The 144,179-nt window shown below is 46.7% G+C and overlaps 1 protein-coding gene and 2 long non-coding RNA genes across 3 annotated transcripts in view; 1 reads left to right on the top strand and 2 right to left on the bottom strand.

The window, feature by feature from the left end:
• Nucleotides 1-6,847, bottom strand: part of LOC141083174 (uncharacterized) — a 9,048-nt gene extending 2,201 nt beyond the window's left edge. The window contains exons 1-3 of the mRNA XM_073567342.1: nt 4,600-6,847; nt 2,675-2,815; nt 2,094-2,255 (exon numbers count right to left, since the gene is read on the bottom strand). Of these exons, the coding sequence (XP_073423443.1) occupies nt 2,094-2,255; nt 2,675-2,815; nt 4,600-4,708 (412 nt within the window). The 5' untranslated portion in view covers nt 4,709-6,847. The remainder of the gene's footprint in view (nt 1-2,093; nt 2,256-2,674; nt 2,816-4,599) is intronic.
• A 38,625-nt stretch (nt 6,848-45,472) lies between these two features.
• On the top strand, nt 45,473-131,773 carry LOC141083575 (uncharacterized). The gene is made up of 3 exons (XR_012230755.1): nt 45,473-48,613; nt 54,292-54,372; nt 126,449-131,773. It is a non-coding gene; the product is annotated as an uncharacterized lncRNA (long non-coding RNA).
• LOC141083574 (uncharacterized) lies at nt 95,923-101,219 on the bottom strand. The gene is made up of 3 exons (XR_012230753.1): nt 100,709-101,219; nt 100,342-100,499; nt 95,923-97,768 (listed from the first exon to the last, which is right to left on the bottom strand). It is a non-coding gene; the product is annotated as an uncharacterized lncRNA (long non-coding RNA).
• Nucleotides 131,774-144,179: the final 12,406 nt, after the last annotated feature.

Genomic DNA, 144,179 nt, shown 5'->3' with positions numbered 1-144,179 from the left:
GCTAACACTGCCCGCATGTAAAGCCCCACCACCACCGATCCACTCTCACACACACATAAAGCATCACACCGCACTACACCACATACACACATGCATGCAGACAGACACACAGCACACTAACGTCTCCGCAAGTTCCCCGCACATATCCTGGCATCCTGCTTTCTGCCTGGCACTTCCTGTGTGAGACAACGCAGCTGGATGATGTCATCATTCAGCGTGCGGCTGTTTCAGACAGAAAACTGCCGGTGAGAAAGTGGCTGTCGGGATGTGCTGCGGGGAACTTGCGGAGAGGTGAGTGTGCCGTGTGTCTGTCTGCGTGCATGTGTGTGTGTTTGTGTGTAATTCGGTGCAGTGCTTTGTGTTTGAGTATGAGAGAGTGGTGTGCTGTGTGTGTATGAGTGAGAGTGGTGCTGTGTGTGTATTGGAGATTGGCAATGATAGGGTGGTGGGGAAGGATCATGGGGGTGGTGGGAAGAAGGCAATGATGGAGGTGGTGAAATGGGCAATGATGGGGTGGTGAGGATAAGGTAATGATGGAGGTGGCGATGAGGACAATGATGGGAGTGGAGGGGGAGAACAATGAAGGAGGTGGAGAGGGGCTGCACTATACTCTGAGGGGGGCTGTATTATTCTTTATGTGGGGGCTACATTATATTCTGTGGGGGGACTGCATTATTCTCTAAGGGGACTACATTATATTCTGGGGATACAGTATACTCAATGATGGTGGTGGGGGGAGGCAATGACGGAGGTGTTGAAATTGTCAATAATGGGTGTTGTGGGGGAGAAAACAATGATGGTTGTGGTGTAAAGGACAATGATGGTAGTGCTGGAAAGGACAATGGTCGTTGTGCGGGAGGAGGCAATGATTGAGGTGGTGGAATGGGCAATGATGGGGGTGGAGGGGGAGAATAATGATGGAGGTGCATTATACTCTGTGAGGGGGCTGCATTATTCTTTATGAGGAGGCTACAATATAAATTCTGTGGGGGACTGCATTATTCTCTCAGGGAACTACATCATACTATATGAGAGGGCAGCATTATGCCCTATGAGGGGGCTGTATTATATTTTGTGGTGGTGCTGTATTATACTATATGAGAGGGGCTGCAGTATACCCTATGAGGGGGCTACATTATATTCTATGGTAGGAACTGCATTATACCTTATGAGGGGGTTGCATTATATTTTGTGGGGTGCTGCATAATATTCTATGAGGTGGACTGCATTATATTCTATGAGAGGGGGCTGCATTATATTCTATGAGGGGGGCTGCATTATATTCCATGTGGGAGGCTACTTTATATTCTATGAGGGAGGCTACATTATATTCTATGAGAGGGCTACCCCAAACCCTGCTACATAATTAAGACATCTACTACCTTACATTATATCCTGATATTAGCGTGTTTAGCGTGATATTGGTGGTCTTGTATTTATTGCTATGTAGCTGCATAGTGGGCCCCAAGAATAATTTTCTCTGGTGGGTCCAAGGTGCTCCAGTCCGACGCTGACAGGATTCATGCTGGAAGATGACTATCATCAGGCGGCAAGAAGTAAATGCAATAAGCAGGGAACAACTGGAGAACTAAAGGATCAGAGGATTATCTGATCAGTCCTGATTACACAGATAGCGTGGCCTTTATATCAGTAGGTCCCATGGTGCTGACTTCCCCTTTAAGTCCATTACCATATATCAGTGGTCACACTCTGTTTCACATATAAGCTCATTGGGGTAATCAATATAAATTCTGCACTGCCAAGAGATCCCGCTATAATGGCCTCACACAGCCGTTAGTCTCTTTTCACCCATATTCTAAAAAAAAATATCTAAAAGTATCATAGTCTCTTAAAAAAAAATTAGAAAATCAAATAGTTTTTTTTTGTCTGGCGGACATGCGTAGGGCATCATGAAGATGAGTGTGATCAAAGAAAAAAGGCTGACGATACAGAACAGTATAAAAATAGGGGAGCAAACCACAAGATCTACCTCTGTGTATAGGGTGGAATCACCTACACGCTTCTTTCAGAGACTATTTATATTAGGCAGATGTTTTCTGCTAAAAAAAAATCATAAAAACATGAAAACTTACTGTAAGTGGAGATGATCATATTCTCATCTGGATCTATATCGATGACCACATAATCAGGGCCAGAAGAAGAGTTATCGGTGTTTGTACACACATCTCTCTTTTCGGCCATTGGTCCATGAGGAGCATCGTCACTGACGTTAGAGTTGTCATCCTCTTGTTCTTCTGAAACATAGAACATTGACATCAGCATCATTAAAATAAAAGCTTTTATACGTTTGTTACAAATATTAAAATGACAAAGGTATTATCATCTCTAAATGGTACTATTAATTACGAAAAATAGAATGGCCAAATCCTCCGGGTATCATTCATGTATGACACTGGCGGACACAAACCAAAAAGGGCCCCTGTGCAAGAATAGTATAAAGGCCCTTTACAGTCCAATAGCTCATCATAATGCAAAATTTCACCTACTTTGTAGGTGGTAATGGCCCCCCTTACCTCTTGGGCCCCTGTGGTTGCATCAATGATATGTCTGCCCCTGATATATGGGGTTATTCACCAACATGTTCCTTTTAGAGATTTTTTATTTTAACTAGGCAGTTTTTTTCTGTTAAACATATGAAAATCTGAGAACTTACCATCAGAGGAGACGATCACATCCTCATCTGGGTCTATATCGATGGCAATATAACCAGGGCCAGATGAAGAGTTATCGGTGTTTTTGACGACATCTGTCTTTGTGGCCGTCAGTCCATGAGGAGCATCGTCACCTGCATCATCTGTAACACAGAACATTGACATTAGCATTGATAATATAAAAGCTTCAATATGTTTCAGCATGCACAAGAGATAAATCGAGCACGCCAAAACCGCTGCAAAAAACACACAAAAAAGCATCAAAAACGCTACAAAATGCAAGAAACAAAACAAGGAAAACAGATTTTGTTTCTGCAGCTTCTTTCCTGCCAAGAGATCAATTTTTGCTTAGTGTGACCGTACTCTGAAACAGATTTCATGTATTGAAAGAAGCTAATCAGAATATGACTTGAGTAATTATTCAGCTTTAAAATGCGGACTGCGATTCTCCGGTGGTCTCAGGCACTGACACCTGCTGGCATACTGGCCAGCAGCTGCCTAGGGCCCCCACTCGTCAAGGGGCACCCAGCCAGCGGCTATAGGGCCCCTGAGTTGAAGGGGGCTGCCCTGAGCCTGCGGGGCAGCAGCTGGAGACAGGAACCTGTCCCTGCTGCTAAAGAGATATGAATATTCACGTCAACCCATGCCCCCATGGGCGTGGAGAGGAGTGAATACCATTTTACTTTAATAGTAGGCAGCGCTAGCCGCTGGCTGCAGTTAACACTGCCTGCATGTAAAACCCCACCACCACTGCTCCACTCTCTCACACTCACACACAAAGCATCGCACCGCACTGCACCACATACACACACGCACGCAGACACACAGCACACTCACCTCTCCGCAAGTTCCCCGCACACATCCCGGCATCCTGCTTCCTGTCTGAGACAACGCAGCTGGATGTCATCATTCAGCGTGCGGCTGTTTCAGACAGAAAGCTGCCGGCGAGAAAGTGGCTGCTGGGATGTGCTGCGGGGAACTTGCAGAGAGGTGAGTGTGCTGTGTGTCTGTGTGCATGCGTGTGTGTTTGTGTGTATGCGGTGTGGTGCTTTGTGTGTGAGTATGAGAGAGAGTGGTGCTGTGTGTGTGTATTGGAGATGTGTGTATTGGAGATTGGCAATGATAGGGTGGTGGGGAAGGAGGCAAAGATAGAGGTGGTGAAATGGGCAATGATGGGGTGGTGCGGGAGAAGGCAATGATGGAGGTGGCGATGAGGACAATGATGGAGGTGGAGAGGGGCTGCATTATACTCTGAGGGGGGCTGTATTATTCTTTAAGTGGGGGCTACATTGTATTCTGTGGGGGGACTGCATTATTCTCTCAGGAACTACATTATATTCTGGGGGGGCTACAGTATACTCTATGGGGGCTGCATTATATTCTGTGGTGGGGCTGCATTATTCTCTCAGGGGACTACATCATACTATATGATGGGGCAGCATTATGCCCTATGAGGGGGCTACAGTATACTCTGGGGGGCCGCATTATTCTATTTGAGAGGGCTGCAGTATACCCTATGAGGGTGCTACATTATATTTTATGGTAGGAACTGCATTATACCTTATGAGGGGGTTAAATTATATTTTGTGGGGTGCAACATTATATTCTATGAGCTGGGCTGCATTATAATCTATGAAGGGGGCTGCATTATATTCTATGAGGGGGGCTGCATTATATTCCATAAGGGGGGCTGCATTATATTCCATGAGGGAGGCTACATTATATTCTATGAGAGGGCTACCCTAAACCCTGCTACATGTACTACCTTATATTATACCCTGATATTAGCGTGTTTTACTACACAATTGGTGGTCTTGTATTTATTTCTATGTAGCTACATAGTGGGCCTCAAGAATGATTTTCTCTGGTGGGCCCAAGGTACTCCAGTCCGACGCTGATAATGTCAGATTAGTGAGGCTGTACGTACCGTCAGCATCAGCCCTATTCTCTGTATCTGCCTTCGTGGTGTCTTTTCCTGTATCTTTTCTCCAGCATTTCTTTATCAGAAGTCTATAAAGTGATAAAACAGAAGTCATGTAGCAAATTGTAAAGTAAAGTCTATCTGTGTTCTGCAGAATGTTATGAAGACATTTATTTTTCGTCGTCTATTTTGTCTCTCCCGATCTGCAGTCATTTTTGTGATCTATGACAATCATTTTTTTCAATTATACAGAAAAGTCCATTGTGCTCGGACCGGTCAGAGCCGGCTTATGACCCTCTAAACATCTTCTCTAGATGTTTCCCTTTCCTGAATCGTGTGATGACCTGAAGATGGGATGTTTCTTCTATAGACTCCCGTGTAGCCCATAAATCAGTATAAGACTTACCCACAGATGATGGTACAGACGACACAGGAGACGAATCCAAGGAAGAAGTAGATGGCAGGATGTAGAGTATCCATAATGAAGTATTCTATTGGAAGAAAAGAATAGATGTCAGATATTTGGAGCTACTAATACAGACATTATACTTTGCACTTTTACGTAACCAGACCTAGGATCATTCCTATGAGTAAGGGGACATATACACAACACATAGCTGTCGGCCCATGGTTCAGCTGATCTGTTCAGCCGGCAGATATTTCTCCTGACTCCTCCATACACAGGAGCGCTAAGTCTGCCGATCGCACCTGTGTTCTATGTAAGAAAGCCGCTGGTAGATTCCTCTGGCGACGGCTTATTTAGCTGGGAACAAAAAGATCAACACTTGGACTGTCGGCAGAGCTGCTGATATTGGGGAATTGGTCTGTCACTGGTCTCATGTGTATGGGGGTCTGAACTCTAAGACTGAACAGATCAGGAAAATAGTAAATCCCAACAAGTTGGAGAAACTCAATCCAAGGACCAGAGCTATCACTGACAAAGGCTACAAAAAAACAGCACCAATACATAGCCACCCAAGAACGGAAGAGAGGCAGGAAAAGTTAACCCCTCCATGACCAGGCCGGGGAAAGAAAAGCAAGAAGCAAACCCCGACCTGGATCATGACATCACCATAAATTTGTAATTATTTTCCCCCAAAGTATTGATGAAGTCACACATATGAAGATCAGAGATACACGTGACTTCTTTATCGCTTACAGGGGATCTCCATTCAAGCTTACAATTTGTTTGAGCCTGGAATAGGGAATACATGATGGGAGAAGGCTCCGGGATTACAAGTGACACATGAAGAATCCTCCAAAAAATGTACCATGTAACTTACTAACAATAACCCCATATTGGATAAATATCTGTGAAAACACTTACCTCCAGGGGCCAAAGCCCCGGAATGCTGGCGGCGGATGTTGATAGGAGCGCCTTGTACAGATCTTATTAGCTCAGTCACGATCAATAGAAATCAAAACAGCAGATTATCCTGGAGGAATATCGCTAAGTGTGTAACACACAGTGAGTCTTTCCAGACAAAGCCTCTTCCTGCAGTGTCACTCCGTATAACCCCTCAGTCCGTGAGGTCACAATGGTGATCTCATTGTGACATCACAGAGGAGCGGAACACGAATGATGTCATAATGGTGATCTCACTGTGACATCATGAGCAGCGGAACACAAGTGATGTCACGTTATGTCATATACCTGTAATCACTAGAGATCAAGCAGCTTCATCCATTTATATGTGTTTCTTAATATTACTACTTTTGTCTCTAGATCACTGATGAGAATAAAGCATTACACAGGAATACGCCCATCCTCAGGGGCAAGTAGTAAATGCAATAGTCAGGGAATAACTGGAGAACTGAAGGATCAGAGGATGTTCTGATTAGTCCTGATTACCCCTATAAATGTGGCCTTTATATCAGTCGGTCCCGCGGTGCTGACTTTCCTTCAGTCCATAACGATATTTCAGAGGTCACACAATTTTCCTTTTTTTGTAATTTTTAAAATGTAAAAGATGAAAATATGTATAATTTTTTTTGTATATAATGCAAAGGAAATGTGCGGTGAGATCATTTTGTCTTCAGCTTGCTTAATTGTTCACACAATGACAGTAATTTTGACCAAGCCACTGTGCATCATTTGGAGTATACTCTATACTATCCCTCATTAGACATGGGGAACTATAAGGTTCTCTTGACAAAAAGCTCCCAACTAAAATAATATATCTCTGTCCTGTGACTGTTATGCCAAATTAGCGGTAGGTACGCTGTGGAACAATTAGCACCATATATGCAACATGTGAACTCTACCTTTAACCCCTTTACCCCCATGGTAGTTTGCATGTTAACAGGCCAGATTAACCCCCCGCCCAGAATACACCTGAGGTATAAATTGGCCTAGGCCAGATTATACCCCTCCGGTTCAGAATATACCCCAGCTGCTGTAGATCAGATTTTTCACACTTTTGAGAACCATCAAAAACGTGGCCCCAGGCAGTGCACAGGGCCCCAGGCAGCACATAATACCCCAGGCAGAGCATAGGGGCCACAGGCAGCACACGGGGCCCAAGGCAGAGCACAGGGAGCAAACAGGGCCCCTAGGCAGAGTACAGGGGCCCCAGGCATCACACAGGGGCCCCAGGCAGCACACAAGGGGCAGAGACAGCACACAGGGGCCCCAGGCAGCACATGAGGGCCCCAGGCAACACATGGGGCCACCGGCAGCACAAGGAGCCCCAGACAGAGCACAGGGGCCCCAGTCAACACACGGAGCCCCAGGTAGCGCATGGGGTCCTAAACATTGCACAGGGGTCCCAGACAGCACACAGGGGGGCAGAGACAGTCTCTACCCCCTCTGCACTCTGTCTCTGCCTCCCTGTGTGCTGCCTGGGACCCCGTTCACTGTCTCTGCCCCTGTGTGCTGCCTGGAGCCCTGTGTACTGCCTGGGGCCCTGTGTACTGCCTGGGGCCCCTGTGCTCTGTCTGGGGCTGTGTGCTGCGGGGGGCCCTGTGCGCTGCCTGGGGCCCCCATGTGCTGCTTGTGGCTCCTGTGCTCTGCCTGGGGCCCCGTGTGCTGCCTGGGGCCACGTGTGCTGCCTGGGGCCACGTGTGCTGCCTGGGAACCTGTTCACTGTCTCTGCCCCTGTGTGCTACCTTGGGGCCCCGTGTGCTGCCTGGGACCCCGTGCACTGTCTGGGGCCCCATTTTTGATGGTTCTCAAAAGTGTGAAAAATCTGATCTACAGCAACTTGGGTATATTCTGACCCGGAGGGGTATAATCTGGCCTAGCCCAATTTATACCCGGGGCATAGTTTGGCCTAGGTCAGAATATACCCGAGGTGATTGATATATTCTGGCCCAGAGGGGTATAAACTGGCCTAGGCCAATTTATACCCCGAGGTATAGTTTGGCCTAGACCAGAATATACCCGGGGTGTAATCTGGCCTAGGCCACTTTAACCCCGGTATATTTTGGGCGAGGGGTTAATCTGGCCTGTTACACCGGGCCAATTTTTACAATTCTGACCACTGTCCCTTTATGAGGTAATAACTCTGGAACGCTTCAATGGATCCCGGTGATTCTGATATTGTTTTTCTCGTGACATATTGTACTTCATGATAGTGGTAAAATTTCATTGATATAACTTGCGTTAATTTGTAAAAAAATGGAAATTTGGCGAAAATTCTGAAAATTTCGCAATTTTCCAACTTTGAATTTTTATGCCCTTAAATCACAGAGATATGACACACAAAAAACTTAATAAGTTACATTTCCCACATGTTTACTTTACATCAGCACAATTTTGGAACCAATTTTTTTTTGTTAGGAAGTTATAAGGGTCAAAATTTGACCAGCGATTTCTCATTTTTACACCATTTTATTTTTACGGACCACATCACATTTGAAGTCACTTTGAGGGGTCTATATGATAGAAAATCCCCAAAAGTGACACCATCCTAAAAACTGCACCCCTCAAGGTGCTCAAAACCACATTCAAGAAGTTTACTAACCCTTCAGGTGCTTCAGAGGAATTTTTTGAATGTTAAAAAAAATGAACATTTAACTTTTTTTTCACAAAAAAATTATTTCAGGTCCAATTTTTTTTATTTTACCAAGGGTAACAGGAGAAATTGGACTGCAAAAGTTATTGTGCAATTTCTCATGAGCACGCTGATACCCCATATATACAGGTAATACAGGTAAACCACTGTTTGGGCGTATGGCAGAGCTCAGAAGGGAAGGAGCGCAGTTTGACTTTTTCGATGGAAATTTGGCTGGAATTGAGATTGGACGCCATGTCGCGTTTGGAGAGCCATTGATGTGCCTAAAGTGGAAACCCCCCACAATTGACACCATTTTAGAAACTAGACCCCCTCAAGGAACTTATCTAGATGTGTGGTGAGAAAATTAAACCCCCAAGGGCTTCACAGAAGTTTATAACGTACAGCCGTAAAATTAAAAAATCATATTTTTTCCACAAAAATGATCTTTTCACCCCAATTTTTATTTTCCCAAGGGAAACAGGACCCCAAAAGTTATTGTGCAATTTGTCCTGAGTACGCTGATACCCCATATGTGGGGGTAAACAACTGTTTGGGCGCATGGCAGAGCTTGGAAGGGAAGTAATGCCGTTTGACTTTTTCAACGCAGAATTGGCTGGAATTGAGATCGGATGCTATGTCGCGTTTGGAGAGCCCCTGATGTGCCTGAACAGTGGAAACCCCCACAAGTGACCTCATTTTAGAAACGAGACCCCCAAGTAACTTATCTAGATGTGTGGAGAGCACTTTGAACCCCCAAGTGCTTCACAGAAGTTTATAATGCCCGGGCGTGAAAATAAAAAAACATTTTTTCCACAAACATGATCTTTTAGTCCCCAATTTTTTTTCCCAAGGGTAACAGGAGAATTTGGACCCCAAAAGTTGTTGTCCAATTTGTCCTGAGTACGTTGATACCCCATATGTGGGAGAAAACTACTGTATGGGCACATGTTGGGGCTCGATAGGGAAGTAATGACGTTTTGGAATGCAGACTTTGATGGAATGGTCTGCGGGTGTCATGTCGCATTTGGAGAGCCCCTAATATGCCTAAACAGTAGAAACCCCCCACAAGTGACCCCATTTTGGAAACTAGATCCCCAAAGGAACTTATCTAGATGTGTGGTGAGCACTTTGCACCCTCAAGGACTTCACAGAAGTTTGTAACGACTGGGGTGAAAATAAAAAAATCACATTTTTTCCACAAACATTATCTTTTAGTCCCCAATTTTTTATTTTCTCAAGGGTAACAGGAGAAATTGGACCCCAAAAGTTCTTGTCCAATTTGTCCTGAGTAGGCTGATACCCCATATGTGGGGCTAAACCACTGTTTGGGCACATGGCAGAGCATGGAAGGGAAGTAGCACCGTTTGAATTTTTAAATCCAGAATTGGCTGGAATTGAGATCAGACATCATGTCGCGTTTCGAGAGCACCTGATGTGCCCAAACAGTGGAAACCCCCCAATTCTAACTCCAACCCTAACCCCAACACACCCCTAATCCTAACCCAAGCCCTAACCCTAATGGGAAAACGGAAATAAATACATTTTTTTAAAATTTTATTATGTTTCCCAAACTAAGGGGGTGATAAAGGGGGGGTTTGATTTACTGTTTATGGTGGGTTTTTATGTTTGGCGGCTGTCACACGCTAAAAGACGCTTTTTATTGCAAAAAATAGTTTTTGCATCACCACATTTTGAGAGCTATAATTTTTCCATATTGTGACCCACCGAGTCATGTGAAGTCTTATTTTTTGTGGGAAGAGTTGGCGTTTTTATTGGTACCATTTTCGGGCACATGACATTTTTTATCTCTTTTCTGATTTTTCGGAGGCAGAATGAACAAAAACCAGCATTTCATGGATTTCTTTTGGGGGGGGGACGTTTACACCGTTCCGCGTGTGGTAAAATTGATAAAACGGTTTTATTCTTCGGGTCAGTACCGCGATACCTCATTTATATAATTTTCTTATGTCTTGGCGCTTTTATACAATAAAAACAATTTTATATTAAAATTAATTATTTTTGCATCGCTTTATTCTGCGAGCTATAACTTTTTTACTTTTTCGCTGCTGACGCTCTATGGCAGCTCGTATTTTGCGGGAGAAGATGACATTTTTAGCGGTACCATGTTTATTTATAGCCTTCATTTTGATTGCATGTTATTCCAGTTTTTGTTCGGCGGTATGATGATAAAGCATTGGTTTTTGCCCTGTTTTTTTTTTTAAAGGGGTTAACTAGTGAGACAGTTTTATAGGGCGGGTCGTTACGGACGCGGCAATATTAAATATGTGTACTATTTACCAAAAAACAGAATTTGTTGTGAATTTTTTAAAAATTTTTACACTTTTTTTATTTTATTACATTGTCCCAGTGTGGAACATTACTATATAGTGTCAGATCGCTGATCTGACATTTTGCAGTGCACTGTGTCAGACCAGCGATCTGACATGCACTGCAGGCGGCTTCTCAGTGCCTGATCTCAGCAAGCACTGAGAAGCCAGCACCCTGCAGGATCCGGAAGGCCACCGTGGCCATCTTGGATCCGGGGGCATGCAGGGAGGAGACCCTCTGAACAATGTGAGAACAACACGTTGTTCCGAGGGTTTCAGGGAAGCACGCAGTGTGCCCCCTGCCTGCGTGATTCTTCCCTTATGCCACCGGAACACCGATCATGTTTGATTGCAGTGTGCCGGGGGTTAATGTGCCGGGAGCGGTCCGTAACCGCTCCTGGCACATAGTGCCGGGTGTCAGCTGTGATAATCAGCTGACAACCGGCCGCGATCAGCTGCGCTCCCCCGTGAGTGCAGCTGATTGCGATGACGTACTATCCCGTCCATGGGCATTAAGGCCCAGGGCACATGGACGGATAGTACGTCATATGTCAGGAAGGGGTTAAACGCTTTAGCTGTACGGCTCTGTATCAGCATTTTTATTTTTGTGATAATTTTCAAAGCATAATAACATTTATTGCATTAACATTTTTTTATTACTTTTTTACTCATCCACTGGGGTCTGCCATTTTTTCTCTTATGTGTGTCATAGAATGACACTTACACACCACAAATACTAAAGCCCCGGGCTATAAGGGACCCAGGCGTCCATCTCTACTTCTATGCTTGGTGCTATCGCAGCTGCAAACATTGCACGTCTCCTGAGCTGCCCAGTGCATTACTGTACATGTAGCTGGCGCCATCTTGTTGCAGCCCAGCACTTTGAGCTGACCTCCAGTTTCCTCCTGTCACCGGTACTTGCAGTGTTCAGCAGTGACAGGAGGTCGGACATCAGAGCAGTGACGGGGAGAACAAGTAAGGCAGCCTGACATTGTACTACTAATGCCAGTCTACCGACCTGTTCTCACTGCTGGAAGAAGTCACATCCGCAGCTCGATTCTGAGTAATCGAGAGAAAGTGAGCGGCCAGCCACAGCCCTGACTTTCTCTTGACTACTTATTAGGTCGGGGTCAGATATGTGAGAAACTCGGACGAGTCTCGCATGTCAACACCCTGCACTGCCGCCGGCACTAGGACAGGAGCGTGTGGCCCTATGTATTTCTTTGCAGCCACACGCTCCGGTCCCAAGTGCCGGCGGCAGTGCCGGGTATTGACATGTGAGATTCGTGCGAGTTTCTCGCATGTCTGACCCTGGCCTTACTCTGAAGATGGGGAGAGTGAAGCCACTACTGATTTGCCGCATGGCTCGTATAATGTATCAAAATCACATGAGCCCCGGGAACGTGAGTAAAAACACCCCTGGAATAGCACTGGCACCAGAGGGGAGTGTAAGGGTTTTATTTTTAACAGGAGCAAACGTTCGGATTGAGAAGGGGTTGTCCTACTAGTGGACAATCCCATTAATGAGCAGTATGGTGGTATTATCAATACTATATATGCTGGTAATATTTGGGTATATTATTATTGTGATATTTCTATTATTATTGCACCTTATATAGCAGTATTTTTGGAAATATTGGTTGTGCAGTAAATCTTGATTTCCTCCTTCCAGGGTAATATTATTAATAGATATCCCTATCAGGGCTTTGTTCGTGGGGACAGTGTGGGATTGTGCGCTTTTAGATGCCAGGGCTGAATTTCAGTCCCAGTCTGTCCCTACCGGGATGATTAAATTCTTCATAAAATGTTTCTGCTTTGGAAAAATGGTACAGAGACCATGATGAGTAATTCTAACCTATCATTCATATCTTCTTACCTGTAAGCATAACCTGAAGTATACATGCCATACCTAGAACGAGCGCTCAAGGAGCAAACTTACAGGATCGGCAAAATTAGCTAAAAATTGCGCACAAACTTTTATAACATTAGAAACTATGAATTTAGGGAGCTGAGGCAAGACAAATTAGACATTATACAAAACATGCTCCACACATGTAATATGAGCACTTAGAAGGGATCTAAACTTAATCCACAGGTATAATTTACCTAAAATGTATTCTAGCACCTCAGAATATATGGGGTGTTGTTAAGGTCGGTGTAAATCACAAATGTCTCGCTTCTAATGGAAATGACTGCATGCATTGTGTATTTTTCTAAGAATATGATCATTTATATTGTTTTTCTGCTCCCACACTTACCGGTGATGTGCTCCGACTGTAAGTCATAATCTTTGTATCTTACCCCCTTTAGTGGTTTGCACGTTAATGACCGGGCCAATTTTTACAATTCTGACCATTGTCCCTTTATGAGGTAATAACTCTGGAACGCTTCCATGGATCCCGGTGATTCTGACATTGTTTTCTTGTGACATTTTGTACTTCATGATAGTGGTAACATTTCTTTGATATGACTTGCATTTATTTGTGAAAAAGTGGAAATTTGGCGAAAATTTTGAAAATTTCGCAATTTTCCAACTTTGAAGTTTTATGCCCTTAAATCACAGAGATATGACACACAAAAAACTTAATAAGTAACATTTCCCACATGTTTACTTTACAGCAGCACAATTTTAGAACCAAAATTTTTTTTGTTAGGAAGTAGTGATGAGTGAACGTGCTCGCCCGAGTATCACTGTACTTAGTGTACTCGGCGAGCACCGACCATTTCCAGGATTACTCGGCGGGAACTCGGATCTCCACCCAGCATTTTTGGCGTTCTTTAGAGACCCAATCAGCATGCAGGGATTGTCTGCTAGGCAATGAAACGCCGCAGCCATCTTTGTTGTGGTCGTGCAGTGATTGGCTGGCTGCACGGCATCATCAGAGGTATAAGAGACCGGACGCCGCCCTGCTCAGCGCAATCAGCTCCAGATTGAGATAGTGTAGGGAAAGCTGCTGCTGAGATAGGGTTAGATTTGGGGATATATTAGTCAGTGTGGGTTCTACCTTCGTAAACTACTCAAATCCAGCTAAACCAACAGTCCTTCTAAGGACTAATTCTGGAGTATATAGGTTCCAGTGTTAGGCAGGCAGGGTAGTGTACGTCACTCTATACATATCAGTACAAGGCCTGCAGGCACTGTATGTATATACATATTATTGCATACATCAAGAGGGTCCATTCCCTTCCTGTCTGCTGGTGCTGCTATCTATAACATATATTGACCGTATATACCTAGCCCCAGGTCTAATTGGCTAGGAAATTTTTTTTGCCAGATTAATAGAGATTATTTTATTGTAAAGCAATCTAGAGCCTTTTTTTTTCTGCATGTGCTTTTTGACAATGCACAATACAGCCAGATCCTTTTCCTAGCACAGCATAAAAATCCAGCAATTTTAAAGGGGTCCCAAACATCACTTTTCAGTGCGCAGAAATCTTTCATTTTTTATGTGGTATGGTAGAGTGGAATTTTTTTTGAGTGTCTTACACAATTTCTTGACACCATTTTGCTGAACCCCTCAAAAAATACATACAGGCCACATATTTTACAGTGTGGTATATCTGTGACACGTCTCATATATCTGTGTGCTAAAAATTTGGGTATTTTAGGCCTAAATTCCATTTTTTTGCTGTCTGTCACTCTAGTTATATACAGCACTATTTTGCATTTTAAAAAATACAAGCCACATATTTGGCAGTGTGGTATCTCCGTGCCAGGCCTCATATATCTGCATGGTCCAAGTTTGGCCATTTTAGGCCGGTATTCCAGTGTTTTCCTGTCTGTCACTCTAGTTATATACAGCACTATTTTGCAATTTAAACAAAAAACAGGCCAAATATTTGGCAGTGTGATATCTCAATGACAGGCCTCATCTATCTGTGCAAAAATTTTGGCCATTTTAGGCCTACATATTCTAGTGTTTTTGCTGTCTGTTACCGTACTTATTGACACCAATTTGATAGCAAAAAAAACCTTTTTAACTACAGTCTAGATAGTTTAGAGTATGGTTTTCCCACACCCGTATCACATACAAGTTTGCTCCCAATTCAGCCATTTGTAGTGAACATGTATAATATTCTAGTCCATTTACAATGGGCAAGGCGCGTGGCAAGGGACGGGGAAGTGGACGTGATGGTTTATGCCGAGGTCGAGACCGTGGGCAAGCTGAAATTGGGCCACAAAAAACACCCAAATCTTCTCGCTGGACCTTAGTGTCCGAAGTCCTAGTGGACCGCAGCAAGACAGCACTATTGAAGCCCAAGCAGTGTGAAAAGGTTGTTGGTTGGATAGCGAATAATAATTCCAGTTACTTATTCACCACCACCAGCACCCTGTCTTCGACACGGTATAGTCTGAGCAGTCGTGAATCTGGACTGCATATTCCTCACCCTGATCTTCCTTCCTCCCAAAATGCTGAGTGCCCAGAGACAACTGATCCCACACTCAGACACTCCGAAGACCTGTTAAGTTTTCCATTTATAGATTCGTTCCTCTTGCCTGGTCCATTTGAAGTGGGGCAAGATGAGATTCCATGTAGCGATGCCCAAATATTTGAGCCATGATCACAAGAGGTGGACAATGATGAGACACAATTGCCAGAACAAACAGAAGGCGGGCAACCATTCCCCGTAACACCAACATGACGGAAGTTGCCAGTCCAACTGTTAGGTCTTCCCGAGTCTGATTATTTTTTAAGACTCTGCCGATAACCCCAAACAGGTCATTTGCAACACCTGTCATGCCAGCATCAGCAGGGGTAACAAAACTACCAGCCTTACCACCACCAGCATGATCAGGCACATGGCAGCAAAGCACCTGACTTTGTGGGCCCAACCCCAGGCTCCAGGAACAATGTCTGCTGGTGATACCACTGCTTCTTCCACTGTTGTGCGTGCAAGCCAATCCCCTGTCCACGGTGCATGTGAAGATGCCTCATGCCCTGCACCTGCCATTGCCCACGGTGAAATAGCACCATCATCGAGTATATCCACGTCCTTGTCCCAGCGCAGCCTTCAGTTGTCCATACCCCAGTCATTGGAATGTAGGCGGAAATTTGCAGCCAACGCCCCACAAGCCACAGTACTAAATTCACACATTTCTCATCTGCTTGCGCTCGAAATGTTGCCTTTTATGCTTGTGGAGACGGAAGCTTTCCGCAACCTGATAGCGGCAACCGTCCCAAGGTACTCGGTCCCCACCTGCCACTATTTCTCACGCTGTGCCGTCCCAGCATTACACAAGCACTTGTCCCACAACATTACCCATGCCCTCAACAATGCAGTTACTGGGAAAGTACACCTAACCACGGACACGTGGACAAGTGCTTGTGGCCAGGGATCGTACATCTTGCTGACGGCACACTAGGTTAATATAGTGGAAGCCTGGACCCCGTCAGACCTTGGGATGGAACACGTCCTTCCGACGCTATAGATTGCGGGCCCTACGTCAGTCAGGGTAGCCCCCCACTGTGTACAGCTCCTGCACCTCCTCGTCTTCAGACTCCATCTCCGAAATGAGCACATCAGTTACAAGCTGGAAACATTGCAGCACTGCCAAAGCCAAGCGGCAACAGGCTGTGCTGAAGCTAATTTGATTAGGTGACAAACCACACAATGCTGAAGAGTTGTTGACAGCTCTGAAAGAGCGGGCAGATGTGTGACTGACACCGCTGAACCTCCAGCCAGGCATGGTTGTGTGTGACAATGGTAGGAACCTGGTGGCGGCTCTGAGGCGAGGCGGACTGACACATATACCATGCCTGGCCCATGTACTTAACCTCGTTGTTCAACATTTTCTAAAAAGCTACCCGGAGCTGCTGAAACTGCTTGTGAAAGTACGCCACCTGTGTGCCCGTTTTAGAAAGTTATTGTAGCTACAGCTTCAGCCGCCCTTGCCATGCTTCAGCAGCGATCGCAGATTCCAGCTTACCGACTGTTGTGTTGTCCCCACACGTTGGAACTCTCCACTGCATATGTTGGAAAGGATTTGTGAGCAGAAGAGGGCAGTTATTGAATACCAGCATCAACAAGGCCGTCGTTATTCAGGTTTGACTCCACACATAAGACCTCAGGAGTGGACATGGATGTCAGACATATGTAACATCCTCCAAAACTTTGAGGAGTCCACCACTATGGTGAGCGGCGATGACGCCATCATTAGCGTCACCATCCCGCTCATTTGCATTCTGAAAAGCTCTCTGCTTACAATGAAAGAGGATGCATTGCAGGCGGAGCACAAGTACATGGAGCAAGGAACCATACAGGGTGATTACACACAGCCCAGCCTCATGTCATCCCAATGTGGATTGGTTGACAGTGAGGAAGAGGAGGAAGAACAGGAGCTACTTTCATGCACAATAAATAGTACTACAAGCACAACTGTCATACCGTCTGTTCAGCGTGGATGGTCTGAGGACAAGGAGGAGGACACCTTGGTCAGTTGTCCTGTTGGTGAGGACACGGAAGCCTTGCCTGTTACAAGTCTGGCACACATGGCTGACTTTATGTTGCGCTATCTTTCCCATGACCTTCGTATTGTAAAAATATAGAGTAACAGTCATTACTGGGTAGTGACACTTTTAGACCAACACTACAAGGAGAACTTTCATTCTCTTGTTCCAGAGGCAGACAGGTGTACTAAAATGGTGCAATACCAGAGGGACATTGTTGCAGAATTATTATAAAAATTCCCATTTCAAAACGCTGGCGGCAGACATAACAGTTCATTGGACAGCCCAGAAGTACAGGCGAGAGAGACACAACTGCAATCCAGCAGAGGCAAGGGAACACTGGCAAAGTTCTGGGACAGTTTTCTCAGACCCTCCCATCGCTTTGGCCCTGAGGCGCAGGGTAATGTCACAAGGAATGGAGTGTTTTATAAGATGCTGAGGGAGTACCTTGCTGACCGTACCAACATCCTCCGTGATTCCTCTGTGCCTTTTAATTATTGGGTATCCAAGCTGGACAAGTGGCATGAACTGGCTCTCTACGCCTTGGTGGTCCTGGCCTACCCTGCCGCTAGCGTTTTGTCTGAGCGAGTTTTTAGTGCCGCTGGTGGAATAATCACAGATAAGCGCATTTGCCTGTCAGCGGAAAATGCAGACAGGCTGACTCTTATAAAAATGAACAAGTGCTGGATTGGGCCAGACTTCTCAACACCACCAAATGATGACAGTGAAACATAAACTACAATGTAGTGTCTTTTTGGGAGGTGTATTCCCATGCACCTCTTCACAACCAAACATGGGTATACGCTTCCTGATTTTGGCTATTTAGTGTCCTCCTCCTCATCTTCACCATCCACCACCCTTAGAACACCAGGGTGAACGTATTCCATCATGCTCCAGCCACTCTAGTTTTTGGCAAGTCTGGTCCCCGATGACCTCTACCGTCTGATAAGATGGCACACTCTTCTGCATCTCACAGACATGGATCAGTCACTGAAGGGCTTCTTGAGTAGGCTGATGTGTAGTAGCCTTCTTCCAATTTTCCAATTACCGGGTCATTGTTTGGTAAAAATAATCTGATTGAGTTCACGTAGGATACTCATCCCAGAACTACAGGTACATCTTCTTTGATGGGCTCAGGGACTAACAGGATCCCTTTTCTCCCCACTTCTTTCCCACAGATTCGAATATTCATCCACATGACCCCTGTGACCGTGATCGGTTGTTGATTGGCAGCAAACACCCTGATCAATGTCTCTTTTTCTGGCTTGGCCAGGGCCTGAAAATGCTGCTTGAATTGCGTTTCGGGGATCGCCGTCACTTGTGACCCGGTATCTATCAAGCAGTCCACTGGAACACCCTCAAATTCAGCATGCAGGATGGGACACCCAGCAGTCAAGTGTTCGCTATGATAGGGAGCGGCCTCTCTCCTCGCCTCCCCTGCAGAGTGCTGCACTACTGCGGGGGTTGGTAGTTTAACGGTGGCTTCCGCTGGTCTTGAGCGTATTTCCGACAGTCTCTGGCAAGGTGCCCCCGTCCTCGACATTCCCAGCATTGGATGCCTCCTCCTCACCTGGGGGCACCTCGAGCCTTTCCTCGTGCCTCTTGTAGTTCTCTCACTGCAGGCGATGGGCAGGGCCGACAGGGGGCCGGCACGGCCGAGTAGGGACGTTCAGTGGACAGATCTCCCATTCTTCGCTCCATCTGGGTCAGTTTCTCTTGCACGTTGGCAAGGGACCGTTTTAATCTTGCCCCACCTGGACCAGCACCTCCTGATGGTTTAGGTCCCCTAAGGTATTAGCGCCCTGGACATGCATCACCCCAGATGCGTAGCTTTCTTCCTTGCTTTGGGCCACTGTTTCTGCCAGGATTTGACAAAATATAAGAGCCAGATCTAACCCGCACCCGTTCTGACAGTGTTCGCCTCAAGAATTTGTTGTGCAGTCCCAGAATGAATTGTTCCCAGAGTATCCGGTCTTTAGAGCCCATGCTGCCAAGTCCATCCAACTCCTTTCTCTGCACCTCCGCTATCACTTCTTGCAGTGCTGTCGCATATTGAGAAATTCCTTCATCTTCCCGCTGCAGCCTCGAGAAACATTTGTTGCGGAGGTGTCCCGCGCTAGCAGTTTCACCACTGGTCTCTTCCAGTAACTTCACTAACTCCTTCAGAGGACTACGGGTGAGTTCTGATTGTAGGCAGTTGTGTATATGGGCTTCTCCCTCTAGGGCAGTTAAAGCGATGTCCACTTCAAGGTCTGGGTTGATGTTATAAATCTTCAGGGTGCTTTGCAGCCGGGACACCCAGTCGGACAGTGGCATATTATTGCCGTCAAACTTTGGTAGCACACTAAAGTAAATATGGTGCCCATAGGGAGTGTCTTTGAAGGGGTTCCACCAATGCACACAGCATCCCCATTAATATTAGCATGTTTGCATGGGTTTTCTCCGGGTACTCCGGTTTCCTCCCACTATCCAAAGACATACTGATAGGGAATTTAGATTGTCAGCCCCATCAGGGACAGTGATGATAATGTGTGCAAATTGTAAAGCGCTGCGGAATATGTTAGCGCTATATAAAAATAAAGATTATTATTATTATTAGCATTCCCGCCATTTCTGTCTGCTGCCTCTATCTTGGTGACAGTACCCTGCTCGCAGCGCCACTTGAAGCGATGGCCGAGGAGCCACCACGGTGCAGGGAGACAATGGTACACAAGATGAAGTGCAAACAACAAAGGGTAAAATTATTGGAAGGCAAGGAATTAAGTGGATAAGGAAGGTGCAAACAGGGGTATGCAATGGCAAAAGATAGTTTACAAGAGTTTGTATTCTTTAGCTGGGCCGTTAAATATCACGGTGCTCCAACTATTAGAGGATCAATATATATCACACAAGCAAAACCAAACAATAAACAAAGAATGATGCTGCTCTAAGTGTAGCCTCCCTGGCCTCTACTAAACAGGCCACACGGCTGCCGTGTTGTGTCTGTTGAAGCCTACACTATGTCCTGATATGTCCACAAATGGGAACAAACTCACGATGATGTTGGGGACTCAGGTCCAGTCTCGAGGGCCCCCAACAGTCTTGAACGGTGGTGCGCACCTCTGCCAGGCAGATCCATTAAACGTTTTCTTCACCTTGCTTCAAGGTCCAGGAGGTGCTCCTGGAAACTGTAAATCCCTTTCTCGGTCTCTTCGTGGCTTCTCAAAATGGCACAGGACAGCCACCTTTGCAACAACAGAAGAGTCTGTTCAATCTCCCAAGTCCACTAAGTCTCAGGCTGTGCGACCTTTTTACACAGCTCCATGCACAGCAGCTCTCAGCAGCAGCTTCCAGCTCACGCTCTCACAGGCTCAACTGCTCCCCTCCTCAGCCTCGGGCAGTTCATTAACACAGTCCTTTACAGGGGCAGCAGATCATTCCATCACACCAGACAAGGGAGTGCTGTCTCTTAAAGTTGCAGCGTGTTTCTTATTGTCCATAACAGCACCACCCCCTTACAGCCGTGCCGGGTATTAACATGCGAGACTCGTGCGAGTTTATCGCATGTCTGACCCCAGCCTTAGTCATACTCACCAATGGGGGTGGCAGCACTAAAAGTGCCTAGGGCAGCATAAACTCTAAATATGTCTCTGAGGGCAGACCTTGCTGTCAATGCATAAGAAAACAGAATGGGAGTACAAAATGAATAATGTAAAGTGGATTTTCCTGTGCCCATCCAGTATGTGTGTTCAAGGCTTATTGGGGTGCATATGACTTGGTAGCAGGGCACGCCTTGCAGTCACTGGAGCATATTTTATGGAGGCCCTCCTGGACATCTTGTGAAAGGGGTATTGGGGTGCGTCGTAATTCTTGTCAGCCCATCCACTCACTGCATAGGCTACAACAGTTTAGGAGACCCACTGTTTAATAATGGCCCTTTAAGAAGATTAATGCCGCCTGATGCCCTGGTAAAAATAGGCTCTGTGACTTTAAGAGTCTCTCCTTCATAAATGAAACAAGATGGGTCTTCTTATGTGTCACACACCACATGGCTAGCTAGGGTTAGTAAATGTTACAATGACATTTCCCAGTGAATGCATTTGTATTGGTTGAAAGCAATGTTGAAGTTGAAAAACGCTTCAAAAACGCTGCGTCTGAACATAGTCCAAGTGGCGGAGGAACATTTTGGTCTGGGGTAAATTATTTTGCCTTATATACAAGTAATTCACCTGGAAAAGATGTACCTTGACATATTTCCCAGCAAAATACGTTTTGGTATGTTTTTTGGTGCGCCGGTAAAAATGGCATGAAACCCTGACAACATTGTTTAAAGCTGTGAACTAGGAGTCAGGAAATCTTCCAGGGGCGATCCCAATGATGTCCCCGTGTCATTTGAGCAGTGTTTCCATCATTTTCAGATGTTTTTAGATCTTAAAAGGACCCCCGGGGGGGATCATGGTAAAAATTCTCAGGTCTCCCATAGAGTTACATGGGGTTTGTTGTTCTGTCCGAGTACCCGAGTATTCCACTTTGCTCAACCCGAGCAACGAGCACCCGAGCATTTTAGTGCTCGCCCATTACTAGTAAGGAAGCAGGGAAGTTTTTCGTCTAATGACTCTTCCATGAAGGCCATATTTGTGCAGGTATCTCTGAACAGTAGAATAATGTACCACAACACCAGAGTCTTCTAAATCTTTCTGAAGGTCTTTTTCCGTCAAGGGGGGTTCTGATTTGCCTCTCTAGCAATCCTACGAGCAGCTCTCACTGAAAATTTGCTTGGTCTTCCAGACTTTATCTTGTCCTCCTGTTAACTGCATTTTTCTTAATTATATTTCGAACTGAGGAAAGGGTAACTTGACAATGCTTTTTTATCTTCTTATAGCCTTCTCTTGCTTTGTGGGCCTGTGACCCTGGTGGACCTATCTAGGCTTGCACCAGATCGATCTTCCTACAGAGCGTTCATCTATCAAGTAGCCACGGCACAGATTTTCAATGATGTCTGGATTAGGGGACTGTGAGGACCATTGTAAAACATTCAGCTTGTGCCTTTTGAGGTAGTCTATTGTGGATTTTGACGTGTGTTTAGGACCATTATCCATTTGTAGAAGCCATCCTCTTTCCAACTTCAGCTTTTTTACAGATGGTGTTATGTTTGCATCAAAAATTTGTTGAAATTTAATATAATCCATTCTTTCCTCCAACTGTGAAATGTACCCCGTGTCATTGGCTGCAACACAACCCCAAAGCATGATTCACCTCCTTGCTTAATGGTTGGAGACATGTTCTTTTCCTGAAATTCTGTACCTTTTTTTTCTCCACATATACCTTTGGTCATTAAGGCCAAAGAGTTCTATTTTAACCTCATTAATTTTATGGTGAGGACTAGTGATGAGCGAACGTGCTCGCCATGTCTCGTTACTTGCCCGAGTATCACTGCACTCTGTGTACTCGGCAAGCACCGAGCATTTCCGGGATTACTCGGCGGGAACTCAGGTCTCCACCCAGCATTTTTGGCGGACTTTAGAGACTCAATCACGCTGCAGGGATTGTCTGCCAGGCAATAAAATGACGCAGCCATCTTTGTTGTGGTCATGCAGTGATCGGCTGGCCGCACAGCATTATCAGGGGTATAAGAGACTGGACGCCGCCCTGCTCGGCGCATTCAGCTCCGGATTGAGTGTAGGGAGTGCGGCTGCCGAGATAGGGTCAGATTTGGGGATTTATTAGTGTGGTCAGGGCTGCCACTAGGAATTTCAGCGCCCCATACTGACATTTTCGGGGCCCCCTTTAGACTCCGCCCCACCTCCACCCCTCAAACTGTCCACAGTCCCACCGCCCTCTCTTGGAAAAATTCCACTTCTCACCAATCACACATTAATAGTTCCCATCACCAGATCACACATATAGCCGGCAGCTTTTGGTTTGGCCAAAAGATTTTTTAAGCCGCCATCTCAACACGGTAGACACTTTTGGCCGAGCTATACTCTACTGTAACCTATTAAATATTTGTTAAAATATGCAATACAGTTTAGGTATATTTTAATTTATTTTTCAATTTTTAAAATGACCAATAATATCACATATAAGGGACAAATACCACCGCACCATGTCCAGACCACATATTACCACCATATAGTGACCTATAATACCATATACAAGGAACAAATACCGCCACACCATGACCAGATCACATATTACTACCACAGTGACCGAATAATATCACATACAAGGAACAAATACCACTGCACCATGACCAGACCACATATTACCACCACAAAGTGACCAAATAATAGCACATACAAGGGTCAAATACTGCAACACCATGTCCAGACCACATATTACCACCACATAGTGACTGAATACTACAATACTAATCAATAATAAAAAAAACCAATACTATCACCATAAGTCCCATTATACACAGAGGACCTGTACTTAGTATGCAGTGTCTGTGTACAGGTATTACAGTGATCAAAGACATTATACACAGGACCTCTGTATACAGTATATAGTGTCAGTGTATAGGTAACACACTAACTCACCAGTGATGTCTCTAGGTGAAGTCCTTCATCCTTGCTTTTCATCTTTCATCCAGCACAGATCGCCATCATGTCTTCCAGCCAGGACTCGTCTCTGCAGGAAATAACACAGTTATCTAGAGCTCCACTTGCAGAACACATTACTTATTTTTTTCCCAACTTCTACATTTCATCACATGAAGAAAAAAAGGCAACACAGTATCACTCTACACAGTAACAGGACCGCCCCCCCATTTAAAACAGTATACTCAAAAAATAAAATAAATACATCACTGCAGTAATAATATCCCTTAATTAGCCCCTATGGCAATAATATCCCCCATCCTGACCCCCATGTGCCTCATTCCTGGCTCCAGCCATATGTTTTCATATCCCGCCCTCATGAGTATTCATTGTGCCCCATAAAATCTCCCGATCCGTCTTCATCGTATCCATCCTGCCCCATGATCCTGCACCATGTGTCTCCCATCCTGCCCCCTCCTGTGTCTCACTGTCACATTCCGCCCCCGTGTCCATTCTGCCCCCTCTTGTCTCACTGTCACATTCTGTCCTCTCTTGTGTCTTACTGTCACATGCTGCCCTCTCCTGTGTCTTACTGTCACATTCTTCCCCCTCCTGTGTCTCACTGTCACATTCTGCCCCCCCGTGTCTCGCATTCTGCCCCCGTGTCTCACATTCTGCCCCCATCATGTCTTGCATTCTGTGCCCATATCTTGCATTCTGCCCCATCATGTCTTGCATTCTGCCCCATGTCTGCATTCTCCCCCCATGTCTTGCATTCTGCCCCATCATGTCTGCATTCTGCCCCATCATGTCTGCATTCTGCCCCATCACGTCTGCATTCTGCCCCCATCATGTCTGCATTCTGCCCCCATCATGTCTGCATTCTGCCCCATCATGTCTGCATTCTGCCCCCATCATGTCTTGCATTCTGCCCCATCATGTCTTGCATTCTGCCCCATCATGTCAGCATTCTGCCATGTCTGCAATCTGCCCCCATGTCTGCATTCTGCCCCATGTCTTCTATTCTGCCCCCATGTCTTCCATTTTGCCCCCATGTCTGCATTCTGCCCCCATGTCTGGCATTCTGTCCCCGTATCTCAGTCTGCCCTGGGCCCCCCGGATTGCTGCTTTCAATAAAAAACAAACAAACAAAAAAAAAGTTCTTCTTACCTAGCCGCGCTCCAGCGGTGAAGCTCCCTCCACGCTGCTGAAGCGCGCACTCGCCGGCGACTGACAATGACGTCAGACGCGGGCGACGTGTGCGCTGCGGCTGACGTCAGCTGCCAGCCTCCAATTGGCTGGTGGCTGTTAACTATTGACGTGTTGGCCGGTGGGCCCGCATGTCAATAGCGTTCAACTGCCGCACCGCAGCGCCGCTAAGGGCCCAGTTTAGCCTGCCGGTAGGTGCCCGGTGAGCAGATGAGACAGGGCCTGATGCAGGCCCCCTCTGCCCATCGGGCCCCATACACCAGTCAGGGCAGTAATGCCCTGATGGCGGCACTGGCTAGCCTTGTTCTACTCATTACTTTGTGTTTTCAAAAAATAACACAAAACCTAAAAAGAAATTAATACAGTCTGTTATCTCAGGCTGAGGCCTGGTGTTTCTGTGGTGGAAAAATCTTCGCTTTGCAGGCAAACTTATCAAATATAATTTTTCTCCAAATAAATCCATTTGTATTGAGCTTTTCAAATATTTCAGTAGTCCATGTAAAATGGGCAAGACAAGTGGCAAGGGACGGGGAAGTGGACGTGATGCTGATGGTGCATGCAGAGGACGAGGCCGTGGCCAAGCTTACAGTGGGCCACAGCAAAGACACACATCTTCGCGATCGAAATTCTTGTCCCAGTTTCTAGGGGACCGCACCACACCACTATTGAAGCAAGAGCAATGTGAAACGGTTGTTGGTTGGATAGCGGATAATGCTTCCAGTCACTTAGCCACCAACACCACCATGTCTTCCACACGGTCAAGTCTGAGTAGCCGTGAGTGTGGACCGGAAATTACTCACCCTGATCCTCCTTCCTCCCACCATGCCGAGTGCCCTGAGACAAGTGATGCCACACTCGGACACTCCGAAGAGCTGTTCAGTTTCACATTTGGAGATTCGTGCCTCTCGCCCGCTCCACTTGAAGCGTGGCAAGATGATATTCCATGTAGCGATGCACAAATCTTTGAGCAACCACGGTCACAAGAGGTGGACGATGATGAGACACAATTGCCGGAAAGTCAGGAGGAGGAGCAGGGTGCGGATGTGGAAGACAAGGTGGTGGATGACATAGTGACTGACGCAACTTGGTAGGAGGACATGCAGAGCGATGACAGCAGCACATATGGGGAAGGAGGCATATCACCGCAACAGGCAGGAAGCAGTGTGGTGGCCGCAGACAGAAGGCGTCCATCCGTTCCCCACAACACCAACAGGACGGTAGTTGCCATTCCAACTGTTAGATCTTCCCGAGTCTGGTTATTTTTTAAAGACTCTGCCGATAAACCCAAACAGGCCATTTGCAACACCTGTCATGCCAGCATCAGCAGGGGTAGCAAAACTACCAACCTTACCGGACGGAACCTTTGTAGACAGAGTCAGGTAGACGGCTTCAAAGGGAGCGCCAGGCTGGCGGTGGGAGTAGATACAATGAGGATGGTCCGCTGCAGCTCCGGCTGGGTACCTCAAGAGAGGATCAGAACAGCAGAGCACCCTTTATGGCAGCTGCTTTGGTTCATGAAGGGTGCTGGGTGGTGAGTGAGTTTAGATTGCACTAAGAGGGGAAAGCTGACAGGAAGTTAGGTCAGAATCCCCATAGAGGGGGAGGAAGACAGTTTCCCCACTGAGGGAAGGAGGGTAAGGATATAGATGCAGCAGCCTCCGGTGAGCTGGAGCTGCTAGCAAGGAAAGAGAGAGAAAGAGAAGATCAGTTATTCAGAAGGAAGATAGAAAAGTACGAAACGTGAGGAGAGAGAGACTGGGGATTAGGGCTAGAGCAGAGAACTTTCCTAAGTTTTAGCGCCAAAGGCCAGGAACTGGTATCCGAGGCTGTGCGTGATACTAATGATCCTACAGCAGAAACCGGAGGAATAGAAGTTGTGACCACTATATTACCACATACGACTTTGAGACACAGCAGCAACGTGTGTGAGCCGGGACATGATTGTAAGGAGTCCCTGAAGCAGGCTACAGCTGCCTGTCATGCGAGTGGAGTTATACGTAACATCAAGAAGGAAGAACTTGAGTGTAAGTCAGAACTACAAGTACTTCAGATTAGCGCTAGAAAGGAGACGTTCAGAAAAGGCATATTCGGAAGGGAGTGCTGGAAGTGTGTATTCCATCTGCCTGGGAGTTAGCTGAGCCACTGACCTGGAGAGGACGGCACTGAAGCGGGCATTTGTCTATGCCAGAAACGTGAGTAAAGTTTCGGAACTGCATTCAGCTGTGTCATTGCCTTCTTCCTGCGCCAACCTACTCAGCACTGCTACATCTATGTGCCTAACACCACATAATCTACCTCAAAATCTACTACTGCTGCCCTGGGACTACAGCTCTGCCTGTGGAGAGCTATTACATCTTGCACATCTCATGCACCACACCATCTGTCCCAGAGGATCTGCATTGCAGCGCTGGTCCCCCCTTCTGACCAGATACCACAGGTAGCATCACAAACTATCTACCTATAAACTTTATTCAGCTTCAGTCCACCTATTTTACATGGGCGCCCAGGGCCACAGACCGGGTCACCGCTGCCGCGACACCTCCCCTTTAAGAGACTGTCCCGGTACCGAGTGAGTAAACCCACAACCCTGGGGGTGCTCCACTTAACCTCGTGGTTCAATGTATTCTCAAAAGCTACCTGGAGCTGCTGGATCTGCTAGTGAAAGCACACCATCTGTCTGCCCATATTAGAAAGTCAGCTACAGCTTCAGCCGCCCTTGCCGTGCTTCATCAGCGTTTGCAGCTTTCGGCTCACCGACTGGTGTGTGATGTCCCAAAGAATTGGAACTCTACACTGCATATGTTGGGAAGGATTGTGAGCAGAAGAGGGGAGTTGTTGAGTACCAGATTCAACAAGGCCATCGATATTCAATTCAGACTCCACACATAAGACCTCAGAAGTGGACATGGATGTCAGACATATGTACCATCCTCCAGAACTTTGAGGACTGCACCAAGATGGTGAGCGGCGATGATGCCATAATTAGCATCACCATCCCGCTTCTCAGCATTCTGAAAACCTCTCTGCTCACAATTAAAGATGATGCATTGCAGGCAGAGCACGAGGACATGGAGCAAGGAACCAAACAGGGTGATTACACTCAGCCCAGCCTCATGTTGTCGCAACGTGGATTGGTAGACAATGAGGAGGAAGAACAGGAGCTACTTTCATGCACTATAGACGGTACTACAAGCACAGCTGTCATACCGTCTGTTCACCGGGGATGGTCTGAGGACAGGGAGGAGGACAGCATGGTCAGTCGTCCTGTTGGTGAGGACACGGAAGTGTTGCCTGTTAGCAGTCTGGGGTGCATTTGGCTGACTTTATGTTGTGCTACGTTTCCCGTGACCCTCACATTATAAAAATTTTCAGTGACACTCATTACTGGTTGGTTGCACGACTAGACACACGCTACAAGGAGAACTTTCAATCTCTTCTTCCAGAGGCAGAGAGGTGTACAAATATGTTGCTGTACCAGAGGGCCCTTGTAACGAAAATTCTGAAAAAATTCCTATGTGAGAACGCTGGCAGCAGACGTCAGAGTTTGTTGTACAGCCAAGTAGTCCAAGAAAAAGAGACAGAAGTACAATCCAGCTCAGGCAGGGGAACAATGGCAAAATTCTGGGACAGTTTTCTCAGACCCTCCCATCGTGCCGGCACAGAGGCAAGGGGTGCTGGCACAAGAAGTGCAATGTTTGGGAATATGCTGAGGGAGTTCCTTGCCGACCGTACAAATGTCCCCTGAGATTCCTCTGTGCCTTTTAATTATTGGGTATCCAAGCTGGACACGTGGCATGAACTGGCTCTCTACGCCTTGGAGGTCCTGGCCTGCCCTGCTGCTAGCGTTCTGTCAGAGCAGGTTTTTAATGCCGCTGGTGGAATTCCAACAGATAAGTGCATCCGACTGTCATCTGACAATGCTGACAGGCTGACTCTTATAAAAATGAACAAGGCCTGGATTGGGACAGACTTATGTACACCACCAAGTGAAAGCAGCGAAACATAACCTCAAATACATAGTCTTTTTTTTTTTTTTGTGGAGGAGTATTCTCATGAACCTCTTCATAACCACACATGGGTATCTATCCGCTTCATGATTTGGTCTGTTTGGTGTTATCCTCCTCCTTATCCTCATCATCCAGTAGAACACCCGGGTGAATGTATTCCATGATGCAAAAGTCACTCAATTTTTGCCAAGGGTGTCTCTGATGCCTATAGTAGATTTTCAAATAATGTACCCCCCATGGGGAAATGTTTGTCAGCCCAGGCACTGCGTGTATGGGCATTACAAGTCTAGGAGAGCCGATCCTTTACATTGGGCCTAGTTTTTACTGAGGCCTTCATCAATGTCTCCTCATTCTCCGCCACTAGATGACCAGGGTTAAAGTGTTCCGTGCTGCTACAGCCAGTGTCAAAATCCTAACAAGGGTTGGTGTTTTTGCTGGGCGTTAAATACTTGTTATGGAAAAGGTTGAGGTGTACCTCACAGGGCTAAATGTTTGCCAGCCAACACACTTAGTGTATGGGCATTACAAGTCTAGGAGACACGCTCCTTTTTAATGGGACATTTTTTGTTAAGAGGCCCGCCTCCATGTTTCTTTCAACGGGGGATTGGGCTTATTGGGGTGCATATGATTTGCTGGCAGGGCATAATACATAAGAAAACAGTACGGGAGTACAAAATGAATAATGTCTAGAGGATTTTCCTGTGCCCATCCAGTATGTGAGTTCAAAGGCTTATTGGGGTGCACATGAGTTGGCAGCAGGGCAGGCAGAGACATATTTGCCACTAGGCACGTGCCTAGGGAGCCAGGATGTGGGGGGGGCAGCACCTGAGCAAGGTTTGTTTTTATTTTCAGTCCGGGGTTCGGCCCGCTCACCCACCCTCCTCAGTCGCTACTGAACTTTGCAGCCTGACCCCAGACACAGCCCGCTCCTCCACTGCCCATGTTCCCCAGCCGCTCCATGCTTCTGTGGGCACCGCAGCTACATACATGTCCTTGGCCGGTAAGTTCTTCCCTTCCACTACCCGAATGAAGATGGAGCTCCGTCTGTCCATGGCAGTGAGGGCAGAGTTCAGCAGCCTGCTCCCGTCCTCGGCTCCATCCACATTAGTCTCCCACGCTCCGGTTAGCAGGTGCTGTCATACCTCCCAACCACCCCGATTCTCGCGGGACAGTCCCGTTTTTGACCCCTACCCCCCGCGTCCCACCCGGGACTCTATTTTTCCCGCACTGCACTGATAAGCCGCACGCCCCCCCCATGCACCGACCCCATTCTCACCCTCCCAGAGAGCCGCCACAGCCTGCAATGACTTCGCTAGGCTGTTCTGTGGCTGTGTGCACAGGACCTGTGATGAGATCACAAGAGAGGAGGAGTCAGGGGGTCACATGATCATGGGCCTCTGTGTCTGCAGGACTCTGCTGTGCTGGTTGTAATGGTGCTGGATGAGGTAAAGTTTACGTGTGGGGTCAGGAGGGGTTTACAGGGTGGATGTAGCAGAGCAGTGTGTGTACAAGGTGTACAGAGCGGAGCCGTGTGTGCGAGGTGTACGGAGCAGAGCTGTGTGTGTACGAGGTGTGCGGAGCCGTGTGTGTACGAGGTGTGCGGACCTGTATGTGTACGAGGTGTATGGAGCGGAGCCGTGTGTGTGTACGAGATGTACGGAGCGGAGCCGTGTGTGTACGAGGTGTACGGTGCGGAGTCATGTGTGTACGAGGTGTACGGTGCGGAGTCATGTGTGTATGAGGTGTACGGAGCGGAGCCGTGTGTACGAGGTGTACAGAGCGGAGCCGCGTGTACGAGGTGTACAGAGCGGAGCCGCGCGTACGAGGTGTACGGCGTGGAGCCGTGTGTGTACGAGGTGTAAGGAGCGGAGTCGTGTGTGTACGAGGTGTACAGAGCGGAGCCATGTGTGTACGAGGTGAACGGAGCGGAGCCGTGTGTGTATGAGGTGTATGGAGCGGAGTCCTGTGTGTACGAGGTGTACGGAGTGGAGCCGCGTGTGTAGGAGGTGTATGGAGCGGAGATATGTGTGTATGGGGTGTACGGAGCAGAGCTGTATGTGTATGGGGTGTACAGAGCAGAAATATGCGTGTACGAGGTGTACCGAGCGGAGCCATGTGTATGAGATGTACGGAGCGGAGCCGTGTGTGTATGAGGTGTACGGAGCAGATATGCGTGTACGAGGTGTACAGAGCAGAGATATGCGTTTAAGAGGTGTACTGAGTGGAGCCGTGTGTGTATGAGGTGTACGGAGCAGAGATATGCATGTACGAGGTGTACGGAGTGGAGCTGTGTGTGTACAAGGTGTACGCAGCGGAGCCGTGTGTGTACTTGGTGTACAGAGCAGAATCGTGTGTGTATGAAGTGTGCGGAGCGGAGCCGCGTGTGTACGAGGTGTGCAGAGTGGAGCTGTGTGTGTGTGTATGGGGTATGCGGAGCGGAGCAGTGTGTACGGAGTGTGTGGAGCGGAGCCGTGTGTATACAACGTGTACGGAGCGGAGCCGTGTGTGTTATGAGCACATTTTCTCCTTCACATCTGATGTCCGATGAACTCCCTCTGCTGGTGAAAGGAGGTATTAAAACTGATCAGGCTGGGAGAGACTTGTCATCAGATCAGGTGGAGTGTGATTGGACATCCGGAGTTTCTGAGTGGATATAAGACTGCCGACGCCCTGCTGGGTTGCTGGTGATACTTCTCTGTTCAGAGCTCTGGCCTCCAGTTTGTTCCAGTCTTCTAAAAGCTAAGTTTGCTCTTCTGTTGTTTCATGAGATTTTGTCTGGTTTACTTAGTGCCTGTTTTCAGCCAGCCCTGACTAGGACTGGCTGGACTCCATTTTTGGTCTCTGATCAATTGCCCTTTTTGCTCTGTTTGCAGGAATTACCTGAGAGCTGATATAGGTATTTGGAAGTCTAGTGACTTCAGGGTCTTTTTCTTATCAGACGGTTGGCATTATTTTTTGGCAGTGTTTTTGCGTGATTGCAGACAGCAACTTTTCTGTCTTGTCCTATTCATTTAGTACGGGCCCCATCGTTTGCTCAGCCTGTCTTTCTATGTGTGTGTTTGTGTTTTCTTCTGTTTTCACCGTCAATACATGTTGGGGGCTGTCTATTGCTTTGGGGTCTGCTCTGGGGAAGTTTAGATTTCCCCTTTCTTTCTTTAGGTTTATTTAGTCCTCCGGCTGTGATCGAGTGGTCTAGGACCACCGTAGGAACCCCCCACGGCTACTGTTAGTTGTGTGTTTAGGATCAGGGGTCTGCAATCCGCTAGTTATTAACCTCTCGGTTTTTCTGGACTTAGCTTATATTTTGTTTTCCTCCTCCGGTGACTCAATCACAACACGTGTGTATGGGGTGTGTGGAGAGGAGCCGTGTGTACAAGGTATACGGAGCGGAACCATGTGTGTACGAAACTGAGCCCTGTGTGTACGAAATGTAAGGCGCTGAGCCGTGTGTGTACGGAGCAGAGCAGAGCCATGTGTGTACGAGGTTTACAGAGTGGAGCCATGTATGTACTGAGTGGAGCCGTGTGTATGCGAGGTGTACGGAGTGGAGCCATGTGTGTATGAGGCATACAAAGCGGAACCGTGTATGTATGAGGTGTGCGGAGCCGTGCGTGTACAAGGTGTTTGGTGGGGAGCATTCATACCTCCCAACCATCCCAGATCCAGCAGGACAGTCCCGATTTTAAAAGTCTGCCCCGCTGTCCTGGCCGGGAGCTTACTTTTCCCGCACACACAGTAGTACACAGCGGAACCCCGAGGAGCACTTTAAAACTCGCACATGACGGTCCCCCGGAAGTGATGTGCTGAAAGCTGACCGGAAATTAGGTAATTTCATGAGGAAATTGTGACGAAACCATGGAGGCACTTCAGGGAATGCTTCAAATCCATCACCATGTCCTCCTCCGACAGCGCGGGCAGCAGGATCGCCTTGAAATCGGGGATGCCGGCCATGTGAGCGGATCATGATATGTCCTGCATGGGAGGCTCAGGTGGGCACTACAATGGGAGCCGGGCTGCTATAGTATCTTTATAGAATCTTTCTTTCCTTCTTTCTTTCTCTGTTCTTTCTTTCTCTCTCTTTATTTCTGTTCTTTCTTTCCCTCTCTAATCTTTCTTTGTTTCTCTGTTTCTTTCTCTCTCTAATCTTTCTTTTTTCTGTTTTTTCTTTCCCCTCTTTCTTTCTTTTGCTCTCCCTGTTCTTTTTTTCTGTCCCCTCTTTCTTTCTCATTTTCTGTGTTCTCTTTCTTTCTTTCCCCTCTTTCTTTCTCTCTGTTTTCTTTTTTCTTTCCCTTCTTTCACTCTCTGTTCTTTTTTCTGTCCCCTCTTTCTGTCTTTCTTTCTCTCTCTGTTCTCTTTCTTTCCCCTCTTTCTTTATCTCTCTGTTCTTTCTTTCCCTTCTTTATTTTTCTCTCTGTTCTTCCTTGCTCTCTCTGTTCTCCTTCTTTCTCTTTGTTCTCTCTCTGTTCTTTCTTTCCCCTCTTCTTTCTCTCTCTATTCTTTCTTTATTTCTCAACCTCTTCTTTCTTTTTTCTCTCTCCTTTCTTTCACTCTCTGTTCTTTCTCTGTTTTCCTCAGTACCAGTCAGTGTGCCCTCAATGCCAGTCAGTGTGATCAGCAGTGCTAAATGGGTGAGGTTGGGAGTGGACATGGGTGTGACTAGTTGTGAAATGGGTGTGGTTGGGGGCATGGCCCACTCAGACTTCCTCCATACAAATTGGTATCCACTCAGCTTTCCTCCATACAAAACAGTATTCACCCAGCTTTCCCCCATAAAAACCAGTATCCACGCAGCTTTCCCCCGTACAAATTGGTATCCACTCAGCTAGCCTCCATACAAAACAATATCCACCCAGCTTTCCCCCATACAAATTGGTATCCACTCAGCTTTCCTCCATACAAAACAGTATCCAACCAGCTTTCCCCCATACAAATCAGCATGCATCCAACTTTCCGCTATACAAATCACTATTCACCCTTCTTTCACCCCAGAACAAATACAATGTAAAGCAGTTTCCTTCTTACAAATCAGTATTCACTCAGCTTTCCTCCATATAAAACAGTATTCTCCCAGCTTTCCCTCATACAAATCAGTATTCACTCAGGTTTCCTCCATACAAATTGCTATACACTCAGCTTTCCTCTATACAAAACAGTATTCACCCAGTTTTCCCCCATACAATCCAGTAACCACCCAGTTTTCTCCCATAAAAATTGGCATCCACTCAGCTTTCCTCCATACAAAACAGTATCCACCCAGCTTTCCCACATACAAATTAGTATGCACCCAACTTTCCACCATACAAATAGTTAACTGTTCACCCAGCTTTCCCCCCAGGACAAATACAATGTAAGGCAGTTCCCCCCTTACAAATCAGTATTCACTCAGCTTTTCTCCATACAAAACAGTATCCACTCAGTTGTTCCCCATACAAATTGGCATCCACTCAGCTTTTCTCCATACAAAACAGAATCCATGCAGCTTTCCCCCATACAAATAGGTATCCTCCCAGCTTTCCCACACACAAATCAGTTTGAACCCAACTTTCTGCCATACAAATCACTATTCACCCAGCTTTCCCACAGAACAAATACAATGTAAGGCAGTTTCCCCCCTACAAATCAGTATTCACTCAGCTTTCCTCCATACAAAACAGTATCCACCCAGTTTTCCTCTATACAAATTGGTATCCACTCAGCTTTCCTCCATACAAAACAGTATCCACCCAGGTTTCCCCCATACAAATCAGCATGCATCCAACTTTCCACTATACAAATCACTATTCAACCTTCTTTCACCCCAGAACAAATACAATGTAAAGCAGTTTCCCTCTTACAAATCAGTATTCACTCAGCTTTCCTCCATAGAAATTGGTATCCACTCAGCTCTCTTCCATACAAAAGAGTATTCACCAAGCTTCTCTCCATACAAATCAGTATCCACCCAGCTTTCCCCCATACAAATTGGTTTCCTTTCAGCTTTCCTCCATACAAACTGTATTAACCAAGCTTTTCTTCATACAAAAGATCATCTACCCAGCTTTCCCCCATAGAAATCACTATGCGTCCACCTTGCGCCATACAAATCACTATTCACCCAGCTTTCTCCCCAGATCAAATACAATGTAAGGCAGTTTCCCTCTTACAAATCAGTATTCACTCAACTTTCCTCCATACAAATCATTATCCACCCAGTTTTCCCGCATACAAATTGGTATCCACTCAGCTTTCCAACGTACAAAACAGTAAGTATCCACCCAGCTATTCCCATACAAATCAGTATCCACCCAGTTTTCCTCCATACAAATTGGTATCCACTCAGCTTTCCCCATACAAATTGTTATCCACTCAGCTTTCCTCCATGCAAAACAGTATCCACCCAGCTTTCCCCCATACAGATCAGTATTCACTCAGCTTTCCTCCATACAAATCACTTTTCACCCAGCTTTCCCCCCAGACCAAATATAATGTAAGGCAGTTTCCCCCTTACAAATCAGTATTCACGCAGCTTTCCTCCAAACAGAACAGTATCCACCCAGTTTTCCCCCATACAAATTGGTATCCACCCAGCCTTCCACATACAAATCAGTATTCACTTAGCTTTCTTCCATACAAAACTGTTTTCACCCAGCTTTCCCCCATACAAATTGCTATCCACTCAGCTTTCCTTCATACAAAAGAGTATAAACGCAGCTTTCCACCATACAAATCAGTATGCACCCAACTTACTGCCATACAAATCACGATTCACCTAGCTTTCCCCCCCAGAACAAATACAATGTAAGGCAGATTCCCCTTTACAAATCAGTATTCACTCAGCTTTCCTCCAGACAAAACAGTATTCACCCAGTTTTCCCCCATACAAATTGGTATCCACTCAGCTTTCCTCCATACAAAACAGTATCCACCCAGCTTTCCCCCATACAAATTAGTATCCACACAGCTTTTTCCCCATACAAAACAGTATCCACCCTGCATTCCCCCATGCAAATCAGCATGCACCTAACTTTCCGTCATACAAATCACTATTAACCCAGCTTTCCCCCAGAACCATTACAATGTAAGGCAGTTTCCCCCATACAAATCAGTATTCACTCAGCTTTCCTCCAAACAAATTGGTGTCCACTCAGTTTTCCTCCACACAAAACAGTATCCACCCAGCTTTCCCCATACAAATTGGTATCCACTCAGCTTTCCTCCATGCAAAACAGTATCCACACAGCTTTCCTCCATACAAACCACTATTCACCCAGCTTTCCCCCCAGACCAAATACAATGTAAGGCAGTTTCCCCCTTACAAATCAGTATTCACTCAGCTTTCCTCCATACAAATCAGTATCCACTCAGCTTCCCCCCCCCCACAAATTGGTATCCACTCAGCTTTCCTCCATATAAAACAGTATCCACCCAGCTTTCTGCCATACAAATTGGTATCCACTCAGCTGTCCTCCATACAAAACAGTATTCACCCAGCTTCTCCCATACAAATCATTATCCACCCAGCTTTCCCCATACAAATTGTTATCCTCTCAGCTTTCCTCCATACAAATTGGTATCCACCCAGCTTTCCCCCATACAAATTAGTATGCACCCTACTTTCCGCTATACAAATCACTTTTCACCCAGCTTTCACCCAGAACAAATAAAATGTAAAGCAGTTGCCCCTTAGGCTATGTGCACACGTAGTTTTAGGTGCTGCGGATTTGGGAAAATCCGCAGGTCAAAATACCTGCGGTTTACCTGCGGATTAGCCTGCGGTTTATCACCTTACAATGGTGAAGGTGTGAAACCGCAGCGGAATCCACACAAAGAATTGACATGCTGCGGATTGTAACCCGCAGGAAATCTGCGCGGAAAAATCTGCAGCATGTGCACAGCGTTTTTGGTTTTACCATTGCAAAGAATGGTACTGCGGATCCGCAGGGCCAGAAACGCTGCGGATCCGTAGAAGAATCCACACCGTGTGCACATAGCCTTACAAATCAGTAATCACTCAGCTTTTCTCCATACAAATTGGTATCCTCTCAGCTTTCCTCCATAAAAAACAGTATCAACTCAGCTTTTCCCCCATACAAATCAGCATGCACCTAACTTTTTGCCATACAAATCACTATTCACCCAGCTTTCCCCCCAAAACAAATACAAGGCAGTTTCTCCCCTACAAATCAGTATTCACTCAGCTTTCCTCCATACAAATTGGTATCCACTCAGCTTTCCTCCATACAAAACAGTATCCACCCAGCTTTCCCAAATATAAATTGTTATCCACTCAGCTTTCCTCCATACAAAACAATATCCACCCAGGTTTACCCCATACAGATCAGAATGCACCCAACTTTTTGCCATACAAATCACTATTCACCCAGCTTGCCCCCCGAACAAATACACTGTAAGGAAGCTTCCCCCTTACAAATCAGTATTCACTTAGCTTTCCTCCATACAAATTGTTATCCACTCAGCTTTCCTCCATACAAAACAGTATCCACCCAGCTTTCCCCTATACAAATTGGTATCCACTCAGCTTTCCTCCATACAAATTGTTATCCACTCAGCTTTCCTCCATACAAACCAGTATCCACCCATTTTTCCTCTATACAAATTGGTATCCACTCAGCTTTCCTTCATACAAAAGAGCATCCACCTAGCTTTTCCCCATACAAATTGGTATCCACCCAGCTTTCCGCAATTCAAATCACTATTCACTCAGCTTTCCCCCCAGAAATAATTCAATGTAAGGAAGATTCCCCCTTACAAATGATTATTCACTCAGCTTTCCTCCATACAAAACAGTATCCACCCAGTTTTTCCTCATACAAATCAGTATTCACTCAGCTTTCCTCCATACAAAACAGTATCCACCCAGCTTTCCTTCATACAAATTGCTATCCACTTCGCTTTCCTCCATAAAAAACAGTATCCACCCAGCTTTCCCCCATACAAATTGGTATCCACTCAGCTTTCCTCCATACAAAACAGTATCCAACCAACTTTCCCCCATACGAATTGGTATCCACTCAGCTTTCCTCCATACAAAACAGTATCCAACCAGCTTTCCCCCATACAAATCAGCATGCATCCAACTTTCCGCTATACAAATCACTATTCACCCTTCTTTCACCCCAGAACAAATACAATGTAAAGCAGTTTCCCTCTTACAAATCAGTATTCACTCAGCTTTCCTCCATATAAAACAGTATTCTCCCAGCTTTCCCTCATACAAATCAGTATTCACTCAGGTTTCCTCCATATAAATTGCTATACACTCAGCTTTCGTCTATAAAAAACAGTATTCACCCAGTTTTCCCCCCATACAATCCAGTATCCACCCAGTTTTCCCCCATAAAAATTGGCATCCACTCAGCTTTCCTCCATACAAAACAGTATCCACCCAGCTTTCCCCCATACAAATTAGTATGCACCCAACTTTCCACCATACAAATAACTGTTCACCCAGCTTTCCCCCCAGGACAAATACAATGTAAGGCAGTTTCCCCCTTACAAATCAGTATTCACTCAGCTTTTCGCCATACAAAACAGTATCCACTCAGTTGTTCCCCATACAAATTGGCATCCACTCAGCTTTCCTCCATACAAAACAGAATCCATGCAGCTTTCCCCCATACAAATAAGTATGCACCCATCTTTCCACCATTCAAATCACTATTCACCCAGCTTTCCCCCCCAGACCAAATACAATGTAAGGCAGTTTCCCCCTTACAAATCAGTATTCACTCAGCTTTACTCCATACAAAACAGTATCCACCCAGCTTTCCCCCATACAGATCAGTATTCACTCAGCTTTCCTCCATACAAATCACTATTCACCCAGCTTTCCCCCCAGACCAAATACAATGTAAGGCAGTTTCCCCCTTACAAATCAGTATTCACTCAGCTTTCCTTCATACAAAACAGAATCCACCCAGCTTTCCTCATACAAACCAGTATCCACCCAGATTTCCCACATACAAATTGGTATTCACTCAGATTTCCTCCTTACAAAACAGTATCCAAGCTTTCACCCATACAAATCAGTATGCACCCAACTTTCCGGCATACAAAAAACTATTCACCCAGATTTCTCCCCAGAACAAATACAATGTAAGGCAGTTTACAAATCATTATTCACTCAGCTTTCCTCCTTGCAAAACAGTATCCACCCAGTTTTCCCCCAAACAAGTTGGTATCCACTCAGCTTTCCTCCATGCAAAATAGTGTTCACCCAGCTTCCCCCCCCCCCATACAAACCAGTATCCACCCAGGTTTCCCCCATACAAATCACTATTCACCCAGCTTCCCCCCCAAGAACAAATACAATGTAATGCAGTTTCCCCCTTACAAATCATTATTCACTCAGCTTTCCTACATACAAAACAGTATCCACTGAGCTTTCCCCAATACAAATAAGTATCCACTCAGCTTTCCTCCATACAAATCAATATCCACCCAGCTTTCCCCCATAGACATCAGTATGCACCCAACTTTCCGCCATACAAATCACTATTCACCCAGCTTTCCCACCAGAACAAAGACAATGTAAGGCAGTTTCCCCCCTACAAATTAGTATTCACTCAGCTTTCCTCCATACAAATCAGTATCCACCCAATTTCCCGCATACAAATTGGTATCCACTCAGCTTTCCTACATACAAAACAGTATCCACCCAGCTTTTCCCATACAAATCAGTATCCACCCAGTTTTCCCCATATAATTTGGTATCCACTCAGTTTTCCACCATACAGATAAGTATGCACCAACTTTTTGCCATACAAATCACTATTCACCCAGCTTTCCCCCCAGAACAAATACAATGTAAAGCAGTTTCCCCCTTACAGATCAGTATTCACGCAGCTTTCCTTCATACAAAACAGTATCCACCCAGCTTTCCCCCATACAAATTGGTATCCACTCAGCTTTCCTCCATAAAACCAGTGTCCACCCAGCTTTCCTCCATACAAAGCAGTACCTACCTCACACATACACCACTTCCCCTCATACAGCACAATGACAACCAGCACAGTAGAGTCCTGCATACAGTTACACTGAGGCCCCTGATCATGTGACCCCTGACTCCTCCCCTCCTGTGACCTCATCACAGGTCCTGTGCACACAGAAGAGATTTGAGCATTTGAGCTACGCCATTGCCCCAATCCCAGCGCGCCGCCGGCTGCCACGGCAACGCGTTCTCAGCCTGCAGTTAGTGCCGTGACTGAGCCCCGCCCACCCGCTCCGCGCTGTGTCTGCTCTGTGTGTGGTTGGCCGCTCACTCTCCGCTCCACTGCCGCGGCCATGTTGTTTTCTGTCATGTATGTACACGCTGTGGCTGCGGGGCTGGCGAGCAAGCGGCGAGGCCCTGTCTGGTGCTAATTAACCGGCCTCGTGGGGGGGCAAATGCCTCTCTGCCCCCCAGCCCAGCCCTGGGTGGTCTTGTCATGGAGTGGCGGTATTTGTAGGTGTATAATAATTTGTATAGGGGAAAGCTGGGTGAACAGTGATTTGTATGAGGAAGAGTGGGGTCAGGAGGGGTTTACAGTGTGGATGTAGCAGAGCCGCGTGTGTATGAGGTGTACGGAGCAGAGCCGTGTGTGTACGAGGTGTACGGAGCGGAGCCGCGTGTGTACGAGGTGTACGGAGCGGAGCCGCGTGTGTACGAGGTGTACAGAGCGGAGCCGCGTGTGTACGAGGTGTACGGTGCGGGGCCGCGTGTGTACGAGGTGTACGGAGCAGAGCCGCGTGTGTACGAGGTGTACGGAGCGGAGCCGCGCGTGTACGAGGTGTACGGAGCGGAGCCGCGTGTGTACGGTGCGGGGCCGCGTGTGTACGAGGTGTACGGAGCGGAGCCGCGTGTGTACGAGGTGTACGGAGCGGAGCCGCGTGTGTACGAGGTGTACGGAGTGGAGCCGCGTGTGTACGAGGTGTACGGAGCGGAGCCGCGTGTGTACGAGGTGTACGGTGCGGGGCCGCGTGTGTACGAGGTGTACGGTGCGGGGCCGCGTGTGTACGAGGTGTACGGAGCGGGGCCGCTTGTGTACGAGGTGTACGGAGCGGAGCCGCGTGTGTACGAGGTGTACGGTGCGGGGCCGCGTGTGTACGAGGTGTACGGTGCGGGGCCGCGTGTGTACGAGGTGTACGGTGCGGGGCCGCGTGTGTACGAGGTGTACGGAGCGGGGCCGCGTGTGTACGAGGTGTACGGAGCGGAGCCGCGTGTGTACGAGGTGTACGGAGCGGAGCCGCGTGTGTACGAGGTGTACGGAGCGGAGCCGCGTGTGTACGAGGTGTACGGAGCGGAGCCGCGTGTGTACGAGGTGTACGGAGCGGAGCCGCGTGTGTACGAGGTGTACGGAGCGGGGCCGCGTGTGTACGAGGTGTACGGTGCGGGGCCGCGTGTGTACGAGGTGTACGGAGCGGGGCCGCGTGTGTACGAGGTGTACGGAGCGGGGCCGCGTGTGTACGAGGTGTACGGAGCGGGGCCGCGTGTGTACGAGGTGGACGGAGCGGAGCCGCGTGTGTACGAGGTGGACGGAGCGGAGCCGCGTGTGTACGAGGTGGACGGAGCGGAGCCGTGTGTACGAGGTGGACGGAGCGGAGCCGTGTGTACGAGGTGGACGGAGCGGAGCCATGTGTACGAGGTGTACGGAGCGGAGCCGTGTGTACGGAGCGGGGCCGCGTGTGTACGAGGTGTACGGAGCGGGGCCGCGTGTGTACGAGGTGTACGGAGCGGGGCCGCGTGTGTACGAGGTGTACGGAGCGGAGCCGCGTGTGTACGAGGTGTACGGAGCGGAGCCCGGTGTGTGCGGAGCTGAGCCGCGTATGTACGGCGTGTACGGAGTGGAGCCGTGTGTGCACAGGGTGTACGGAGCGGAGCCATGTGTGTACGAGGTGTACAGAGCAGAGCCGCGTTTGTACGAAGTGTATTGAGCGGAGCCCTGTGTGTACGGAGCTGAGCCGAGTATGTACGGTGTGTACGGAGTGGAGCCGTGTGCGCACAGGGTGTACGGAGCGGAGCCGTGTGTCTGCAGAGCTCTGTGTGTACGTAGTGGAGCCGCGTGTGTACGGGGTGTACGGAGTGGAGCCGTGCGTGTACTGGGGTGTACGGAACTGAGCCATATGTGTGCGGAGCAGAGCTGTGTGAGTACGTAGTGGAGTTATGTGTGCACAGGGTGTGCGGAGCAGAGCTGTGTGTGTACAGGGTGGAGCCGTGTGTGTACAGAGCGTGGCCGCATGTGTACAAGGTTTACTGAGCAGAGCCGCATGTGTTATTGAGTCACCGGAGGAGGAAAACAAAAATACAAGCTAAGTCCAGAAAACTGAGAGGTTGGTAGCTAGCGGATTGCAGACCCCTGATCCTATGCACCACAACTAACAGTAGCCGTGGGGGGTTCCTACGGTGGTCCTAGACCCCTCGATCACAGCCGGAGAACTAAATAAACCTAAAGAAAGAAAGGGGAAATTAAACTGCCCCAGAGCAGACCCCAACATGTATTGACAGTGAAAACAGAAGAAAACACAAACATAGATAGAAAGACAGGCTGAGCAAACGATGGGGCTCTTACTAACTAGATAGGACAGGACAGAAAAGCTGCTGTCTGCAATCACGCAAAAACCCTACCAAAAATAATGCCAACACGTCTGATAGAAAAAAGCCCTGAAGTCACTAGACTTCCAAATACCTATATCAGCCCTCAGGTATATTCTGCAAACACAGCAAAAAAAAAGAGCAATTGATCAGAGACAAAAATGGAGTCCAGTCAGTCCTAGCCAGGGCTGGCTGAACACAGGCACTAAGTAAACCAGACAAAATCTCATGAAACAACAGAAGAGCAAACTTAGCTCTTAGAAGACTGGAATAAACTGGAGGCCAGAGCTCTGAGCAGAGAAGTATCACCAGCAACCCAGCAATGCGTCGGCAGCCTTATATCCACTCAGAGATTCTGGATGTCCAATCACACTCCACCTGATCTGATGACAGGTCTCTCTCATCCAGATCATTTTTACTACCTCCCTTCACCAGCAGAGGGAGTTCATCGGACATCAGAGGTGAAGGAGAAAATGAGCTCATTACAGTACCCCCTTGAGGAGGGGTCACCGAACCCTCATCCACGCCACCAGGGCAATCAGGATGGGCCCAATGAAAAGCACGAACCAATCTTTCGGCATGAATATCGGATGCAGAGACCCAAGAATTATCCTCCTGGCCATAAGCCTTCCACTTAACCAAATACTGGAGTCTCTGTCTAGCCACACGAGAATCCAGTATCTTCTCAACCTCGTATTCCATATTACCATCAACCAATACAGGGTCAGGAGGTGCCACCACAGGAGCCACTGGCTAAACAAACCTCTTCAACAGAGACTTATGAAACACGTTATGGATCTTAAATGTAACAGGAAGAGACAATCGAAAAGAGACCGGATTAAGAATCTCCAAAATCTTGTAAGGTCCAATAAATCTAGGTTTAAACTTTGGAGAAGCCACCTTCATAGAGATATTCTTTGATGACAACCAAACCATATCACCCACCTTAAACCGGGGACCAATGGTCCTATGCCGGTTGGAAAACCGCTGGGCCTTTTCCTGGGAGAGAGACAACTTATCCACCACTTGGTCCCAGATCTGGTGCATTCTCTCCACCACAGTGTCAACACCTGGGCAGGCAGAAGACTCCACCTGCCCTGAAGAGAATCGAGGATGAAACCCATAGTTACAAAAAAAAGGTGACATCAAAGTGGCAGAACTAGCTCTATTATTTAAAGCAAATTCGGCCAAGGGCAAAAATGAAACCCAATCGTCCTGATCAGCAGAAATAAGACTCCAAAGTCTGGTTTGTTCTCTTCGTCTGCCCATTGGTCTGAGGGTGAAACGCAGAGGAGAAGAACAACTGAATTCCCAGCTTGGAACAAGAAGTCCTCCAAAATCTAGAAACAAACTGAACTCCTCTGTCAGACACAATATTCTCAGGAATCCCATGCAAGCGAACCACTTGCTGCAAAAACATGGGCACCAACTCTGAGGAAGATGGCAACTTAGGGAGTGGTACAAGATGGACCATCTTAGAGAGTCTATCGCAAATCACCCAAATAACAGTCATTCTCTGAGAGACAGGCATATCAGAAATAAAATCCATAGAAATATGGGTCCATGGCCTCCTGGGCACCGGCAAAGGCATCAACAACCCACGAGAACGAGAGCAAGGTTTCAACCGGGAGCAAGTCCCACAGGACTGCACAAAATTCCTGACATCATGAGACAAGGCGGGCCACCAAAAAGACCGACTCACCAAATCTCTAGTACCAAAAATACCCGGATGACCAGCCAATGCGGAGCAATGAACTTCAGACATCACTCTCTTCCTCCACTGGTCAGGAACATACAATTTTCCAATGGTACAACGCTCAGGTTTGTCCTCCTGAAACTCTTCCAGAGCACGTCTCAAATCGGGCGAGATGGCAGAAAGAACTACCCCCTCACCTAAGATGGTAGCAGGCTTGGTCACAATAGGAGAGTCAGCAAAGAAACTCCTAGAGAGGGAGTCTGCCTTGACATTCTTAGTGCCCGGAAGAAAAGAGACCACAAAATCAAAACGTGTGAAAAACAAGGCCCACCTAGCCTGTCTAGGATTCAAGCGTTTGGCCCACTCAAGATAAATCACATTTTTGTGGTCAGTAAGGACCACGACTTGATGTTTAGCTCCCTCCTACCAATGTCTCCACTCCTCAAATGCCCATTTCATGGATAACAGTTCCCGATTCCCCACATCATAGTTGCGTTCAGATGGGGAGAACTTTCGGGAAAAGAAAGCACAGGGATTCATTTTAGATGTCACAGGATCCTTTTGGGACAAAACAGCTCCTGCACCAATCTCAGAAGCGTCCACCTCTACCTGAAACGGGAGTCAGACATCATGTTGCCGCAAAACCGGAGCAGAAGTGAACCTCCGCTTCAGCTCTTGAAAGGAAGAAACAGTCTCTGGAGACCAATTCAGTACATCAGCACCCTTCTTAGTCAAATCAGTCAATGGTTTGGCAATACCAGAAAAATTAGCTATAAATTTGCGATAAAAATTAGCAAAACCCAAAAACTTCTGGAGGGCCTTCAAAGAAGTGGGTTGAACCCAATCATAAATGGCCTGTACCTTGGCCGGGTCCATTTCAATAGTTGACGGAGACAAAATAAACCCCAAAAATGAAATCCTCTGTACTCCAAAAAGGCATTTCGATCCCTTAACATACAGGTAATTCTCCCTCAAAATCCGAAACACAGTACGAATATGTTCCACATGAGAGTCCCAATCCCTGGAAAAGATCAAAATATCATCCAGATAGATGATCAGAAATGTATCCACAAAGTCCAGGAAAATATCATTCATGAAGCACTGGAAGACAGAAGGGGCATTAGTGAGCCCAAAAAGGCATCACCAGGTACTCAAAATGTCCCTCCGGAGTATTAAACGCCGTCTTCCATTCATCCCCCTGCTTAATGCGAATAAGATTATACGCCCCCCTGAGGTCAAGCTTGGTAAACCAGCAAGCACCTTTAACTCTGGAGAATAGATCAGATATCAGGGGTAACAGATACTGATATTTAACAGTAATTTTGTTGAGGGAACGATAGTCAATACAAGGCCTTAATGAACCATATTTCTTGGCCACGAAAAAAAAACCAGCACCCAAGGGTGAAGAGGATGGTCTAATATGACCCTTCTCCAACGACTCCTTAACATAAGATCGCATAGCCTCGTGCTCGGGTACAGATAAATTGAAAAGTCGACCCTTGGGAAATTTACACCCAGGGCTCAACTCAATTGCACAGTCATAACTCCTATGAGGAGGTAACGACGCAGACTTATTCTCACTAAATACATCATAAAAATCAGCCAAATAGTCAGGAACATTATGCGACTGGGGAGAGGTGGAGAAGACAGGAGCGTCACCAATAGCACACCGACAACCCCAACTCACCACAGACACAGATTTCCAATCCAAAACTGGATTATGAATTTGCAACCAGGGAAATCCCAGAACAATGGTATCATGCAAATTATGCAAAAATCTGCAATTCTCCTGATGGTCTGGGGCGACCCGCATTACCACCTGGGTCCAAAACTGAGGTTTATTTTTCACCAAAGGAGTAGCATCAATACCCCTCAAAGGGATAGGCGTCCGCAGAGGTGTCATAGGAAACCCACAACGTTTAGCAAAATCCAAGTCCATCAGGTTCAGAGCCGCTCCCGAATCCACAAAAGCCTTGGCGGAAAATGTGGACAGTGAGCAGATCAGAGTAATTGCCAGAAGAAACTTAGGTTGAACACCACCCACAGCAAATGTGTGTGCAAAACGTTTTTCTCGTTTAGGGCAGACAGAAATCATATGAGAGGCATCTCCACAGAAAAAACACAGCTTATTACGCCTTCTGAACTCCTGACGTTGCGCCCTAGAAAAAACTATCACATTGCATAGGTTCAGACATTTGTTCAACAGGCAACATTTCTCGTGTACCTCTACGTTCACGCAGACGCCGATCAACCTGAATGGCTAATGACATAGAATCGTCAAGACCAGAGGGAACAGGAAATCCCACCATAGTATCCTTTACGGTTTCTGACAAACCCCTCCGAAAGAGAGCTGCCAAGGCACCATCATTCAAGGTAGTAAGGACCGCCCACTTTCGGAATTTTTGACAGTATAACTCTGCAGAATCCTGACCCTGGCTCAATGCCAACAGGGCTTTCTCAGCTTGATAAATAGCATTAGGTTCATCATACAACAACCCCAAGGCTTGAAAACATGCATCCACATTAGCCAGAATAGGATCATCAGGTGTCAAAGAAAACGCCCAATCCTGGGGATCGCTGCGCAGCAAAGAGATGACCATTTTAACCTGCTGCGCAGAGCTCCCTGATGAGTTAGGCTTCAAGGCAAAAAATAATTTACAATTATTCTTAAAATTCAAAAATTTAGTCCGATCCCCAAAAAACACATCAGGAGTAGGAATCTTTGGTTCAGCAGTGTGTGAATGAGCAAGATAGGCGGAAATTCCCTGCACTTCAGCAGTCAGCTGCTCCACACGATCAGACAAAATTCCTCCTACGGCCCCAGAGAAAAAGAGGAAAAAATATACAAAAAAAATTCTGACACTTTTTTTTTTTTACAATTCTTTCCTGCTATTGAGTACCCTAGAATCTGCAGTTTGGCTTGTGATTCTGTTATGATTGAGTCACCGGAGGAGGAAAACAAAAATACAAGCTAAGTCCAGAAAACTGAGAGGTTGGTAGCTAGTGGATTGCAGACCCCTGATCCTATACACCACAACTAACAGTAGCCGTGGGGGGTTCCTACGGTGGTCCTAGACCCCTCGATCACAGCCGGAGAGCTAAATAAACCTAAAGAAGGAAGGGGAAATCTAAACTGCCCCAGAGCAGACCCCAAAGCAATAGGCAGCCCCCAACATGTATTGACGGTGAAAACAGAAGAAAACACAAACACAGATAGAAAGACAGGCTGAGCAAACGATGGGGCCCTTACTAACTAGATAGGACAGGACAGAAAAGCTGCTGTCTGCAATCACGCAAACACCCTACCAAAAATAATGCCAACACGTCTGATAGAAAAAAGCCCTGAAGTCACTAGACTTCCAAATACCTATATCAGCCCTCAGGTATATTCTGCAAACAGAGCAAAAAAAAAGAGCAATTGATCAGAGACAAAAATGGAGTCCAGCCAGTCCTAGCCAGGGCTGGCTGAACACAGGCACTAAGTAAACCAGACAAAATCTCATGAAACAACAGAAGAGCAAACTTAGCTCTTAAAAAACTGGAATAAACTGGAGGCCAGAGCTCTGAGCAGAGAAGTATCACCAGCAACCCAGCAGGGCGTCGGCAGCCTTATATCCACTCAGAGATTCCGGATGTCCAATCACACTCCACCTGATCTGATGACAGGTCTCTCCCATCCAGATCATTTTTACTACCTCCCTTCACCAGCAGAGGGAGTTCATCGGACATCAGAGGTGAAGGAGAAAATGAGCTCATAACACGCATGTGTATGAGGTTTACGGAGCGAAGCCATGTGTGTACTGAGTGGAGCCGTGTGTGTGCGAACCATAGAAAGCGGAACCTTGTGTGTATGAGGTGTGCGGAGCCATGCATGTACAAGGTGTATGGTGGGGAGCATTTATACCTCCCAACTGTCCCAGATCCAGTTGGACAGTCCCGATTTTGAGGGAGAGTCTGCCCCGGCTGGGAGCTTACTTTTCCCACGGACACAGGAGTACAAGGCGGAGCCCCGAGGAGCGCTTTAAAATTTGCACGTGACGTTCCACTGGAAATGACGTGCTAGAAGCTGACCGGAAATTAGGTAATTTTGGGAGGAGATTGTGGCGGAACCATAGAGGCACTTCAGGGAATGCTTCAGATCCATCACTGTGTTCTCTGACAGCGCGGACAGCGGGATCGTCTTGGAATCAGGAATGCCGGCCATGTGAGCGGATCATGATGTGTCCTGCACCGGGAGGCTCAGGTGGGCACTACAATGGAGGCCGGGCTGCTATAGTATCTTTATAGAATCTTTTTCTCTGTTTCTTTTTCTCTGTTCTTTTTTTCTCTCTCTCTAATCTTTCTTTTTTTCTTTCTCTCTTTGTTCTTTCTTTCTCTCTGTTATTTCTTTCCCCTCTTTCTCTGTCTAGTCTTTCTTTCTCTGTCTAATCTTTCTTTCTCTCTGTTTCTTTCTCTCTGTTTCTTTCTCTCTGTTCTTTCTCTCTAATCTTTCTTTTTTTTCTTTCTCTCTGTTCTTTCTCTCTGTTATTTCTTTCTTCTCTTCCTTTCTTTCTCTGTTCTTTCTTTCTCTCTGTTCTTCTCTTCCTTTCTCTATCTGTTCTTTCTTTCGCTCTGTTCTTTCTTTCCCCTTTTTCTTTCTTTCTCTAATCTTTCTTTCTCTCTCTGTTCTTCCTTTCTCTGTTCTCGTTCTTTCCCCTCTTTCTTTGTCTCTGTTCTTTCTTTCCTCTCTTTCTCTGTTCTTACTTTCTCTTTGTTCTTTCTCTCTCCACATTTTAGAGGGTCACATCCCCATTACAGAGGGTCACATCCCCATTACACAGAGTCACATCCACATTTTAGAGGGTCATATCCACATTTTGGGGGCCACATTCACATTTTAGAGGACCACATCCACATGTGACCCTTTACAATGTGGATGTGACTCTACAATGTGGATGTGACCCTCTATATTGTGGATGTGACCCTCTATAAAGTGGATGTGACCCTCTGTATTGTGGATGTGACCCACTGTAATGTGGATGTGACCCTCTATAACAGGGATGGGCAATTAATTTTCCTGAGAAGCCACATGAAAGACCATGACTGTCATGGAGGGCCAAAACAATAGGCCAAAATTAATTCTCAATATTAATATTAATATTTTATAATTATTATATTATTGATAATTTTATTACTTTTAAGTGTATTAGAATTGTATATTTAGCAGAATTAAGAATGCCGACACCCCCCTATATATCGTTTGAACCCGAGCACAGCCCTTTCAGTATATTGCATGAGCGCCCCCAACAGCCCCTTATATGCGGCATGAGCCCCACACAGCCTCCCTATATAAAGCATGAGCCCCACACAGCCTCCCTATATATACAGCATGAGCCCCACACAACCTCCCCATATACTGCATGAGCGCCACACAGCCTCCCCATATACTGCATGAGCTCCACACAGCGTCCCCATATACTGCATGAGACCCACACAGCCTCCCTATACACAGCATGAGCCCCACACAGCCTCAACATATACTGCATGAGCCCCACACAGCCTCCCCATATACTGCATGAGCCCCACACAGCCTCCCCATATACTGCATGAGCGCCACACAGCCTCCCCATATACTGCATGAGCTCCACACAGCGTCCCCATATACTGCATGAGACCCACACAGCCTCCCTATACACAGCATGAGCCCCACACAGCCTCAACATATACTGCATGAGCCCCACACAGCCTCCCCATATACTGCATGAGCCCCACACAGCCTCCCCATATACTGCATGAGCCCCACACAGCCTCCCCATATACTGCATGAGCCCCACACAGCCTCCCTATACACAGCATGAGCCCCACACAGCCTCCCCATATACTGCATGAGACCCACACAGCCTCCCCATATACGGTATGAGCCCCACACAGCCTCCCCATATACTGCATGAGCCCCACACAGCCTCCCCATATACTGCATGAGACCCACACAGCCTCCCAATATACTGCATGAGCCCCACACAGCCTTCCCATATACTACATGAGCCCCACACAGCCTCCCCATATACTGCATGAGCGCCACACAGCCTCCCCATATACTGCATGAGCGCCACACAGCCTCCCCATATACTGCATGAGACCCTCACAGCCTCCCTATACACAGCATGAACCCCACACAGCCTCCCCATATACTGCATGAGCCCCACACAGCCTCCCCATATACTGCATGAGCCCCACACAGCCTCCCCCTATGCTGCATGAGCCCCACACAGCCTCCCTATACACAGCATGAGCCCCACACAGCCTCCTCATATACTGCATGAGCCCCACACAGCCTCCCCATATACTGCATGAGCCCCACACAGCCTCCCCATATACTGCATGAGCCCCACGCAGTCTCCCCATATACTGCATGAGCCCCACACAGCCTCCCCTTGTACTGCATGAGCCCCACGCAGCCTCCCCATATACTGTATGAGACCCACACAGCCTCCCCATATACTGCATGAGACCCAAACAGCCTCCCCATATACTGCATGAGCGCCCCACAGCCTCCCCATATACTGCATGAGCCCCACACAGCCTCCCTATACACAGCATGAGCCCCACACAGCCTCCCCATATACTGCTTGAGCCCCACACAGCCTCCCCATATACTGCATGAGCCCCACATAGCCTCCCCATATACTGCATGAGCCCCACACAGCCTTCCCATATACTGCATGAGCCCCTCACAGCCTCCCTATATACTGCATGAGCCCCGCACAGCCTCCCTATATACTGCATGAGGCCCACACATCCTCCCTATATACAACATGAGCCCCACACAGCCTCCCTATATACTGCATGAGACCCAGCCTCCCCATATGCTGCATGAGCCCCACACAGCCTCCCTATATACAGCATGAGCCCCACACAGCCTCCCTATATACTGCATGAGCCCCACACAGCCTCCCCATATGCTTCATGAGCCCCACACAGCCTCCCTATACACAGCATGAGCCCCACACAGCCTCCCCATATACTGCATGAGCCCCAGACTGCCTCCCCATATACTGTATGAGACCCACACAGCCTCCCCATATACTGCATGAGACCCAAACATCCTCCCCATATACTGCATGAGCGCCACACAGCCTCCCCATATACTGCATGAGCCCCACACAGCCTCCCTATACACAGCATGAGCCCCACACAGCCTCCCCAGATACTGCTTGATCCCCACACAGCCTCCCCATATACTGCATGAGCCCAAAACAACAGCCTCCCCATATACTGCATGAGCCCCATACAACCTCCCCATATACTGCTTGAGCCCCACACTGCCTCCCTATATACTGCATGAGACCCACACAGCCTCCTATATACAGCATGAGCCCCAAACAGCCTCCCCATATACTGCATGAGACACACACAGCCTCCCCATATACTGCATGAGACCCACACAGTGTTCCCATATACTGCATGAGACCCACGCAGCCTCCCTATATACTGCATGAGCCCCACACAGCATCCCCATATACTGCATGAGCCCCACACAGCCTCCCCATATACTGCATGAGCCCCACACAGCCTCCCCATATACTGCATGAGCCCCACACAGCCTCCCCATATACTGTGCATGAGCCCCACACAGCCTCCCTATACACTGCATGAGCCCCACACAGCCTCCCCATATACTGCATGAGACCCACACAGCCTCCCCATATACTGCATGAGCGCCACACAGCCTCTCTATATACTGCATGAGGAGCTCACAGCCTCTCTATATACTGCATGAGGAGCCCACAGCCTCCCTATATACTGCATGAGGCCCCCACAGCCTCCCTATATACTGCATGAGTGCCACACAGCCTCCCCATATACTGCATGAGGCCCACACGGCCTCCCTATATACTGCATGAACCCCGCACAGCCTCCCTATATACTGCATGAGGCCCACACAGCCTACCTATATACAGCATGAGCCCCACACAGCCTCCCTATACACAGCATGAGCCCCACATAGCCTCCCCATATACTGCATGAGCCCAACACAGCCTCCCCATATACTGCATGAGCCCCACACAGCCTCCCCATATACTGCATGAGACCCACACAGCCTCCCCATATACTGCATGAGCGCCACACAGCCTCTCTATATACTGCATGAGGAGCTCACAGCCTCTCTATATATTGCATGAGGCCCCCACAGCCTCCCTATATACTGCATGAGCGCCACACAGCCTCCCCATATACTGCATGAGGCCCACACAGCCTCTCTATATAGTGCATGAGGAGCCCACAGCCTCCCCATATACTGCATGAGACACACACTGCCTCCCTATATACTGCATGAACCCCGCACAGCCTCCCTATATACTGCATGAGGCCCACACAGCCTCCCTATATACAGCATGAGCCCCACACAGCCTCCCTATACACAGCATGAGCCCCACATAGCCTCCCCATATACTGCATGAGCCCCACACAGCCTCCCCATATACTGCATGAGCCCCACACAGCCTCCCCATATACTCCATGAAACCCACACAGCCACCCCATATACTGCATGAGCGCCACACAGCCTCCCCATATACTCCATGAAACCCACACAGCCTCCCTATACACAGCATGAGCCCCACACAGCCTCCCCATAAACTGCATGAGACCCACATAGCCTCCCTATATACTGCATGAGCGCCACCCAGCCTCCCTATATACTGCATGAGCGCCACACAGCCTCCCTATATACTGCATGAGGAGCCCACAGCCTCTCTATATACTGCATGAGGAGCCCACAGCCTCGCTATATACTGCATGAGGCCCAAACAGCCTCCCTATATACTGCATGAGGCCCACATAGCCTCCCCATATACGACATGTGCAGCAGCACCATATCACCCCCTCATGTCACCCCAGGTGTGCAGCACCATGTCGTCACCCACTCCAGGTGTGCAGCACCATGTCGTCACCCACCCCAGGTGTGCAGCACCATGTCGTCACCCACCCCAGGTGTGCAGCACCATGTCGTCACCCACCCCAGGTGTGCAGCACCATGTCGTCACCCACCCCAGGTGTGCAGCACCATGTCGTCACCCACCCCAGGTGTGCAGCACCATGTCGTCACCCACCCCAGGTGTGCAGCACCATGTCGTCACCCACTCCAGGTGTGCAGCACCATGTCGTCACCCACCCCAGGTGTGTAGCACCATGTCGTCACCCACCCCAGGTGTGCAGCACCATGTCGTCACCCATCCCAGGTGTGCAGCACCATGTCGTCACCCACTCCAGGTGTGCAGCACCATGTCGTCACCCACCCCAGGTGTGAAGCACCATGTCGTCACCCACCCCAGGTGTGCAGCACCATGTCGTCACCCACTCCAGGTGTGCAGCACCATGTCGTCACCCACCCCAGGTGCGCAGCACCATGTCGTTACCCACCCCAGGTGTGCAGCACCATGTCGTCACCCACTCCAGGTATGCAGCACCATGTCGTCACCCACCCCAGGTGTGCAGCACCATGTCGTCACTCACTCCAGGTGTGCAGCACCATGTCGTCACCCACCCCAGGTGTGCAGCACCATGTCGTCACCCACCCCAGGTGTGCAGCACCATGTCGTCACCCACTCCAGGTGTGCACCACCATGTCGTCACCCCCATAGCCTCCCCATGCCCACCAAAATGGCCCTTACACATAAGGAAAAAAACCACCACATACTCACCTCGTCCCGTTCCCTGTCAGTGTGCTTCTCTTCCTGCCTCCGGTGCGCGGATTCTCCGGAGTAAACAGCTGGCGCGATGACGTCATTTCATCGTGTCAGCTGTTTCACACACAGATGTGGCCCCCGGGTCGCACTTTGCCCAGATGTTCTCTATAATGTGGATGTGATCCTCTGCAATGTGGATTTGAACCTCTGTAATATGAATGTGACCCTCTGTAATGTGGATGTGACCCTCTAGGTTACAGTGTGCCACAGCCCACAGGCCAGTCTGAGTCCCTCTCCTGCTCCAGTCCCTGCTGCCTAGTGCCTGCGCCCTGCGGTAAGTGGTGTCCAAGCCCAATATTATCCCTATTTGACAACTGGGTGCTATCCCTGAGGGTGCTTCGGTACTGTAGCGCATAGGACACTATAGCTGATTGTAAAGAATATATATACAGTATATACAGCTCTGGCAAAAATCAAAAGACCACTTTAAAATGTTCAGTTTGTCTGATTTTTCTCTTTATAGGTATATTTTTGAGTAAAATGTAAATTGCTGTTTTAGGCAATGTGCACACGTTGCGGAATTGCTGCGGAAATTTCTGCGGGAATTCCGCAACTCCCTGCCGTGGGAAATACGCTAGAATTCCGCATGTGTATTTCCCGCGTTTTAACTAGCGTTCTCCAAGCGATCTGTAGCTTCGCTTGGAAAACTGATTGACAGGTTGGTCACACTCGTCAAACATAGTGTTTGACAAGTGTGACCGACTTCTTACTATTCAGGCTGCCTATGCAGCATCAGTATTAAAAAGATATAAAGTTAAAAATAATAAAAAAAATAAAAAATGGTGTTTTTCTCACCTTCCGGAGTCCCACGCAACGTCACCAGGTCTCAGCGATGCTCCCGGCAAGTCCAGTTCCCAGTGATGCCTTGCGACAATGACCTTTGATGACGTCGCAGTCTTGCGAGACTGCTACGGTATCGCGAGACCGCAACTTCATCAAAGGTCATTGTCGCAAGGCATCGCTGGGAACTTGACTTGCCGGGAGCATCGCTGAGACCTGGTGACGCTGCGAGTGACTCCGGAAGGTGAGAATATCACCATTTTTTATTTTCATTTGTATTTTTACAGGGATATGGTACCCAGAGCCTGGAGGAGAATCTCCTCTCCTCCACACCCTGGGTACCATCCGCACATTTTCCGCTTACTTTGCGAATGATAGCCATAGCCACATGCGGAAAGTAAGCGGAACAATGCATTCCTATGTGTGCGGAATTCCCGCGATTCTGCACAAAGAATGAGCATGCTGCGTATTTTTCCGCTATGCCATTCCGCCGCAGAAAAATACGCAGCATTAGCACAGCATGTGCAGAATGCCATAGGATTGCATGGGATGCTTTTTTTTTGCGTTTTCACGGCAAAATCGCGCACTAAGAAACACCACGAAAACTCAAAAAAAGGTACGTGTGCACACAGCCTTATTCTTTAAACTACTGACAACATGTCTCTGAATTTCCAAGCAATAAATTTTGTATTTTTTTTCTGAAAATGAGAAATGGTCAAAATTAGAAAAAATAATTCAGTGCTTGCAGACCTCAAATAATGCAAAGAAATACAAGTTCATAATCATTTAGAAACAACAATATTAATGTTTTAACTCAGGAAGAGTTCAGAAATCAATATTTTGTGGAATAGCCATGATTGTTAATCACAGCTTTCATGTGTCTTGGCTGCTGTCCACCAGTCTCTCACTCTGCTTTTGGGTGACCTTATGTCACTCCTGGTACAATAGTGTAAGCAGTTCTTCTTTGTTTGATGGCTTGTGACTATCCATCTTCCTCTTGATTACATTCCAGAGGTTTTCAATGGGGATCAGGTCTGGAGAATGGGCCGGCCATGACCGGGATTTGATGTGGTGGTCTCTTAATTTTTTTTTTTATAAATATATACTGTATATATATATATATCACAGCGCTGAAAATATGGGGCTGAGATATCAGCCGGTTGTATAGGCACTACTACAACCACTAGCGATAATTTAGTAAAATTATTATAGTATTACCATGTAGTGACGGTGGTGGTATAGCGTGCCGAGGGTTCAGAGAGCTGGGCCTGCAGGCAGCATGGCAGGACTTGTGCTGATATCAATTTATGGTATGCTGTGGACCCCTGGCTGACACGCTGATATGAAGCAAATGAGAGAAATACATTTGTTAATTGAGCACTAAGGCTAGTTTCACACTAGCGTTTCTGCCCGCAGCACACGGTGCCGCTAAGCCCCGCCCCCTTCCGTCATCTCCGCCTAGTGTCGCACAGCGCTGCATGTGATCTGCATACCCTATCTTTAGCATAGGGTGCGCTGGCCGTGCGCTAGTAGGATTTTGAGTGCGCTGCGCCCTTTTGACGGTGCTCCGAGCGCACCAAAATGCAACATGGTGCGTTCAGCGCGCATCGGTGCACCGTCAAAAGGGCGCAGCGCAAGCAAAATCCTACTAACGCACCCTATGCTAAAGATAGGGTGTGCAGATCGCATGCAGCGCTGTGCGACACTAGGCGGAGATGACCGGAGGGGGCGCGGCAGGGGGCGGGGCTTAGCGGCGCCATGCGCTGCAGGCAGAAACGCTAGTGTGAAACTAGCCTTACTTATGTTTTCAGTGGTTATACACTAACAGAGCCTTTTTTCTATTGCTAAGTATTTATTGTTCCTCAACCATTTTTATGAAATGGGTTGTTAGAAGGTGTACCTCTGCCGCACATGAGCTATACTCAAGTGCTACTACAGGAGACCCAAGCCTTAAGATGGGCCGCGGCCCGCGTCACAGTGGGCCACTGCATTGTGCCAAAGAAGAAAAAAAAAACACAAGCTTTCCTTAATAGCCTGTGGAGCGGGGAAGCACGGAAGCCATAGATTCGTCATGGATAATAATGAAGAGATGAAAGAAGGATTTTCCAGCTTCCAAAAAAAATTCCAATTTATTGTAGCTAAAGCAACATGAAAAAATAGACAGCAGCTCACATGGTGTGAGATAAGGCTGCGCGTTTCGAACAGAACACTGTTCTTTCTCAAAGCTGCTCAATACTGAGAATAGCGTGATTAAATACTTGCTGCAACCAATGAACACGGTGCAGCACTCACACGGTGAATAATTAGTGAATCACATAAAATCACAAAAGACATCAATACAAATGCATACAAATTTACACATCATAACAAGGAAAAATGCATATAAAATACAATAAGTGAGTAAAGATGAAAGAAAAAAAAGAAAAAAACTCCTTTTTCCTTATAGAATATACAAACAGATCTAGTAATGGAACATTGTCTCCTTTCTTGCATTCAGGCCGTTAGGATAACAGGTATTAAGACAAAATATCCAGTATGCTTCACGCATCATGAGCCGTCTTCTATTATCTCCTCCTCTTGTCTGTATATTCAGTCTCTCAATGCCAAAAACCTGAAGAAACGCTGTGTCTCTATGATGATGATTAATAAAGTGCTTAGATGCAAATGACATCGAGCGATTCCAACTAGTGGAAGAAACAATGTCAGTGATGTGTTCAGAGATACGAAATTTTAACATTTTTCCTTGTTATGATGTGTAAATTTGTATGCATTTGTATTGATGTCTTTTGTGATTCACTAATTATTCACCGTGTGAGTGCTGCACCGTGTTCATTGGTTGCAGCAAGTATTTAATCACGCTATTCTCAGCATTGAGCAGCTTTGAGAAAGAACAGTATTCTGTTGAAACGCGTAGCCTTATCTCACAGCATGTGAGCTGCTGTCTATTTTTTCATGTTGTTTTATCCACAGTAAATTGGAATTTTTTTTGGAAGCTGGAAAATCCTTCTTTTATCTCTTCATTATTGGCCACTGCATCGTGCTTGCCCCCCAGGCTAAAATTTGCCAGCCAGCCCCTGTGACTTGTGGTTTTGCATTTGCAGTGAGACAGAAAAACACTGCTAGCAGCGGGTTTTTTGTTGTTGCTGCAAGTAACGCATTTGCCGGATCGCGGTAAAACCGCAAGTGCCGCACATGTCCACAAGTCCTATAGGGATGAATGAGGCCGAGCGCAGTGTTGCTGTAAGTGATCCATTACGCGGCATATGCGGAGAAACTGCCGGATCTGCCACGAATGGCAAAAATTGCTGACGTGAAAGTAGCCTAAGTCACTGCCGACAGTGTCTGCATTAGGCCGGGGTCAGACATGCGAGAAACTTGCACGAGTTTCGCATGTCAATACCCGGTACTGCCGCCGGAACTCTGACAGGAGCGTGTGGCTCCATGTATTTCTTTGCAGCTGGCAGCTGCATGCTCCGGTCCCGAGTGCCGGTGGCAGTGAAGCGATGGCCGGGGAACCACCACGGTGCAGGGAGACTACGGTACACAAGATGAGGTGCAAACAACAAAGGGTAAATTTTTTGGAAGGCAAGGAATGAAGTGGATAAGCAAGTGGTATGCAATGGCAAAAGATGGTTTATAAGAGTTTGTATTCTTTAGCTGGGCCGTCAAATAGCACGGTGCTCCAGCTATTACAGGATCAATATATATCATACAGGCAAAACCAAACAATAAACAAAGAATGATGCTGCTGTAAGTGTAGTCTCCCTGGCCCCTACTAAAAAGGCCACACGGCTGCCGTGTTCTGTTTGTTGAAGCCTACACTAGGCCCTGATAACAAACTCACGGTGATGTTGGGGACTCAGGTCCAGTCCCGGGGGGGCCCCAACAGTCTTGAACGGTGGTGCACACGTCTGTCTGGCAGATAAGTGAAATGTGGTCTTGTCCTTGCTTCAGAGTCGTGGAGGTGCTTCTGGAAACTAAATCCCATTCTCGATCTCTTCGTGGCTTCTCAAAATAGCACAGGACAGCCACCTTTGCTACACCTGAAGAGTCTGTTCAATATCACAAGTCCACTTAGTCTCAGACTGTGTGACCTTTTTACACAGCTCCATGCACAGCAGCTCTCAGCAGCAACTTCCAGCTCACACGCTCTCACAGGCTCATCTCCTCCCCTCCTCAGCCTTGGGCAGTTCAGTAACATAGTCCTTTACAGGGGGGAGCAAATCATTTCATCTCACCAGACAAGGGGGTGCTGTCTCTTAAAGTTGCAGCGTGTTTCTTACTGTCCATAACAGCACCACCCCCTTACATGCCTTCCTACTTATTGATGGTCATCCTCAGCCATAACAGCATCAAGGTCAAGGTGCAATGAAGGAACGTGCAATGTGGAAACAGCACCTATAGAGGAGGGAACAAAGTCAGAAAAACAGACAGAGTACACTGTTCTACGTATCAGACTGGTGGAACCCCTGCAGTAGACCTCTGGGATCTCTGAAGTTCTTGGCTATCAGGCAAGGCTTGACTATCTTCCAGAGGAACACTTGCTGCACGAGTCGTAGTGAGCTCTTGTCGGGTCTCGTCCTCATGTGGTGGTAGTGGTACATCCATGGGATTACCATCTCTGTACGGCTGAGAACCCTCCGCTGTGTCAGGGACGGTCCACCACTCATCATCGATTTCACGATCAGGCAAGAAAGATTCAGGAAGAGGAGTAGCGCCTTCAGACGGCAATGGCGCAGAACAGACCTCAGACCGGCAGGGCCGCAGCATATTTCTGTGAAGTACCCTAGGGGCGGACACCCCACTTTCAATCTGCACCTTGTAGATCGGGCCGTCACCATACACTCTCTCGATTACTCTGTAAGGATGTACTTCCCATCTCTCACTTAGTTTTCCCTTGGGGCGTTTCTCTCTGACTAATACTCGGTCCCCGGGTTGGAGCGGTATCTCTTGAGTCGGTTTACGGCCCGTGTGGTTTTTTTCCTGCAACTGCTGACCTGCCAACCGCCATATCATTTGTAATTGTTGCCGATGCTCTTTCATCCATGAAGTGACAGTTCGCTCCATCAGCTTCTCTGGCTGTTCCAAATTCAGCTCAATGATTTCTCGTCCAGCTCTTCCAACCAGCAGTATATATGGGGTGTAACCTGTGGTGGAGTGGACCCGATTGTTGTAGGTCCAGACCAACCCTGTCAGGTAGTCTTTCCAACATGACTTCTTATCCTCCTCCAACATTCTCAGCATTTGAAGTAGGGTTTGGTTGAAGTGTTCACATGCTCCATTGCCTTGAGGATGGTAAGGGGTGGTCTGGGACCGCTTGATGCCATACATAATTTACAGTTCTTCCATCACCTTGCCTTGGAAACATGTGCCTTGGTCAGAGTGGATGTGCTTTGGGCACTCATACACCTGGATGAAGTCTTGACAGATGGCCCGCATCGCCAACTCAGCAGTCTGATCTCTAGTCGGGGTGACTACTGCAAACTTGGAGAAATGATTGGTCATCACCAAACAGTTCTGTAGCCCCCGGGCCGAGTGTCCCACGAGGAGATAGTCGATCATCAAGACTTCTAGCGGTTCCTTAGTTTGTATGGTCTGGATGGGTGCCCTTTGTTTGGTACTCTTGATAAGGTCACATACTCGACATTGCCAGCAAAACTCTTCCACCACAGACTACAACCGGGGGTAGTATACATACCGCTGTAACCATTGGTAGGTCTTTGTGGGCCCGAAGTGAGCTCCAAATTCGTGGGCTTCTTTAGCTACTTGAGCCATTTTTCCTGGGATGACCACCTGCCACATTGCTTCCATATCTTTTGGCTATTGTCTCTTACGATATAACACTGATTCTCGCACTTCCAGTCTATCCCACTGGTGTAAGACACTTCATCTCAGCATCCAGATCATCTCTTTCTTGTTTGCTAGGCTTCCACTTCCAAGTTACCCACCATTGCGTCTGTCTCAGCCCTTCATCTTCATCCTGAACATGTCCCCATTCCTCATTGGTTCTCCCCAGGGACCGGGGTAATGCGTAGGCCTCCCTACTTGACTGGGCCGCAACCACTGGGGGCTTAAACTTACAAAAGTCTGGTTTTTTTTCCTCTTCAAGTTGTTCATCGAGATCCCCACTGGAGTCTCCACAGTCACTCTTGACAGCCCGTCAGCATTTATGTTTTCGGTAGCAGAGCGATAACGGATGGTAAAGTCAAACTTGGCTAGGTGAGCCACCCACCGTTGTTCTAAGGCCCCAATTTAGCATTCTCTAGGTGGGCCAGGGGATTATTGTCTGTTCGAACTTGATTCTTGGTCCCTGTCCGGAAGCCTGCTAACTTCTCTGTCATGGCCCACACTAGGGCCAGGAGCTCTAACCAGAAGGAGCTGTAATTGTGGGGGTTTCTTTTGCTGTCCTGCAGGGACCTACTGGCATACCCGATGACTCTCTCATATCCATCCTGTATCTGAGAGAGTACTGCACCGAGCCCATGAAGGCTACTGTCTGTGTAGAACAGGAACGGTTGATCGAAATCTGCGTAGGCCAAAATCGGGGCTGAAGTAAGGGCATTCTTTATGGCCTGGAAGGCCTCATCCTGTCTCTGGGCCCAAGGGAGGCACTGGTTTTTCGGCACACCAGCAGTCCTCCTCAGCAGCTCGTTCAGAGGACCCTGTTGTTAATTCTCTTTCTGGGCTCCCTCTGGTGGTTAATGGAGGTAGTGGAGCTGATTTGATTGACAGAGGCTTACCACCTGATAATGAGGACAACGATTGGAGATCTGAGGCTTCAGAATGGGATTTAAGACAGCCGATGCCCTCGGCTGGTGATTTTTGCTGCCTTGCCTCCTGTGGTCTGACGTATCCAGCTCTTTCCCTGCATTGTCCAGCTAAGTGATTAATTTGCTTTTATGTTTGCATTTGTTCAGGTTCTGTCTATTCCTGCTTTGTACGGGTCGGCCAGCTCCGGCTGGGGCTGTGCTGCATCACCGCCATATGTTGTTGCTTGTGCCAGTTTGTTTTTTCCTCCTGGTATGTTGGTCTCTGTTGCTTTGCTTTCAGAATCTACCAGAGTACTGATATAGTGGGAGGCAACGTCGTGTGACTTCAGGGTTTTTTGCGTCAGTCGTGTTGGACATTTTGCAGGGTTTTTTGTGCGTGATTGCAGACAGTATCTATCCTTTCCTGTCCTGTCTAGTCAGTGTGGGCCCCTTCATTTGCTCAGACTATTTTCCTACCTGCGTTTGTGTTTTCATCTTGTCTCACCGACAATATATGTTTGGGGGCTATCTATTCCTTTGCGGTCTGCTCTGGGGCAGTTTAGATTTCCCCTTTCTTGCTTTAGGCTTAGTTAGCTCTCCGGCTGTGCTGAGGCATCTAGGGCATCATAGGCACGCTCCACGGCTACTGCTAGTTGTGTGGATAGGATCCGCTGAGTTACCAACCTCTCTGGTGTTCTGTGGCTCAGCTCAGGCCTGCTTTCTCCTCAGTGACCCATTCATAACAGGACCCGCCACCTTCGCGAAGTCTGTGACAAACTGGTGGTAGTACCTGGCGAGCCCAAGAAAGGCCTGGGGGTTCTCTCTCTGTTCGAGGGACTGGCCACTTCTGGATAGCAGCCACTTTTTCTGGTGAGGGTAGAACTCCATCTTGTGACACTATGTGGCCAAGGTACTCGATATCCCTCTTGAAGAGGTGGCATTTCTTTGGCTTCCCCTTCAGGTTATGAGCCCGCAGTCTTCCGAGTACCTGTCCAAGCCGGGCAAGGTGCTCTTCGAACGAGGCAGAAAAAACAATGATGTCATCCAGATAGATCAGGGTAGTTTCAAAATTTAAGTCTCCCAAACACTTTTCCATCAGCCGTTGAAACGTGCCCGGAGCATTGCAGAGCCCGAAGGGCATCCGGTTAAACTCAAAGAATCCCATAGGGAGGATAAAGGCGGTTTTTGCTTTGTCTTTCTCTGCCACGGCTACTTGCCGGTATTCACTTGCTAGGTCCAAGGTGGAGAAGTACTTGGCTTTCCCCAACACTGTCAAGGATTCTTCGATGCGGGGTAACGGATATCAGTCTTGCACAGTGCAGGCATTGCGTTTCCTGTAATTTACACAGAACCGGATGGTCCCATCCTTTTTCTTGATGAGCACCACCGGGCGGCCCAAGGGCTCTGACTACTCTACACTATTCCTGAATCCAGTATATGCTTCAGTAATGTCTTCATCTCTTGGTACATCTTGGGCAGGATCTGCTGGTATCGTTCTCGAATTGGACGAGCTTCCTAGGTCGATATCTCGCGCGTGATGGCTTCAGTACAGCCGAAATCTTCGGCGTGATGGGCAAATGTGGCCTGATTTTCCCGCAGCATAGCTTCTATCTCTTGCACATGCTCAGGGCCTAGAGCCTTCACATCCACTTCCTTTTGATCTAGGATGACCCGTCCACTCCACTCCGGGGATGGCGTCTCTTCGGCTCCCACAGCAACTGCTAGGGTCCACCCCGCACCTTCTATCGGTGATAAAGAAGACATCTCCTTCTGTCTCACCACTACACTCTTATGTAGCTATACCAGGGCCAGATCTGACCCTCGTGACAAGGTGACCTCCCCAGGGCCCACATTCAAAGCTCTTATGGGGACATGTCCTCGCTGGACCGCAGCTATCGTACGAGCTATCATGACTTCTTGGTCCACTCCTCCGCCTACAACAGGCTGAACAATTACTTCCAACCCGTCGGGTTGCGATGAGTCCCCACTGGAAGGTGTAATATATTTTCTCGCTCGGGAGGCAGATTACAGGCTCTTTCCCAGGCCAATTTTGGTCCATTTTGGTTTCGTTTTTGTAGGTTTTTTCGTGCGTCTGTAAAAAGGGCATGAAACTCTGACAACATTGTTTTGAGCTGTGACCTAGGAGTCAGAAATGCTTCCAGTGGCGATCCCCATGATGTTCCCGTGTCACTTGAGCAGTTTTCCCATGACTTTCAAAGGACCCCCGGGGGGGATCGCGGTAAAAATGCTCGGATCTCCCATAGACTTACATTGGGCTTGTTGTTCTGTCTGAGAACCCGAGTATTCCAATTTGCTTGACCCGAGCATTTTAGTGCTCGCTTATCACTATTAGGAAGTTATAAGGGTTAAAAGGTAAACAGCGATTTCTCATTTTTACAACACCATTTAATTTTAGGGACCACATCACATTTGAAGTCACTCTGAGGGTCTATATGATAGAAAACACTTAAAAAGTGACACCATTCTAAAAATGTACCTCTCACGGTGCTCAAAACCGCAGTCAAGAAGTTTATTAACCAGAGCTCGGAAGGGAAGGAGCGACGTTTGACTTTTTCAACGTAAAAGTGGCTGGAATTGAGATCGGATGCCATGTCGTGCCTAAACAGTGGAAACCCCTCTCAAGTGACCCCATTTTGGAAACTAGACCACCCAGGGAACTTATCAAGATGTGTGGTGAGCACTTTGAACCCCCAGGTGTTTCACAGAAGTTTATAACACCCGGGCGTGAAAATAAAACAATCATATTTTTTCCACAAACATGATCTTTTAGTCTCTAATTTTTTATTTTCCCAAGGGTAACAGGAGAAATAGGACCCCAAAAGTTATTGTGCATTTTTTCCTCAGTATGCTGATATTCCGTATGTGGGAGAAAACTAATGTATGGGCACATGACGGGGCTCGGAAGGGAAGAAGTGACATTTTGGAATGAAGACTTTGGTCTGCAGGCATCATGTTGCATTTGGAGAGCCCCTGATGTGCCTAAACATTGGAAATCCCTCACAAGTGACCCCATTTTGGAAACTAGACCCCCAGTGAACTTATCTAGATGTGTGGTGAGTAGGGATGAGCGAAACGGGTCGAAAAATTTCAAAAGTCGCCGACTTTTGGCAAAGTCGGGTTTCATGAAACGAAACCCGACCCTAGGATGAGGTCGGCCACGAGGTCGGCGACTTACGCGCCAAAGTCGCGTTTCAAAAGTTTGTTTTGCGCTCTTTTTCAGCCAATCAGGATCCACGGACACTGTGGGCAACGTGATGACATAGGCACGGGTCACCACCATCTTTCAGAAGGGCATGCAAGTGATTGGCTTGCTTTGGTGGGCGTCACAGGGGGTATAAAAGGGCGTGCACGCCGACCGCCATCTTACTTCTGCCGATCTCAGTATAGGGAGAGGTTGCTGCTGATTCTGTAGGGAGAGCGTTAGGCAGGGAAGAAGACAAAAAAACTGCTTCTGCTGCTAGCGATTTGGCCTGCACAACACACCAGTCACTGTGTGTGCAGTGCAAGGGGAGGCTATATTGTGGTGTATCAGTGGTGTTGGTTGTTGGGCTGCCTTTTAAGGCTTCCTGACAGGCTGGCATTGCTGTTTACCCACTGCTCTGCAAACTGCTTTTTTAAAAGCAATCCAATCTCCCTTATCCTCGAGTCACTTTTGTCACAGCTGTGCCATCGAGCCTGTGACATAGCGCTCAGATATCAGTGGGCCTCACACAATCCAAAAGTGTCCAGTGTCCACAAGTGTCTGCAGAAATTCAAAATCTCCCTTATCCTCTAGTCACTTTTGTCACAGCTGTGCCATCGAGCCTGTGACATAGCGCTCAGATATCAGTGGGCCTCACACAATCCAAAAGTGTCCAGTGTCCACAAGTGTCTGCTGAAATTCAAAATCTCACTTATCCTCTAGTCACTTTGGTCACAGCTGTGCCATCGAGCCTGTCACATAGAGCTCAGATATTCATTGGGCCTGACACAATCCAAAAGTGTCCAGTGTCCACAAGTGTCTGCTGAAATTCAAAATCTCACTTATCCTCTAGTCACTTTGGTCACAGCTGTGCCATCGAGCCTGTCACATAGCGCTCAGATATTCATTGGGCCTCACACAATCCAAAAGTGTCCAGTGTCCACAAGTGTCTGCTGAAATTCAAAATCTCATTTATCCTCTAGTCACTTTGGTCACAGCTGTGCCATCGAGCCTGTCACATAGCGCTCAGATATTCATTGGGCCTCACACAATCCAAAAGTGTCCAGTGTCCACAAGTGTCTGCTGAAATTCAAAATCTCACTTATCCTCTAGTCACATTGGTCACAGCTGTGCCATCGAGCCTGTCACATAGCGCTCAGATATTCATTGGGCCTCACACAATCCAAAAGTGTCCAGTGTCCACTAGTGTAAGCAGAAATTCAAAATCTCCCCTGTCCTATAGACACCTTGTACCTTGTTTTACATTACTATATAGTTTGTTGGATTTTGTCTACATTTTTACCAAAAATGAGGAAGGCTGGTGGAAGAGGCCGTGGAATTGGGCGGGGGTTGGCAGCTGGTAATGATGGTGTTGGTGGTGGATCTGATGGTAGTGGCAAGAGCAAAATAGGACCGAATGCAGGAGGTGTTGAGCCTGCGTCATCGTCTGGCTCCATAAGGCTTCGAAGGCTTAGTTTTCTAGGAGTTGGCAAACCGCTTTTAAAGCCAGAGCATCAGGAAAAAGTTTTGTCTTACATTGCTGACTCAGCCTCCAGCTCTATCGCCTCCTCTTCTTCAGTTGTAAAAAGTAAAAGCACTGAGTCGTCATTGGAGGCTCATGTTCATGAACCACACCTTTCCTTGTGTCCTTCACCCCAACCAAGATTGAAGGATGACGCAGGCCATACTACTGATTACTCCATGGAGCTGTTTTCACATACCATGCCTGGATTATCAAGTGAAATGGTGAATTACCCAGGCCAAGATGAATCTGACATGGAGTGCACTGATGCACAGCCGCTGATGGATGATTCTGCTGGTACATTCACTCAGAGCACTACATTGTCCTCGCAGTGTACAGAGCCAGATTCTGACCCTGATGAGACTCAGGTGCCCCTTCCCGCACACTATACCACCATACACGGTGACACAGAGGAAGGTGCACATGACATTGAAGAGGAGGTGATGGATGACCCAGTTGTTGACCCAGATTGGCATCCATTGGGGGAAGAGGGTGCTGCTTCCAATAGCTCAGATGAGGAGCATCCACAGCAGACATCGACATCGCAACAGCTGTTATCCGGCAGGCCCGGAGCACTCCAAAGACAGGTTCCAAAAATCAAAAGAGTTGCTGGACAGCTTGTCCAGAGGGTCAAAAGATCACAGCGTGCTAGGCCGCAAAATGTCTGCCAAAGTAGGAAGAGTGCAGTGTGGCACTTTTTTGAACAAAATCCTCATGATCAGGCCAAGGTTATCTGTAAGAAGTGCGCAAAGACCTTTAGCCGAGGGAAAAATCTGAAAAATTTGAATACCAGTTGCATGCTTAGACATTTAACCAGCATGCACTTGCAAGCGTGGACACAACACCAAACCTCAAGTGCCACATGTGCAACTGATCACAACGAAGGTAGTCAGCAATGCTACATTGTTTCCCCCACTGTAAGCCCACCGGTTAGCACAGCAGCAAATGTTGAGGTGTCGTTGCAAGGCCACAGCAGTCAGGGAATCCCACTGTTATATCAACGAAAGACTGATTCTAGGCCATCAGAAAGAACACCAACTCCATCACCATCATCAACCCTCTCTCAGTCTGCCCTGTCCACCGCTACTTCCACCATATGCAGCTCTCAAGTCCAGCTCACCCTCCCAGACACTAAGAGTAGGTCAAGAAAGTACTCAGTCTCTCATCCGCGTACACTGGATTTGAACGCCCACATTGCCAAACTAATCTCGTTTGAGATGATGCCCTTTCGGTTGGTGGAAAGCGCAGCTTTCCGCGAACTCATGGCCTATGCAGTACCATGCTATGACCTACCCAGTCGCCACTTCTTCTCTCGCAAAGCCATCCCAGCCCTCCACCATCATGTGAAAGACCGCATTGTCCATGCACTCAAGCAGTCAGTGAGCGGAAAGGTGCACCTCACAACTGATGCATGGTCCAGTCGGCATGGCCAGGGCCGTTACGTGTCCATCACTGCGCACTGGGTTAATGTGGTGGATGCAGGGTCCACAGGGGACAGCGGTGGTGGGACAGTGCTGCCTAGCCCACGGTATAGGAAATAGTTGGCTGTAGGCGTTCGACCCTCCTCCTCCTCCTCCAGAAGCGAAAGCTCGTCCACAGAGCGCAGTCGTACGAGCACTCCATCTGCAGCTGCCACTGTTGCACACGAGGTGTCCCCCTATCGAGCAGCTAGTGGAAAGCGTCAGCAGACTGTGTTGCAGATGATGTGTTTGGGCGACAGACACACCGCCGAGGTGCTGGCCGAGTACTTTCAGCGACAAACTGAGTCATGGCTGGGCAGTGTACATCTTGAGGCAGGCAAGGTAGTTAGTGATAACGGGCGTAATTTTGTGGCAGCCATAGCTCTTTCAAAACTCAGCCACATACCTTGCTTGGCTCACACTTGAACCTGGTGGTGCAGTGCTTCCTCAAAAATTATCCAGAGTTAACAGCCCTGCTCCAGAAGGTGCGAAGACTGTGCGTGCACATCCGCCGGTCGCCTGTACACTCCGTTCGTATGCAGAAGCTGCAGCGATTGCTCCACCTTCCCAACCACCGCCTCATTATCGACATTGCAACAAGGTGGAACTCCACCCTGCACATGGTGGAGCGGCTGTGCGAGCAGAGGCAGGCCATAATGCATTTGTGGGAGGATACACGGCCAGGCACTTTGAGAGCAGACATGGAGTTGACCGGTGTGCAGTGGTCGAAGCTGAAAGACCTCTGTAAAGTCCTTCAGTGTTTTGAGGAATGCACACGGCTGGTAAGTGCAGACGACGCCATCCTAAGCATGAGCATCCCACTTATGCGTCTGCTCATGCAAACTTTGACGCACCTTAAGGAGCAGACTTCTGCAGCCAATGTTGATGAGGAGGAAGAGGAGGAGGGAATCCTTGATGACATTCAGCCATTGTCTGCTCAGGGACCTCTCCTGGACGAGGTGGAGGAAGAAGAGGAGGAGGAGGATGATGGGGATGATTACTTAGGGGAGGAGGATGCATCTCGTGTGGCAAGTGAAAATGTTGGCGTGGCAAGGTCTGGTACAGGGTTTGTGCGTGACTGGAGGGATGTGGATTTGCCCGAAAGTGCTCCTCCAACCAGCACTCGCAGTGCATCATTGACACCGGGAACATTGGCCCACATGTCAGATTATGCCTTGCAGATCCTAAAAAGGGACCCCCGCATTGCCAAAATGATGAACGATGACGACTACTGGTTGGCCAGCATCCTGGATCCACGCTATAAAGGCAAATTACAAAACATCATGCCACAGGAGAACCTTGACCTAATATTGGCTAATAAACAAGCAACTCTGGTAAATCGGTTGCTTGAGGCATTCCCAGCACACAGCAGCGGTGATGGTTCTCACACGAGCCGTACGGGCCGGGGTCAGCTTGGCAGAGGTGTTCGTGGTGCACACAGCAGAAGTGGCGTTGGAGACAGGGGTTTCATGACAATGTTGTGGACTGATTTTTCAAGTACCGCTCACACAACTGGTAATACTGCATCGATGGAAAGTGACAGGAGACAGCAGTTGTCAACTATGGTTACAAACTACTTTTCCTCCCATATCGATGTTCTCCCACACAGGTCATTCCCCTTTGACTATTGGGCCGCTAAACTGGACACCTGGCCTGAATTGGCACAATATGCCTTACAGGAGCTCGCTTGCCCAGCTGCAAGTGTGCTATCGGAAAGAGTCTTCAGTGCAGCTGGATCAATCCTGACGGAAAAAAGGACCCGTCTGTCAACCCAAAATGTGGATGATCTAACCTTCATTAAAATGAACCACGCATGGGTTTCCAAGGATTTTGTCCCACCTTCCCCTGATGACACATAGGGTGACAGAAAAATGGCTTGCTTTGGTCCACCTCTTCCTGGGACTTGACCTATTTCACCTTTTGCATCAGCTGAATGTCCAACATCAACATATGCCACTTTCTAAAACTCCCTAACTGTGCTGCCTCCCCCCCCATGGCCGGAGTCACCACCTAGCGCACGACACCGTGCGAGTGCCGTTGCCCTGGACAGGTGGGTAGGCCGACTCTTGGGCGCGGGCACTGGCACAGGGTCCCTCATAGTGCAATCAAGTGTCTCTGACGGTGGTGGTGCACACCCGCCGTCAGACACACCGCCGTACTATGAGGGGCCCAGTGCCAGTACCGACGCCCACGAGTGGGCCCCCCTTGCTTGGGCAGGGCCCCAGCATTTGCAATCTTTACCTCTCCCTGCTCCTCCGCTGTGTAGTCTGGGCCGTCAAATCCATACTGGGCCTAACACCGTCTGAGCCTGCCTCCTGATGTATAGACATATATTTTGAATGTGTACGCTATCCATACATGTTATCTGTGGATACGGAACCCTTTCTCACCTTTGTGCAATCACGTGCAATCCATACTGGGCCTGACACCGTCTGAGCCTGCCTCCTGATGTATAGACATATATTTTGAATGTGTACGCTATCCATACATGTTATCTGGGGATACGGAACCCTTTCTCACCTTTGTGCAATCACGTGCAATCCATACTGGGCCTGACACCGTCTGAGCCTGCCTCCTGATGTATAGACATATATTTTGAATGTGTACGCTATCCATACATGTTATCTGGGGATACGGAACCCTTTCTCACCTTTGTGCAATCACGTGCAATCCATACTGGGCCTGACACCGTCTGAGCCTGCCTCCTGATGTATAGACATATATTTTGAATGTGTACGCTATGCATACATGTTATCTGGGGATACGGAACCCTTTCTCACCTTTGTGCAATCACGTGCAATCCATACTGGGCCTGACACCGTCTGAGCCTGCCTCCTGATGTATAGACATATATTTTGAATGTGTACGCTATCCATACATGTTATCTGGGGATACGGAACCCTTTCTCACCTTTGTGCAATCACGTGCAATCCATACTGGGCCTAACACCGTCTGAGCCTGCCTCCTGATGTATAGACATATATTTTGAATGTGTACGCTATCCATACATGTTATCTGGGGATACGGAACCCTTTCTCACCTTTGTGCAATCACGTGCAATCCATACTGGGCCTAACACCGTCTGAGCCTGCCTCCTGATGTATAGACATATATTTTGAATGTGTACACTATGCTATCCATACATGTTATCCGGGGATACGGTACCCTTTCTCATCTTTGTGCAATCACGTGTAATCCATACTGGGCCTGAGAACGGCTGGCGAGCTGTTAAGCAAGCTACAGCACCTGTGGTTTGCACACGTAAGTTTTTCATTTTTTCAGGAATGACGGTTAGGCCTAATTCCGGAACTGCGGTTGACCTGCACTTACTGGGAAATCATCGTTCGTGGGTAATAATTGTAATCACAGATCCCCATCGATAACATTGTTCAGCGGGTTATCTGCACCTGTAAGCGACAAACGCTGGCCTTTACAGTGTAGCGCACATGCAGCCACGGACATGTAAGGGCATGACACACCAGTTATTGGCCAATCTCATGTGCCAGAGCCTCACGTGTCCCTCTAGCAAGCCGGACTCGGACCGCGGGGCATGACGGAGTCTCGTTCGTTAACGGAATTAAGCTTGCAATGTGTGCATCTGTTCTGTAGCTTGCATGGTTGAGGTTTCCCAGGTGGAGTCGAATTAAACCGTAGGCTCCACTCCTGGTGGTGCCCTTCTGGACATTCCTTTAAGGTTCAGCTTTGCAACCATACTGCCCACGTAAAACAAACACTTTGCCTTCATGAACGCTGTTTGGAGGGTCATGACTCATGGGAATAACGCCGCCCAATCAGTTAACCTGCTAGAGAGATCCTTCGTTGCTCCCAAGCATGACATCACACTCCCTAGGAGGAAGGTAATGCCACTGTGGCGACCGTACTCCTGGGGGCGACACAAGTGCACTGATGCCCAGCCACTGCTCGATGAATCTGCTGGTACATTGACCCAGACCACTACATTCCCCTCGCACGCTACACGGCCTGAATCTGACCCTGATGAAACTCAGGTTACCCTTCCCATATACAGTTCCATCTTACACGGTGACAAAGAGGAAGCTGCAGATGAAAGTGCAGGTTCGGCCCACCCGCCATCAGACACACCACCGTACTATCAGGGGCCCTGTGCCAGTGCCGTCGCCAACGAGTGGGCCCCCCCTGCTTGCTCAGGATCACAGCACTTGCAAGGTTGAAATACTGTGCAGTGAGATGGAAGATGGGAACGACGAGGAGTCCAGACTAGTACAGGGATTCCCTAGCGAGGAGACTTATTTCATTGTTTTCAATGTTGGGACAGCAATTTTTGGGGAGCACTATACTCTGGAGAATGATAGATGGGGCCCACCATACACTGGAACATTCCAAAGGTGAACATCAGACACTGGAGCAGCATTTACAGGGCCCATTATACACTAGAGCATTAGAAATGGGGCCCATTATGTTTGGAGCATTATTTGGGCCCATAAGACAGTGGAGCTTCATCCATGGGGACCAACATATACTGTAGCATTATGTGGAGCTCATCATATACTGTTTCAAACATTATATGGGACCAATGATTCTGTATGGAGAAATAGATGGGCCTCGTCATGAGCTGTAAAAAGTGAAGTATTTTTCATTGTACTATACCGCTATTTCTCTGCCGTATCGGAGCATGATGAGTTGTGGTATGTGTTAAAGGGGCGCTCTTTCGCCCAGGGCACATGAAAACCTGGAGCCAGCCCTCCCCCCCACAACTGTAGCCAAATAACCCCCATTTTTCAGTGCGTAACTTGTATTATGAAGTTAATTAAGGTTGACAAGCTTAAGTAAGAAGAATTGATGCTTTTGGCATTCAAATGGGCACTGTTGGTGTGTTTCCTGTCCTCCTCTCACTGCCGACTTTTATTCCCCATTGACTTACATTGGGTTTCGTGTTTCGGGACGACCCCGACTTTTCCCTATAATCGGACGATCTTGCTCGACCCGACTTTTGGAAAAGTCGGGTTTCACGAAACGAAACGCGACCCTAAAAAAACAAAAGTCGCTCAACTCTAGTGGTGAGCACTTTAAATCCCCAAATGCTTCACAGAAGTTTATAACGTAGAGCCGTAAAAATAAAAAATCATGTTTTTTTCCACAAAAATGATCTTTTTCCCCCTAATTTTTTTATTTTCCCAAGGGTAAAGTTGACATTTGACCCCAAACGTTATTTTACAATTTGTCGTGAGTATGCTTATACCTCACATGTGGGGGTAAACCACTGTTTGGGCACATGGCAGAGTTCAGAACGGAAGGAGCACCAGATTTTACTGTTATGGTTTGCACAGGTGTCATGACCCACTGGGAGAGCCCATGAGGTGCCAAAACAACAGAATCCCCAAAATGTGACCCCATTTTATGAACTACACCTTTCAATGAATTCATCTGGGGTGCAGTGATCATATTGACACCATGGGTGTGTCACAGAATTTTATACCATTGGGCAGTGAGGACATAATAACTACATTTTCACCACCAAAATTTTGTTTTAGTCAAAAATTTTACATTTTCACACAAGAAGTGGGTAAAAATGGCAACAAAGATTGTCCCACAATTTCTATTGAACGTGGCAATACCCCATACGTAGATGTACAGTGCTACTTAGCCATGTGGAGAGACACGGAAGGAACGAAACGCTATTTGTCTATTCAAGTGAATGGGTCTGTGCACATGTCAGTGTGTTTCCATGGGTTGTGTGTCCGTGGGAAAAACACGCTGATATGTCAGTTTATTAATGTCAGCACGGGCCACAAAACATCCAGCACACGTGCATACACATAACACATGGATGTTATCCATGTGAAATGCATTGGCGCCGGGGAAGAAGAGTTACAGTAAGCGTCGTTCCCGGCACTGGGTGATGAACACGGCTCTCATCATTCTCCCATGCTTGTGCCGATCGCCGGCAGAGCAGGGGAGAATGATGAGAGCCGTGTTCAGCACCCGGCGTCGAGGAACAGCGCTTACTGTAACACTTCTTCCCTGGCACCCGTAACTGTGCTACTGATGCGGCACACGTGTGCCGCAAGTATTGCACACACGGACACTGACATCTCCGGTACCAGAAATATCAGGACGTGTGAAAGAGGCCTTAGAGCGGGTTTTTTTGTTTGGCAGCTGTCACACACTAAAATATGCTTTTTATTGCAAAAAATAGTTTTTGCATCACCATATTTTGAGAGCTATAATTTTTCCATATTTTGGCCTACAGAGTCATGTGAGGTCTTGTATTTTGCGGGACGAGTTGATGTTTTTATTGGTACCGTTATCGGGCACATGACTTTTTTGATCGCTTTTTATTCCGATTTTTGGGAGGCAGAATGAACAAAATCCAGCAATTCATGAATTTCTTTTGGGGGGGGAGTTTATACCGTTCCGCGTGTGTTAAAATTGATAAGGCAGTTTTATTCTTCGGGTCAGTACGATTACAGCGATACATCATTTATATCTTTTTTTATGTTTTGGCGCTTTTATACAATAAAACCTATTTTATAGAAAAAATAATTAGTTTTGCATCGCTTTACTCTGAGAGCTATAACTTTTTTATTTTTCTGGGGATGGAGCTATATGGCAGCTTTTTTTGCGGGACAAGATGATGTTTTCAGCGTGTACCATGTTTATTTATGTCTGTCTTTTTGATCGCGTGTTATTCCACTTTTTGTTCGGCGGTATTATTTTATTATTATTATTTATTTATTTATATAGCACCATTGATTCCATGGTGCTGTACATGAGAAGGGGTTACATACAAATTACAGATATCACTTACAGTAAACAAAATAACAATGGCAGACTGATACAGAGGGAAGATGACCCTGACTTGTTGGGCTTACATGCTACAGGATGGTGGGGAAGGAGACAGTAGGTTGGGGGGTTGCAGCAGTTCCAGTGTTGGTTGAGGTGATATCTTCGGTAGTGGTGAGAGAGAAGGAGGTAGCGGGGTCATTGCAGGCTGTAAGCTTTCTTGAAGAGGTGGGTTTTCAGGTTCCATCTGAAGGATCCAAATGTGGTTGATAGTCGGACTTGTTGGGGCAAAGAATTCCAGAGGATAGGGGCAATTCGGGGGAAGTCTTGGAGGCGGTTGGGTGAGGAGCGAATAAGTGTGGAGGAGAGAAGGAGGTCTTGGGAGAACCGGAGATTACGTGAGGGAAGGTATCGGGAGATTAGTTCAGAGACATATGGGGGAGACAGGTTATAGATGGCTTGTAGGTCAGTATTAGTGATTTGAACTGGATACACTGAGGGAATGGGAGCCAGTGAAGAGATTTGCAGAGGGGAGAAGCGGAGGAGTAGCGAGGAGAAAGATGAATTATTCGGGCAGCAGAGTTAAGGATGGACTGGAGAGGTGCGAGGGTGTTAGCAGGGAGACCACAGAAAAAGATGTTGCAGTAGTCGAGGCGGGAGATGATGAGGGCATGCACAAGCATTTTAGTAGATTGAGGGTTGAGGAAAGGACGGATTCTGGAAATATTTTTTTGAGCTGGAGGCGACAGGAGGTAGAAAGAGCTTGGATGTGCTGTTTGAAGGACAGGGCAGAGTCAAGGGTTACTCCGAGGCAGCGGACTGCCGGTACTGGGGAAAGCATGATGTCATTAACTGTTATAGATAGGTCTGGTAAGGAAGATCTGTGAGATGGAGGAAAAATGATGAGTTCAGATTTGTCCACCTTGAGCTTGAGGAAGTGAGTGGAGAAGAAGGTATGATGATAAAGCATTGTTTTTTGCCTTGTTTTTATTTTATGGTGTTCATTAAAGGGGTTAAGTAGTGGGACAGTTTTATAGGTGCGCATGACAGGAAGTTTCTCAGCTCTGGAGACCCGGGTGTCGTCATGACGACATCAGGTCTCCTTGGCAACGATCGGGACCCTGCGTCACACTGCTGGGTCTCTGATCCAAAGGCAGAGGGGCTGTTAGCCCTCTGCCTTCTCCCGGAATGCTGTGATCATGTTCGATTGCAGCATTTCTGGGGTTAAAGTGCCAGAAGTAGTGATGAGCGAACGTGCTCGCCACTACTCGTTACTCTTCCGAGTATCACGGTACTCGGTGTACTCGGCGAACACCGAGCATTTACGGAATTACTCGGCAGGAACTCAGGTCTCCACCCAGCTTTTTTGGCGGACTTTAGAGACCCAATCACGATGCAGGGATTGTCTGCCAGGCAATGAAACGCCGCAGCCATCTTTGTTGTGGTCTTGCAGTGATTGGCTGGCCGCACAGCATCATCAGGGGTATAAGAGACCAGACGCCACTCTGCTCGGCGCTTTCAGCTCCAGATTGAGAAAGTGTAGGGAGAGCTGCTGCCGAGATAGGGTCAGATTTGGGGATTTATTAGTCAGTGTGGGTTCTACCTTCATAAAAAACTCAAATCCAGCTAAACCAACAGTCCTTCTAAGGACTAATTCTGGAGTATATAGGTTCCAGTGTTAGGCAGGCAGGGTAGAGTATGTCGCTCTATACATATCAGTGCAAGGCCTGCAGGCACTGTATGTGTGTTGTATATACATATCATTGCATACATCAAGAGGGTCCATTCCCTTCCTGTCTGCTGGTGCTGCTGCTGCTACCTATAGCATATATTGACCGTATATACCTAGCCCCAGGTGTAATTGGCTTGGAAAATTTTTTAGGCCAAGCTTAATAGAGCCACATATTTTACAGTGCGGTATATCTGTGACACACCTCATCCATCCGTCTGCTAAAAGGTTTGTCCTTTTTTGCCCTAAATTCAATTTTTTTTTTTGCTGTCTGTCACTGTACTTATATACAGCACTGTTTAGCCAAAAAAGCAAAAAATACAGGCCACACATTTGTCAGTGTGGTATTGTGGAGCCCCCAGGAGTACGGTTGCCACAGTGACCTTACCTCCCTCTAAGGGATAGTGATGTCATGCCTGGGAGTAAGGAAGGATTTCTTTATCAGATAGTTCCAGCACACAACACTGTTCCCCGTCCTGGCCAGCAGAGGGAGCTCTGAACAGAACAGAAGAGGAGCTGCTGTCTGTGGTCAGGGGTGGGAAGTTAGAGGGTTGAAGTGTGGACAGGGAAGAGAGAGGATGGAGGAATAGAGAGCTGAAGGGATTGGAGCTAAAGGAGAGCTCATCCCCAGCTCAAGCGCAGAGACCGGACGCTGGAGTCCGAGGTTGTGTGGATACTAAAGGTCCCACAGCAGAAACTGGAGGAATAGAGGCTGTAAATGCTCTGTTCCCAACTGAGACTCGACGACACAGCAGCAACATGTGTGAGCCAGAGAAAAGTAGGCTACAGCTGCCTGTCATGCGACTGGAGTTCTAAGCAACGGACAGAAAGAGGAACTTGTGTGCAGTTTAGAACCGCAAGTACTTCAGAATAGCGCTAGAAAGGAGACCTCACAACCCTTCTGTATAGAGAGATTCCCAAATTGCTTCCAGGCTGACCAACTCCTGTACCAATTGCAACTTGAGCCCTGGACTGTACCTACAAAGCACAATAAAAGGTAAAAGAAACTGCACTCTGTTGTGTCCTCTGAATTCTTCCCGCTCACCCACTCAGCACTGCTACAACCTTTACCTCACACTACATCATCATCTCCCTTAACATCTACTACAACTGCCCTGGGACAACAGCTCTGCATGTGGAGAGCTATTCCAACTTTGCTGCATCACATCATCAGTCTCAGAGGATCTGCACTGCAGCGCTGGTCAATTCTGATCAGATACCATGGGTGGCGTAACGAACACTTAATACGAAAACTCTTTATTTCATCCCCTGTAAATAAACCCCTTTTATTGGATGCCCAGGGCCATGGACTGGGTCACCGCTGCCTCTGTGACACATCCCTTTAAGACACCGGCCCGGTACTGAGTACCCTACTGCCCTGGCAGGTGCTCCAGTATCTCCGTGCCAGCTTATATCTGTGCATGCTCAAAGTTTGGCCAGTTTAGGCTGGTTTTCCATTTTTGTCCTGTGTGTCACTGTACTTATATACAGCACTATTTAGCCAAAAATGCAATAAATACATGCCACACATTTGTTGGTGTGGTATCTCCGTGCCAGCTCATATCTGTGCGTGCTCAAATTTTGGCCAGTTTAGCCTGGTTTTCCTTTTTTTGTCCTGTGTGTCACTGTACTTATATACAGCACTATTTAGTCAAAAAATAAAAAAAATACAAGCCACACATTTGTCGTTGTGGTATCTCCCTAACAGGCCTCATTTATCTGTGCCAATAATTTGGCCATTTTAGGCCTACATATTGTATTTTTTTGCTGTCTGTTAACGTACTTTGTTATGATTGAGTGACCGTAGGAGGCAGACACAAAAATAGAAGCTACGTCCAGAAAACCAGAGGAGCTGGCAACTATCCGATTGCAGACCCCTGAACCTATCAACACAACTAGCAGTAGCCGTGGGGGGTACCTACGGTGCCCTAGACCCCTCGACACAGCCGGAGAACTATATAGCCTAAAGATAGAAAGGGAAATCTAAACTGCCCCAGAGCAGACCCCAAAGTAAAAGGCAGCCCCCAACATATAATGACGGTGAAGCAAGATGAAAAAACACTGACACAGATAGAAAGATAGGCTGAGCAAACGTTGGGGCCCAATCTAATCTAAACAGGAAAGGAAAGGAAAGCTGCTGTCCGCAATCGGCAAAAAACCCTATCAAAAACATAAGCCAGCAAGCTGAAATGGAAAAAGACCCTGAAGCAACTAAGCTTCAAAACTAAATCAGCACTCTGGTATTTTCAGGAGACAGAGCTAAGGAGTTCAGCTCACCCCAGCAGGGAATGGCCGAAATCCAGAAAAAACAAAGCAAGGCACAAATGCAAAAAGCAAGGAAGAAAACTTAGCTTTAGCAGAGCAGGAATTCAAACTGGACTCCAAGGATACCACAGAGAAATCACCCGCAGGGAGAATGGGCGTATGCAGCCTTATATCCAGTCTGTGACTCCACTCAGCCAGTCATCATCATTAATCTCAGGTGTCTGATAATCAGACTCACTACCTCTCCTTACTAGAAGAGGGAGTTCCTCGGGCATCAATGATGTAGGAGAAAATGAACTCACAACAGTACCTCCCCCTTGAGGAGGGGTCACCGAAGCCTCAACCACGCCACCAGGGCGATCAGGGTGTGCCTAATGAAAGGCACGCACCAGTCTTTTAGCATGAACATCAGAGGCAGAGACCCAGGAATTATCCTCCTGACCATAACCCTTCCACTTAACCAAATACTGGAGTCTCCGTCTAACCAGACGAGAATCCAGTACTTTCTCTACCTCATATTCAATGTTACCTTCAACCAATACAGGGTCTGGAGGTGCCACTCCCGGAACAACAGGTTCAACAAATCTCTTCAACAAGGACTTATGAAACACATTATGGATTTTAAATGTGACAGGAAGAGCCAAACGAAAAGAGACCGGATTAATAATCTCCAAAATCTTGTAAGGTCCAATAAATCTAGGCTTAAATTTAGGAGAAGCCACCTTCATAGCAATATTTTTTGATGATAACCACACCAAATCACCAACCTTAAACTGGGGACCAATGGTCCTATGTCGGTTGGAAAACCGCTGGGCCTTTTCCTGGGAGAGAGATAACTTATCCACCACTTGGTCCCAGATCTGGTGCATTCTCTCCACCACAGTGTCAACCCCTGGGCAGGCAGACGGGTCCACCTGCCCTGAAGAAAATCGAGGATGAAACCCAAAGTTACAAAAAAAAGATGACATCAAAGTGGCAGAACTAGCTCTGTTATTTAAAGCAAATTCGGCCAAGGGTAAAAATGAAACCCAATCATCCTGATCAGCGGAAATAAAACATCTCAAATATGACTCCAAGGTCTGGTTTGTTCTCTCTATCTGCCCATTGGTCTGAGGGTGAAAGGCAGAGGAGAAGGACAACTGAATTCCCAGCTTGGAACAGAAAGTTCTCCAAAATCTAGACACAAACTGAACTCCTCTGTCAGACACAATGTTCTCAGGAATCCCGTGCAAGCGAACCACCTGTTGCAAAAACAGGGGCACCAACTCAGAGGAAGACAGCAACTTAGGGAGTGGTACAAGATGAACCATCTTAGAGAACCTATCACAAATCACCCAAATAACAGTCATCCTTTGAGTGACAGGCATATCAGAGATGAAATCCATTGAAATATGGGTCCATGGCCTCTTGGGGACAGGCAAAGGCATCAACAACCCACTAGAGCGGGAGCATGATTTAGACCGGGAGCACGTCCCACAGGACTGCACAAAATTCCTGACATAACGAGACAAGGAGGGCCACCAAAAAGACCGACTCACAAGATCTCTAGTACCAAAAATACCTGGATGACCAGCCAAATCAGAGCAATGAACTTCAGACATCACTCTCTTCTTCCACTGGTCAGGAACATACAACTTTCCACTGGGACAACGCTCAGGCTTGTCTCTCTGGAACTCTTCCAGAGCACGTCTCAAATCGGGCGAGATGGCAGAAAGAACTACCCCTTCGCCTAAGATGGTAGCAGGTTTCGTCACCACAGGAGAATCAGCAAAGAATCTCCTAGAGAGTGCGTCTGCCTTGACATTCTTAGTTCCAGGAAGAAAAGAAACCGCAAAATCAAAACGTGTAAAAAACAAGGCCCACCTAGCCTGTCTAGGGTTCAAGAGCTTAGCCGACTCTAGATAAATCAAATTCTTGTGGTCGGTGAGGACCACGACTTGATGCTTAGCTCCCTCCAACCAATGTCTCCACTCCTCAAATGCCCATTTCATGGCCAACAGTTCCCAATTCCCCACATCATAGTTACGTTCAGATGGAGAGAACTTTCGGGAAAAGAAAGCGCAGGGATTCATTTTAGATGTTACAGGATCCTTTTGGGACAAAACAGCTCCTGCACCAATCTCAGAAGCATCCACCTCTACCTGGAACGGAAGTGAGACATCAGGTTGCCGCAAAACCGGGGCGGAGGTGAATCTTCGCTTCAACTCCTGAAAGGAAGAAACAGCCTCCGGAGACCAATTTAACACATCAGCACCCTTCTTAGTCAGATCAGTCAATGGCTTGGCAATACTAGAAAATTTTGCTATAAATGTCCGATAAAAATTAGCAAAACCCAAAAACTTCTGGAGGGCCTTCAAAGAAGTGGGCTGAACCCAATCATAAATGGCCTGTACCTTGGCTGGATCCATTTCAATAGTTGACGGAGACAAAATAAATCCCAAAAATGAAATCCTCTGTACCCCAAAAAGGCATTTAGATCCCTTGACATACAGGGAATTCTCCCTCAAGATCCGGAACACAGTCCGAACATGTTCCACATGAGAATCCCAATCCTTGGAGAAGATCAAAATATCATCCAGATAGATAATCAAAAATTTATCCACAAAATCTCGGAAAATATCGTTCATGAAGCACTGGAAGACAGAAGGGGCATTAGTGAACCCAAAAGGCATCACCAGGTACTCAAAATGTCCCTCCGGAGTATTAAACGCCGTCTTCCATTCATCCCCATGCTTAATGCGAATAAGATTATACGCCCCCCTGAGGTCAAGCTTGGTAAACCAGCAAGCACCTTTAACTCTAGAGAATAGATCCGAAATCAGGGGTAACGGATACTGATATTTGACAGTAATCTTGTTGAGGGCACGATAATCAATACAAGGTCTTAATGATCCATCCTTTTTTGCTACAAAAAAAAACCCAGCACCTAAGGGTGAAGAGGATGGTCTAATATGACCCTTCTCCAATGCCTCCTTAATATAGTATCGCATAGCCTCGTACTCGGGTACAGATAAATTGAAAAGCCGACCCTTGGGGAATTTACACCCCGGGTTCAGCTCAATAGCACAGTCATAACTCCTATGAGGAGGCAAAGATGCAGACTCATTCTCACTAAATACATCATAAAAGTCAGCCAAATAGTCAGGAACATCATGTGACTGGGGAGAGGTGGAGAAAATAGGAGCATCACTAAGGGCACACCGACAACCCCAACTCACCACAGACAAAGATTTCCAATCCAGAACTGGATTATGGATTTGTAACCAGGGAAACCCCAGAACAATGGTATCATGCAGATTATGCAACACCAAAAATCTGCAATTTTCCTGATGGTCTGGGGCGACCCGCATTACCACCTGGGTCCAAAACTGAGGTTTATCTTTAGCCAAAGGAGTAGCATCAATCCCCCTCAAAGGGATAGGCGTCCGTAGAGGTGTCATAGGAAATCCACAACGTTTAGCAAAATCCAAGTCCATTAGGTTTAGAGCTGCTCCCGAATCCACAAATGCCTTGGCGGAAAATGTGGACAGGGAGCAGATCAGAGTAATAGCCAGAAGAAATTTAGGTTGAACACCACCAACAGCAAACGTGTGTGCAAAGCGTTTCTCTCGTTTAGGACAGACAGAAATAATATGCGAGGCATCTCCACAGAAAAAACACAACTTATTACGCCTTCTGAACTCCTGACGCTGCTCTCTGGAGAAAACTCTATCATATTGGCTAGGTTCAGTCATTTGTTCAACAGGTGGCAACACCTCTCGTGCAGTCTTGCGTTCGCGCAAACGCCGATCAACCTGAATGGCTAATGACATAGAATCGTCAAGACCAGAGGGAACAGGAAATCCCACCATAGTATCTTTTACGGCTTCTGACAAACCCTTCCGAAAGAGAGCAGCCAAGGCATTATCATTCCAAGTAGTAAGTACCGCCCACTTTCGGAATTTTTGACAGTACAATTCTGCAGAATCTCGACCCTGATTCAATGCCAGCAGGGTCTTTTCAGCCTGATCAATGGCATTAGGTTCATCATACAACAAGCCCAAGGCTTGAAAAAATGCGTTCACATTAGTCAGAATAGGATCATCTGGTTTCAAAGAAAACGCCCAATCCTGGGGATCGCCACGCAGCAAAGAGATGACAATTTTAACCTGCTGCGCGGAGCTCCCTGACGAGTTAGGCTTCAAGGCAAAAAATAATTTACAATTATTTTTGAAATTCAAAAATTTAGACCGATCACCACAAAATACATCAGGTGTAGGAATCTTTGGTTCAGCAGCATGTGAATGAGCAAGGTAGGCGGAAATTCCCCGCACTTCCGCAGCGAGCTGCTCCACATGATCAGACAATTGCTTTATCTCCATTGAGAGAAAAAAAAATTCCCCCTACGGCCTCAGAGATATAGAGGAAAAAATATACACACTTTTTTTTTTTTTTTGCAATTCTTTCCTGCTATTGAGTACCCTAGGATCTGCGGTCAGGCGGGTGATTCTGTTATGATTGAGTAACCATAGGAGGCAGACACCAAAATAGAAGCTACGTCCAGAAAACCAGAGGAGCTGGCAACTATCCGATTGCAGACCCCTGAACCTATCAACACAACTAGCAGTAGCCGTGGGGGGTACCTACGGTGCCCTAGACCCCTCAAACACAGCCGGAGAACTATATAGCCTAAAGATAGAAAGGGAAATCTAAACTGCCCCAGAGCAGACCCCTAAAGTAAAAGGCAGCCCCCAACATATAATGACGGTGAAGCAAGATGAAAAAACACTGACACAGATAGAAAGATAGGCTGAGCAAACGTTGGGGCCCAATCTAATCTAAACAGGAAAGGAAAGCTGCTGTCTGCAATCGGCAAAAAACCCTATCAAAAACATAGGCCAGCAAGCTGAAATGGAAAAAGACCCTGAAGCAACTAAGCTTCAAAACTAAATCAGCACTCTGGTATTTTCAGGAGACAGAGCTAAGGAGTTCAGCTCACCCCAGCAGGGAATGGCTGAAATCCAGAAAAAACAAAGCAAAGCACAAATGCAAAAAGCAAGGAAGAAAACTTAGCTTTAGCAGAGCAGGAATTCAGACTGGACTCCAAGGATACCACAGAGAAATCACCCGCAGGGAGAATGGGCGTATGCAGCCTTATATCCAGTCTGTGACTCCACTCAGCCAGTCATCATCATTAATCTCAGGTGTCTGATAATCAGACTCACTACCTCTCCTTACCAGAAGAGGGAGTTCCTCGGGCCTCAGTGATGAAGGGGACATTGATCTCACAACAGTCTGGTTCTTCTTTGTGAATGACTCTCTGCCAGGGGCTGCTAGTCCTTAAACATGCTAGGTTCCTCCCCCTGTGTCAGAGGGTGGGCTAATAATCTCCACCCTTTAGCTCTCTGCAGAACTTATTCACAATATCTAAGAAAGGGGGTAACTTTCTACAGCAGGATCGGATCAGAACATGAGAGGTACCAGTGAATGCGGTTTGTTTTGCCTGTCGTGTGGAGGGCAAACATGGCCCCATTGGGTCACTGTGGAGGGCCAATCTCTATATCTCAGGAATCAGCGCCCTCACCGACTCGGGAGTCACACTGCCAGATGCGCGATTCCCTCAGGGTCACTCAGATATTTTCATGTGTCCATAACTCGAAAGATGAGTTCATAATCCATGATCCTAGGATGGAGCCGAAGCGACTGGTGTTATGAATGTGTCACCGAGGAGAAAAAAAGCAACACACGCTAAGTCTCAGAAAACCAGAGAGGTTGGTAACTATGCAGATTGCAGATCCCTGATCTTAACACAAAACTAGCTGTAGTCGTGGAGCGTGCCTACGATGGTCCTGGATGCCTCCTCACAACCGGAGAGCTAAATAAGCCTAAAGTAAGAAAAGAGGAAAACTAACTTCCCCAGAGCAGACCCCAAAGGAAAGACAGCCCCCCACATGTATTGACGGTGAATCAAGATGAAAACACAAACAAAGGCAGAAAAATAGGCTGAGCAAACGATGGGGCCAAACTAACTTGAAAGGACAGGAAAGGAAAGAAACTGTCTGCAATCTGCCAAAAAACCCTACCCAAAATAATGTCCAACACTTCTGATGACAAAATTAACCCTGAAGTCACTAGACTTCTCCCACTATATCAGCACTCTGAAATACTCTGAGACAGAGCAAAAAAGAGGCCAATCTAATAAAGGACAAAAAGGCAAATTGGCAAATACAGATAAATAAGAGTGGAAATTCAGCACAGCCCAGCCGGGCTGGCTGACCACACAAAAACTGAGTTGACCAACAAGAGCAAGTGTGAACATTAGCAAAAACAAAGTTAACTTGAGAAGACTGGAGCACAGCTGAAGTCCAAGACCTGAGAAGCAGACTGAATCACCAGCACCAGGATAGGGCGTCGGCTGTCTTATATCCAGTCTGATACTCCAGAGATCCAATCATTATCCTCCTCGTCTGGTGGCAGACCATTATCAATTAAACCAACCTCACTACCTCCTGTCACCACCAGAGGGAGAACGGAAGGAGAACTCCCAGCTGGTGGAGCAGAAAATGAGCTCATAACAGTACCCCCCCTTGAGGAGGGGTCACCGAACCCTCATCCACGCCACCAGGCCGATTACGATGGCCCGGTGAAAAGCACGAACCAATTTATTGGCATGAATATCTGAGGCAGAGACCCAAGAATTATCCTCCTGGCCATAACCCTTCCATTTGACCAAATACTGGAGTCTCCGTCTGACCAAACGAGAATCCAATATTTTCTCTACCTCATATTCCACATTGCCTTTAACCAAAACAGGGTCAGGAGGTGCCGCCACAGGAACTACTGGCTCAACAAACCTCTTCAACAGTGATTTGTGAAATACGGTATGGATTTTGAACGTAACTGGAAGAGCCAATCGAAAGGAAACAGGATTAAGAATCTCCAAAATCTTATAAGGTCCAATAAATCTTTGCTTAAATTTTGGAGATGCAACCTTCATAGGAATATTCTTAGACGACAACCAAGCCATATCACCCACTTTAAACCGGGGACCAACGCTCCTATGCCGGTTAGAAAAACGCTGGGCCTTTCCTGAGAGAGTGACAACTTATCCACCACTTGGTCCCATATCTGCTGCATTCTCACAACCACAGTGTCCACACCTGGGCAGAATGAAGATTCCACTTGTCCTGAAGAGAATCGAGGATGAAACCCATAATTACAGAAAAAGGGTGACATCAAAGTGGCAGAACTAGCTCTATTGTTCAGCGCAAATTCGGCCAAAGGCAAAAATGAGACCCAATCATCTTGATCAGCAGATATAAAACATCTTAAATAAGACTCCAGGGTCTGGTTTGTTCTCTCAGTCTGCCCATTGGTCTGGGGATGAAACGCGGAGAAGGATAACTGAATTCCCAGATTGGAAAAAAAGGCTTTCCAAAATCTGGAAACAAACTGGACCCCTCTATCGGACACAATGTTCTCAGGAATCCCGTGTAACCGAACCACCTGTTGTAAAAACAAGGGTACCAACTCAGCGGAAGATGGCAACTTTGGGAGTGGTACAAGATGGACCATCTTCACAAATCACCCAGATAACAGTCATTCTCTGAGACACAGGAAGATCAGAAATAAAATCCATTGAGATATGGGTCCATGACCTCTTGGGCACCAGGAGGGGCATCAGCAATCCACTAGAACGAGAACAGGGTTTAGACCGAGAACAAGTCCCGCAGGACTGTACAAAATTCCTGACATCACGAGATAAGGCAGGCTGCCAAAACGACCGACTCACCAAATCTCTGGTACTAAAAATACCTGGATGACCAGCCAATGCGGAGCAATGGACTTCAGACATCACTCTCTTTCTCCACTGGTCAGGAACATACAATCTTCCCATAGGGCAACGCTCAGGTTTATCCTCCTGAAATTCCTCCAGGGCGCGTCTCAAATCAGGCGAAATGGCAGAAAGAACTACCCCCTCACCTAGGATAGTAGTAGGCTCAGTCACATTAAGAGAATCAGCAAAGAAACTCATAGAAAGAGCGTCTGCCTTAACATTCTTAGTGCCCAGAAGAAAAGAGACCACAAAATTAAAACGCGTGAAAAACAAGGCCCATCTAGCCTGTCTAGGATTCAAGCGTTTAGCCGACTCCAGATAAATCAGATTCTTGTGATTGGTGAGGACCACAAATTGATGTCTAGCTCCCTCCAACCAATGTCTCCACTCCTCAAATGCCCATTTCATGGCCAACAATTCCCGATTCCCCACGTCATAGTTGCGTTCAGATGGGGAGAACTTTCGAGAAAAGAAGGCACAGGGATTCATCTTAGAAGTCACAGGGTCTTTTTGGGACAAAACAGCTCCTGCACCAATCTCAGAAGCGTCTACCTCCACTTGAAATGGAAGTGAGACATCAGGTTGCCGTAGAACTGGAGCTGAAGTAAATCTCCGCTTAAGCTCCAGAAATGCTGAGACAGCCTCAGGAGACCAATTCAGCACATCAGCTCCCTTCTTGGTCAGATCAGTCAGTGGTTTGACAATACTAGAAAAATTACCTATAAGTTTACGATAGAAATTAGCAAAACCCAAAAACTTCTGGAGAGCCTTCAAAGAAGTAGGCTGAACCCAATCATAAATTGCCTGTACCTTGGCCGGGTCCATTTCAATAGTCGATGGAGACAAGATAAATCCCAAAAATGAAATCCTCTGTACACCAAAGTGGCATTTCGATCCCTTAACAAACAGGGAATTCTCCCTCAAAATCCGGAACACAGTCCGGACATGTTCCACATGGGAATCCCAATCACTAGAAAAGATCAAAATATCATCCAGATAGATGATCAAAAACGTATCTACAAAGTCTCGAAAAATATCATTCATAAAGAACTGGAAGACAGAAGGGGCATTAGAGAGCCCAAAAGGCATCACCAGGTACTCAAAATGTCCCTCCGGAGTATTAAACGCTGTCTTCCCTTCATCCCCGTGCTTGATGCGAATAAGATTATACGCCCCCCCTGAGGTCAAGCTTAGTAAACCAGCAGGCACTTTTAACTCTGGAGAATAAATCAGACATCAGAGGTAACGGGTACTGATATTTAACCGTCATCTTGTTAAGGGAACGATAATCGATACACGGTCTTAATGAACCATCTTTCTTGGCCACAAAAAAAACCGCCTAAAGGTGACGAGGATGGCCTAATATGACCCTTCTCCAATGACTCCTTAATATAGGATCGCATAGCATCATGTTTGGGTACAGATAAGTTGAAAAGCCGACCCTTGGGAAATTTACACCCAGGCATCAACTCAATTGCACAGTCATAACTCCTATGAGGAGGTAAAGATGCAGACTTACTCTCACTAAATACATCAGAGAAATCAGCCAGATAATCAGGAATATCATGAGACTGAGGAGAGGTGGAGAAAACAGGAGTGTCCCTAAGAACACACTGACAACCCCAACTCACCACAGACACAGATTTCCAATCCAAAACTGGGTTATGAGTTTGCAACCAGGGGAAACCCAGAACAATTGTATCATGCAAATTATGCAGCACCAAAAATTTACAATTTTCTTGGTGGTTTGGGGCAACTTGCATTATCACCTGGGTCCAAAACTGAGGTTTATTCTCTGCCAAAGGAGTGGCATCAATACCCCTCAAAAGAATAGGCGTCTGCAGAGGCATCATGGACAAACCACAACGTTTAGCAAAGTCCAAATCCATCAGATTCAAAGCTGCTCCTGAATCCACAAAAGCCTTAGTGGAAAACGTGGACAAGGAGCAGATCAAAGTAATTGCCAAAGGAACTTAGGTTGTACACTGCCCACAGCAAATGTGTGTGCAAAACGTTTCTCTCATTTAGGGCAGACAGAAATAGTATGAGAGGCGTCTCCACAGAAAAAACACAGCTTATTATGCCTTCTAAACTCCTGACGTTGCGCCCTAGACAACACCCCATCACATTGCATAGGTTCAGACATTTGTTCAAAAGGTGGCAGTGCCTCCCATGTAGTTTTACGTTCACGTAAACGCCGATCAACTTGAATGGCTAATGACATAGAATTATCCAGACTAGAGGGAACAGGAAATCCCAACATAACATCTTTTATGTTTTCTGATAAACCTTTCCGAAAGAGAGCTGCCAGTGCACTATCATTCCATGTAGTAAGGACCGCCCACTTTCGGAATTTTTGACAATATAACTCTGCAGGATCCTGACCCTGGTTTAATGCCAACAGGGTTCTCTCAGCTTGATCAACAGCATTAGGTTCATCATACAACAACCCCAAGGCTTGAAAAAATGCCTCCACATTAGTCAGAATAGGATTTTCAGGTGTCAGAGAAAAAGCCCAATCCTGGGGATCGCCGCGCAGCAAGGAGATGACAATTTTAACCTGCTGCACGGAGCTCCCCAATGAGTTAGGCTTCAAGGCAAGAAATAATTTACAATTATTTATTTCTCCCTTTTTTTTTCTAAACAATTTTTTCCTGCTTTTGAGTACCCTAGAATCTGCGGTATGGCTGGTGATTCTGCTATGAATGGGTCACCGAGGAGAAAAAATGCAACACACGCTAAGACTCAGAAAACCAGAGAGGTTGGTAACTATGCAGATTTCAGATCCCTGATCTTAACACACAACTAGCAGTAGTCGTGGAGCCTGTCTACGATGGTCCTGGACGCCTCATCACAACCGGAGAGCTAAATAAGCCTAAAGTAAGAAAAGAGGAAAACTAACTTCCCCAGAGCAGACCCCAAAGGAAAGACAGCCCCCCATATGTATTGACAGTGAAGCAAGATGAAAACACAAACAAAGGCAGAAAAATAGGCTGAGCAAACGATGGGGTCAAACTAACTTGAAAGGACAGGAAAGGAAAGAAACTGTCTGCAATCTGCTAAAAAACCCTACCCAAAATAATGTCCAACACTTCTGATAACAAAACCCTGAAGTCACTAGACTTCTCCCACTATATCAGCACTCTGAAATATTCTGAGACAGAGCAAAAAAAGAGGCCAATCTAACAAAGGACAAAAAGCCAAATTGGCAAATACAGATAAATAAGAGTGAAAATTCAGCACAGCCCAGCCGGGCTGGCTGACCACACAAAAACTGAGTTGACCAACAAGAGCAAGTGTGAACATTAGCAAAAACAAAGTTAACTTGAGAAGACTGGAGCACAGCTGAAGTCCAAGACCTGAGAAGCAGACTGAATCACCAGCACCAGGATAGGGCGTCGGCTGTCTTATATCCAGTCTGATACTCCAGAGATCCAATCATTATCCTCCTCGTCTGGTGGCAGACCATTACCAATTAAACCAACCTCACTACCTCCTGTCACCACCAGAAGGAGAACGGAAGGAGAACTCCCAGCTGGTGGAGCAGAAAATGAGCTCATAACAGACTGGTAAACACAATGGATGGGTATTCCTGTGTCTGGCTGACAGGTACATTCTAATTAAAGCCCTCAGGCATTTCCCTGCCTCATGCTGGTGTGGCTCCTTGCCTAAGCTTTGAAGTTCTGTTTTGGGCCTTATCTCATTATCATACTTATTGGCCTTGCTAATTAGCATTGGAACACTAAATCCTGCTTTATTCACTATGCATACAGCACCTGGGGGGTATAGGAGCAGTTAGCTGCATGTAATTCTTGAACTCAGACCAAAATGGATGCCAAGCTCAGACATGAGGCCCCATATCTAAGATGGCTGCTGCTCCTTCATCACACCCCCCCACAACTTTAGCCAAATAACCCCCAGTTTTCAGTGCCTAACTATTATTATAAAGTAAATTAAGGTTGACAAGCTTAAGTAATAAGAATTGATGTTTTTGGCATTAAAATGGGCACTGTAGGTGTGTTTCCTGTCCTCCACTCACTGCCGACTTTTCTTCCCCATTGACTTGCATTGGGTTTCGTGTTTCAGTTGGCCTTCGACTTTTCACTATAATCGGCCGATTTCGTTCGACCCGACTTTTGAGAAAGTCGGGTTTCATGAAACCCGACTCGACCCGAAAAAAGGCAAAGTCGCTCATCCCTAGTCATACCGTCTGTTCAGCATGGATGGCCTGAGGACAGGGAAGAAGAAGAGGAGGACACCTTGATCAATCGTCCTCTTGGTGAGGACACGGAAGGCTTGCCTGTTACCAGTCAGGTACGAATTCCTGACTTTATGTTGTGCTGCCTTTCCCGTGACCCTCGTATTGTCATAATATTGGGTAACAGTCATTACTGGCTAGTGACACTTTTATTCTCTTGTTCCAGAGGCAGACAGGTTTACCAAAATGGTGCAGTACCAGAGGGCCATTGTTGCAGAATTATTCAAAAAATTCCCATCTCAAAACGCTGGCAGCAGAGATAACAGTTTGTTGGCCAACCAAGGAGGACAGGCAAGAGAGACACAACTCCAATCCAGCAGAGGCAAGGGAACACTGTCAAAGTTCTGGGATAGCTTTTTAAGACCCTCCCATCGCCCTGGCACTGAGGTGCGGGGTAATCTCACAAGGAATGCAATGTTTTCTAAGATGCTGAGAGAGTACCTTGCTGACCGTACCAACGTCCTCCGTGATTCCTCTGTGCATTTTAATTATTGGGTATCTAAGCTGAACTGGCTCTCACGTATTTTACGTGGCATGAACGTGTTTTCACGTGGCATGAACTGGCTCTCTATGCCTTGGAGGTCCTGGCCTGCCCTGCCTCTAGCGTTTTGTCAGAGCGGGTTTTTAGTGCCGCTGGTGGAATTATCACAGATAAGCGCATTCGCCTTTCAACGGAAAATGCAGACAGGCTGACTCTTATAAAAATGAACAAGGGATGGATTGGGCCTGACTTCTCAACACCACCAAATGATGACAGTGAAATATAAACTCCAATGTAGTGTCTTTTTTAGGGAGGTGTATTCCCATGCACCTCTTCACAATCAAACATGGGTATACGCTTCCTGATTTTGGCTATTTGGTGTCCTCCTCCTTATCCTCACCCTCACCGTCCACCACCACTCGAACACCATCATTGTAGATTGTAAGCTCTCACAAGCAGGGTCTCCTTATTTTGATTTAATTATTGTATTGTTAACCTTGTTACTTACGACTTATGTTTGGAGTTATTAAACTGTAAAGCGCTGCGGAATATGTTGGCAGATTATTATTATTATTATTAACACCAGGGTGAACATATTCCGTCATGCTCCAGCCACTCTATTTTTGTCAATGGTGTTATGATGCCCGTCTCCAAAATACAAGAAATATGTACACCCCCAAGGGGAAATGTTTGCCAGCCCATACACTAAGGGTATGGGCATTCCAAGTCTGGGAGACCCGCTCCTAGAAATTGAGCCTATTTTTAATCAGGCCTTCCTCCACGTCTCATAATCCACCACCACTAGATCAAAAGGGTTAACGTGTTCCATGCAGCTACAGTCAGTGTCGAATTATTAACAAGGGTCGGTGGGTATGCTGTACGTAAAATACTTGTTCTGAAAAAGGTTGAGGTATACCCCACAGGGGAAATGTTTGACAGCCCATACACTAAGTGTGTGGGCATTACAAGTCTATGAGACCCGCTCTTGGAAATTGGGCCTATTTTTTAATCAAGCCTTCCTCCACGTCTCATCATCCACCGCCACTAGATCAACAGGGTTAACGTGTTCCATGCTGCTACAGCCAGTGTCGAATTATTTACAAGGGTCGGTGGTATGCTGTGTGTAAAATACTGGTTCTGAAGAAGGTTGAGTTGTACCCCACAGGAGAAATGTTTGCCAGCCCATATGGGCTTTACAAGTGTAGGAGACCCGCTCCTTTTTAATGGAACATTTTTGGTTAAGAGGCCCTCCTCCATGTTTCTTACAAGAGGGGATTGTGGTTATTTGGGTACATATCACTTGGTAGCAGGGCAGGCCTTGCAGTCAATGCATAAGAACACAGAATGGGAGTACAAAATGAATAATGTGTAGTGTTTTTTCCTGTGGCCATCCAGTACCTGGGTTCAAAGGCTTATTGGGTTGCAGATGACTTGGCAGCAGCGCAGGCCTTGCAGTCGATGCATAAGAAAAAAGTATGGCAGTACAAAATGAATAATTTGAAGTGGATTTTCTGTGCCCTTCCAGTACCTGGGATCAAAGGCATATTGGGGTGCAGATGACTTGGCAGCAGGGCAGGCCTTGCTGTCAATGCATAAGGAAACAGTATGGCATGACCAACTGAAAAATGTGAAGTGGATTTCCCTGTGCCCATCCAGTATGTGGGTTAAAAGGCATATTGGGGTGCATATGACTTGGCAGTGACGCGCCCGAGGGGCTGTGGGATACTCTGTACCGGGCCCATTAACTTCAATGGGAAATGACACTGTGGCATTGACCCAGTCCGTGGCCCCAGACGGTCTTGTAAAAGGGGAAGAATGGAATGGGGATAACGTTTATGTAGTGATTCGTGACGCCAGTTGGAGTGTTCGACTGTAGTATAGCCGGCACTGCAGATGATCCCTGGGGGAGTAGATGGTGATGGCAGTGCAGATGTTAAACCCTCTCCAACCAGGGCAGACCCCCAGAGATTGTGATGAAAGTGGAAGGTACGGAGTAATAAGGCAGGAGACAAGGAAAGTCACTTTATAATTTACTGTAGTTCAGGTGCAGTTCAGAGGAGTAATTACAACTCTCACCAGATTACAGTCTTCTCTGGAGAATGGGAGTTATCCTCTCTGCTGTGACTCAGTGTAACTTCCTGCTATTCTAATTCCTTCTGGGACCAAGGCTTCCCAGAGTTTGGAACTTGCAGTATCGCCTCTACTCACTGTGTATTTCTCCTTTGGCAACTTGCAGCATGGATCCTGTGTGTGAGCAGCTCAAGTTCCCACTTGCACTATCCTTTACTGATCCTAGTTTGCTGCAGTTTTCTCATGGAAAAACAAGATGCTGTTGGTTGTATAATCCCACACAGTCTCTCAGCTTACCACCCTGCTCTGAAAGCATGGATGGTCTAGGGGCTGACACCCTGATGCTTCTTAGCTCTCACTCCTGGATTGAGCACATGTCTAATCATGGCTTCCAAGATGTTCTTCCTCCTTCTTCACCCTGAAAACAACAACTCGGCCCCTCCCCCTCCCAATTAGGGCATGTCTGCAAATCTCTAAGCTTCAGACAAGTAAGGGAGTGAGGTCAATTATGTGTGTGTGTTGTGGTCTCTAGCAGAGAAAGCATAACTCCCATTGCTTAAAAAACACATACAAAACAATACATATTTAACCCTTTTGTGGTGGCAAAGACACAGGGCGCCACAGTAGCAGGGCAGGCTTTTCAGTCAATGCCTAAGAAAAGAGTTTGGGATTATGAAATGAATAATATGAAGTGTAGTTTCCGGTGACCATCCAGTATGTGGCTTGAAAAGCTTATTGCGGTGCATGTAACTTTGGGGAAAGCCAGGCCTTGTATTCAGTGCAACATTTTTTCTGGAATCCCTCCAGTACCTCTTGTGAAAGGGGTATTGTGGTGCGTCATAATTCTTGGCAGCCCATCCACTCACTGCATAGGCAATAACAGTTAAGGAGACCCACTGTTTAATAATGGCCCTTTAAGAAGATTAATGCCGCCTGATACCCCGGTTAAAATAAGGCTCTGTGACTTTAAGAGTCCCTCCTTCATAAATGAAACAACATGTGTCTGCTTATGTGTCACACACCACATGGCCAGCTAGGGTTGTTAAATGTTACAATGACATTTCCAAGTAGATGCATTTGTTTTGGTTGAAAGCAATGTTAAAGGTGAAAAACCCTGTGTCTGAACATAGCCCAAGTGGGGGAGGAACATTTTGGTCTGGGGTTAATTATTTTGCTTTGTAGACAAGTCATTATCCTGGAAAGGATGTACCTTAACATTTTTCCCAGCAAAATCCGTTTTGGTTTCGTTTTTGTATGTTTGTGGTGCGCCGGTAAAAATTTCATGAAACTCTGACAACATTGTTTAAAACTGTGAACAAGGAGTCAGAAATGCTTCCAGAGGCGATCCCCATGATGTCCCCGTGTCATTTGAGCAGTGCTTCCATAATTTTCAGACGTTTGTAGACCTTAAAAGGACCCCCGGGGGGGATCACGGTGAAAATTCTTCGGTCTCCCATAGACTTACATTGGGCTCATTGTTCTGTCTGAGTACCCAAGTATTCCAATTTGCTCGACCCTAGCAACGAGCACCCAAGCATTTTAGTGCTTGTTCATCACTAGCCGGGAGCGGTCTGTGACCCCTCCTGGCACTTAGTGCCGGGTCTCAGCTGTGAGAATCAGTTGAAACCCAGCCGCGATAAGCCACACACCACCCGTGTGCGCGGCGATGACATACTATCCCGTCCATGGTCAGACAGGCCCAGGGCACATGAACAGGATAGTATGTCAGATTTCAGAGAGAGGTTAAAGATTATTTAATAGAGATGAGACAATTCAACTCCTATTCTGCAAAAATTCATATTCACCAGAATACAGATTTTTTTTTTTCAATTTTCTCCTTGTAAATAGAGCAATATGGTGAGTTCCACCATTTTGTTGAACCATAGATGGCAAAAGTTTATTTTGCTATCTCTTGTTGCAACCATCGTCTGTCTATTTCACCCTGGTTTGGAACATCCAGCTCAGTCTGGCCTCTGTGAGCCATACCGTTACAGTGCCAATTGCCAGTGGCATGCCTCCTCAGAGACAATAACTATGTTAGGCGTCGGGTTCCTGTCGCTGCACAGCGGGAATCCCGAGCCTTACTTCCGGCGGTCTCCCATTCCTCTCCAGCCGCAGAGGAGGTTGCACAGCAAACTCGTCGGTCCCGGCGCTCTGCCCAGACCAGCTCCATGGGTTTGCTTGCTGCTGCCACCTCTGGCACAGCTATGGCAATGCATGCTGCTCAGCAGCGAGATTCTCCAGGGACTAAGTCCTCATGTCGGACCACTGAGCATGCCCGTGGAGTGATCTCCCATTGGAGATCGAAGGTCACGTGCTCAAGTCCTGCTCGTGTTCTGATTGGCCCATCCGAGAAGCCAGGAAGGTCCCAGACGCTCGTGGCTATAAAAGGTTCGCATGGCCGCTCGGCCATGTGCTAGGATAGACTGTATGTTCAGACTATAAGGAGTGAGTGGTGTATGCACGTATGAATGTCTCTGGTGACTGACTCATTATGAAACCCCTACCCTTGGTACGCATGTGTTGTGCAGCCTAGCCTGCTAGCGCCCAGGCTTAGGCATAGGTAGGTCAGAGTTTGAGTCAGGCATTAGTCATCAGTGACTCGGCACACCTCAGTGCCCGGGCTCCACACTCCATAGCCAGCGTCTATAGCGGCGCTCGTGGCAGCGATACTACGCGCTCAGTGGTCCTAGAAGGACTCTAACCCCGTGTCCTTGGGGTAGAGTTCTGTGGCCGCTTGCTGTGAGTTCTGTGGCCGCTTGCTGTGCGCTCTTTGGCTGGGCTCTGTGAGTTAAACAGACTCCGGCATCCACGTTCAGCGACTGCGCGGCTCTGTGAATTAACAGAGTCCGCTCCTGTTCACATTGGGTGATGTAACCCACGTGTGACTGTTTTTACGCCGCTCTATTCTTCCGTCATTTTCTAGCAGCAGTGTACCACCTCTGCACGGAGGACCCCGGGCTGCGAACGCACCTACTACTACTTTATAATTTGGTGTGTTCCGCCAGCCCTAACAAACTATACCTTGGGTAATGCAAGTCATAACATTCTTATGTCATCATGTGCGTCAAGACGGTAACATATACATTGATGTTAAAGTCCTGGTCAAGCTGGAAGTCCCATCTCCATTATAAAACAGGACAAAGATGATGGGCACGATTAAAGAGCAACATTAAATTTGTATTAGATAAGTTTGTTAGAAAACACAAATATAATCTGCCATGTGTTTAACTACTACATAAAATATTCCCACCTCATATTATTGTATATATTCTGATGTATTGTAAAGATCCATAGAAGCTCAGATACACTGCTACATATTTTTTACTGACTTCTTTATTAACTACATTCAAGCTGGGTGCGCGCTGTGATTATGAACCACGCAATAGGGTGTAACCATGCTTCAGACTGACCTTGCAAAGGGGTATAACCACGCACCAGACTGGCGTATGTGCAGACTAACAGCAAACATAAATACCTGGTGTACCTCTCTTGCCACTCCTACCTTGTGTATGAAAAAGCTCTATCGTTAATACTGTTTGGCTAGAGCTACCCGATAGCGCTATCCATGAAGAAAGTGAACGGGTAGAGCTATCCCATAGTTCTATTTCTAAAGGAAATGAACGGGTAGAGCTATCCGATAGCGCTATCCCTCAATGTTGCTGAGCGTAAGCTATTTCACATGGTTGAGCGCACTTGGGATCTGCCCCCAAGGCCCTGCCCATGCCCAATGTTTGGTCCGTAGACCGCGGCTAGGAGTTAGTCCCGCTTTTGTGTAATAATAATGATGATGAGGGGCACTTGATTCACGAAGAGTGGACCTTCAGCACTCAGGAGAGGAAAAACCTCCAGTGGAGGAAACCTCTAGGGCACCATGGCTGAAAGTCTGCACTTCCCTTAAGCTGTAGATGTTCATTGATGAGAACAGAGACCGAGCCCGGAATCTGCCTTGTTGTGCAGTAGGAAACCCACTTGTTCAGTGAGTGCGTCTAGCTGCGGAAAATCCAGTAATGTCATATCCAATGGTGGAGAACAGAGACCGAGCCCGGAATCTGCCTTGTTGTGCAGTAGGACACACCCACTTGTTCAGTGAGTGCGTCTAGCTGCGGAAAGTCCAGTAATGTCATATCCAATAGTGGAGAACAGAGACCGAGCCCGGAATCTGCCTCGTTGTGCAGTAGGAAACCCACTTGTTCAGTGAGTGCGTCTAGCTGCAGAAAGTCCAGTAATGTTGTATCCAGTGGTGGAGAACAGAGACCAAGCCTGGAATCTGCCTTGTTGTGCAGTAGGACACACCCACTTGTTCAGTGAGTGCGTCTAGCTGCGGAAAGTCCAGTAATGTCATATCCAATAGTGGAGAACAGAGACCGAGCCCGGAATCTGCCTTGTTGTGCAGTAGGAAACCCACTTGTTCAGTGAGTGCGTCTAGCTGCAGAAAGTCCAGTAATGTCGTATCCAGTGGTGGAGAACAGAGACTAAGCCTGGAATCTGCCTCTTTTTGCTGATGTAAAGTTGTTGTCTCCAGCTGGATCCCATGTTCATTGTGGGTTCACAGCGAGACCGTACTCTGCCTCACCTGCAATATAAATGTCACAAAATTAGCAAAACAGTAAAGATTAATACATGTACAAGCAGACAGATTATAATGACAGGGGCGACAGAAGACATTTACTTGTCATCCTTTAACTATAGATTATAATACTGTACTATATAATACATAATGGGTATTATTTAATGTCTATGTTCAGGTATGTTCTGCATCCTATCAGTGCTGTTATATGAATAATAGCACCCTGCCTATTATTTTAGGATCTTCTGTGTTTAGACCACAGCTTACTAGCAATCCCTCCCTCATGGTATATACAGCACTGCACCTCATTAATAATCTTTATAATAATCTTTATTTTTATATAGCGCTAACAAATTCCGCAGCGCTTTACAGTTTTGCACACATTAGCATCGCTGTCCCTGAAGGCTCACAATCTAAATTCCCTATCAGTATGTCATTCCTATAGCCCCATAAAAAAGCTGTGATTGACGGTGAAACAAGTGTCAGGGTTAAGTGGTGGAGTGGCAGTTTTGGAATTATAGCATGCTTAATTGTACTTGGTACTGACTTGAGTTTTTATTATTGGTTTTCTGTATTACTAAGGCTTAGTTATTAGTACAAGTATTTGCTTATGGCATCTGGTAGTACATTGGATATAGAGCACTTTTTCTTCTGCCATCAGCTCTTTTGATTTTTTACATTTGCACTTTAAGTCAGTATTGCTATGTATAAAATGTGATCGTGATTAAATATTCATCTGTTTGTTCTTGCCATGACCACCCACTGTAGTTTGTGTTTTTTATTTGTAGTCATATACTCATCCAATATTGTTATGTATTGTGATTTATTAAAGATAATTTATATTATTCTTTATTGTATTTGTGATTTGAGAATGACAACTCCCTTTCTCCTGCAGTCCAGCATTTCTTGGCTCACAGACTTCTGATATAGCTTGCATAAAAAAAGTAACGCATCGATATTTAGGCCATTGGTGCCCAATTCCTAATTATTTAGCCTATTTCCTGTTAAAACTAATACATAACATAGATCATAAAAAATAATAAATGCGCTAAGCAGCTTCCGGGTTGTAACAACTTCCATCCAGTTGTAACTGGTGACGTCACAGAACACCTCTTGCCATGTTAACCTCAACACACCACTCCTCAACCCACACTCCTCTCACCTTTCACCATCTCCACTCACGTCCACTCACTTTCACTCCACATACGACCCTTTCTCTCACTCCGTCTCTCATTCTCACGCCGTCATCGTCGCTGCTCCACCATCCCCGACATCTTCCGCCGGCGCCATCCTGGATCCAGACGTTGTCCATGCCAGCAACATGTTCTTGTGGCGACGCCATCCTGAGTATCGTGAAATCCGGCAATACTCAAGATGGCTTCGACGCAAGAACATGTCGCTGACGTGGATGAAGTCGGGATCCAAAATGGCGTCGGCAAAATCTCACAAGATTTCGCCGACACCATTTTGGATCCCGACATTGTCCACGCCAGAACATGTCGCCGGCGTGGACAACGTCTGGATCCAGGATAGCGCCGGCGGAAGAAGATGTCGGGGATCGTGGAGCAGCGGCGATGACGGCGTGAGTATGAGAGACGGAGTGAGAGAAAGGGTCGTATGTGGAGTGAAAGATGGGGGGGACGTGAGTGGAGATGGTGAAAGGTGAGAGGAGTGTGTGTTGAGGAGGTGTGTGTTGAGGGTTAACATGGCAAGAGGTGTGTCACTATCCTCCCGATGCGATAGCATCGGGCCTTAATCTAGTAAAATATATTTATAAAGCTCTAAGGCTGCGTGCACACGCTGCGGATTCCGCTGCGGATTAATCCGCACGGATTTTGCAAAAACCGCAGATAATCCGCAGGTCCAAAGACCTGCGGATTATCTGCGGTTTTGCCTGCGGTTTGGTCCTGCGGATTCACTATCTCCACAATGGTGGAGATAGGAACCCGCAGCGGTTTCCGCAGAAAGAATTGACATGCAATTCTTTCTGCGGATTCAAAACCGCAGCAAATCCGCGCGGTTTTTTCCGCAGCGTCGGCACAGCGTTTTTTTTTTCCCATTCAAATGAATGGTACTGTACACCGCAGCTAAAACTGCTGCGTGTCCGCAGCGGCCAAAACCGCTGCGGAAACGCAGCGGAATCCGCAGCGTGTGCACGCAGCCTAAAACCTTACATTCGGTTTTTGTTGGCATAGGCCAGAAGTTCCTGAAAAACAAACTTCATGACGACTTTATATTTCTCTCTGTCTTTGTCCAGGACAAGATGTTTCTCAAAATTTTGAGGAGGCGGAGGAGTAGACAAAGGAGGAGTCAGAGGAGGAGGCGGAATAAGTCCTCTGCCCTCTTGTTTTGTAAATGATAGTGTATAAATAATTAGTTGTTCATTAATGGACATTGATTCTACTCTGTCGCTCTGAGATTGAGGGCCAGGAAATTTTAAGAAATTGCTTGAATTGCAGTTCAATAATATATTGCTTAGGATGGCAGATTTTTAGTTTATGCAAGTTATGCAGATTAGAACAGATTATATTTATGGTAGTAAGCATTCTTCTTATCAACATGGAAAAAAAGGAACTTACTGTCCGAGGCGACGAGCACAGTCTAAATCGTCACGGTGACGATTACATAATGGGGTCCAGGCGTGGAGATGTCGGTGTTTTCGAGGACATCTCTGTTTTCGGCAGTGGGTCCATGAGCATCTTCCTCATTTCAATATTTGTTTTATCCAAATATTCTCCTGTAAGGTGTAACACTCAAATTAACATTACTAAAATAAAAGCTTCTTTGTTAAAGAATATCAATATATCAATATTACTGGTTTTAAAATCGCTAAATTGTGAAGTATGGAAACAGAAGGATCAAACAACCATTTATCTCCTTGTAGAGATTTTTTATTAGGCTGCTGTTTTTCTATTAAGCATATGTTAGAAAAGCCTGAGAACTTACTGTCAGAGATGGTCACATCCTCATCTGGGTGCTTATTGATGATTACATATCCGGGACCAAAAATAGAAATTTTGTTGTTTTCGAGGACATCTTTGTTTTCGACATTGCGTCCAATAATTATTTCATCCCAGTTTTCTCCTGTAAGGTGTAACATTGAAATTAACATTTTTACAGTCAAAGCTTCTGAGTTTGATAATCAATATTAAAGGTAATCTGTCGGTAGGTTTTTGCTATGTAAGCTGGAGACAGCCTGCTGTAGGGGTGAAAACACAGATTTGAATGATGCCTCCCTTATCAAGCTCTATCCTGTTGTTTACCTTTAATGGTTGCTTTAGCACCAGGAGCTTAGTATTGCTGGGACTCAGGAGCACATGCCTCCTGGCCCGGCAACGCCCCCTCCTGTGATAAGCAGCTCACTGTCTATGGACGGAGCCTGGTGTGGGCGGGGGAAGATTTCTCAACTCTGCTTCATTGCTAAATCTAAAAGCTCTGATTGTGTGAGAATGGCTGCACCCAGTAATCCAAGTTATAAATTGTTGGATTCAGCTTCTCTTTGCCTACATCAGGCTGCTCTCAGATGAGGTAGCAGAAACCTGGTGACAGATTATATCCGCTAAATTGTAAAGTATGAAAATAGAAGCATCAAACAACCAGCTATCTACTTTGAGTTTTTTTATTATACTGTTTTTTTTTCTATTAAATATATGTTATAAAAGCCTAGAACTTACTGTCAGAGGAGATGATCACATCCTCATCTAGGTCGATACTGATATTTACATAACTGGGGTCAGACTTAGAGATGTTGTTTAACTCTCTTTTCAGCCATGGGTCCAGAGTTGAAGAAAATCCCCAATTATAATAAATTTGTAATTGTTACTCCCGTAGTACTGATGAAATCACAGATATGGAAATCAGAGACGCACGTGACTTTTTTTCTCTTACACAATATTGATCCCCAACGATATCACAGTTGTGACCTCATGGCAGGGAGCATCGTATGTCCACACAGGTGATGTCACGATGTACCTGAGATACCTTTAGCCACTAATAATAAAGCAGCTTCATCCATTTTTATGTGTTTCTTAATACTACTAGTTTTGTCTCTAAATCACTGATTACACAAGATTCAGGGCCGTACTGGTTCACCGGAGAACCGGAGGATTCTCAGGTGGGCCCAGGCACTGACACCTGCTGGCATACTGACCAGGAGCTGCCTAGGGCCTCCACTGCTCCAGGGGACCCCAGCGAGTGGTTATGGTGCCCCTGAGTGAAGGGGGACCGCCTTGTGCCTGCGGAGTAGCAGCTGGAGATAGGAACCTGTCCCTGCTGCTAAAGAGAAATGAATATTCACGTCTCCCCATGCCCCCATGGGTGTGGAGAGGAGTGAATACCATTTTACTTTAACAGGCAGGCAGTATTAGCAGCAGGCTGCAGCTAACACTGCCCGCATGTAAAGCCCCACCACCACCGATCCACTCTCTCACACACACATAAAGCATCACACCGCACTGCACCACATACACACATGCATGCAGACAGACACACAGCACACTAACGTCTCCGCAAGTTCCCCGCACATATCCTGGCATCCTGCTTTCTGCCTGGCACTTCCTGTGTGAGACAACGCAGCTGGATGATGTCATCATTCAGCGTGCGGCTGTTTCAGACAGAAAACTGCCGGTGAGAAAGTGGCTGTCGGGATGTGCTGCGGGGAACTTGCGGAGAGGTGAGTGTGCCGTGTGTCTGTCTGCGTGCATGTGTGTGTGTTTGTGTGTAATTCGGTGCAGTGCTTTGTGTTTGAGTATGAGAGAGTGGTGTGCTGTGTGTGTATGAGTGAGAGTGGTGCTGTGTGTGTATTGGAGATTGGCAATGATAGGGTGGTGGGGAAGGATCATGGGGGTGGTGGGAAGAAGGCAATGATGGAGGTGGTGAAATGGGCAATGATGGGGTGGTGAGGATAAGGCAATGATGGAGGTGGCGATGAGGACAATGATGGGAGTGGAGGGGGAGAACAATGAAGGAGGTGGAGAGGGGCTGCACTATACTCTGAGGGGGGCTGTATTATTCTTTATGTGGGGGCTACATTATATTCTGTGGGGGGACTGCATTATTCTCTAAGGGGACTACATTATATTCTGGGGATACAGTATACTCAATGATGGTGGTGGGGGGAGGCAATGACGGAGGTGTTGAAATTGTCAATAATGGGTGTTGTGGGGGAGAAAACAATGATGGTTGTGGTGTAAAGGACAATGATGGTAGTGCTGGAAAGGACAATGGTCGTTGTGCGGGAGGAGGCAATGATTGAGGTGGTGGAATGGGCAATGATGGGGGTGGAGGGGGAGAATAATGATGGAGGTGCATTATACTCTGTGAGGGGGCTGCATTATTCTTTATGAGGAGGCTACAATATAAATTCTGTGGGGGACTGCATTATTCTCTCAGGGAACTACATCATACTATATGAGAGGGCAGCATTATGCCCTATGAGGGGGCTGTATTATATTTTGTGGTGGTGCTGTATTATACTATATGAGAGGGGCTGCAGTATACCCTATGAGGGGGCTACATTATATTCTATGGTAGGAACTGCATTATACCTTATGAGGGGGTTGCATTATATTTTGTGGGGTGCTGCATAATATTCTATGAGGTGGACTGCATTATATTCTATGAGAGGGGGCTGCATTATATTCTATGAGGGGGGCTGCATTATATTCCATGTGGGAGGCTACTTTATATTCTATGAGGGAGGCTACATTATATTCTATGAGAGGGCTACCCCAAACCCTGCTACATAATTAAGACATCTACTACCTTACATTATATCCTGATATTAGCGTGTTTAGCGTGATATTGGTGGTCTTGTATTTATTGCTATGTAGCTGCATAGTGGGCCCCAAGAATAATTTTCTCTGGTGGGCCCAAGGTGCTCCAGTCCGACGCTGACAGGATTCATGCTGGAAGATGACTATCACCAGGCAGCAAGAAGTAAATGCAATAAGCATGGAACAATTGGAGAAATAAAGGATCAGAGGATTTTCTGATCAGTCCTGATTACACAGATAGCGTGGCCTTTATATCAGTAGGTCCCGTGGTGCTGACTTCCCCTTTAAGTCCATTACCATATATCAGTGGTCACACTCTGTTTCACATATAAGCTCATTGGGGTAATCAATATAAATCCTGCACTGCCAAGAGATCCCGCTATAATGACCTCACACAGCCGTTATTTTTTTTTAGAATATGGGTGAAAAGAGACTATCTAAAAGTATCATAGTCTCTTAAAAAAATTAGAAAATCAAATAGTTTTTTTTGTTTGGCGGACATGCGTAGGGCATCATGAAGATGAGTGTGATCAAAGGAAAAAGGCTGACGATACAGTACAGTATAAAAATAGGGGAGCAAACCACAAGATCTACCTCTGTGTATAGGGTGGAATCACCTACACGCTTCTTTCAGAGACTATTTATATTAGGCAGATGTTTTCTGCTAAAAAAAATCATAAATACATGAAAACTTACTGTTAGTGGAGATGATCATATTCTCATCTGGATCTATATCGATGACCACATAATCAGGGCCAGAAGAAGAGTTATCGGTGTTTGTACACACATCTCTCTTTTCGGCCATTGGTCCATGAGGAGCATCGTCACTGACGTTAGAGTTGTCATCCTCTTGTTCTTCTGAAACATAGAACATTGACATCAGCATCATTAAAATAAAAGCTTCTATACGTTTGTTACAAATATTAAAATGACAAACGTATTATCATCTCTAAATGGTACTATTAATTACGAAAAATAGAATGGCCAAATCCTCCGGGTATCATTCATGTATGACACTGGCGGACACAAACCAAAAAGGGCCCCTGTGCAAGAATAGTATAAAGGCCCTTTACAGTCCAATAGCTCATCATAATGCAAAATTTCACCTACTTTGTAGGCGGTAATGGCCCCCCTTACCTCTTGGGCCCCAGTGGTTGCATCAATGATATGTCTGCCCTTGATGTATGGGGTTATTCACCAACATGTTCCTTTTAGAGATTTTTTATTTTAACTAGGCAGTTTTTTTTCTGTTAAACATATGAAAATCTGAGAACTTACCATCAGAGGAGACGATCACATTCTCATCTGGGTCTATATCGATGGCCGTATAACCAGGGCCAGATGAAGAGTTATCAGTGTTTCTGACGACATCTGTCTTTGTGGCCGTCAGTCCATGAGGAGCATAATCACCTGGATCATCTGTAACACAGAACATTGACATTAGCATTGATAAAATAAAAGCTTCAATATGTTTCAGCATGCACAAGAGATAAATCGAGCACGCCAAAACCGCTGCAAAAAACACACAAAAAAGCATCAAAAACGCTACAAAATGCAAGAAACAAAACAAGGAAAACAGATTTTGTTTCTGCAGCTTCTTTCCTGCCAAGAGATCAAGTTTTGCTGCCGAAAAAAAACGCCTAGTGTGACCGTACTCTGAAACAGATTTCATGTATTGAAAGAAGCTAATCAGAATATGACTAGAGTAATTATTCAGCTTTAAAATGCGGACTGCGATTCTCCGGTGGTCTCATGCACTGACACCTGCTGGCATACTGGCCAGCAGCTGCCTAGGGCCCCCACTCGTCAAGGGGCACCCAGCCAGCGGCTTTAGGGCCCCTGAGTGAAGGGGGCCGCCCTGAGCCTGCGGGGCAGCAGCTGGAGACAGGAACCTGTCCCTGCTGCTAAAGAGAAATGAATATTCACGTCAACCCATGCCCCCATGGGCGTGGAGAGGAGTGAATACCATTTTACTTTAATAGTAAGCAGCGCTAGCCGCAGGCTGCAGTTAGCACTGCCTGCATGTAAAACCCCACCACCACTGCTCCACTCTCTCACACTCACACACAAAGCATCGCACCGCACTGCACCACATACACACACGCACGCAGACACACAGCACACTCACCTCTCCGCAAGTTCCCCGCACACATCCCGGCATCCTGCTTCCTGTCTGAGACAACGCAGCTGGATGTCATCATTCAGCATGCAGCTGTTTCAGACAGAAAGCTGCCGGCAAAAAAGTGGCTGCTGGGATGTGCTGCGGGGAACTTGCAGAGAGGTGAGTGTGCTGTGTGTCTGTGTGCATGCGTGTGTGTTTGTGTGTATGCGGTGTGGTGCTTTGTGTGTGAGTATGAGAGAGAGTAGTGCTATGTGTGTGTATTGGAGATGTGTGTATTGGAGATTGGCAATGATAGGGTGGTGGGGAAGGAGGCAAAGATAGAGGTGGTGAAATGGGCAATGATGGGGGTGGTGCGGGAGAAGGCAATGATGGAGGTGGCGATGAGGACAATGATGGAGGTGGAGAGGGGCTGAATTATGCTCTGAGGGGGCTGTATTCTTTATGTGGGGGCTACATTGTTTTCTGTGGGGGGACTGCATTATTCTGTCAGGGAACTACATTATATTCTGGGAGGGCTACAGTATACTCTATGGGGGCTGCATTATATTCTGTGGTGGGGCTGCATTATTCTCTCAGGGGACTACATCATACTATATGATGGGGCAGCATTATGCCCTATGAGGGGGCTACAGTATACTCTGGGGGGCCGCATTATTCTATTTGAGAGGGCTGCAGTATACCCTATGAGGGTGCTACATTATATTTTATGGTAGGAATTGCATTATACCTTATGAGGGGGTTACATTATATTTTGTGGGGTGCAACATTATATTCTATGAGCTGGGCTGCATTATATTCTATGAAGGGGGCTGCATTATATTCTATGAGGGGGGCTGCATTATATTCTATGAGGGAGGCTACATTATATTCTATGAGGGAGGCTACATTATATTCTATGAGGGAGGCTACATTATATTCTATGAGGGAGGCTACATTATATTCTATGAGAGGGCTACCCTAAACCCTGCTACATGTACTACCTTATATTATACCCTGATATTAGCGTGTTTTACCACACAATTGGTGGTCTTGTATTTATTTCTATGTAGCTACATAGTGGGCCTCAAGAATGATTTTCTCTGGTGGGCCCAAGGTACTCCAGTCCGACGCTGATAATGTCAGATTAGTGAGGCTGTACGTACCGTAAGGATCAGCCCTATTCTCTGTATCTTCTCTCCAGCATTTCTTCTCTATCAGAAGTCTATAAAATGATAAAACAGAAGTCATGTAGCAAATTGTAAAGTAAAGTCTATCTGTGTTCTGCAGAATGTTATGAAGACATTTATTTTTCGTCGTCTATTTTGTCTCTCCCGATCTGCAGTCATTTTTGTGATCTATGACAATCAGCATTTTTTTCAATTATACAGAAAAGTCCATTGTGCTCGGACCGGTCAGAGCCAGTTTATGACCCACTAAACATCTTCTCTAGATGATTCCCTTTCCTGAATCGTGTGATGACCTAAAGATGGGATGTTTCTTCTATAGACTCCCGTGTAGCCCACAAATCAGTATAAGACTTACCCACAGATGATGATGATGGTACAGACGACACAGGAGACGAATCCAAGGAAGAAGTAGATGGCAGGATGTAGAATAACCATAATGAAGTATTCTATTGGAAGAAAAGAATAGATGTCAGATATTTGGAGCTTCTAATACAGACATTATACTTTGCACCTCATTTACGTAACCAGACCTAGGATCATTCCTATGAGTAAGGGGACACATACACAACACATAGCTGTCGGCCCATGGTTCAGCTGATCTGTTCAGCCGGCAGATATTTCTCCTGACTCCTCCATACACAGGAGCGCTAAGTCTGCCGATCGCACCTGTGTTCTATGTAAGAAAGCCGCTGGCAGATTCCTCTGGCGACGGCTTATTTAGCTGGGAACAAAAAGATCAACACTTGGACTGTCGGCAGAGCTGCTGATATTGGGGAATTGGTCTGTCACTGGTCTCATGTGGGAGCCTGAACTCTAAGACTGAACAGATCAGGAAAATAGTAAATCCCAACAAGTTGGAGAAACTCAATCCAAGGACCAGAGCTATCACTGACAAAGGCTACAAAAAAACAGCACCAATACATAGCCACCCAAGAACGGAAGAGAGGCAGGAAAAGTTAACCCCTCCATGACCAGGCCGGGGAAAGAAAAGCAAGAAGCAAACCCCGACCTGGATCATGACATTACCATAAATTTGTAATTATTTTCCCCCAAAGTATTGATGAAGTCACACATATGAAGATCAGAGATACACGTGACTTCTTTATCGCTTACAGGGGATCTCCATTCAAGCTTACAATTTGTTTGAGCCTGGAATAGGGAATACATGATGGGAGAAGGCTCCGGGATTACAAGTGACACATGAAGAATCCTCCAAAAAATGTACCATGTAACTTACTAACAATAACCCCATATTGGATAAATATCTGGGAAAACACTTACCTCCAGGGGCCAAAGCCCCGGAATGCTGGCGGCGGATGTTGATAGGAGCGCCTTGTACAAATCTTATTAGCTCAGTCACAATCAGAAGAAATCAAAACAGCAGATTATCCCGGAGGAATATCGCTAAGTGTGTAACACACAGTGAGTCTTTCCAGACAAAGCCTCTTCCTGCAGTGTCACTCCGTATAACCCCTCAGTCCGTGAGGTCACAATGGTGATCTCATTGTGACATCACAGAGGAGCGGAAAACGAATGATGTCATAATGGTGATCTCACTGTGACATGACGAGCAGCGGAACACGAATGTTGTCACATACCTGTAACCATTAAAGATCAAGCAGCTGCATCCATTTATATGTGTTTCTTAATATTACTAGTTTTGTCTCTAGATCACTGATGAGAATAAAGCATTACACAGGAATACGCCCATCCTCAGGGGCAAGTAGTAAATGCAATAGTCAGGGAATAACTGGAGAACTGAAGGATCAGAGGACTTTCTGATTGGTCCTGATTACCCCTATAAATGTGGCCTTTATATCTGTCAGTCCCGCGGTGCTGACTTCCCTTCAGTCCATAACGATATTTCAGAGGTCACACTCTGTTTCGCATATAATCTCACTGGGGTCATCCATATGAATACTGCTCTGTCCAGACGTCTTGATATAATGACCCCACAACCGAACCAAACCGTGAAAGATTTGCTCGTCTCTACTTGGCAGCTACTCAGAAGAATCTATGGCAGCTGTGTATTTGGCACAAGGTTAGAGGAGGCCGGGCTTTATAAAGCTGGGACATTTCCATCAACAGGCCTTTCCTAACAATGACAGTGAAGAAGTCATAAATCTAAAAGGCTAATTACGGTCTGAAACTTTGGGCAAAATTATCTGAGCACACAAATCTCCCCAAGGGTGCCCAAATTTTTGCATTAGCAAATTTTCCTTTTTTTGCAATTTTTAAAATGTAAAAGATGAAAATATATAGAATTTTGTTTGCATAAAATGCAAAGGAAATGTGCCGTGAGATCATTTTGTCTTCAGCTTGCTTAATTGTTCACACAATGACAGTAATTTTGACCAAGCCACTGTGCATCATTTGGAGTATACTCTATACTATCCCTCATTAGACATGGGGAACTATAAGGTTCTCTTGACAAAAAGCTCCCAACTAAAATAATATATCTCTGTCCTGTGACTGTTATGCCAAATTAGCGGTAGGTACGCTGTGGAACAATTAGCACCATATATGCAACATGTGAACTTTACCTTTAACCCCTTTACCCCCATGGTAGTTTGCATGTTAACAGGCCAGATTAACCCCCCGCCCAGAATACACCTGGGGTATAAATTGGCCTAGGCCAGATTATACCCCTCCGGTTCAGAATATACCCCAGCTGCTGTAGATCAGATTTTTCACACTTTTGAGAACCATCAAAAACGTGGCCCCAGGCAGTGCACAGGGCCCCAGGCAGCACACAAAACCCCAGGCAGAGCATAGGGGCCACAGGCAGAACACGGGGCCCAAGGCAGAGCACAGGGGCCACAGGGAGCAAACAGGGCCCCCAGGCAGAGTACAGGGGCCCCAGGCAGCACACAAGGGGCAGAGACAGCACACAGGGACCCAGGCAGCACATGAGGGCCCCAGGCAACACATGGGGCCACCGGCAGCACACGGAGCCCCAGACAGAGTACAGGGGCCCCAAGCAACACACGGAGCCCCAGGCAGCGCACAGGGGGTCCCAAACATTGCACAGGGGTCCCAGACAGCACACGGGGGGCAGAGACAGTCTCTACCCCCTCTGCACTCTGTCTCTGCCTCCCTGTGTGCTGCCTGGGACCCTGTTCACTGTCTCTGCCCCTGTGTGCTGCCTGGAGCCCTGTGCACTGCCTGGGGCCCCTGTGCTCTGTCTGGGGCTGTGTGCTGCGGGGGGCCCTGTGAGCTGCCTGGGGCCCCCATGTGCTGCTTGTGGCTCCTGTGCTCTACCTGGGGCCCTGTGTGCTGCCTGGGGCCCCCTGTGCTGCCTGGGGCCCCGTGTGCTGTCTCTGCCCCTTGTGTGCTGCCTGGGAACCCGTTCACTGTCTCTGCCCCTGTTTGCTACCTTGGGGCCCCGTGTGCTGCCTGGGACACCGTGCACTGCCTGGGGCCCCATTTTTGATGGTTCTCAAAAGTGTGAAAAATCTGATCTACAGCAACTGGGGTATATTCTGACCCGGAGGGATATAATCTGGCCTAGCCCAATTTATACCCGGGGCATAGTTTGGCCTAGGTCAGAATATACCCGAGGTGATATATTCTGGCCCAGAGGGGTATAAACTGGCCTAGGCCAATTTATACCCCGAGGTATACTTTGGCCTAGGCCAGAATATACCCGGGGTGTAATCTGGCCTAGGCCACTTTAACCCCGGTATATTTTGGGCGAGGGGTTAATCTGGCCTGTTACACCGGGCCAATTTTTACAATTCTGACCACTGTCCCTTTATGAGGTAATAACTCTGGAACGCTTCCATGGATCCCGGTGATTCTGATAATGTTTTTCTCGTAACATATTGTACTTCATGATAGTGGTAAAATTTCATTCATATAACTTGCGTTAATTTGTAAAAAAAAAATGGAAATTTGGCGAAAATTCCGCAATTTTCCAACTTTGAATTTTTATGCCCTTAAATCACAGAGATATGACACACAAAAAACTTAATAAGTTACATTTCCCACATGTTTACTTTACATCAAAACAATTTTGGAACCAATTTTTTTTGTTAGGAAGTTACAGTGGGGCAAAAAAGTATTTAGTCAGTCAGCAATAGTGCAAGTTCCACCACTTAAAAAGATGAGAGGCGTCTGTAATTTACATCACAGGTAGACCTCAACTATGGGAGACAAACTGAGAAAAAAAAATCCAGAAAATCACATTGTCTGTTTTTTTTCACTTGATTTGCATATTATGGTGGAAAATAAGTATTTGGTCAGAAACAAAATTTCATCTCAATAGTTTGTGATATATCCTTTGTTGGCAATGACAGAGGTCAAACGTTTTCTGTAAGTCTTCACAAGGTTGCCACACACTGTTGTTGGTATGTTGGCCCATTCCTCCATGCAGATCTCCTCTAGAGCAGTGATGTTTTTGGCTTTTCGCTTGGCAACACGGACTTTCAACTCCCTCCAAAGGTTTTCTATAGGGTTGAGATCTGGAGACTGGCTAGGCCACTCCAGGACCTTGAAATGCTTCTTACGAAGCCACTCCTTCGTTGCCCTGGCGGTGTGCTTTGGATCATTGTCATGTTGAAAGACCCAGCCACGTTTCATCTGCAATGCCCTTGCTGATGGAAGGAGGTTTGCACTCAAAATCTCACGATACATGGCCCCATTCATTCTTTCATGTACCCGGATCAGTCGTCCTGGCCCCTTTGCAGAGAAACAGCCCCAAAGCATGATGTTTCCACCACCATGCTTTACAGTAGGTATGGTGTTTGATGGATGCAACTCAGTATTCTTTTTCCTCCAAACACGACAAGTTGTGTTTCTACCAAACAGTTCCAGTTTGGTTTCATCAGACCATAGGACATTCTCCCAAAACTCCTCTGGATCATCCAAATGCTCTCTAGCAAACTTCAGATGGGCCCGGACATGTACAGGCTTAAGCAGTGGGACACGTCTGGCACTGCAGGATCTGAGTCCATGGTGGCGTAGTGTGTTACTTATGGTAGGCCTTGTTACATTGGTCCCAGCTCTCTGCAGTTCATTCACTAGGTCCCCCCGCGTGGTTCTGGGATTTTTGCTCACCGTTCTTGTGATCATTCTGACCCCACGGGGTGGGATTTTGCGTGGAGCACCAGATCGAGGGAGATTATCAGTGGTCTTGTATGTCTTCCATTTTCTAATTATTGCTCCCACAGTTGATTTCTTCACTCCAAGCTGGTTGGCTATTGCAGATTCAGTCTTCCCAGCCTGGTGCAGGGCTACAATTTTGTTTCTGGTGTCCTTTGACAACTCTTTGGTCTTCACCATAGTGGAGTTTGGAGTCAGACTGTTTGAGGGTGTGCACAGGTGTCTTTTTATACTGATAACAAGTTTAAACAGGTGCCATTACTACAGGTAAAGAGTGGAGGAAAGAGGAGACTCTTAAAGAAGAAGTTACAGGTCTGTGAGAGCCAGAAATCTTGTTTGCTTGTTTCTGACCAAATACTTATTTTCCACCATAATATGCAAATCAAATGAAAAAAAAAACAGACAATGTGATTTTCTGGATTTTTTTTTCTCAGTTTGTCTCCCATAGTTGAGGTCTACCTATGATGTAAATTACAGACGCCTCTCACCTTTTTAAGTGGTGGAACTTGCACTATTGCTGACTGACTAAATACTTTTTTGCCCCACTGTATAAGGGTTAAAATTTGACCAGCGATTTCTCATTTTTACACCATTTTATTTTTACTGACCACATCACATTTGAAGTCACTTTGAGGGGTCTATATGATAGAAAATACCCAAAAGTGACACCATCCTAAAAACTGCACCCCTCAAGGTGCTCAAAACCACATTCAAGAAGTTTATTAACCCTTCAGGTGCTTCAGAGGAATTTTTTGAATGTTTAAAAAAAATGAACATTTAACTTTTTTTCACAAAAAAATTACTTCAGGTCCAATTTTTTTTATTTTACCAAGGGAAACAGGAGAAATTGGACCCCAAAAGTCATTGTGCAATTTCTCATGAGCACGCTGATACCCCATATATACAGGTAAACCACTGTTTGGGTGTATGGCAGAGCTCAGAAGGGAAGGAGCGCAGTTTGACTTTTTCGATGGAAATTTGGCTGGAATTGAGATTGGACGCCATGTCGCGTTTGGAGAGCCACTGATGTGCCTAAACAGTGGAAAACCCCCACAATTGACACCATTTTAGAAACTAGACCCCCCTCAAGGAACTTATCTAGATGTGTGGTGAGAAAATTAAACCCCCAAGGGCTTCACAGAAGTTTATAACGTACAGCTGTAAAATTAAAAAATCATATTTTTTCCACAAAAATGATCTTTTCACCCCAATTTTTATTTTCCCAAGGGAAACAGGACCCCAAAAGTTATTGTGCAATTTGTCCTGAGTACGCTGATACCCCATATGTGGGGGTAAACAACTGTTTGGGCGCATGGCAGAGCTTGGAAGGGAAGTAATGCCGTTTGACTTTTTCAACGCAGAATTGGCTGGAATTGAGATCGGATGCTATGTCGCGTTTGGAGAGCCCCTGATGTGCCTGAACAGTGGAAACCCCCACAAGTGACGCATTTTAGAAACAAGACCCCCAAGTAACTTATCTAGATGTGTGGAGAGCACTTTGAACCCCCAAGTGCTTCACAGAAGTTTACAATGCCCGGGCTTGAAAATAAAAAAACATATTTTTTCCACAAACATGATCTTTTAGTCCCCAATTTTTTTTCCCAAGGATAACAGGAGAATTTGGACCCCAAAAGCTGTTGTCCAATTTGTCCTGAGTACGCTGATACCCCATTGTGGGAGAAAACTACTGTATGGGCACATGTTGGGGCTCGATAAGGAAGTAATGACGTTTTGGAATGCAGACTTTGATGGAATGGTCTGCGGGTGTCATATCGCATTTGGAGAGCCCCTAATATGCCTAAACAGTAGAAACCTCCCACAAGTGACCCCATTTTGGAAACTAGATCCCCAAAGGAACTTATCTAGATGTCTGGTGAGCACTTTGCACCCTCAAGGACTTCACAGAAGTTTGTAACGCCTGGGGTGAAAATAAAAAAATCACATTTTCTCCACAAACATTATCTTTTAGTCCCCAATTTTTTATTTTCTCAAGGGTAACAGGAGAAATTGGACCCCAAAAGTTCTTGTCCAATTTGTCCTGAGTAGGCTGATGCCCCATATGTGGGGGTAAACCACTGTTTGGGCGCATGGCAGAGCATGGAAGGGAAGTAGCACCGTTTGAATTTTTAAATCCAGAATTGGCTGGAATTGAGATCAGACATCATGTCGCGTTTTGAGAGCACCTGATGTGCCCAAACAGTGGAAACCCCCCAATTCTAACTCCAACCCTAACCCCAACACACCCCTAATCCTAACCCAAGCCCTAACCCTAATGGGAAAACGGAAATAAATACATTTTTTTTAAATTTTATTATATTTCCCAAACTAAGGGGGTGATAAAGGGGGGTTTGATTTACTGTTTATGGCAGGTTTTTATGTTTGGCAGCTGTCACAAGCTAAAAGACGCTTTTTTATTGCAAAAATAGTTTTTGCATCACCACATTTTGAGAGCTATAATTTTTCCATATTGTGACCCACCGAGTCATGTGAAGTCTTATTTTTTGTGGGAAGAGTTGGCGTTTTTATTGGTACCATTTTCGGGCACGTGACATTTTTGATCTCTTTTTATTCTGATTTTTGGGAGGCAGAATGAACAAAAACCAGCATTTCATGGATTTCTTTTGGGGGGGGACGTTTACACCGTTCCGTGTGTGGTAAAATTGATAAAACGGTTTTATTCTTCGGGTCAGTACCGCGATAACTCATTTATATAATTTTCTTATGTCTTGGCGCTTTTATACAATAAAAACAATTTTATATTAAAATTAATTATTTTTGCATCGCTTTATTCTGCGAGCTATAACTTTTTTACTTTTTCGCTGCTGATGCTCTATGGCAGCTCGTATTTTGCGGGACAAGATGACATTTTTAGCGGTACCATGTTTATTTATAGCCTTCTTTTTGATTGCGTGTTATTCCAGTTTTTGTTCGGTGGTATGATGATAAAGCATTGGTTTTTGCCTTGTTTTTTTTTTAAAGGGGTTAACTAGTGAGACAGTTTTATAGGGCGGGTCGTTACGGACGCGGCGATATTAAATATGTGTACTATTTACCAAAAAACAGAATTTGTTGTGAATTTTTTTAAAATTTTTACACTTTTTTTATTTTATTACATTGTCCCAGTGTGGAACATTACTATATAGTGTCAGATCGCTGATCTGACATTTTGCAGTGCACTGTGTCAGACCAGCGATCTGACATGCACTGCAGGCGGCTTCTCAGTGCCTGATCTCAGCAAGCACTGAGAAGCCAGCACCCTGCAGGATCCGGAAGGCCACCGTGGCCATCTTGGATCCGGGGGCATGCAGGGAGGAGACCCTCTGAACAATGTGAGAACAACACGTTGTTCCGAGGGTTTCAGGGAAGCACGCAGTGTGCCCCCTGCCTGCGTGATTCTTCCCTTATGCCACCGGAACACCGATCATGTTTGATCGCAGTGTGCCGGGGGTTAATGTGCCGGGAGCGGTCCGTAACCGCTCCTGGCACATAGTGCCGGGTGTCAGCTGTGATAATCAGCTGACAACCGGCCGCGATCAGCTGCGCTCCCCCGTGAGTGCAGCTGATTGCGATGACGTACTATCCCGTCCATGGGCATTAAGGCCCAGGGCACATGGACGGATAGTACGTCATATGTCAGGAAGGGGTTAAACGCTTTAGCTGTACGGCTCTGTATCAGCATTTTTATTTTTGTGATAATTTTCAAAGCATAATAACATTTATTGCATTAACATTTTTTTATTACTTTTTTACTCATCCACTGGGGTCTGCCATTTTTTCTCTTATGTGTGTCATAGAATGACACTTACACACCACAAATACTAAAGCCCCGGGCTATAAGGGACCCAGGCGTCCATCTCTACTTCTATGCTTGGTGCTATCGCAGCTGCAAACATTGCACGTCTCCTGAGCTGCCCAGTGCATTACTGTACATGTAGCTGGCGCCATCTTGTTGCAGCCCAGCACTTTGAGCTGAGCTCCAGTTTCCTCCTGTCACCGGTACTTGCAGTGTTCAGCAGTGACAGGAGGTCGGACATCAGAGCAGTGACGGGGAGAACAAGTAAGGCAGCCTGACATTGTACTACTAATGCCAGTCTACCGACCTGTTCTCACTGCTGGAAGAAGTCACATCCGCAGCTCGATTCTGAGTAATCGAGAGAAAGTGAGCGGCCAGCCACAGCCCTGACTTTCTCTTGACTACTTATTAGGCCGGGGTCAGATATGTGAGAAACTCGGACGAGTCTCGCATGTCAACACCCTGCACTGCCGCCGGCACTAGGACAGGAGCGTGTGGCCCTATGTATTTCTTTGCAGCCACACGCTCCGGTCCCAAGTGCCGGCGGCAGTGCCGGGTATTGACATGTGAGATTCGTGCGAGTTTCTCGCATGTCTGACCCTGGCCTTACTCTGAAGATGGGGAGAGTGAAGCCACTACTGATTTGCCGCATGGCTCGTATAATGTATCAAAATCACATGAGCCCCGGGAACGTGAGTAAAAACACCCCTGGAATAGCACTGGCACCAGAGGGGAGTGTAAGGGTTTTATTTTTAACAGGAGCAAACGTTCGGATTGAGAAGGGGTTGTCTTACTAGTGGACAATCCCATTAATGAGCAGTATGGTGGTATTATCAATACTATATATGCTGGTAATATTTGGGTATATTATTATTGTGATATTTCTATTATTATTGCACCTTATATAGCAGTATTTTTGGAAATATTGGTTGTGCAGTAAATCTTGATTTCCTCCTTCCAGGGTAATATTATTAATAGATATCCCTATCAGGGCTTTGTTCGTGGGGACAGTGTGGGATTGTGCGCTTTTAGATGCCAGGGCTGAATTTCAGTCCCAGTCTGTCCCTACCGGGATGATTAAATTCTTCATAAAATGTTTCTGCTTTGGAAAAATGGTACAGAGACCATGATGAGTAATTCTAACCTATCATTCATATCTTCTTACCTGTAAGCATAACCTGAAGTATACATGCCATACCTAGAACGAGCGCTCAAGGAGCAAACTTACAGGATCGGCAAAATTAGCTAAAAATTGCGCACAAACTTTTATAACATTAGAAACTATGAATTTAGGGAGCTGAGGCAAGACAAATTAGACATTATACAAAACATGCTCCACACATGTAATATGTGCACTTAGAAGGGATCTAAACTTAATCCACAGGTATAATTTACCTAAAATGTATTCTAGCACCTCAGAATATATGGGGTGTTGTTAAGGTCGGTGTAAATCACAAATGTCTCGCTTCTAATGGAAAAGACTGCATGCATTGTGTATTTTTCTAAGAATATGATCATTTATATTGTTTTTCTGCTCCCACACTTACCGGTGATGTGCTCCGACTGTAAGTCATAATCTTTGTATCTTACCCCCTTTAGTGGTTTGCACGTTAATGACCGGGCCAATTTTTACAATTCTGACCATTGTCCCTTTATGAGGTAATAACTCTGGAACGCTTCCATGGATCCCGGTGATTCTGACATTGTTTTCTTGTGACATTTTGTACTTCATGATAGTGGTAACATTTCTTTGATATGACTTGCATTTATTTGTGAAAAAGTGGAAATTTGGCGAAAATTTTGAAAATTTCGCAATTTTCCAACTTTGAAGTTTTATGCCCTTAAATCACAGAGATATGACACACAAAAAACTTAATAAGTAACATTTCCCACATGTTTACTTTACAGCAGCACAATTTTAGAACCAAATTTTTTTTTGTTAGGAAGTAGTGATGAGTGAACGTGCTCGCCCGAGTATCACTGTACTTAGTGTACTCGGCGAGCACCGACCATTTCCAGGATTACTCGGCGGGAACTCGGATCTCCACCCAGCATTTTTGCCGTTCTTTAGAGACCCAGTCAGCATGCAGGGATTGTCTGCTAGGCAATGAAACGCCGCAGCCATCTTTGTTGTGGTCATGCAGTGATTGGCTGGCTGCACGGCATCATCAGAGGTATAAGAGACCGGACACCGCCCTGCTCAGCGCAATCAGCTCCAGATTGAGATAGTGTAGGGAAAGCTGCTGCTGAGATAGGGTTAGATTTGGGGATATATTAGTCAGTGTGGGTTCTACCTTCGTAAACTACTCAAATCCAGCTAAACCAACAGTCCTTCTAAGGACTAATTCTGGAGTATATAGGTTCCAGTGTTAGGCAGGCAGGGTAGTGTACGTCACTCTATACATATCAGTACAAGGCCTGCAGGCACTGTATGTATATACATATTATTGCATACATCAAGAGGGTCCATTCCCTTCCTGTCTGCTGGTGCTGCTGCTATCTATAACATATATTGACCGTATATACCTAGCCCCAGGTCTAATTGGCTAGGAAAAATTTTTTGCCAGATTAATAGAGATTATTTTATTGTAAAGCAATCTAGAGCCTTTTTTTTCTGCATGTGCTTTTTGACAATGCACAATACAGCCAGATCCTTTTCCTAGCACATCATAAAAATCCAGCCATTTTAAAGGGGTCCCAAACATCACTTTTCAGTGCGCAGAGAAATCTTTCATTTTTTATGTGGTATGGTAGAGTGGAAATTTTTTTGAGTGTCTTACACAATTTCTTGACACCATTTTGCTGAACCCCCCAAAAAATACATACAGGCCACATATTTTACAGTGTGGTATATCTGTGACACGTCTCATATATCTGTGTGCTAAAAATTTGGGTATTTTAGGCCTAAATTCCATTTTTTTGCTGTCTGTCACTCTAGTTATATACAGCACTATTTTGCATTTTAAAAAATACAAGCCACATATTTGGCAGTGTGGTATCTCCGTGCCAGGCCTCATATATCTGCATGGTCCAAGTTTGGCCATTTTAGGCCGGTATTCCAGTGTTTTCCTGTCTGTCACTCTAGTTATATACAGCACTATTTTGCAATTTAAACAAAAAACAGGCCACATATTTGGCAGTGTGATATCTCAATGACAGGCCTCATCTATCTGTGCAAAAATTTTGGCCATTTTAGGCCTACATATTCTAGTGTTTTTGCTGTCTGTTACCGTACTTATTGCCACCAATTTGATAGCAAAAAAAACCTTTTTAACTACAGTCTAGATAGTTTAGAGTGTGGTTTTCCCACACACGTATCACATACAAGTTTGCTCCCAATTCAGCCATTTGTAGTGAACATGTATAATATTCTAGTCCATTTACAATGGGCAAGGCGCGTGGCAAGGGACGGGGAAGTGGACGTCATGGTTTATGCCGAGGTCGAGGCCGTGGGCAAGCTGAAATTGGGCCACAAAAAACACCCACATCTTCTCGCTGGACCTTAGTGTCCGAAGTCCTAGTGGACCGCAGCAAGACAGCACTATTGAAGCCCAAGCAGTGTGAAAAGGTTGTTGGTTGGATAGCGGATAATAATTCCAGTTACTTATTCACCACCACCAGCACCCTGTCTTCGACACGGTATAGTCTGAGCAGTCGTGAATCTGGACTGCATATTCCTCACCCTGATCTTCCTTCCTCCCAAAATGCTGAGTGCCCAGAAACAACTGATCCCACACTCAGACACTCCGAAGACCTGTTAAGTTTTCCATTTATAGATTCGTTCCTCTCGCCTGGTCCATTTGAAGTGGGGCAAGATGAGATTCCATGTAGCGATGCCCAAATATTTGAGCCATGATCACAAGAGGTTGACAATGATGAGACACAATAGCCAGAAAGTCAGGAGGCAGACCAGGGTGCGGAAGTGGAAGATGAGGTGGTGGATGACCCAACCTGGCAAGAGGACATATAGAGCGAGGACAACAGCACACGGGGAGGGAAGCATAGCACCCATTCAGGCAGGAAGAAGCAGTGTTGTGGCTGCAAACAGAAGGCGGGCAACCATTCCCCGTAACACCAACATGACGGAAGTTGCCAGTCCAACTGTTAGGTCTTCCCGAGTCTGATTATTTTTTAAGATTCTGCCGATAACCCCAAACAGGTCATTTGCAACACCTGTCATGCCAGCATCAGCAGGGGTAACAAAACTACCAGCCTTACCACCACCAGCATGATCAGGCACGTGGCAGCAAAGCACCTGACTTTGTGGGCCCAACCCCAGGCTCCAGGAACAATGTCTGCTGGTGATACCACTGCTTCTTCCACTGTTGTGCGTGCAAGCCAATCCCCTGTCCACGGTGCATGTGAAGATGCCTCATGCCCTGCACCTGCCATTGCCCACGGTGAAATAGCACCATCATCGAGTACATCCACGTCCTTGTCCCAGCGCAGCCTTCAGTTGTCCATACCCCAGTCATTGGAATGTAGGCGGAAATTTGCAGCCAACGCCCCACAATCCACAGTACTAAATTCACACATTTCTCATCTGCTTGCGCTCGAAATGTTGCCTTTTATGCTTGTGGAGATGGAAGCTTTCCGCAACCTGATAGCGGCAACCATCCCAAGGTACTCGGTCCCCACCTGCCACTATTTCTCACGCTGTGCCGTCCCAGCATTACACAAGCACTTGTCCCACAACATTACCCATGCCCTCAACAATGCAGTTACTGGGAAAGTACATCTAACCACGGACACGTGGACAAGTGCTTGTGGCCAGGGATCGTACATCTTGCTGACGGCACACTAGGTTAATATAGTGGAAGCCTGGACCCCGTCAGACCTTGGGATGGAACACGTCCTTCCGACGCTATAGATTGCGGGCCCTACGTCAGTCAGGGTAGCCCCCCACTGTGTACAGCTCCTGCACCTCCTCGTCTTCAGACTCCATCTCCGAAATGAGCACATCAGTTACAAGCTGGAAACATTGCAGCACTGCCAAAGCCAAGCGGCAACAGGCTATGCTGAAGCTAATTTGATTAGGTGACAAACCACACAATGCTGAAGAGTTGTTGACAGCTCTGAAAGAGCGGGCAGATGTGTGACTGACACCGCTGAACCTTCAGCCAGGCATGGTTGTGTGTGACAATGGTAGGAACCTGGTGGCGGCTCTGAGGCGAGGCGGACTGACACATATACCATGCCTGGCCCATGTACTTAACCTCGTTGTTGAACATTTTCTAAAAAGCTACCCGGAGCTGCTGAATCTGCTTGTGAAAGTACGCCACCTGTGTGCCCGTTTTAGAAAGTTATTGTAGCTACAGCTTCAGCCGCCCTTGCCATGCTTCAGCAGCGATCGACTGTTGTGTTGTCCCCACACGTTGGAACTCTCCACTGCATATGTTGGAAAGGATTTGTGAGCAGAAGAGGGCAGTTATTGAATACCAGCATCAACAAGGCCGTCGTTATTCAGGTTTGACTCCACACATAAGACCTCAGGAGTGGACATGGATGTCAGACATATGTAACATCCGCCAAAACTTTGAGGAGTCCACCACTATGGTGAGCGGCGATGACGCCATCATTAGCGTCACCATCCTGCTCATTTGCATTCTGAAAAGCTCTCTGCTTACAATGAAAGAGGATGCATTGCAGGCGGAGCACAAGTACATGGAGCAAGGAACCATACAGGGTGATTACACACAGCCCAGCCTCATATCATCCCAACGTGGATTGGTTGACAGTGAGGAAGAGGAGGAAGAACAGGAGCTACTTTCATGCGCAATAGATAGTACTACAAGCACAACTGTCATACCGTCTGTTCAGCGTGGATGGTCTGAGGACAAGGAGGAGGACACCTTGGTCAGTTGTCCTGTTGGTGAGGACACGGAAGCCTTGCCTGTTACAAGTCTGGCACACATGGCTGACTTTATGTTACGCTATCTTTCCCGTGACCTTCGTATTGTAAAAATATAGAGTAACAGTCATTACTGGGTAGTGACACTTTTAGACCAACACTACAAGGAGAACTTTCATTCTCTTGTTCCAGAGGCAGACAGGTGTACTAAAATGGTGCAATACCAGAGGGTCATTGTTGCAGAATTATTAAAAAAATTCCCATTTCAAAACGCTGGCGGCAGACATAACAGTTCATTGGACAGCCCAGAAGTACAGGCGAGAGAGACACAACTGCAATCCAGCAGAGGCAGGGGAACACTGGCAAAGTTCTGGGACAGTTTTCTCAGACCCTCCCATCGCTCTGGCCCTGAGGCGCAGGGTAATGTCACAAGGAATGGAGTGTTTTATAAGATGCTGAGGGAGTACCTTGCTGACCGTACCAACATCCTCCGTGATTCCTCTGTGCCTTTTAATTATTGGGTATCCAAGCTGGACAAGTGGCATGAACTGGCTCTCTACGCCTTGGAGGTCCTGGCCTACCCTGCCGCTAGCGTTTTGTCTGAGCGAGTTTTTAGTGCCGCTGGTGGAATAATCACAGATAAGCGCATTTGTCTGTCAGCGGAAAATGCAAACAGGCTGACTCTTATAAAAATGAACAAGTGCTGGATTGGGCCAGACTTCTCAACACCACCAAATGATGACAGTGAAACATAAACTACAATGTAGTGTCTTTTTGGGAGGTGTATTCCCATGCACCTCTTCACAACCAAACATGGGTATACGCTTCCTGATTTTGGCTATTTAGTGTCCTCCTCCTCCTCATCTTCACCATCCACCACCCTTAGAATACCAGGGTGAACGTATTCCATCATGCTCCAGCCACTCTAGTTTTTGGCAAGTCTGGTCCCCGATGACCTCTACCGTCTGATAAGATGGCACACTCTTCTGCATCTCACAGACATGGATCAGTCGCTGAAGGGCTTCTTGAGTAGGCTGATGTGTAGTAGCCTTCTTCCAATTTTCCAATTACCGGGTCATTGTTTGGTAAAAATAATCTGATTGAGTTCACGTAGGATACTCATCCCAGAACTACAGGTACATCTTCTTTGATGGGCTCAGGGACTAGCAGGATCCCTTTTCTCCCCACTTCTTTCCCACAGATTCGAATATTCATCCACATGACCCCTGTGACCGTGATCGGTTGTTGATTGGCAGCAAACACCCTGATCAATGTCTCTTTTTCTGGCTTGGCCAGGGCCTGAAAATGCTGCTTGAATTGCGTTTTGGGGATCGCCGTCACTTGTGACCCGGTATCTATCAAGCAGTCCACTGGAACACCCTCAAATTCAGCATGCAGGATGGGACACCCAGCAATCAAGTGTTCGTTATGATAGGGAGCGGCCTCTCTCCTCGCCTCCCCTGCAGAGTGCTGCACTACTGCGGGGGTTGGTAGTTTAACGGTGGCTTCCGCTGGTCTTGAGAGTATTTCCGACAGTCTCTGGCAAGGTGCCCCCGTCCTCGACATTCCCAGCATTGGATGCCTCCTCCTCACCTGGGGGCACCTCGAGCCTTTCCTCGTGCCTCTTGTAGTTCTCTCACTGCAGGCGATGGGCTGGGCCGACAGGGGGCCGGCACGGCCGAGTAGGGACGTTCAGTGGACAGATCTCCCATTCTTCGCTCCATCTGGGTCAGTTTCTCTTGCACGTTGGCAAGGGACCGTTTTAATCTTGCCCCACCTGGACCAGCACCTCCTGATGGTTTGGGTCCCCTAAGGTATTAGCGCCCTGGACATGCATCACCCCAGATGCGTAGCTTTCTTCCTTGCTTTGGGCCACTGTTTCTGCCAGGATTTGACAAAATATGAGAGCCGGATCTAACCCGCACCCGTTCTGACAGTGTTCGCCTCAAGAATTTGTTGTGCAGTCCCAGAATGAATTGTTCCCAGAGTATCCGGTCTTTAGAGCCCATGCTGCCAAGTCCATCCGACTCCTTTCTCTGCACCTCCGCTATCACTTCTTGCAGTGCTGTCGCATATTGAGAAATTCCTTCATCTTCCCGCTGCAGCCTCGAGAAACATTTGTTGCGGAGGTGTCCCGCGCTAGCAGTTTCACCGTAGGTCTCTTCCAGTAACTTCACTAACTCCTTCAGAGGACTACGGGTGAGTTCTGATTGTAGGCAGTTGTTTATATGGGCTTCTCCCTCTAGGGCAGTTAAAGCGATGTCCACTTCAAGGTCTGGGTTGATGTTATAAATCTTCAGGGTGCTTTGCAGCCGGGACACCCAGTCGGACAGTGGCATATTATTGCCGTCAAACTTTGGTAGCACACTAAAGTAAATATGGTGCCCATAGGGAGTGTCCTTGAAGGGGTTCCACCAATGCACACAGCATCCCCATTAACATTAGCATGTTTGCGTGGGTTTTCTCCGGGTACTCCGGTTTCCTCCCACTATCCAAAGACATACTGATAGGGAATTTAGATTGTCAGCCCCATCGGGGACAGTGATGATAATGTGTGTAAATTGTAAAGCGCTGCGGAATATGTTAGCGCTATATAAAAATAAAGATTATTATTATTATTAGCATTCCCGCAATTTCTGTCTGCTGCCTCTATCTTGGTGACAGTACCCTGCTCGCAGCGCCACTTGAAGCGATGGCCGAGGAGCCACCACGGTGCAGGGAGACAATGGTACACAAGATGAAGTGCAAACAACAAAGGGTAAAATTATTGGAAGGCAAGGAATTAAGTGGATAAGGAAGGTGCAAACAGGGGTATGCAATGGCAAAAGATAGTTTACAAGAGTTTGTATTCTTTAGCTGGGCCGTTAAATATCACGGTGCTCCAGAGGATCAATATATATCACACAAGCAAAACCAAACAATAAACAAAGAATGATGCTGCTCTAAGTGTAGCCTCCCTGGCCTCTACTAAACAGGCCACACGGCTGCCGTGTTGTGTCTGTTGAAGCCTACACTATGTCCTGATATGTCCACAAATGGGAACAAACTCACGATGATGTTGGGGACTCAGGTCCAGTCTCGAGGGCCCCCAACAGTCTTGAACGGTGGTGCGCACCTCTGCCAGGCAGATCCATTAAACGTTTTCTTCACCTTGCTTCAGGGTCCAGGAGGTGCTCCTGGAAACTGTAAATCCCTTTCTCGGTCTCTTCGTGGCTTCTCAAAATGGCACAGGACAGCCACCTTTGCAACAACAGAAGAGTCTGTTCAATCTCCCAAGTCCACTAAGTCTCAGGATGTGCGACCTTTTTACACAGCTCCATGCACAGCAGCTCTCAGCAGCAGCTTCCAGCTCACGCTCTCACAGGCTCAACTGCTCCCCTCCTCAGCCTCGGGCAGTTCATTAACACAGTCCTTTACAGGGGCAGCAGATCATTCCATCACACCAGACAAGGGAGTGCTGTCTCTTAAAGTTGCAGCGTGTTTCTTATTGTCCATAACAGCACCACCCCCTTACAGCCGTGCCGGGTATTAACATGCAAGACTCGTGCGAGTTTATCGCATGTCTGACCCCAGCCTTAGTCATACTCACCAATGGGGGTGGCAGCACTAAAAGTGCCTAGGGCAGCATAAACTCTAAATATGTCTCTGAGGGCAGACCTTGCTGTCAATGCATAAGAAAACAGAATGGGAGTACAAAATGAATAATGTAAAGTGGATTTTCCTGTGCCCATCCAGTATGTGTGTTCAAGGCTTATTGGGGTGCATATGACTTGGTAGCAGGGCAGGCCTTGCAGTCACTGGAACATATTTTATGGAGGCCCTCCTGGACATCTTGTGAAAGGGGTATTGGGGTTCGTCGTAATTCTTGTCAGCCCATCCACTCACTGCATAGGCTACAACAGTTTAGGAGACCCACTGTTTAATAATGGCCCTTTAAGAAGATTAATGCCGCCTGATGCCCTGGTAAAAATAGGCTCTGTGACTTTAAGAGTCTCTCCTTCATAAATGAAACAAGATGGGTCTTCTTATGTGTCACACACCACATGGCTAGCTAGGGTTAGTAAATGTTACAATGACATTTCCCAGTGAATGCATTTGTATTGGTTAAAAGCAATGTTGAAGTTGAAAAACGCTTCAAAAACGCTGCGTCTGAACATAGTCCAAGTGGCGGAGGAACATTTTGGTCTGGGGTTAATTATTTTGCCTTATATACAAGTAATTCACCTGGAAAAGATGTACCTTGACATATTTCCCAGCAAAATACGTTTTGATATGTTTTTTGGTGCGCCGGTAAAAATGGCATGAAACCCTGACAACATTGTTTAAAGCTGTGAACTAGGAGTCAGGAAATCTTCCAGGGGCGATCCCTATGATGTCCCCATGTCAACTGAGCAGTGTTTCCATCATTTTCAGATGTTTTTAGATCTTAAAAGGACCCCCGGGGGGGATCATGGTAAAAATTCTCAGGTCTCCCATAGAGTTACATGGGGTTTGTTGTTCTGTCCGAGTACCCGAGTATTCCACTTTGCTCGACCCGAGCAACGAGCACCCGAGCATTTTAGTGCTCGCCCATTACTAGTAAGGAAGCAGGGAAGTTTTTCGTCTAATGAATCTTCCATGAAGGCCATATTTGTGCAGGTATCTCTGAACAGTAGAATAATGTACCACAACACCAGAGTCTTCTAAATCTTTCTGAAGGTCTTTTTCCATCAAGGGGGGTTCTGATTTGCCTCTCTAGCAATCCTACGAGCAGCTCTCACTGAAAATTTTCTTGGTCTTCCAGACTTTATCTTGTCCTCCTGTTAACTGCATTTTTCTTAATTATATTTCGAACTGAGGAAAGGGTAACTTGACAATGCTTTTTTATCTTCTTATAGCCTTCTCTTGCTTTGTGGGCCTGTGACCCTGGTGGACCTATCTAGGCTTGCACCAGATCGATCTTCCTACAGAGCGTTCATCTATCAAGTAGCCACGGCACAGATTTTCAATGATGTCTGGATTAGGGGACTGTGAGGACCATTGTAAAACATTCAGCTTGTGCCTTTTGAGGTAGTCTATTGTGGATTTTGACGTGTGTTTAGGACCATTATCCATTTGTAGAAGCCATCCTCTTTCCAACTTCAGCTTTTTTACAGATGGTGTTATGTTTGCATCAAGAATTTGTTGAAATTTAATATAATCCATTCTTTCCTCCAACTGTGAAATGTACCCCGTGTCATTGGCTGCAACACAACCCCAAAGCATGATTCACCTCCTTGCTTAATGGTTGGAGACATGTTCTTTTCCTGAAATTCTGTACCTTTTTTTTCTCCACATATACCTTTGGTCATTAAGGCCAAAGAGTTCTATTTTAACCTCATTAATTTTATGGTGAGGACTAGTGATGAGCGAACGTGCTCGCCATGTCTCGTTACTTGCCCGAGTATCACTGCACTCTGTGTACTCGGCAAGCACCGAGCATTTCCGGGATTACTCGGCGGGAACTCAGGTCTCCACCCAGCATTTTTGGCGGACTTTAGAGACTCAATCACGCTGCAGGGATTGTCTGCCAGGCAATAAAACGACGCAGCCATCTTTGTTGTGGTCATGCAGTGATCGGCTGGCCGCACAGCATTATCAGGGGTATAAGAGACTGGACGCCGCCCTGCTCGGCGCATTCAGCTCCGGATTGAGTGTAGGGAGAGCGGCTGCCGAGATAGGGTCAGATTTGGGGATTTATTAGTGTGGTCAGGGCTGCCACTAGGAATTTCAGCGCCCCATACTGACATTTTCGGGGCCCCCTTTAGACTCCGCCCCACCTCCACCCCTCAAACTGTCCACAGTCCCACCGCCCTCTCTTGGAAAAATTCCACTTCTCACCAATCACACATTAATAGTTCCCATCACCAGATCACACATATAGCCGGCAGCTTTTGGTTTGGCCAAAAGATTTTTTAAGCCGCCATCTCAACACGGTAGACACTTTTGGCCGAGCTATACTCTACTGTAACCTATTAAATATTTGTTAAAATATGCAATACAGTTTAGGTATATTTTAATTTATTTTTCAATTTTTAAAATGACCAATAATATCACATATAAGGGACAAATACCACCGCACCATGTCCAGACCACATATTACCACCATATAGTGACCTATAATACCATATACAAGGAACAAATACCGCCACACCATGACCAGATCACATATTACTACCACAGTGACCGAATAATATCACATACAAGGAACAAATACCACTGCACCATGACCAGACCACATATTACCACCACAAAGTGACCAAATAATAGCACATACAAGGGTCAAATACTGCAACACCATGTCCAGACCACATATTACCACCACATAGTGACTGAATACTACAATACTAATCAATAATAAAAAAACCCAATACTATCACCATAAGTCCCATTATACACAGAGGACCTGTACTTAGTATGCAGTGTCTGTGTACAGGTATTACAGTGATCAAAGACATTATACACAGGACCTCTGTATACAGTATATAGTGTCAGTGTATAGGTAACACACTAACTCACCAGTGATGTCTCTAGGTGAAGTCCTTCATCCTTGCTTTTCATCTTTCATCCAGCACAGATCGCCATCATGTCTTCCAGCCAGGACTCGTCTCTGCAGGAAATAACACAGTTATCTAGAGCTCCACTTGCAGAACACATTACTTATTTTTTTCCCAACTTCTACATTTCATCACATGAAGAAAAAAAGGCAACACAGTATCACTCTACACAGTAACAGGACCGCCCCCCCATTTAAAACAGTATACTCAAAAAATAAAATAAATACATCACTGCAGTAATAATATCCCTTAATTAGCCCCTATGGCAATAATATCCCCCATCCTGACCCCCATGTGCCTCATTCCTGGCTCCAGCCATATGTTTTCATATCCCGCCCTCATGAGTATTCATTGTGCCCCATAAAATCTCCCGATCCGTCTTCATCGTATCCATCCTGCCCCATGATCCTGCACCATGTGTCTCCCATCCTGCCCCCTCCTGTGTCTCACTGTCACATTCCGCCCCCGTGTCCATTCTGCCCCCTCTTGTCTCACTGTCACATTCTGTCCTCTCCTGTGTCTTACTGTCACATGCTGCCCTCTCCTGTGTCTTACTGTCACATTCTTCCCCCTCCTGTGTCTCACTGTCACATTCTGCCCCCCCGTGTCTCGCATTCTGCCCCCGTGTCTCACATTCTGCCCCCATCATGTCTTGCATTCTGTGCCCATATCTTGCATTCTGCCCCATCATGTCTTGCATTCTGCCCCATGTCTGCATTCTCCCCCCATGTCTTGCATTCTGCCCCATCATGTCTGCATTCTGCCCCATCATGTCTGCATTCTGCCCCAATCACGTCTGCATTCTGCCCCCATCATGTCTGCATTCTGCCCCCATCATGTCTGCATTCTGCCCCATCATGTCTGCATTCTGCCCCCATCATGTCTTGCATTCTGCCCCATCATGTCTTGCATTCTGCCCCATCATGTCAGCATTCTGCCATGTCTGCAATCTGCCCCCATGTCTGCATTCTGCCCCATGTCTTCTATTCTGCCCCCATGTCTTCCATTTTGCCCCCATGTCTGCATTCTGCCCCCATGTCTGGCATTCTGTCCCCGTATCTCAGTCTGCCCTGGGCCCCCCGGATTGCTGCTTTCAATAAAAAACAAACAAACAAAAAAAAAGTTCTTCTTACCTAGCCGCGCTCCAGCGGTGAAGCTCCCTCCACGCTGCTGAAGCGCGCACTCGCCGGCGACTGACAATGACGTCAGACGCGGGCGACGTGTGCGCTGCGGCTGACGTCAGCTGCCAGCCTCCAATTGGCTGGCGGCTGTTAACTATTGACGTGTGGGCCGGTGGGCCCGCATGTCAATAGCGTTCAACTGCCGCACCGCAGCGCCGCTAAGGGCCCAGTTTAGCCTGCCGGTAGGTGCCCGGTGAGCAGATGAGACAGGGCCTGATGCAGGCCCCCTCTGCCCACCGGGCCCCATACACCAGTCAGGGCAGTAATGCCCTGATGGCGGCACTGGCTAGCCTTGTTCTACTCATTACTTTGTGTTTTCAAAAAATAACACAAAACCTAAAAAGAAATTAATACAGTCTGTTATCTCAGGCTGAGGCTTGGTGTTTCTGTGGTGGAAAAATCTTCGCTTTGCAGGCAAACTTATCAAATATAATTTTTCTCCAAATAAATCCATTTGTATTGAGCTTTTCAAATATTTCAGTAGTCCATGTAAAATGGGCAAGACAAGTGGCAAGGGACGGGGAAGTGGACGTGATGCTGATGGTGCATGCAGAGGGCGAGGCCGTGGCCAAGCTTACAGTGGGCCACAGCAAAGACCCACATCTTCGCGATCGAAATTCTTGTCCCAGTTTCTAGGGGACCGCACCACACCACTATTGAAGCAAGAGCAATGTGAAACGGTTGTTGGTTGGATAGCGGATAATGCTTCCAGTCACTTAGCCACCAACACCACCATGTCTTCCACACGGTCAAGTCTGAGTAGCCGTGAGTGTGGACCGGAAATTACTCACCCTGATCCTCCTTCTTCCCACCATGCCGAGTGCCCTGAGACAAGTGATGCCACACTCGGACACTCCGAAGAGCTGTTCAGTTTCACATTTGGAGATTCGTGCCTCTCGCCCGCTCCACTTGAAGCGTGGCAAGATGATATTCCATGTAGCGATGCACAAATCTTTGAGCAACCACGGTCACAAGAGGTGGACGATGATGAGACACAATTGCCGGAAAGTCAGGAGGAGGAGCAGGGTGCGGATGTGGAAGACAAGGTGGTGGATGACATAGTGACTAACGCAACTTGGTAGGAGGACATGCAGAGCGATGACAGCAGCACATATGGGGAAGGAGGCATATCACCGCAACAGGCAGGAAGAAGCAGTGTGGTGACCGCAGACAGAAGGCGTCCATCCGTTCCCCACAACACCAACAGGATGGTAGTTGCCATTCCAACTGTTAGATCTTCCCGAGTCTGGTTATTTTTTAAAGACTCTGCCGATAAACCCAAACAGGCCATTTGCAACACCTGTCATGCCAGCATCAGCAGGGGTAGCAAAACTACCAACCTTACCGGACGGAACCTTTGTAGACAGAGTCAGGTAGACGGCTTCAAAGGGAGCGCCAGGCTGGCGGTGGGAGTAGATACAATGAGGATGGTCCGCTGCAGCTCCGGCTGGGTACCTCAAGAGAGGATCAGAACAGCAGAGCACCCTTTATGGCAGCTGCTTTGGTTCATGAAGGGTGCTGGGTGGTGAGTGAGTTTAGATTGCACTAAGAGGGGAAAGCTGACAGGAAGTTAGGTCAGAATCCCCATAGAGGGGGAGGAAGACAGTTTCCCCACTGAGGGAAGGAGGGTAAGGATATAGATGCAGCAGCCTCCGGTGAGCTGGAGCTGCTAGCAAGGAAAGAGAGAGAAAGAGAAGATCAGTTATTCAGAAGGAAGATAGAAAAGTACGAAACGTGAGGAGAGAGAGACTGGGGATTAGGGCTAGAGCAGAGAACTTTCCTAAGTTTTAGCGCCAAAGGCCGGGAACTGGTATCCGAGGCTGTGCGTGATACTAATGATCCTACAGCAGAAACCGGAGGAATAGAAGTTGTGACCACTATATTACCACATACGACTTTGAGACACAGCAGCAACGTGTGTGAGCCGGGACATGATTGTAAGGAGTCCCTGAAGCAGGCTACAGCTGCCTGTCATGCGAGTGGAGTTATACGTAACATCAAGAAGGAAGAACTTGAGTGTAAGTCAGAACTACAAGTACTTCAGATTAGCGCTAGAAAGGAGACGTTCAGAAAAGGCATATTCGGAAGGGAGTGCTGGAAGTGTGTATTCCATCTGCCTGGGAGTTAGCTGAGCCACTGACCTGGAGAGGACGGCACTGAAGCGGGCATTTGTCTATGCCAGAAACGTGAGTAAAGTTTCGGAACTGCATTCAGCTGTGTCATTGCCTTCTTCCTGCGCCAACCTACTCAGCACTGCTACATCTCTGTGCCTAACACCACATAATCTACCTCAAAATCTACTACTGCTGCCCTGGGACTACAGCTCTGCCTGTGGAGAGCTATTACATCTTGCACATCTCATGCACCACACCATCTGTCCCAGAGGATCTGCATTGCAGCGCTGGTCCCCCCTTCTGACCAGATACCACAGGTAGCATCACAAACTATCTACCTATAAACTTTATTCAGCTTCAGTCCACCTATTTTACATGGGCGCCCAGGGCCACAGACCGGGTCACCGCTGCCGCGACACCTCCCCTTTAAGAGACTGTCCTGGTACCGAGTGAGTAAACCCACAACCCTGGGGGTGCTCCACTTAACCTCGTGGTTCAATGTTTTCTCAAAAGCTACCTGGAGCTGCTGGATCTGCTAGTGAAAGCACACCATCTGTCTGCCCATTTTAGAAAGTCAGCTACAGCTTCAGCCGCCCTTGCCGTGCTTCATCAGCGTTTGCAGCTTTCGGCTCACCGACTGGTGTGTGATGTCCCAAAGAATTGGAACTCTACACTGCATATGTTGGGAAGGATTGTGAGCAGAAGAGGGGAGTTGTTGAGTACCAGATTCAACAAGGCCATCGATATTCAATTCAGACTCCACACATAAGACCTCAGAAGTGGACATGGATGTCAGACATATGTACCATCCTCCAGAACTTTGAGGACTGCACCAAGATGGTGAGCGGCGATGACGCCATAATTAGCATCACCATCCCGCTTCTCAGCATTCTGAAAACCTCTCTGCTCACAATTAAAGATGATGCATTGCAGGCAGAGCACGAGGACATGGAGCAAGGAACCAAACAGGGTGATTACACTCAGCCCAGCCTCATGTTGTCGCAACGTGGATTGGTAGACAATGAGGAGGAGGAAGAACAGGAGCTACTTTCATGCGCTATAGACGGTACTACAAGCACAGCTGTCATACCGTCTGTTCACCGGGGATGGTCTGAGGACAGGGAGGAGGACAGCATGGTCAGTCGTCCTGTTGGTGAGGACACGGAAGTGTTGCCTGTTAGCAGTCTGGGGTGCATTTGGCTGACTTTATGTTGTGCTACGTTTCCCGTGACCCTCACATTATAAAAATTTTCAGTGACACTCATTACTGGTTGGTTGCACGACTAGACACACGCTACAAGGAGAACTTTCAATCTCTTCTTCCAGAGGCAGAGAGGTGTACAAATATGTTGCTGTACCAGAGGGCCCTTGTAACGAAAATACTGAAAAAATTCCTATGTGAGAACGCTGGCAGCAGACGTCAGAGTTTGTTGTACAGCCAAGTAGTCCAAGAAAAAGAGACAGAAGTACAATCCAGCTCAGGCAGGGGAACAATGGCAAAATTCTGGGACAGTTTTCTCAGACCCTCCCATCGTGCCGGCACAGAGGCAAGGGGTGCTGGCACAAGAAGTGCAATGTTTGGGAATATGCTGAGGGAGTTCCTTGCCGACCGTACAAATGTCCCCTGAGAGTCCTCTGTGCCTTTTAATTATTGGGTATCCAAGCTGGACACGTGGCATGAACTGGCTCTCTACGCCTTGGAGGTCCTGGCCTGCCCTGCTGCTAGCGTTCTGTCAGAGCAGGTTTTTAATGCCGCTGGTGGAATTCCAACAGATAAGTGCATCCGACTGTCATCTGACATTGCTGACCGGCTGACTCTTATAAAAATGAACAAGGCCTGGATTGGGACAGACTTATGTACACCACCAAGTGAAAGCAGCGAAACATAACCTCAAATACATAGTCTTTTTTGTGGAGTATTCTCATGAACCTTTTCATAACCACACATGGGTATCTATCCGCTTCATGATTTGGTCTGTTTGGTGTTATCCTCCTCCTTATCCTCATCATCCAGTAGAACACCCGGGTGAATGTATTCCATGATGCAAAAGTCACTCAAATTTTGCCAAGGGTGTCTCTGATGCCTATAGTAGATTTTCAAATAATGTACCCCCCATGGGGAAATGTTTGTCAGCCCAGGCACTGCGTGTATGGGCATTACAAGTCTAGGAGAGCCGATCCTTTACATTGGGCCTAGTTTTTACTGAGGCCTTCATCAATGTCTCCTCATTCTCCGCCACTAGATGACCAGGGTTAAAGTGTTCCGTGCTGCTACAGCCAGTGTCAAAATCCTAACAAGGGTTGGTGTTTTTGCTGGGCGTTAAATACTTGTTATGGAAAAGGTTGAGGTGTACCTCACAGGGCTAAATGTTTGCCAGCCAACACACGTAGTGTATGGGCATTACAAGTCTAGGAGACACGCTCCTTTTTAATGGGACATTTTTTGTTAAGAGGCCCGCCTCCATGTTTCTTTCAACGGGGGATTGGGCTTATTGGGGTGCATATGATTTGCTGGCAGGGCATAATACATAAGAAAACAGTACGGGAGTACAAAATGAATAATGTCTAGAGGATTTTCCTGTGCCCATCCAGTATGTGAGTTCAAAGGCTTATTGGGGTGCACATGAGTTGGCAGCAGGGCAGGCAGAGACATATTTGCCACTAGGCACGTGCCTAGGGAGCCAGGATGTGGGGGGGCAGCACCTGAGCAAGGTTTGTTTTTATTTTCAGTCCGGGGTTTGGCCCGCTCACCCACCCTCCTCAGTCGCTACTGAACTTTGCAGCCTGACCCCAGACACAGCCCGCTCCTCCACTGCCCATGTTCCCCAGCAGCTCCATGCTTCTGTGGGCACCGCAGCTACATACATGTCCTTGGCCGGTAAGTTCTTCCCTTCCACTACCCGAATGAAGATGGAGCTCCGTCTGTCCATGGCAGTGAGGGCAGAGTTCAGCAGCCTGCTCCCGTCCTCGGCTCCATCCACATTAGTCTCCCGCGCTCCGGTTAGCAGGTGCTGCCATACCTCCCAACCACCCCGATTCTCACGGGACAGTCCCGTTTTTGACCCCTACCCCCCGCGTCCCACCCGGGACTCTATTTTTCCCGCACTGCACTAAGCCGCACGCCCCCCCCCATGCACCGACCCCATTCTCACCCTCCCAGAGAGCCGCCGCAGCCTGCAATGACTTCGCTAGGCTGTTCTGTGGCTGTGTGCACAGGACCTGTGATGAGATCACAAGAGAGGAGGAGTCAGGGGGTCACATGATCATGGGCCTCTGTGTCTGCAGGACTCTGCTGTGCTGGTTGTAATGGTGCTGGATGAGGTAAAGTTTACGTGTGGGGTCAGGAGGGGTTTACAGGGTGGATGTAGCAGAGCAGTGTGTGTACAAGGTGTACAGAGCGGAGCCGTGTGTGCGAGGTGTACGGAGCAGAGCCGTGTGTGTACGAGGTGTGCGGAGCCGTGTGTGTACGAGGTGTGCGGACCTGTATGTGTACGAGGTGTATGGAGCGGAGCCGTGTGTGTGTACGAGATGTACGGAGCGGAGCGTGTGTGTACGAGGTGTACGGTGCGGAGTCATGTGTGTACGAGGTGTACGGTGCGGAGTCATGTGTGTATGAGGTGTATGGAGCGGAGCCGTGTGTACGAGGTGTACAGAGCGGAGCCGTGCGTACGAGGTGTACGGCGTGGAGCCGTGTGTGTACGAGGTGTAAGGAGCGGAGTCGTGTGTGTACGAGGTGTACAGAGCGGAGCCATGTGTGTACGAGGTGAACGGAGCGGAGCCGTGTGTGTATGAGGTGTATGGAGCGGAGTCCTGTGTGTACGAGGTGTACGGAGTGGAGCCGCGTGTGTAGGAGGTGTACGGAGCGGAGATATGTGTGTATGGGGTGTACGGAGCAGAGCTGTATGTGTATGGGGTGTACAGAGCAGAAATATGCGTGTACGAGGTGTACCGAGCGGAGCCATGTGTATGGGATGTACGGAGCGGAGCCGTGTGTGTATGAGGTGTACGGAGCAGATATGCGTGTACGAGGTGTACAGAGCAGAGATATGCGTGTAAGAGGTGTACTGAGTGGAGCCGTGTGTGTATGTGGTGTACGGAGCAGAGATATGCATGTACGAGGTGTACGGAGTGGAGCTGTGTGTGTACAAGGTGTACGCAGCGGAGCCGTGTGTGTACTTGGTGTACAGAGCAGAATCGTGTGTGTATGAAGTGTGCGGAGCGGAGCCGCGTGTGTACGAGGTGTGCAGAGTGGAGCTGTGTGTGTGTGTATGGGGTATGCGGAGCGGAGCAGTGTGTACGGAGTGTGCGGAGCGGAGCCGTGTGTATACGTGTACTGAGCGGAGCCGTGTGTGTTATGAGCACATTTTCTCCTTCACCTCTGATGTCCGATGAACTCCCTCTGCTGGTGAAAGGAGGTATTAAAACTGATCAGGCTGGGAGAGACTTGTCATCAGATCAGGTGGAGTGTGATTGGACATCCGGAGTTTCTGAGTGGATATAAGACTGCCGACGCCCTGCTGGGTTGCTGGTGATACTTCTCTGTTCAGAGCTCTGGCCTCCAGTTTGTTCCAGTCTTCTAAAAGCTAAGTTTGCTCTTCTGTTGTTTCATGAGATTTTGTCTGGTTTACTTAGTGCCTGTTTTCAGCCAGCCCTGACTAGGACTGGCTGGACTCCATTTTTGGTCTCTGATCAATTGCCCTTTTTGCTCTGTTTGCAGGAATTACCTGAGAGCTGATATAGGTATTTGGAAGTCTAGTGACTTCAGGGTCTTTTTCTTATCAGACGGTTGGCATTATTTTTTGGCAGTGTTTTTGCGTGATTGCAGACAGCAACTTTTCTGTCCTGTCCTATTCAGTTAGTACGGGCCCCATCGTTTGCTCAGCCTGTCTTTCTATCTGTGTTTGTGTTTTCTTCTGTTTTCACCGTCAATACATGTTGGGGGCTGCCTATTGCTTTGGGGTCTGCTCTGGGGAAGTTTAGATTTCCCCTTTCTTTCTTTAGGTTTATTTAGTCCTCCGGCTGTGATCGAGTGGTCTAGGACCACCGTAGGAACCCCCCACGGCTACTGTTAGTTGTGTGTTTAGGATCAGGGGTCTGCAATCCGCTAGTTACTAACCTCTCGGTTTTTCTGGACTTAGCTTATATTTTGTTTTCCTCCTCCGGTGACTCAATCACAACACGTGTGTATGGGGTGTGTGGAGAGGAGCCGTGTGTACAAGGTATACGGAGCGGAACCATGTGTGTACGAAACTGAGCCCTGTGTGTACGAAATGTAAGGCGCTGAGCCGTGTGTGTACGGAGCAGAGCAGAGCCATGTGTGTACGAGGTTTACAGAGTGGAGCCATGTATGTACTGAGTGGAGCCGTGTGTATGCGAGGTGTACGGAGTGGAGCCATGTGTGTATGAGGCATACAAAGCGGAACCGTGTATGTATGAGGTGTGCGGAGCCGTGCGTGTACAAGGTGTTTGGTGGGGAGCATTCATACCTCCCAACCATCCCAGATCCAGCAGGACAGTCCCGATTTTAAAAGTCTGCCCCGCTGTCCTGGCCGGGAGCTTACTTTTCCCGCACACACAGTAGTACACAGCAGAACCCCGAGGAGCACTTTAAAACACGCACATGACGGTCCCCCGGAAGTGATGTGCTGAAAGCTGACCGGAAATTAGGTAATTTCATGAGGAAATTGTGACGAAACCATGGAGGCACTTCAGGGAATGCTTCAAATCCATCACCATGTCCTCCTCCGACAGCGCGGACAGCAGGATCGCCTTGAAATCGGGGATGCCGACCATGTGAGCGGATCATGATATGTCTTGCATGGGAGGCTCAGGTGGGCACTACAATGGGAGCCGGGCTGCTATAGTATCTTTATAGAATCTTTCTTTCCTTCTTTCTTTCTCTGTTCTTTCTTTCTCTCTATTTATTTCTCTGTTCTTTCTTTCCCTCTCTAATCTTTCTTTGTTTCTGTTTCTTTCTCTCTCTAATCTTTCTTTTTTCTGTTTTTTTTCCCCTCTTTCTTTCTCTTTCCCCTCTTTCTTTCTTTTGCTCTCCCTGTTCTTTTTTTCTGTCCCCTCTTTCTTTCTCATTTTCTGTGTTCTCTTTCTTTCTCTGTTTTCTTTTTTCTTTCCCTTCTTTCACTCTCTGTTCTTTTTTCTGTCCCCTCTTTCTGTCTTTCTTTCTCTCTCTGTTCTCTTTCTTTCCCCTCTTTCTTTATCTCTCTGTTCTTTCTTTCCCTTCATTTTTCTCTCTGTTCTTCCTTGCTCTCTCTGTTCTCCTTCTTTCTCTTTGTTCTCTCTCTGTTCTTTCTTTCCCCTCTTCTTTCTCTCTCTATTCTTTCTTTATTTCTCAACCTCTTCTTTCTTTTTTCTCTCTCCTTTCTTTCACTCTCTGTTCTTTCTCTGTTTTCCTCAGTACCAGTCAGTGTGCCCTCAATGCCAGTCAGTGTGATCAGCAGTGCTAAATGGGTGAGGTTGGGAGTGGACATGGGTGTGACTAGTTGTGAAATGGGTGTGGTTGGGGGCATGGCCCACTTAGACTTCCTCCATACAAATTGGTATCCACTCAGCTTTCCTCCATACAAAACAGTATTCACCCAGCTTTCCCCCATAAAAACCAGTATCCACGCAGCTTTCCCCCGTACAAATTGGTATCCACTCAGCTAGCCTCCATACAAAACAATATCCACCCAGCTTTCCCCCATACAAATTGGTATCCACTCAGCTTTCCTCCATACAAAACAGTATCCAACCAGCTTTCCCCCATACAAATCAGCATGCATCCAACTTTCCGCTATACAAATCACTATTCACCCTTCTTTCACCCCAGAACAAATACAATGTAAAGCAGTTTCCCTCTTACAAATCAGTATTCACTCAGCTTTCCTCCATATAAAACAGTATTCTCCCAGCTTTCCCTCATACAAATCAGTATTCACTCAGGTTTCCTCCATACAAATTGCTATACACTCAGCTTTCCTCTATACAAAACAGTATTCACCCAGTTTTCCCCCATACAATCCAGTAACCACCCAGTTTTCTCCCATAAAAATTGGCATCCACTCAGCTTTCCTCCATACAAAACAGTATCCACCCAGCTTTCCCACATACAAATTAGTATGCACCCAACTTTCCACCATACAAATAGTTAACTGTTCACCCAGCTCTCCCCCCAGGACAAATACAATGTAAGGCAGTTCCCCCCTTACAAATCAGTATTCACTCAGCTTTTCTCCATACAAAACAGTATCCACTCAGTTGTTCCCCATACAAATTGGCATCCACTCAGCTTTTCTCCATACAAAACAGAATCCATGCAGCTTTCCCCCATACAAATAGGTATCCTCCCAGCTTTCCCACACACAAATCAGTTTGAACCCAACTTTCTGCCATATAAATCACTATTCACCCAGCTTTCCCACAGAACAAATACAATGTAAGGCAGTTTCCCCCCTACAAATCAGTATTCACTCAGCTTTCCTCCATACAAAACAGTATCCACCCAGTTTTCCTCTATACAAATTGGTATCCACTCAGCTTTCCTCCATACAAAACAGTATCCACCCAGGTTTCCCCCATACAAATCAGCATGCATCCAACTTTCCACTATACAAATCACTATTCACCCTTCTTTCACCCCAGAACAAATACAATGTAAAGCAGTTTCCCTCTTACAAATCAGTATTCACTCAGCTTTCCTCCATAGAAATTGGTATCCACTCAGCTCTCTTCCATACAAAAGAGTATTCACCAAGCTTCTCTCCATACAAATCAGTATCCACCCAGCTTTCCCCCATACAAATTGGTTTCCTTTCAGCTTTCCTCCATACAAACTGTATTAGCCAAGCTTTTCTTCATACAAAAGATCATCTACCCAGCTTTCCCCCATAGAAATCACTATGCGTCCACCTTGCGCCATACAAATCACTATTCACCCAGCTTTCTCCCCAGATCAAATTCAATGTAAGGCAGTTTCCCTCTTACAAATCAGTATTCACTCAGCTTTCCTCCATAGAAATTGGTATCCACTCAGCTCTCTTCCATACAAAAGAGTATTCACCAAGCTTCCCTCCATACAAATCAGTATCCACCCAGCTTTCCCCCATACAAATTGGTTTCCTTTCAGCTTTCCTCCATACAAACTGTATTAGCCAAGCTTTTCTTCATACAAAAGATCATCTACCCAGCTTTCCCCCATAGAAATCACTATGCGTCCACCTTGCGCCATACAAATCACTATTCACCCAGCTTTCTCCCCAGATCAAATACAATGTAAGGCAGTTTCCCTCTTACAAATCAGTATTCACTCAACTTTCCTCCATACAAATCATTATCCACTCAGTTTTCCCGCATACAAATTGGTATCCACTCAGCTTTCCAACGTACAAAACAGTAAGTATCCACCCAGCTATTCCCATACAAATCAGTATCCACCCAGTTTTCCTCCATACAAATTGGTATCCACTCAGCTTTCCCCATACAAATTGTTATCCACTCAGCTTTCCTCCATGCAAAACAGTATCCACCCAGCTTTCCCCCATACAGATCAGTATTCACTCAGCTTTCCTCCATACAAATCACTTTTCACCCAGCTTTCCCCCCAGACCAAATACAATGTAAGGCAGTTTCCCCCTTACAAATCAGTATTCACGCAGCTTTCCTCCAAACAGAACAGTATCCACCCAGTTTCCCCCCATACAAATTGGTATCCACCCAGCTTTCCACATACAAATCAGTATTCACTTAGCTTTCTTCCATACAAAACTGTTTTCACCCAGCTTAACCCCATACAAATTGCTATCCACTCAGCTTTCCTTCATACAAAAGAGTATACACGCAGCTTTCCACCATACAAATCAGTATGCACCCAACTTACTGCCATACAAATCACGATTCACCTAGCTTTCCCCCCCAGAACAAATACAATGTAAGGCAGATTCCCCTTTACAAATCAGTATTCACTCAGCTTTCCTCCAGACAAAACAGTATTCACCCAGTTTTCCCCCATACAAATTGGTATCCACTCAGCTTTCCTCCATACAAAACAGTATCCACCCAGCTTTCCCCCATACAAATTAGTATCCACACAGCTTTTTCCCCATACAAAACAGTATCCACCCTGCATTCCCCCATACAAATCAGCATGCACCTAACTTTCCGTCATACAAATCACTATTAACCCAGCTTTCCCCCAGAACCATTACAATGTAAGGCAGTTTCCCCCATACAAATCAGTATTCACTCAGCTTTCCTCCAAACAAATTGGTGTCCACTCAGTTTTCCTCCACACAAAACAGTATCCACCCAGCTTTCCCCATACAAATTGGTATCCACTCAGCTTTCCTCCATGCAAAACAGTATCCACACAGCTTTCCTCCATACAAACCACTATTCACCCAGCTTTCCCCCCAGACCAAATACAATGTAAGGCAGTTTCCCCCTTACAAATCAGTATTCACTCAGCTTTCCTCCATACAAATCAGTATCCACTCAGCTCCCCCCCCCCACAAATTGGTATCCACTCAGCTTTCCTCCATATAAAACAGTATCCACCCAGCTTTCCGCCATACAAATTGGTATCCACTCAGCTGTCCTCCATACAAAACAGTATTCACCCAGCTTCTCCCATACAAATCATTATCCACCCAGCTTTCCCCATACAAATTGTTATCCTCTCAGCTTTCCTCCATACAAATTGGTATCCACCCAGCTTTCCCCCATACAAATTAGTATGCACCCTACTTTCCGCTATACAAATCACTTTTCACCCAGCTTTCACCCAGAACAAATAAAATGTAAAGCAGTTGCCCCTTAGGCTATGTGCACACGTAGTTTTAGGTGCTGCGGATTTGGGAAAATCCGCAGGTCAAAATACCTGCGGTTTACCTGCGGATTAGCCTGCGGTTTATCACCTTACAATGGTGAAGGTGTGAAACCGCAGCGGAATCCACACAAAGAATTGACATGCTGCGGATTGTAACCCGCAGGAAATCTGCGCGGAAAAATCTGCAGCATGTGCACAGCGTTTTTGGTTTTACCATTGCAAAGAATGGTACTGCGGATCCGCAGGGCCAGAAACGCTGCGGATCCGTAGCAGAATCCACACCGTGTGCACATAGCCTTACAAATCAGTAATCACTCAGCTTTTCTCCATACAAATTGGTATCCTCACAGCTTTCCTCCATAAAAAACAGTATCAACTCAGCTTTTCCCCCATACAAATCAGCATGCACCTAACTTTTTGCCATACAAATCACTATTCACCCAGCTTTCCCCCCAAAACAAATACAAGGCAGTTTCTCCCCTACAAATCAGTATTCACTCAGCTTTCCTCCATACAAATTGGTATCCACTCAGCTTTCCTCCATACAAAACAGTATCCACCCAGCTTTCCCAAATATAAATTGTTATCCACTCAGCTTTCCTCCATACAAAACAATATCCACCCAGGTTTACCCCATACAGATCAGAATGCACCCAACTTTTTGCCATACAAATCACTATTCACCCAGCTTTCCCCCCGAACAAATACACTGTAAGGAAGCTTCCCCCTTACAAATCAGTATTCACTTAGCTTTCCTCCATACAAATTGTTATCCACTCAGCTTTCCTCCATACAAAACAGTATCCACCCAGCTTTCCCCTATACAAATTGGTATCCACTCAGCTTTCCTCCATACAAAACAGTATCCACCCAGCTTTCCCCTATACAAATTGGTATCCACTCAGCTTTCCTCCATACAAATTGTTATCCACTCAGCTTTCCTCCATACAAACCAGTATCCACCCAGCTTTCCTCTATACAAATTGGTATCCACTCAGCTTTCCTTCATACAAAAGAGCATCCACCTAGCTTTTCCCCATACAAATTGGTATCCACCCAGCTTTCCAGAATTCAAATCACTATTCACTCAGCTTTCCCCCCAGAAATAATTCAATGTAAGGAAGATTCCCCCTTACAAATGATTATTCACTCAGCTTTCCTCCATACAAAACAGTATCCACCCAGTTTTTCCCCATACAAATCAGTATTCACTCAGCTTTCCTCCATACAAAACAGTATCCACCCAGCTTTCCTTCATACAAATTGCTATCCACTTCGCTTTCCTCCATAAAAAACAGTATCCACCCAGCTTTCCCCCATACAAATTGGTATCCACTCAGCTTTCCTCCATACAAAACAGTATCCAACCAGCTTTCCCCCATACAAATTGGTATCCACTCAGCTTTCCTCCATACAAAACAGTATCCAACCAGCTTTCCCCCATACAAATCAGCATGCATCCAACTTTCAGCTATACAAATCACTATTCACCCTTCTTTCACCCTAGAACAAATACAATGTAAAGCAGTTTCCCTCTTACAAATCAGTATTCACTCAGCTTTCCTCCATATAAAACAGTATTCTCCCAGCTTTCCCTCATACAAATCAGTATTCACTCAGGTTTCCTCCATACAAATTGCTATACACTCAGCTTTCGTCTATACAAAACAGTATTCACCCAGTTTTCCCCCCATACAATCCAGTATTCACCCAGTTTTCCCCCATAAAAATTGGCATCCACTCAGCTTTCCTCCATACAAAACAGTATCCACCCAGCTTTCCCCCATACAAATTAGTATGCACCCAACTTTCCACCATACAAATAACTGTTCACCCAGCTTTCCCCCCAGGACAAATACAATGTAAGGCAGTTTCCCCCTTACAAATCAGTATTCACTCAGCTTTTCGCCATACAAAACAGTATCCACCCAGCTTTCCCCCATACAGATCAGTATTCACTCAGCTTTCCTCCATACAAATCACTATTCACCCAGCTTTCCCCCCAGACCAAATACAATGTAAGGCAGTTTCCTCCTTACAAATCAGTATTCACTCAGCTTTCCTTCATACAAAACAGAATCCACCCAGCTTTCCTCATACAAACCAGTATCCACCCAGATTTCCCACATACAAATTGGTATTCACTCAGATTTCCTCCTTACAAAACAGTATCCAAGCTTTCACCCATACAAATCAGTATGCACCCAACTTTCCGGCATACAAAAAACTATTCACCCAGATTTCTCCCCAGAACAAATACAATGTAAGGCAGTTTACAAATCATTATTCACTCAGCTTTCCTCCTTGCAAACCAGTATCCACCCAGTTTTCCCCCAAACAAATTGGTATCCACTCAGCTTTCCTCCATGCAAAATAGTGTTCACCCAGCTTCCCCCCCCCCCCCATACAAACCAGTATCCACCCAGGTTTCCCCCATACAAATCACTATTCACCCAGCTTCCCCCCAAGAACGAATACAATGTAAAGCAGTTTCCCCCTTACAAATCATTATTCACTCAGCTTTCCTACATACAAAACAGTATCCACTGAGCTTTCCCCAATACAAATAAGTATCCACTCAGCTTTCCTCCATACAAATCAATATCCACCCAGCTTTCCCCCATAGACATCAGTATGCACCCAACTTTCCGCCATACAAATCACTATTCACCCAGCTTTCCCCCCAGAACAAAGACAATGTAAGGCAGTTTCCCCCCTACAAATTAGTATTCACTCAGCTTTCCTCCATACAAATCAGTATCCACCCAATTTCCCGCATACAAATTGGTATCCACTCAGCTTTCCTACATACAAAACAGTATCCACCCAGCTTTTCCCATACAAATCAGTATCCACTCAGTTTTCCACCATACAGATAAGTATGCACCAACTTTTTGCCATACAAATCACTATTCACC

Source organism: Dendrobates tinctorius, unplaced genomic scaffold (assembly GCF_039654945.1).
Source record: "Dendrobates tinctorius isolate UK_male_01 unplaced genomic scaffold, ASM3965494v1 ptg000020l, whole genome shotgun sequence".
NCBI lineage: Eukaryota > Metazoa > Chordata > Amphibia > Anura > Dendrobatidae > Dendrobates > Dendrobates tinctorius.
The sequence above is the reverse complement of the archived record's forward strand: the minus strand, read 5'-3'. Positions and strand labels throughout refer to the sequence as shown.